General features: G+C 44.9%; 2 protein-coding genes across 5 annotated transcripts; one reads left to right on the top strand and one right to left on the bottom strand.

Annotated features, from left to right (window-relative positions):
• Window positions 1–3,857: 3,857 nt before the first annotated feature.
• Window positions 3,858–90,599, bottom strand: Mrps27 (mitochondrial ribosomal protein S27). Its single transcript, XM_059276485.1, has 11 exons — window positions 90,494–90,599; window positions 84,528–84,605; window positions 70,229–70,299; window positions 67,921–67,979; window positions 23,146–23,260; window positions 19,392–19,470; window positions 17,188–17,303; window positions 12,126–12,228; window positions 9,701–9,843; window positions 7,337–7,510; window positions 3,858–5,065 (listed from the first exon to the last, which is right to left on the bottom strand). Exons 1-11 carry the CDS (start codon window positions 90,564–90,566, stop codon window positions 4,826–4,828), a joined length of 1,251 nt encoding a protein of 416 aa, XP_059132468.1. The 5' UTR covers window positions 90,567–90,599; the 3' UTR covers window positions 3,858–4,825.
• A 51-nt stretch (window positions 90,600–90,650) lies between these two features.
• Window positions 90,651–121,325, top strand: Ptcd2 (pentatricopeptide repeat domain 2). 4 transcript variants are annotated; one of them, XM_059276518.1, is made up of 9 exons: window positions 90,651–90,776; window positions 91,961–92,053; window positions 94,460–94,589; window positions 98,764–98,881; window positions 102,320–102,398; window positions 102,776–102,867; window positions 104,990–105,103; window positions 115,768–115,881; window positions 120,529–121,325. In XM_059276518.1, the coding sequence occupies exons 1-9, from the start codon at window positions 90,671–90,673 to the stop codon at window positions 120,757–120,759; spliced, it is 1,077 nt and encodes a 358-aa protein (XP_059132501.1). In that variant the 5' UTR covers window positions 90,651–90,670; the 3' UTR covers window positions 120,760–121,325. The 4 variants fall into 4 exon arrangements, with proteins under 4 accessions (XP_059132501.1, XP_059132503.1, XP_059132502.1 ...); XM_059276520.1 differs by lacking the exons at window positions 90,651–90,776; window positions 98,764–98,881; window positions 102,320–102,398 and adding an exon at window positions 109,233–109,307; XM_059276519.1 differs by lacking the exons at window positions 90,651–90,776; window positions 91,961–92,053; window positions 98,764–98,881 and adding an exon at window positions 109,233–109,307 and having other exon boundaries at window positions 94,479–94,589.
• Window positions 121,326–144,179: the final 22,854 nt, after the last annotated feature.

The raw sequence follows: 144,179 nt of genomic DNA on the forward strand, positions 1-144,179 counted from the left end.
ATTGTTGAAAAGTTCACATCACATTTTCTGCTGTTACAATTCACTGGAGCCGAAAGAAACTCTGAGCCCATTTCAGGCATAAGCTCTTCTCATCCACACCTGGGGAGGCTATTGGGCGCCAACAGAACCACAGTCCTGACTCCCACAGTCATGTCACAGCATCTTCATTTGGGAACTCCAGACTTCTAGTCCACTTATCGGGAAGCTAATTCAGACAAGTCATCGCTTGCCCCTCTCCCCGAGGAACCGTGTCCAGAAAGAATAATGATCTGCCCTTCACTGTCTATTTCATATGCATATTTGGTCAGAGAAGGCACAACCCATTGCTCTCCAAGTTTATGCTATCACTGCAGAAAGTCTGTTAGGTGCCCTGCCCATAGGTCTTAGTCCAGGGGTTCTGAACTAGGGTTTTGGACTAGGGAGTTCTTGAGGTGTGGTAGAGGGCTCTCCTGTGCTCTCTGAGATGTTTACAGCATTCCTGGCCTCTATTCAGGAGATCCCAATAGCAGCCCCTTAGCTGAGTGTCAGAAATACCAACCTGCACTGCTAAAGGTGCCCTGGAAGGAAACTACTCCCGGTTGAGAATCACCGTCTGGGGTTTTACCCCAGGCTCCCGCAGAGAGATGCCACTGGTGATGCATGGTTCCCGGTCTCATACCAGGGGTATTCACTGGTTGTGGTAGTGTGGGAGGCCCGCCCCGCCCCACTTTTCCCCCAACGTACTCTTGAGTAGAGAGAAGTGAGAAATATTTAGATAGAAATACAGAGGGGAGAGAAAGAGATAGAAACATAGGATAAGCCAGGCGGTGGTGGCGCACGCCTATAATCTCAGCCCTCGGGAGGCAGAGATAGGTGGATTTCTGAGTTCAAGGCCAGCCTGGTCTACAGAGCAAGTTCCAGGACAGTCAGGGCTACATACAGAAACCCTGTCTTGAAAACAAAACAAAACAAAACAAAAACTCAAAAATCAAACAAACAAAAACATAGGATAGCCTTAGGAGGGCTTGGATCAAAACCCACCAGCCCCTTCTGGCTCTGCTAAAGGGCTTTTAAAGGGATACCAAGGGGGCGGAGCAAAAGACCTCCCCCAGCACAGCCAAGTGCAGACTCTTCCAATCACCTGGTAACCAGGCACTGCACATTGTCAATCCATCTCTTAATGCAGCCCTGCTGGGTAAAGCAAGTTCCCATCTCACTAGGAAACCTTTGTGGGCCTCCACACGGTAGCAGGCTAGGAGGAGGCCTGCAGCGCCACCAGCCAATGAAAGAATGGGGTTCACAAGTATGTACTTGACTGCCATGGCCCTTGGTGGAAGCTGCTGCGGTGTGCACGGGGAGACTACTCTTGGAGGGCCCCCAGCAGGAGGGAGCCTGCCCTATCTACCCCCACATAATTGTGCATTTCCCTTGGTTTTCCTCTTTCCCTGTTGATTTTCTCCCCCCTTTACCTACCTTCTTTGGATCACTCCATTTGAGTCCTTGTCTTCTAGCCTGCTCTTGTGTGGGAGGTTGTGGGGGGGTGGGTATTCCAAACAATGACCCGCCAGTCTGAGCCGGCTTGACTCGGGCTCTCCGGCCCATTGAGGGTGGCCTTGGTGCTTCACCGTTTTCCTAAGACTTTGTTTTCACACATGGGGGAAGCCCAGCTGCAACAATACTCACCACGTTCTTATGGATTAATTACCATACTGCATACAAAGGGTTTAATATGCTATCTGGCTAGGAACGATCAATAAATCTTAGCTTTTGCTGGGTGTGGTGGTGTAGGCTTCTGGAGTCTCCTCTTCCTAGTTGTCTGCCTGGAGGCAGGTAGGCAGACAACTAGGATGCAAGTGAGACAGGGATCATTCTGATATGCTCTCTCTCCCGGTAAAACCTCTACCGGACAACTTTCACTGGGTCTGAATTACAGGTTTCCTTGTGGTTAAACCCCCTCCTTCGTATATATGGCTTTTAACATGTCAGTAGTTTTCTTGGGAGAATAATACAGCTCAGTCTTCAGACTTCCAACCTTAGAGGAAATTCTACTCAGTCATGGTAATTACTGTTCTCTGGATACAGTACTTTAGACGGGAAGAGCTCCTGTCTTCATGGAGTTTAAGGTCTGGTGGCACTCTCACTCATGAGTTCAGAGAATTCATTGAGAATTCACAAAATGGACAGGAGTTGACAGGCAAAGGGGGGCTGCAAATGTGCCCTGAGGATGGTTCATAAAAACCTAGAGGGATGAGGGTGGGCTCTGGGTTCAATCTCTTCAATTCCATGGCAGTGGGAAGCCAGGCAAGGAGGCACTCAAAATGAGTATTCTCTTCTCTTCACTGGCTCCATTTGATTCCAAATGGTGCCCACTTCTCTGGGGCACACACCTGTGATCTCAGTATTTAGTAGGAGGCAGAGGATGGATAAGCTCGAGCATGAGGCTAGCCTGGGCTACACAGCAAGACTGTCTTACCTACCATAATAGAAGAGCCCAGAGACAGGGAAGACCAACACAGAGCAAAGCCAAAACCTCTGACTCACTTTGGTATGTCAGGAGCTACAGATTAAGTCTCAGGAAAATGGGCCTGCCAGAGTGATGTCTATGTCACAGGAGGCCAGGAGAGCCAGCAGAGGGTCAGATTCCATACAAGTAGAGGAAGCATGCCACTCAAGGTCATCAGAATGGAGCAGGGAGAGGGCCCTTAAGTGGCGGCTCAGAGCTCACAGGAGGAGATATTCCTAACCTCAGTTCACTGGCATGGGTTCTGAGGGCCTCAAGCATCTCTAGGCAACACAGGCAGATGGTGGTAGCCCTCGTGGGGTGCTTCTCTGCCAGGCCCATTTCTACATCCTTTGTTGTACACAGGCAGGAAACCTGCCTCCACCTGAACCCCTGACTGTATCCACTCAGTGACCCAAATGACACGGGCTTCTAAAAATGCTCCTGATACCCAGCTCTAACTCCTTGCTCCTCCTCACCAGCCATTTGCATGTACTTATTTTCTGCAGTGGTTAAAGATTCCCCAAAGGGCATCATACAGCTACAGGGGTCATGTATGAAATAAAAGCAGAGAAAGGCACCTCAAATCTGAGACCTTGGGTCGTTTGCCCCAGATTCTCCCCAGTTGAGCAAGGAGGAAAGTCTGTGCTGGGCTAGGTTATCAAGGTTGTCCACTGCACAGAAGACATCAATGGAAGGGCAGAGGACAGCGACTGCTAGAAGCCTCAGCTGTCAAGGAAGAGAGGGCATCATAGTTCAGGAGACAGGTGTGCGGGGAAGGGACAGCAGACTGGAATGTCAGGAGACCTAGGATGAGGACACAGTCACAGAGGACTGAGGGGGACTTTGCAAGCTCCCACCGGGGCAGTGACTCAGAGACAGGTATGTCTCTTTGAGCGAGGATTGGAATTGCAATAGGGGCATTAGGGAATGAAGAATGAAGGCAAAATTAGGAGCCAAAGAATGAACAAGATGCTTCAACAGCAATGGTCATTCCTTGGTTGCCACTGGACTTATCCTGACTCTATAAAAGGATGGCCAAGAAAACCCTGCCTTTGATAAACCAGGATGCTTTTGGTGATGAGTCAGTGCTACCAGCTGGGAGGACCCTGGCTGAGGTTAGCCATGGAGGACACAGTGTGGGTTGGGGCAGCAGCAGATGAACTCAGCTTTATCTCCTTCCTTACAGCATGGGGATAATGGTGCTACCTCACAGGGCTCAAGATGCTGGCACACCACAAGTCTCCGATGACTCTGAGTAATGACTGTAATTATCACGCTTGTCATAGTCTGATGGAAGAGGCCTAAAATGTGCTGTTCAAAACAGTAAGATTAAGGGCAGGACCCTCTCCCTCCTTTTCACCACAGATAAATGGTCTGAGATTATTTGGTGTCTTTATTTCTCCAGGTTTTGATAGAAGAATACAGTCTTGAACAAAGATGCACCACTGCACTGAGAGGCTGCATCACACAGCAGGCCGAGTCCCCAAACCTCTCCCCGAGAGGCTTCCGGGAAGGTTATGTCCCATCTTCTGACAGTCTGCACTGACTTCTGTCACCTCCGCACTTCAAGTTCCATCCCTTCTCATTTTCTCCTTTAACAGAAAGGCTTGCTCTAAAGTTGTCTGTGTGTACATGTGTGCACACGTGTGTACCAAAGGTTCATTTTACGTCTCTGACAATGTGTGGGAAAAGTTACTCCAGTCAGGCCACAAGGACCTCACACCCAGGCAGAGTTTCTCTCAAAAGCCCCCACATCTCTAAATGTCACTGTGGGTTCCTACAATCAGAAATCTGGTGAGGCTGTGGTCTGGAGACCTGTGCTGGACTTCTCCCAGAGGGGAAAGAGGAGGGCGTCGGGCGGTGGGAATGTGTGAGCACCCAAGGCCTAATCACCAGCAGCATATCTGCACTAGTCGGGACTATGGGGCACAAGGTCTCAGGACGTGCAGCTTGTGGCCCCACGTGCCTGGACAAGGGCCAGAAACCGTTCAGACCTCTGTGCTGCAGACCCGATTCCGCAGCTGTAGCTTCCTCCATCACCCTCACCAGGTATTGAGAACTTTCCACACTCTGTGCCCAGGACTCCACTGTGAGCCCCGGAAGCCCGTTAGAGATTTTAGGTGGAGGCTTTGGCCCAATCACTTGCCACTTTCTTAGTTCCCGGGCCCTTGACATCTGGATGGGCAGACAGTGTGTTGACATGCAGCACATGGTGGCTTTCGGGCTATGCATGGCTTGCTGAGAGAAAAGGAGAAGCTGGCCAGCGCAGGCTGAGTCCCATCTGTCTGTGCCGGACACTGGGCTGGCCCACACAGTCCTCGCGCAGGGCTGCCCTGCGGCTCTCTAGGCTGCAGTCTTTGCTGCACTCAGGGCCTGGTACTCCTGCTTTGCTCTCTCCCTCTGCTCCTGTTCCCTCTGGATCAACTGCATCCGCTCCAGGTGCCACTCATGCAACGTCTGCTCATAAGCAGCCAGGTCCTCGGCCTCACAGGCGGGGAGTTTTTCTTTGACAAGCTGGGTGGTCAGAGTCAAAAGGCTTTCTGCCTCAATCCTGCCCAACTCCTGCAGTTTAGACTGAGAGGCCTGTTGGAAACAAAGAAAAAAAAATTAAGATAAGGGAGCAGGTGGGAGAAAAAGGAAATGAGAAGCAATTAAGTCCTCTGCTAAACAGCCACACAATCTGCTTGCAGGAAGAGATGCTTTGCAGGAAGCTCCTAGGCTCTCCTCCAGGTGCAGCTGCCTGGAGCTACTTTCTCCAGCTCAGCAGTTACTCAAAGACGTGGCGCAGCCCGCGTAATCACATCACCTTGACTCACAGAGTGCAACTCCACTGCCCTACTCTTATTTAAGCCACAAGGACAGCAGAGGTGTAATACACATTTCCACTCGGGCCTGCTCCTGAGCAAGCAGTGAGCTCCAAGTAACAGGATTCTAGGATGCGAACAAGATGGCGGAGACTTCTGAAGCCAGAGCCAGCTCATCCCTGTCTTTTCATTTAACTGACTTCAGTTGAGTCCCTACCCTGGGTTTCTTTCAACAGCTGGAACTCATTTCAGGGATTTCTCACTAATGCTAACCAGCTTTCTGAGTGCATGCACAGGGCAGGCCTCCACCTGCTGCGCCCCCCTGCAGCTTGGCCCTTACCTCCTGCTTGCTTACAGCTCCATCTGAGGTGGCAGCCTGGCTGGGTCAGCCCGGGATTCCCGAAGAAGTACTAAAAGCATTAATCTACTTAAGTGCTTCAAGATATACATCACCAGAAAGTGGCTTTTAGGCCCAGCTGCAGCTCAGTGGCAGATGTCCACATTCTCATCCCGAGGGGACGTAGTGGACAGGATAAGGCCTGGCCAGCAAGAACGGTGGAAGGAGGAAGGCCCATGAGCTCCAAGGAGCCGACAGGTCTAATTACAGAGAACTAAGCCCCAAACGGATTACCTTAGACTAATGAAAATCAGCTAACAGGAAGAAAAGGAAATACAAACTGAAAATGGTTTCTTTCTGACATCATTTTCCAGGTAGTCTGAAGCCAAGGAGATAGCCAAGGACACCAGAATAAAATCTCAACTGTGAGGGAGCCGAGTTTTGTCCAAAGTCAACTCCAGCTCCGGACAGGCTCAGTGCTGGGTCGTGTTAAGCCGAGGCTCCCCCACCCAGGCGTTGGGTGAGGATAAGGGAAGCACTTAGGGCCTAACACGGCTAAGGTCACGGCTAGCAGCTAAACATGTTTCTGTTCTTTTCTGAATTTTCAAAAGGTGTCCTGCGGAAGTATGACGGCTGAGAGGTTAATGAAGGCACAGGTTTCCATCCTTTGACGATGAAGAACGTGGTGAATGACAATCTGCAGGGCGAAGGAGACTTTTTTCTTTAAGCTTTGTACACTGACAGGCAGAGTTAGGAGGAAGGACTGTGTATGAATTCTCCACTTTGCTTTGTTCTCGGGGATGATAGGAACGTTAATTTTTTATTCTCAGTTTCAAATTATAGAGAGAAGCTGGGCAGTGACCTCCCTTACAGAAGTACTGGGAGAAACAACTGCCTGAAACATAATGGGACCCATAATGCTAAGGGAGGCTTCCCATTGCTGGTTCAGAAGACACAGACTTAGGGGTAAGAATCCAGCAACATTTCTCCCTACCCACTGTGGAAAGGTCCAGCGAACCAGCTGGCATGGAGGGGGCATTTTTACACTCATAATGACTTAATAATTAGAAAGTAATTCTTTCTTTTTGTATTAAATGGACAAGAAAGAGGCATGGAGGAGGACCATGGATCTTCTTCCCTGACACTGATGGCAGAGGATCTTAGGACACAGTTCAAAGCCAGCCTGAGTGCTCAGTGCTGTTCTGGAAACCTGTTTACATGTCATGAAGTGTCAGGCAGTATCTCTAACACCCCCCTGAATAGCACAAAGCTACCAGCCACGAGCCACAAAAGATGCCTGAATCTTATCTCTGCATGTTGAAAATGTGACTGGTGTCTAACTGGGTTTCCAATCGACCATATTTGGTGTAGCGTAGAGAAATGACCAGACACTCCACCCTGAGTGGAAGTCAGGCCCTTGTTAAGAGGAGGCAAGGCATTATCCACCTGTCAGGCACATATGAGGGATCACTGGGGATGCCATGCTGCCTTAGTTGAACAACACTGTGACTGATTAGCTCAAGTACAATTCATAAAAATTCCACCTGTTTCTCTTAAGGCCACAGCCTCTGGGAAGCAATACAAATGCAATTCTTGCTGTGCGTTTTTAATGCCTTTGTGTGTGACTGATGCAGGAAAAGCCTGCCTGTCCATCACCAGAGAGAAGCATGCTTATGCACGGCTGGGAGAGGCTCAATTTCTGCTCTGAATCACCTTAAATCGCTCCAGGTATCGGGGAAGCTTGGAATGTTCTGGTTCCTCGATGTCTAGCTGCTCCACCAGGTTTGCTGAGCCCAAGCTGCCTTCAGCTTCCTGGGGCTGTGGCTCCTCTGAGGCCTGGTCAGCTGGAGATGTCAGCACTGTCAGGACTCTGTCCAGCACATTGAGCTGTGGGGCACAAGAGGGTCAGAGTGACATCATTTGTTTGGACTTTGTGAAGGTCAGAGACAAAGAAAGGGAAAGGGGGGACCCCCAAGACTGAGGATACCATTGTGGGAACAGCAGGGGTTCCTGGAATGCCTGAACGTGCAGGAGGTGCTGGGTTCAATCCCCAGTGCTGCAAACAAGGAAAAAAGAAGGAAACACAATTCTATCCATCAGCCATGCCCTCCCAGACAGCATGAAGAACTCAGTATAAAACAAAAGCTACAGACATGAGCTAAGGATCACCTGTCCGAGTGATTAGCACAATGGTAAATTAAGTTTGTTTGTAATTAGCCAGGTAGGAACCCAGGAATTACGTTTGATGGGCACTAGAGGACCCCCCCCCACACACACACACACACTTTCACGTCTGTCTTTGGAGTCGTCTGGAATTGGGACAAAGGGAAAGAAAAGACCACCACAGACCACAAACAACAAAAGGCTATTCTGAATGCATGGTAAAGCCGCAGGCTACAGGCACCACCCCCGGGAAGATTCAGCTCACAGAGTAGTATAAATTAGGGATCAGTCTAATCCATAGAAGCTGCTGGCCACGGCCGGAGATGCACACAGGAAATTCATTTTAATGAGGGGGTTTCTGTGACTTAAATAGTAAGCAACTGAAAACAGGGAGGGTCGTTTTGTTTGGCTCTCTTACTCCCCCACCTCCACCATGGGGTACACCCCCTTAACCCATGCAGGGCTTGGTCATTAGAGATGGGAAGGAATAGCAGCAAAGCCTGCAGAAGCACCTGCTTGGATGCTGATTAACCCCATCAGTGTCCCAGTAGAACAAAGCACCAGGCTCCAAGGCTTTATTGCTGCTAATACTTTACGTGCTGTATATCACATTCTTGTTGACATTCGAATATATTCCTTAAATTAGAATAAAAAGAATGCAAAGTTGGCTGAAATTAGAAAGAATTATCCCTGGTGAAGGATTCATGCATAACTTGTGTTTTCAATTACCAACACTGAATACAGCCAGCTTCATACACACACATTTCCAAGTGTGTATCCTTGGTTATAACGACTGGGAAAGAATGTGATGGATTCAGTCAGCATAAGGCGTCACAGTAGGTACCGGATTGAGTGTCTCCTGACTGAAATGCAAGCTTCGGGTGAACCTCAGTGTGTTCAAGGTCAAGTCCACACAAATAAGAGGCTCCAAGGCCACTTTTCATTTTGATAAGTGTCTGGGCCTCTCTGGATGGAGCAGCAGGGCCGGGAGGGAACAACTCGGTGTTCAATGTAAAGCCGCTATGTTTCCCAGTCTGGCTGTGCCTAGGGAACTCAGTGTCGGGGTTTAGGTGACTGAGAAATGAACTTTGGCACAGGTGGGAGGACAATGTTTGAGACAGGCAAAATGACGGGACCATGTGACACAGATTCAGCAACAGACATGTACCACAGGACAGTCCAATGGGAAGGAAGACAGACGAGTCTTCTCCAGTATCCAGGTTCTGAGTGGCTGATGAAGACTGAGTGGGTGTTCGTGTGTCTGCATGTGGACTTCAGAGGACAATCTCAGGTGTCACTCTTAGGCATTTTCTGCTTTTTTTGTTTGAGATGGGGCCTCTTGGCTTGGAATCTCACTGAGTAGTCTAGGCTAGTCAGCCAGTGAGTTTCCAGCGATCCATGTCTCTCTGCTTCCCAGGCTGCCATTACTGAGACTGTAGCATGCACTGCTGTGCCTGGCTTTTTGAGTGGTTCTGAGCATCCAAACTCAGGAACTTATACTTGGGAGGCAAATACCAAGAGCCAAGGATAGTAAAGAAAATTGCTATCTAGTCTTTCCAGACTACATGAGGGATAAATCTACCAAGATTATTTAATCTTTCTTACGCCACCTTTAATTCCTTTTGGATGGGGGTAGGGGATGGTGAAGAGGATGGTGTTTATTGAGCTGAGTTTGAATTTCAGGGGAGGGGACAGTTTTCCTCTTACATAACGAGGTATGAATCAACAATAATCTTATTTCCCATTGCCTTCTTGTCAGTAACATTGTGGTTTCTTTTCATCCTTTTCCACGGAATAACTACCAATTCTAGACAAACATAGAAAGCAGGGAAGGGGGAGACAACAGAACAAACTCAAACCACCCAGACCAACAGTGATGACTCCATCTGACCGAGTGCGGGTACAGGAACATACCGCTTCTGCACACAGCCTGAGGTCTTCAGGGGAGGAGGCCACCTTCTCCATCACTTGAAGAGCTCGGTCAAGGTAGCCTGGTATCCACATCAGAGGCATGTCGTGGTACACGGCCTGCAGCCCTTGCTGCAGCTCCACCTTTCCTGTGGCCAAAAGAACCACAAAGACTCCTCAGCTGTGTCTCCCGAGCATGTCTGCAGCCAAAGGCTGGGGAAGGTACCAGCAACCACCAGCCGAGATGAGGAACCTCAGCCTGCACATTTTAAACGCAAGCTTTGTGAATTTGTTTTACGTGTTTCATCTGCCTGGAGATCCACCACAGCCCATGAATCACTGGGCTGAGGAATTGTGAGAGACTGACAGTTTTTTCTACAGAAGGCTGCCCTGAAGACATAAGAAGACGGAAATACTATTTTTGTTTCAAGGCCAAAACCTTCCCAAGGGAAGAAAAAACTTCACAACTTTCCTATTGTGGAAATCCTGTGAACATCTGACAATGTTCCTCTGCCAGGAAATGTGTGATGTGTTTTTAAAAATGCCAAACAGCCAACCTATTGTCTTCATGAAAAGAGAAAGGAAAAAATAAACAAACAAACAACCCTAAATCTTCTTTTCTTTGAGTATTATTATCAGTTCTTAAATCAGAGTCCTAGCAACCTTCTGGCTCATGGGGCCTGAATTTCCCCTGGGTCCCCCAAACTGTCATACGGGCTGTGGTGGGGCAGCAGGATCCTGGGAAGTCCAGGGGCCTCTGCACCAGGGACCAGAGCCCTCTAAGCACTGGCGGGCAAAGTCACCTTGAGCAGCTGGGTCTTAAGTCTGCCTCCACTCATCTTTCCTGGAAGGAGGATTTGGGAAGCCATAGGAGGATACCAGCAGACAAAGCTCCTCAGGTGACGGCTAATTTTAGATCTTTAAGGTGCTTGGGCTGGACAGGGATCATTCTGGGTTGCTGGCCTGAGTCGAGCGAGGCGGCAGAGCAGACACAATGAGAGCAGGGATGGGGGCAGGGTGTCTGATGGCATGGCTGCCTATCACAAGGGACCAGGGCCTCTACCCATAAACAACAGCCAAGTACATTTTCTTAGCCTTGCCAACTTTCTGAACGATCCATGCAGTATAGTAGTCCTGAACATTAATCTGAACACAAAAGGGAAAAATGCAAATCAATATCTAAATAGGAAGCAAATAAGCAAAATGCAATTTTAAGCAAGAGCTGAAGGTTGGGTATGGTGTCATACACCTGCAGTCACAGCGCCTAGGGAGAGGACACAGGAAGACTCAGGTCTGACATTAGCCTAGGCTATAGCAAGAACTTATCTCTGAAGGCCAAAAACCAAGGCTGAGGACAACAGCTCATTGGTAAAGGGCTCACCTAAGATCTTGGGTTCAGTTCACAGCATCACATAAATCAGGCATGCCTGTAATTATAGCACTTAAGAGGTAGAGGCTGGAGGATCAGAAGTTTACAGTATTCCTCTGTGACTACATAGTGAATTCAAGGTCAGCTGGGGATGCAGGAAACTTAGGTCTCAACCAAACAACCCAAAACCTCAAACAAACTCTCCAAATAAAACAGAACAACAACAAAACCTTCAAATCAAACTAAACAACGAAAAGAGTGAACGCTCTGGTGTGAGTTTGCTAGCCGGTCTGACAAACTGAGAGACAGGTCTCTCAGTAGTTAATACTGGAATCAGCATCCAAGAACACACACTCTAGTTTGTCGGTAAAGCTTGGACAGCAGAGAGCCACACCTCAGAAGGACAGGCAGAAGCAAAGAGCAAAGAAAGGGCACTCAGTGGAGGCCTGCCTTCTGAGAGAACAGGGCGGGATGGGGATCTGACGAATCCCTGTGACTGGGGTACACTGGATGCAGTCAGGCTGGATGGTCTGCCCAGATCCCACACACCCTGAGGCTGTCCTCTGCATGTGCCCCACTTCCAAAGCAGTGGCACCAAAGCCACCGTTGCACCTGGTCTGTACAATCACACGGGGCCAACAGGGGACTCTCCCAGAGTAAGCTCTCTGAAGCTCTCCTCCCTCACCTGAAACAAAGTCAAAGCCACAAGCTGAACTTGACTCTTTCTGACCTCCGGGACTGTAGTTGGACACTGTGAAAGACTGGCTAGTTCTTTGGACAGAGTGCCAGAATGTTCTTTATGCTTCCCTCTTCCTCCACAGACCATAAATGAGTTTCACTACAGCTGACAGAATCAGTTCTGACCCTGTCACTGGTGACAGGTCTTATGACATCTCTTGACTGTTCATAACTGTAAGGCCACTGAGGGCCATTTTGTTGTCTATACATGTGGGTTATAACTCCATTAGTAAATTTAAATGAAGTTTTAATTTTATTATGAGACAAAAAGCCATGCCACATCTCTCCACAAGCAACAATATTAATACGGCTCACTTAGCTTACCGAGAAGCGCACAGCCATAGAGCTGGGAGCTCAAGCCCACTGTGTTCTTCTGTTTCAGGCCTGGAAGCAACAGGGACGCACCCAAGTTCCTCTCTTCTTCCCACTGCAACAGAAGACAGCAGATCACTGCCTATTAAAGCCATGGGTACTTCACGCAAATGTGAACTTTTTCATGACACCAAATAGCTTGTATTTAGTAAGCTTATGAAAATAACAAAGTTGTATAGAACTATCCCAATACTATAAATAAGAGGTATTTATATTAGAAAAAAAGTCAGAACAGAAATGCCCTATATATAACTCAAAAGATTCCTAGCTGGTGAAATCATGAAGTCATTTTGGTTTTCTTCTTCACGCTTCTCATTATTTTCCTTTTGGTAATGAACCAGTGCCTTTTACAGTCAGGAAAAAGAAAAGAAAACAGAGTCCACTCTGGCCCCATGCTGACTTGAGAGCATCAAAGAGGCCCTGCATGCTGTCGGCTTCATACTACCCAGCTCCAGGGGGAGGGAGAACACTAACAACATAGCAACCGTAGACTCCTTCACACTGTTAAAATAAGTACCACCATTAAGTTGCTTTTAGATAGATTTGTGCCTCTTGAAAACAAATTAGGCAATCAGAAACACTTAGTGACTACGTCTTTCAACCTAGGGTGTAAAATTGTACTGCAATAAAATTGAAGCCTTTTGAGACATGGAAAGAAAAAAAAGGAGGTAAAGCCACAAGGCTCGCTGAGGCTGCCACACACCAGTAACAAATGCGACTGGGGCACTCCTTGAATGCAGAGCTCGCAGGAGGTGCGGCAACAGCCCAGACGTCAGGAGCTGTAATCCTCTAGATGCCCCACACGGCCAGCGCTGCAGCCCTCCCCACAGCACACATGCTGCAGCCCTTCCCACAGCACACATGCTGCAGCCCTCCCCACAGCACACATGCTGCAGCCCTTCCCACAGCACACATGCTGCAGCCCTCCCCACAGCACACATGCTGCAGCCCTCCCCACAGCACACATGCTGCAGCCCTTCCCACAGCACACATGCTGCAGCCCTCCCCACAGCACACATGCTGCAGCCCTCCCCACAGCACACATGCTGCAGCCCTCCCCACAGCACACATGCTGCAGCCCTTCCTACAGCACACATGCTGCAGCCCCTCCCCACAGCACACATGCTGCAGCCCTTCCTACAGCACACATGCTGCAGCCCCTCCCCACAGCACACATGCTGCAGCCCTTCCCACAGCACACACGCTGGCTGCACAGTCTGCCCCAAGAACGAGGGAACAGGCAGAGCAGGCAGGAAGTCTGCAGCTGTAAACGGTGCCAGGGAGCGAGGCTCTGCGGTATTCAAGGTCCGGACCATGGCTCCTGCAGCACAGCTCCAGTTCTTGAGATTTCCCTACACTCCAGAAAACAGTGGATCCCTGGAAAGGGAAACTCCACGTAGGCTTCCACAGGGCAGATAAGGAGGAGCTGCTAATTAAGGACCTTTTCCAATGCAAACCATTCTGGCTTTTGTGCATGTGCTGGACAGCAAACCCAGGGCCTTCCGCCTGCTAATGTACCACTGAACTACACTTCCCAAAGCTGACACTATAATCTAGACAAGTTTGCTTCTCCCCTGACTGAAAAGTGGGTCCAGTGCAGACTAAGTAAGAAGCCTGAAGCCTTTTCTTATACTTACTTTTCAACTGAATTTTGTTTTTGAGAAGTTTCACTATGTAGTTCTGGCTAGCCTGGAACTTGTTCCTATGTAGAGCAGGCTGGCTTCAAATACTTATTTGTTTTAGTATGTCTATGTATATATGTGAGCACATGTCTGTATGGGGCGGGGGATGGGACGACAACATGCATGAGTCACTTTGATCCCTGCACCATGTGGATTCTAGGGATCAACCAGGTCATCAGGTTTGATGGTAAGCACCCTACCCACTGGACCATCTCACTGTCTGAAACCTTTTTTTTTTCCTGTGCAGAAAAGATGAGCCACATTATCAGGATTACAACAGGGACTGGAAGCTGAATGGACAGCAAATATACAAACAATAGCTATCTGTGACATGCTAGGACCAGTGAGTTGACAGGTTCTGAGATGACATGAGTTGAGCATCCCTAATCTGAAAACCCAAAATGTTCCAAACTCTAGAACTCACTGAACTCTGAAAGCAGAAAATGTCACACTACATGACACATTTCATATACAAATTAAACATAATGCATAAACATCACCTTTAGGGTAAGTGTCTAAAGTATATATAAAACATGGATGAAGATTATAAAAACATGGATAAAGTATATATAAAACATGTATCTCACTGCAAACATTCCACAGTTTAAACAAATCTGAACTCCGAAACACTTTGGTCCTAAGCACTTTAGAGCATACTCTACTGGTAGTGTGGACTGACTGCCAGGCTCCACTTCAGCGGGGTTGGCCCATGTTATGCTGTGCCTTCACCTTCTCCTCTCCTTCTCCCCCACTTCTCTTCACAAACTAGACACCCCAAGTCACCTACACTTGCTGTCTCTTCTGTACACTTCTCAGTCCCCCACTAATCCATCCTAATCTGGCTTCCCGCTGTTTCTCTATGGAGAGAAAATAGACCACTTACTGCTCTGATGTCAGTAAATTCAATGACCCTGTGTTATTCTCATCTTATCTACCCTTTCTCCTAGGCCATTCTTTCCATGGTTTGAGTGGTCCCACACACTCCAAATTTCCTCCTTAATTTGTGACTGACACAAATTTGTGTGTATGTGTTTGACATATGTATGCTGACATTTGATATGTATATGACATTGATTTCCATTCGCTTTTCTCTCAAGATCATTTACACACATTTACATACAGATGTAAAGCTCCAAAAGTGTCCGAAGTTCAATTGAGAAATCTTTGGACTGCTTCAAAGTATCCCAAGTTTGCAACATGGTCAGGGCCAAATTAACTGTTTCCCCACAAAACTGTCTTTTCCCTAGAGTTCCTTTTGCAGGTATACATCCTTTTTTGTCCAGGTGAGTTGGAAACCGAGGACCTGACATCTGATCCTCTCCTCTGTACCTCTGTATCTAGCTCCTCCTCACCTGATATTTACGCCCCCAAGTATCGAGTGGGCACTCTGGTTCCACTGCTCCTCTATCATCAGCTCTTCTCAGACTCCCTAAGTCTCTAAACTAGTCTGCCTACAGCTACCCCTTCCCTGCTCTGACCCGCCCCACCTGCCAGCTGAGGGATGGCTTCAAAGTGTAAATCTGATTGTAACACCCTCCTGTTTAAAACTAGAAAACACTATTTCTGGACGACAGCAAAATGGCCCAGTCTGAGCTCACTCACAGCCCCTGCCCCTGCCCCTGACATCCTCTTTGTTGTAGGGGCATCAACCATCACGATCATGGTACTCCCCTGCCAGGTAAGCACACGTGACGTGGCCATCTTCCTCCAGCCTATTCCCCCAACCCCAACTGGGTCTCACTACGTTGTCCAGGTGACACTGAGTCTCCAGTTCTGGGAACTCAAGCAATCCTCCTGTTTCAGCCTCTGCACGAGCAGGGGTTACAGACATGTACCACTGTGCCCAGCTTCCTTTAGCACCTTTCTGCTTACCGTGTCCTTTTCTGTCAGTTTGGCATATGCATTTCCTCTTTAACTAGCCAATGATGATTCATCTTTCACATATTAACCTTGTAAATCCCTCCTTAGTTATTTTCCCTTTCTAACCAATCCCAGTTTAAAGAACAAGGAAAATTCTTCATTGAGGGCTTTCCATTGACTTCTCTTGTGCAGTACTCCTTAGGTCATAATTTTATAGCTGCGTGCTTGTTTTGTCTACGTGTGTGTGTGTGCGCGTGCGCGCGATGCCTGGGGTCTGTGAAGGTTAAACAGGGTAGCGGATCCCCTGGAACTCAAGTTTTAGATGGCTGTGAGGCACCACATGGGTGCTGGGATCTGAACTCAGTTCCCCTGCAAGTGCAATAGGTGCTCTTAAGCACTAAGCCATCTCCCTAGCCCCTTGTTTTGTTTTAAAGTGCTAGGCTACAAGCAGAAAATGTCTGTTTAACTGCTAAATATGTAGTACTTGGCAACTGATTAAAAAGTAGGTTCAATATATACTTAATAACTTAATTGTGAATATAAGCTATATATACCACAGGTCATGACACTCAGTAAAGCAGAACATTTCAGGTCTGTGGAATGAGTGCTGGACTGGATGACATTTCCGCTCCTGTCCAAATGGAGGATTTCCCGATATGCTACTGAAATTAAGTGTAGAACACAGGACCACAATGCCTGGCATCGTCTCCTGGTGCCACGGTTATTCTGTATTACCTCCATGCCTCAGTCTCCCTATCTCTGCAGAGTTCCTGTGAAGATTAAAGGCATCAATACATCTAAGAGCCAAGAACACAGTACAGTACAGAGCAAGTGCCATTTAGTGTCAGTCTCTGCTGTTCTCACCGCGGTTTCCTTAGGCTAACAAGGAAACCGTAAGTAAATCTCCCACTCAAGTGCTGAAGCAAAGCTTGGCATGCTTCACATTCTGGAACACAACTGGCGTGGAGCAACTGTAGGAAAACTCTGACACAAACAAGTCAGTCAGTATTAACCACACCAGCTCATGGTCAAAACTGGCTGCCCACCTGCTTCTTCAGCCTGCCATGTCTGGCTGTCAGCGACTAGCCATGACTCACTGCAGAATGTCTGAGCGCACTTGACTTGTCTCAAGTTTCAAACTGCCCACAAGGGGCTAGGGTTATAGCTCAGCAGTAAAACGCTTACCTAGCATGCAAGGGGCCCTGGGTTAACCCCCCCCCCCCAGGCCTTATCAAAACAAAAACAGCCTCCTCTATCCTCACAAATGTGTGTAAGGACTTTCACTTGGGAAGCATCCAGCTCCACTCTGTAGAGAACAAAACACACCGAATGAACGTTCATTTCTGGCTGCACACAGCCTTTTCTCTTCAGATTCGGAGAGCAAGGCTTCCTCTGCCCTCTCCCACCTACCCCGGCAGCCGATGCTCGATCTGCCTCGAGCTCTCAGCTCTGCGTTAGGGCACATCACTTACTGTGAGGTCTGTCTTCTCTGCCAGGCAATGGTGTAAGACATAGAGGGAGAGCAACTGGGTGGACGGCACTTCAAAGGCTTCTTGCATCGTGATCTCAAAAACCACAGATAAAGCATCTGGAAGAAGATGAAGGTAAGCACAGAGGAAATCAGCTGGAGGTAACATCATCAAATCTCTAAACATAAACACTCTTGCAAAGTACAGTGCAGTGGAAAATAAGCAGAGTTAAGAAGTAGGAAACACAGGCTTTGGTCCCAGTTTTTCCAGGAAGCAGGTCCTTTCCAAGCATGCACACCTCCCGCACACACTGTGCGTGCACACTGACTCAGGGCTTTTGTATCCATGACTTCAGACATGCACCAAAGCACTGCGTGTCCCTGTGAGTAGTATCTTCCCAGTGATCAAATGCTGCCTGCTCTATTTACTTCAACAAGATAATGCCTCACACAGTGCCCATCAGCCAGAAGAGTAAGGCATGGGGAAAGAGGCACGCCACTGTCAAGGTCACCCTGACAAGCAAGCAGGCTGCCTGCTTCTCTCTGTTATGAAGCTTTCTCACTGTTGAGGCAACACAGGACAAAGGCTAGAGGAACTCCCAAATCCCGGGAACTATTTTAAAGACGGAAACAGGGATAATAAAGATCAGTTTAAAAGACTTGAAAGAAGGCAGAGGAAAATGTTCCTTCATAAATTATAAGCCCCTGAATATAACATACACGTACGATATTTATTTCTACATAAATGCCGGTCGTAGAAGAACAGGCCCTGGATGACTCCTATTTTCCCACGATATTCTACAGCACAGACAAAAGCCAATAAAATCAAGTTCAAACAATTTCTTTCCCTCAGTAACTTGTGGTCAAGGTAGAGAATGTCAATGTTAACACTGAAATAATGCTGGCACATGTCACAAGCACAGCAAATGCTTTCAACTGAGTGTATATGCTCCTCTGCTCATTGCACACACTCATAGTCACAGAAGAGTCAGCATGATGGGCAGCTGTTCCTGGCTAGCTGGTTTTGCAAATGCTGTGATGGTTTTTTTCGGGAGGCTAACAGGCATCAATTTTTTGCCCTTTTTGCAAATGGGGAAACTGAGACAGACAGACAGACAGACAGACCAGTAAAGCATCCAGTAAATCTAGCAAAATAAGGACCTGGAAGAGATTTTCTTCTCTTTTTTGAGACTTGGTCTCATTATATAGCATTGGTGAGTCTGAAACTCACTATGGAGACAGGCCGGACTTGAACTCACAGAGAAGGGACAGCTTCTGCTCCCCAAGTGCTGGGACTAAAGGTGTGCACCACCACCATGCTAGGTGAGATTTTCTTTTAAATAAGCATTCAATATTTCCAAAGGCCACAAGGATTAAAGCCTCTTTCATTGCTGTTAAGATTTATTTATTTTTAACTTTATGTGTATGGGTGTTGGCTACATGTCTGTCTGTGCGATACATCTGTAGTGCCTAAGAAGGCAAGAACAGGATGCCAGGTTCTCTAGAAGTGGGGTGACAGAGGGTTGTTGGCTGCCATGTGGTGCTGGGAACTAAACTGTGTCCTACATAAGAACAACCAGTGCTCTGACATGCTGAGCCCGCTCTCCAGCTCTGCGTCCCCCTTTCCTCCCTCCTGAAATCACATAGTCATTATTATTTTATTAACTACTTATTGCATGTGTGCGTGTGGAGGTCAGGACAACCTGTCGGAGTCAGCTCCCTGTCTACCATGTGGACTCCAGCTATCTAACTTAGGTCCTTAGACTTGGCAGCAGGCGCCTCTACCCACTGAGCCATTTCACTGGCTTTTTTTGTTTGTAACTCTAACTCTGCCAACTCTTCATTACAGGTTCCAAAATTACACATGAAAACGAAATCCACTGTTACTTTATTCTCTGTATTCTGCATTTCAACCAGCTTGGGAAATGAAGTCAGATTGCCCATATAATTAATTTTCCTCAATAATCACTTATATGCTTCGATATTTTCCATCCCAGCAATAAAAGGGTGTTATTTGAAATTTCCTGCATAAATGATAATAATCTTCATGTAAACTTCTCTCCTTCTTCATGAAAACCTTCCTCACTAAAAGAGTAAGGTAAAGAGATGTAATTAAGAAATGAAGAAGGAGGAAGCTTTCTGCATTTGGACTCTTCCACTTGAGAGCTGAAAGCCCTGTATTAACTGAATGGTGATTTGGTTTCTTACCTTTGTAATTTTCTTTCTTTATGAAGTAATCCATCAGCAAATTGAATGTAAAGTTATCTGGAAAAATTCCATACTGCACCTGTAATAAAAATGAAAATGGAGAAAGATAAAAACACAAACCCTCTCTAATTCAGCCTGTAATATATGCCTATATACTCTGCAGGGTAAAACTTGGCCCCTGGAGTTAAGCTTTGTGACTGTCATTCTACAGCATCTGTGACAGTGAAACTGAAGCTGTGACTCATGAGGTCTGGTAATTGGAACTGTTGGTCAGGGTGAGAGCATTGTGAGGGGGTGTCTCACAGATGACACAGACAGGTGAAAACAGGGCTCAGTTCTAACAGCTCGTCAGAGCTAAAAACAGCAGCAGCAGCAGCAGCAGCAGCAGCAGCAGCAGCAGCAGCAGCAGCAACAGCAGCAGCCCATCCCCTTCCTCCACACAGGGCTGGTCCAGCGATTCTTTTCACAAGGTATAAACACAAATGCAAAAGCAGACCATAAGAAAAGAGCAGGAATTATACAGCATATGGTCCAGCTTGAGCTTCTAAATACCCAAGAAATATGCCAACACTTTGTTATAAACCAAGCTCCTTGGATTCTGCTAACCTGCATATTTAAGATGTCAGAATTTAGGAATAATATTGTAGGAATAAATAAAGATGCTTCAGTGTCTGCTTCAGGGTTTGGTAGGAGCAAAGTAATGATCCAGATCCTGAAGCATCATCTCAGGCCCACAGCATCTGATCTGGGATGGAACCCTGAAGTTTTAGCAGGCTTCTGTGATTTCATATACACCTGAGCCTGAGTCCTGACTGCCTAGATCACAGTTACAGTTTCACCCCCAATTCTTACTTCAATAGGATCTAACCTCCCTGTTCCATAGCATCGCCAACTACCAGAAACACCTGGGGAACCCCTCCTGCCCCACCTACTCCCTTGGGAAGTTCCTAAGCCTTGGGAAGTTGGTTGTGAATCACCCCCACTGACTCATGGCAGGAGCACTGGATGCCTCAGGTGTGTTGAGGTGGAACACTGCCAGGAAGCCTGCAACTCAGGGTCGGGGCCTTGATTCTCAGAGAACTCACCCACATCAGCATGAGTCCAAGGCAGGCTAAAGCCAAAACACTTTAGAATGGTAATTCATTAGAGCTAGAAAGGACCTTTGAAGTCAACTGGTTCAAGCCAAGTGTAGTACCTCACACCTACAATCCCTCAAAGGCTGAGGCAGAACTAAGGTGGGTTCTGGGGCAATTTGGGCTACATAGCAAGATTCAATCTGGGGTACAGGGTCAAGTTTGCAGAACAAAGGAAAAGAACAGTCAGTCCAGGTTTCTCAACCTTGACCATGGGTCAGGTGAACCTAAAGTAGAGTCCCTAAGAAGGCTGAAAAGGCGGATCACAGTGAATACTTCTGCTAGACTCATGTCATCTCATCCACACGCACAGGACGCACAACATCAGAAGGAACCCTCATGTAAACTGTTGGTTCTGGGGGCTAATGCTGTGTCTACCACTCTGAGTGCATTAGTACCAGCAGATGGCCCATTCCAGGAGCAGGATGCTGGTTAGGGAAGGAGGTGTGTGTGCTGGGACAGGTGTGTGAGAATCTTTATGCTTTCCACTCAGTGATGCTTTGAACCCCAAAGACCAAGAAAGGCCCAGAAAGGCCAAGTAAATTAGAATATTAGGGGTAATCACAAGTATTTGTAATGTTTATTTTTTTTGTAGGAGGGGTGTGTGTGTGTGTGTGTGTGTGTGTGTGTGTGTGTGTGTGTGTGTGTACATGTACATACAAGCATGGACTGCCCTGCCCAACTTTTTACGTGGGATCCAAACTCAAAATATCATGCTCCTGTGGTGAGCACACTGACTCAGTTATCTCTCCACATGGAGCTTCTGTAAATCTAAAAACCTTGGGTGACTCTAGTGGGCAGCTCAGGTTGTCAGTCACTGATAAAACTCAGTCAAGTTGGAGTTGAGAAAACCAGGACACAAAAGGAAAAAAATTATCTGGCTGACATTCCAGGAAGCTGATGGAACCTAAGGGATTTACAGGCTGGCTCTTCTGACCCCTCACCCGGTGACTTCCCTTTTAAAGGCCTGGAAGGGACAGAAAAGAGCCTTTGCTCTACTTCTCTAGACCTTTCTAGATCTGTTTCCTCAGGGATCTTCATCTCTAAGTATAATTTCTGGAATGAAGAGAACAAGATTTCATCTCTTCCTTCCCCCGGAGCTGTCCTTTCTTTCTTGAGACGGAAGCCCGAACCTTGACTGTCTGTATCTAGATCCAGCTGAGTCTGTCCTCTGACTCAGTCCCCTGCCGTCACTGTAGGCAAAAGGGCAGCACATGCTGCTCCATGTGCATCCTCTGAAGATAGCTTAAATGGTACTCCGGCCCTCAACTGTGTTCCTTCCAGCTCGATCCCATCCTCTGGATTCCTCTTGTAGGGCACTTAAAATCCTCTAACGTGAGGTTTACCAGGGAGAGGGGAGAGCCGCTTTATTTCCACAAAATAAGGAAGAGATACTGGTCATTTCTGTCGTCATTTACTTAATTCATCATCTCACACAAATAATGTGTAGAGCATATGTTGGTTTGATTTGAGCCTTTCATTTGATTACAGACGAAAATCATTTTTTCACAGAGAAGAGTCAAATGTAAAATCAGTCTTCCCTTTTAACTCTAATTTTCAAGGTCTGGTGATACTATGAAAATAATGTTTTCATAAAATATTGTTAAATTTTGAATTAAAATTCTTTAGCAATATTTTTCTGTGTAGAATAATGTTAAATATTCTCTATGTAACAGTCCTGGCTGTTCTGGAACTCGAATTGTAGCCCAGGCTGGTCTCGAATAGAGATCCGCCTGCCTCTGCCTCCCGAGTGCTGGGATTAAAGGTCTAAGCCACCAGCGCCCAGCTTCAAACTTCATGGTTTGTTTTCAATTTAAAGCTACTAGTTTATTTTTATTTTTGTGCACTGGTGTTTTGCCTGAATGTATGTCTCTATGAGGGTATCAAATCCCTTAGAACTGAAGTTACAGACAGTTGTGAGCTGCCGTGTGAATGCTGGGAACTGAACCTGAGTCTCTGGAAGAGCAGCCAGTGCTCTTAAGCACTAAGGTATCTCTCCAACCCTGTCAAAATTCTTGAATGGCTGTAATGGTGTTTAGGTGACTCTGGCAATAGCAACACTCCACAACTTGTGCTTATTTTGCATATACTTTCATGCCTTGAAGTCAATGCAGACGAAAGTGCTGGGGGAGTGTAACGTTAGAAAGACCTTAATCCTGGGAACTCTGGGGTTTGTGGGAAGGAAAAGCCAGGGAGCTTGGAGAAAGGAGGAATTATTATCCAGGAATACCATCTTCTTAAAAAGTATAAGATAGTCTGAACAAACTGGAGATTACACTCCATCAAAAATGGTCAGCACTCACCCAGATCTATGAAAGGGAAGCAGGCAAGAGATCCCAGGCTGAAGGATGGAAACGGAGTGCCCAGCGTGCAGGGCTCTGACTGGGCTCCACTCCACTCTCACCTGTACTTCCCTGACCACTGTTTGGAGAAGAGGCAGCTACAGGAGCTTTGGGTTTTTAGTTTGTTGGTTAGTTTATAACTGCTCCAGTCTGGAAATAGTGTGAGAAGGAGTCTGAAGGGACAGCTTAAGAAAGTGGCTTCTGGTACTTCTCTTTGGTCCATCACAGGTACAAAGAGCAGGTCACATACACCCAGGAAGCACGCCAGCACACCCTCACCTTATTAACAAGGGTGTACAAGGCTTTGTCTTGTGCACCGTATTTCAGACACTGTCTAATCCAGGTGTGGATGGTCCAGTCTCTCAGGTACCAGCAGTTGGGACTGTGTCGAAATCTAAATAAAACACAAGAGGAGACACTACTGGTGTTATCTCTTAGTGTTAAAACCTGAACACTGTCCATCAGCGGGTCCTTCTCTTGGAATAGTATTGGTGCAGCCAATGTGATCAAAAGTCATGAGAGTTTACAACTGAAAAAACTTGAAGTTGAAACTCTTAACTATAATTCTGAAATGGAAAGAAAAGGCAAAATAATAAAAAAGAAAAATATAAACCGATTTATTTGTTTTAAGACAGGATCTCTTTGTAGTCCTGGCTGGCCTAGAACTCATAGATCTGCCTCTACCTCCCAAGTGGTGTGACTAAAAGTGTGTGTCACAACGCCCGGCTTTATTAATCATTTAATACCCCTTGCCTCAACATCTTGCTTTAATATGAGATTTATGGAAATTATTTGGGGAAATATTAATCACAGCATTATGCTAATACATAGCTCATCAGAAGGGCTGTGTGAAACTCAAGTTGATACTCTGAAAATGAAGTAAAACAGACAAAGAAAAGAAAATCAGAACAGCACAGAACTCTGAGGGAAATCAGCGTTGAGTTACACCAGTATTTCTTGTATATTCAGGAACAACTGGGATACTACTGAATCAAGAAGACAAACAAACAAATTAAAAGCTGAACAGGATCTCACATTCAGGTCCTTCGGGAACCACACCCCTCCTGCCTTCCTCACAGCGCCACTGTGGCCCTCAGTTCACTCCCTCTTCTCCCCACAGCAACCCTCAGGGGCCTAGGTCACAGGCTCCTGAAATGGAGTCACTGGGAGGAACGGCTCCTGGATGATGCTGTGGCCTGAGTCCTCCTCACACGTGGCCAGTGCCTGGGTTGGATGGCACTTCTCTCACCTCCCCAGGGCTGCGGAGGAGGTGGAATTATCCGGGCATGTCTAAATATTTATCTGTTTTCACTAAGACAGAACTTCATACACCCTACTCAGACAACAGAAAGCCCTACATTTTCTTTAAGCTCTCAGAAAGCAGGCTAGTCTCTGGGCCCCACAAAGGTTAAACTCTTATTTAAAAAAAAGACAGAAGAGGCAGAAACTTGGAGGTAAAGACTTTTGCCATTTTAAGAGCCACGGGCACATGCTGATACTGTCTTAGAGGTGGTTCTTTAGTGTCCCACCAGGTAGTTTCAGCTATGTGCCTTTGGGCGTGTTTCCTTTCTTCAGGTGACAAAGGAAAAGCTTTGGAGAGGAGGGACAGGATAGTGTTTAATTTGGGTTGTTAGTGCTCTGGGGAGAGACATGCCAAAAACGAACCTGAACTTGCTTTACACGCTTGGAGTCATGTTGCTCTCTCCAACACCCTTTTTTGAAACAGGGAAGGTTTTGCCACGTAGCACAGGCTGACTTTGATCTCATGATCTTCCTGCCTCTGCCTCTGGAGTGCTAAAGTCATGTATCACCACATTTACAGTTTGTTTCATCTATCCATCCATCCATCCATCCATCCATCCATCCATCCATCCATCCAACCATCCATCCACCCACCCACCTACCTACCTAACTTAGATTTGGCATGAAAATGTTTCTTATTCTAGTTTTCTTTGTAAAATTAGCTCTTTTAAAAATGAGAAACACAAAAATGTCAAATTAAATTCAGGTTGGCAATGACCAGGCCATAGACAGGTAATGTATAGCCCATCCTAGACAATCCTTTGCACAGAAATAAAACATTTTAGTATTCTACATGTCCTGTCACATTTTCAAATCAACAATTAAGTACTTGAGACCCTCTCCTTGTTATTCCGAGAAAAAAAATTGAGATCTAAAATGTAGTCAATTAATAGTCACTTTTATTTTTATTGAATTTTAAGGAGTACAGTATAAATGCCAAGTGAAGCTACTGAGCTACACCTTAGTCAACTTTAATTTTTAAAAACAAAAACAAAACAAAGAAAAAACAGCAGGTGTATTGTTTCAATGATGACCATGTTCCCTCTTTGGTAGAAACTCATGGGGTACACTGGGACCCACTTAAACCACATGATTCCTTGGTGCCTGACATGTTTTAGTGCATATAGGTTTTCAGAAAATAAAAGCAGAGCTTCAATCAAGACATTTATTAAATGCTACATAATTATGTACACTATTATACTGCTAACACCTACTGTACATGTGAAGAATGGTGACTCCTTTGCCTGGAGCATTCTAGTCTCGTTACACATGTCCCTAATAAATAATATAAGGAGGGCATGGCCCAAAGGGATTGCTCGGTGTAGGGTTTGTGGCTTCGGTGGTTTAGTCTATTTCTCATTTTAAAACAGATAAAAAATGTCAACTATCTCTTTTACCCAAGAGCACTTTAAAGCGAATCTCCTGCCTTAGACATCTTGGATGGCCAGAGGTTATAGCTTTTTTTCTGTTGCTGACAGACTTTAAACCACATCAGTAGCTGTGTCCAAGCAAACAGCTTTTTTCTTATTCATGGTCAGCAAGCAATTTTGAGACTTTCAAGCTTGATGGTGGGACCCTAGCTATGGACCTTTATAGCTCAAATTATAATTTATTTCAAGCTGTTCGCTAACATTCTAAGGCTAACGCCTAGAAGCAAAGGGAAATATTTCTGTTTCATGCTGCTTTTAAAAGCCTAAAGGAAGCATTACCATGATGACCTCTCAGGTATCTCATTTAACCAACTGGAGTTGCCAAGCAGCCCCTGAGGCAGTCAGGTCAGTGAGACCTGTGGACTGTAAGGCTTAACAAATGCCCAGGATACTTTTAACTAACTGCCACATCACACCACTTCACATCACACCACTTTCTGGAACAGTGGCATAATACACATAATACGAAATATGTTGTCCAAAGTGCAATCCTAGTCCTTCCCAAATAGGCAGCAAGTGAACCCCTTTCTAGGCTCTATCAGTGTTAAAACTAAAAAGAAAAAAGTGAAAGGAAGGAAAGAAGGGAGGGAGGGAGGAAGGAAGGAAATAAATTAGTGCACAACTTCTAGAACATGAAGGAGTCAACACACTAGGCTAAAAAAGAACCACGTTTGAATGGTATGAGAGAAATTCCTCAGCCAATTTCACAAGTAGCTCAGTGCGGATTCTTGCTAGGGGCAGGTCAGACTCTGGAATGGGCCTCACCTAGATGACCCTGTAGACTGCTGGCCAGCACACTGATTTCCAACTGGCCTGCAAACAGACGGACCTTTGCTCGCTCCTGCTCTAGACTGGCAGATTACAGACGCCACTATAGGATGCCCTTCTCCACCTGGTGCTATCCGCTGAGGCCACATCTCAACAGAAGCTTTACTATAGCCAAAGCAGCAGTCTGCTGGGACTGGTAAACTGTGTGCACATAGGAAAGATAAAGAGATGAAACTCAAATACCACCACCACTGCTGTGCCCCAGAAGGCAGGATACAGTCTGTAGCTCAGGTCTGCGGACATGTATTTCTGAGAGGAAGAAGCAATGAATACAAGAGGGGATGGAAGAAGTGTGCTGTCAAGTTCCCACTCTGGTTCTAAAGCTAGTGCCCACAGCAGAAGAGATTTCTGGACCCAGTGCTAAATGTGGTTTCCAGAGCTTTCTAGAGGCCCAAACCATGGTGGAGCCAACTGCAGGAACCAGGAAGCTTCGGGATCCCTCCCCAGGCTGCATCTGGAACTGCTGAGGACAGTCACCCGCTCGCTCCTGTCCACCTCGCTTACTCAAGGTGGACAGCACCAAGGCAGCAGCAGAGCAGGGTCACAGTCTGCGAAGCAGACCCGGATCCAAAAGCCTGGTCACCTTAGATTTCTTAGAAGGTAAGAGAAGTCCTTCAAGAGATTGAGAGTAAAAGGGAAAACACCAGACAGCGACTGAAGTTATCTGTGACCAACTGAACCATTTCATCGAAAACAAGGAAAACCTGGGCTATGGCTGCTCTTCCCTGGGCGCCAATGCACATCTCATTATTGCTGAACAACAGAGGCGGCCACACTCGCCAGTACTTAGGATCACAACAACAAATGCCGCAGGCCTCAAGCACAATGTCAGGGCCCACAGCCCACAGCAGCACTATCACTTAGCTACAACACAGGCTCTTGCACACGAATGAGCAAGCTTTCCACATGGTTTCCCTGATTACATGAGCCACCAGCCAGGCCTAACCATACACAGGCTTTCCCTCTTTCCCAGTGGATTCTGTATCCTGTGGCAACAGGCTCTCCAGATGGGAACCTCAGCCACTAAGTGAGGTGGCCATGGAGGAGGGGCAGTAGAAGAGGCTGCCAAGCAGAAAATGCAGCTGCTTCCATGGCTGGAGAGTGGTGTGTGAGTCAAATCCATGAAGCCACATTTGCGCATATCAACAGGGTCAAGCGCTTCCTCCCACCAAAAAGCAAGAGTATTGTGTGACTAACCCAGACTCTGATTCCATTGTGGCTGCCCACTTTCTCATCCTAAAAAGGTAATTAGAAAGATAATTACTTCTTTTCCATCCTGCAGGAAATTCTGCCTTCAGAATTGTTCATTTCAGAACTCATCATCTTCAATTCCTTCACTTATCACAAGTACAAAATGAAAGTATCACTATGGCAGATTAAAATTTCTTTGCTGCTCAAGATCCCATATTTTATGCGTAAAGAAGTTTCAATTAATTTTAACTTTCAGTAAACATATACTGAGCCTCTATTAAATAAATGTATCATTTTCTAAAAGATGTTTTTCTATTTTATCCCCAAAGGCTAATACTAACCCTGGATGTGAACACTTACAATTTACTAGCTACCCCAGTGTAGATGAACTGTCTTTGATTAAATATCTAGGCAGTTTTTGAGTTGGGTTTACAGAGTTGTGATGCTCAAATCCTGAAGTTCCAATCTTTGAGTTTTACCACTGTACATTTTACAGATGACAGCTGCAAACCACCCCCACAATAAAGACACAAGGAGAGTCCTGTTACTCCACAACTCCCCTCACGGTCCCTTTGCAGTCAGCCTCACAGGACTTTCTGGTCATTGCAAGCATTTTATACAGATCATTTCCTTGGTCCCCTTCCAGAACCAGAAGTATTACTTTAGAAAGAACCACAAAAGCTGGGTGTGGTGGCACACGCCTTTAATCCCAGTGCTGGAGAGACAGAAGCAGGGGGATGTCTGTGAGATCGAGACCAGTCTGATCTACAGAGTGAGTTTCAGGACAGCTAGAGCTACATAGAAAGACCCCATCTCAAACAAATAAAAAAGAGCCACATTTGCATCTGTTGGTTGGTTTATAATTTATATTCTGCCAATTTCCAAAAAGAACTTGAAAATAAATTGCAAGGCAGTTTGGAAGCAGCTTCTGTTTGTTGTTGTTGTATGCTCCAGTTTCTAGCCCCCAGGCTCTGCTGGCCAGCCCGCAAGGAGGACAAGCCAGGGGACTTTTGGAAGAGTAACACAGGTATAGAATTTTACAATATGCCCTGTTAAACTAGTGCAGCATAATAACACATTTTTAACGTGAAGATGCATGCCAGAGGGACTTCTTAGCTATCAAAGTCTGAATTTGTTAGACCCAAAGCTTAAAAACGAGGCCCCTGGCATTTCACTGGTGAAATACAAGCACGCTGATGTAAGACACACTAGAACCTACTGTACAAGGAAGGCTTCCATGGACCAGAAAGCAATGACAAGTGGGACATGTGTCACCACGCCCTAAATGCTCTGTCTCTCCTCTGTTGGAGCTGGCTGCTGCTGTGCCAGATCTACATCTCTCAATCCAGGAGACAGAGACCACACCTATGAAATGACTAGTAGCAGCCCTGTTCGAGGTACAATGACCCAAGTTCCACCTTTGCTGGTCTAGCAACCCCCCTAACTCTTGTCTGGAGATGAAACTCTTCTTTTTCTGGTGCAGAAAACAAAACAAAAACAAAAACAAGCCAAAACCTTTACTCAGACCATATGGTCCTTTGGCTCCTTCTTTTATGGGACCTAGGGGAGCCAATCAGAACAATGCTTGTTCTTTGACGCTGGGAACACTAGTTTATCTTCTTCTGAAAGTCAATATGTGTAACTAGATGGGGATTATTATGGGAGAGAAGGAGGGAAAAAACTCTTTACAATGATCACTGGTGCTCTCCTGGTAATGGTCCTCAAGCAGAAATGGCTGTCCCTATGGCCATCAATTGACGGCTGGTGAAACTGCACCCAGAAGCCACTGTGGGGCCTGTCCGGCCACTGGCCACTGCTCATGCACAGGCTCACTGGTTAGCTGTAAGTACCATGGGAGCAAACAGGAGAGGGCCTCTGGCTAGGAGGCAGGAAGCTGAGAAAAAACTGGATCCTGGAACTCATCTTCTTTATAAAAACATAAACGTTGTGGGAACTGGCTTAGTTTGGGTAGAGATAAGGGAATGTTTTTCAGCTTTGAATATGAAACCTATAGACAAGGAGCAGGCAGGTTTAAAAGGATACAAACATTTCCTGGTGTCTTATAAAGCTAAGGGATCCAGACAAACTACAAAGTAATGAATAATATAACTAAGGCAGGAAATCGCACACTGTAAGTCATGGCTACATTAAAATAACTCTGAGGAAGAGGGAGGGAGATGGGAAGGAAAGAAAATCACTGAATAAAAGTCAGTGTTTCTAGAATAGTCTAGGTTTACCAAGCAGGCAGGATTCTGTCTACCACAACAGAAGTGAGCAGGACCTGGAGAGCAGGGCACTGATGTAAAGAAGAGAAGGAAGCCAGTGTGAGCACATCTGACGTGGCTGATTACAGAGGCCTTGGGCCACTTCTGAGGGGAGAGAGGCTTAGTACTAATCTGGATTTCTTAAGAATTAGATTTTTTTCCCCTCAAAGAGGAAAAGCTCGGAGCTCTAAGCATTCTGACTCTTCCTAGTGTGTGATAAAGTCAAAACCTGAGGACTTCCATTTCTCAAAAGGAGACTGGGCTCCTTTCCTGCCACGCAATCCAGTCAGAGCCAGATTCTATTTCTGTAACTAAGCTTCTAGGCTCTCACAGGGCAAGAGACCTGTCCTTTATCGTTCTGTTCAAACAATCTCAGGTACCCGATGATGTGCCAACAGTGTCTGGGCCCACTAGGATTTACCAATGCCAATATATATGCTGACATTGTGAGCATTATTTACACAGAAACAGCTATCCACTGCCAGTTTTGAGTATCACCCTGCCTATAAATAGAGCTGAAGCTAGGAGGAAACACTGCCCTTTTCCTACAAAGCGAGGCAGAGGAAGCGGACTAAGAGGAAGATCACCGATTATGTCCTTCCTCCCTATGGTTTCCTTTGCACAACCCACAGGCTGAAGGAGGACATGGATTCTGCCTCAGGGAACAGAGGTGTTGACAGGAGGCAAAGTAACAAAATGCTGGCAGAAGATGGGGTTCAAGGACCAAAGAATTCTCCTAAGGCTTTAATAAAAACAAAAATGCTCAGAGTCTTTAACATTGAACGATGCTTTACACACCCAAAAGGAGTAGATGGTAAGAAATAAACTCGGGACTGAAATCAATAAAACAGAAACAAACAAACAAAAACACAAAGAATCAATGAAATAGTTGGTTCTTTGAGAATATCAGTAAGACTGACAAACCCTCATTCAAACTAACTAAGAGGTAGAGAGAGAATATCCAAATTCAAGAGAATTAGAAACGAAAAGGGGGACATAAGAAATACCCTGAAGAAATCCAGAGAATCATAAGGACATACATTAAAAATCTTTATCGAATTGGTAAATCAAAAAAAAAAAAGAAAAGAAAAAGGATAATTTTTTTGATATATATCACCTACCAAAATTAAATCAAGATCAGACAAGCAATTTTAACAGACTTAAAACACCTACTGAAATATAAGCAGTAATTAATTAAGTCTCCCAACTAAAAAAAGCCCGGGGTCAGATAGTTTTAGTGCAGAATTCTACCAGACTTTCAAAGAAGAGTTAATGCCAATATTCCTCAAATTATTCCACAAAATAGAAACAGAAGGAACAATGCCTCATTTACTTTATGAGGCCACAGCTGCCCTGATACTCAAACCACATAAAGACCCAACAAAGAAAGAGAATTACAGACCAATCCCCATGAAGATAGAATCAAAAAAGTCCAGTAAACACTTGCAAACCGAATCCAAGCACACATCACAAAGATCATTCATCACGGTCAAATAGGCCCCATCCCAGAGATGCAGGGATTGCTCAGCAGACATAAATTGATAAATGTAATCTACCACATAAAACAAACTGAAAGACAAAAACCACATGATCAATTCATTAGATGCAGAAAAGGCCTTTGACAAAATCCAACACCCCTTCCTAACAAAAGTCCTGGAGAGACTAGAGACACAAGGGGTCTACCTTAACATAATAAAGGTAGTTTATATCAAGTTCACAGGCACCATCAACTTAACTGGAGAGAAACTCAAAGCACTTCCACTAAAATCAGGAAGAAGATGAGGCTGTTGGTTCGGGGACTTTGTGCATGCCAGGCAGATGTTTAGCGTCTGAGGCGTACCCTCAACCCCGCCTCCCCCCCACTCCCCCGGCAGAGATGATGGGGATGCCAGAGCCTGCAAGCCGGCACCTAAAACTTCAAAATGAAAGGATACAATCATGAAAGTTAAACCCAAGGTCTCCCGAGTACATTTTCAATGAAGCTCAAGCTTTGTAGGAAACAGTTTCAGCAACTGACTCTTCCATGAATAAAGCATTTTCTACTCAACTGCCTATTTCACTACATAAAACTTAGATATAAAGACTTAACCAAAGTATTTCTTTTATGTAATATAAATTACTGTTTAGTATAATGTTAGTATTTAAATTTTTTATTAATAAATCTTGTTCTTCCTCAACGTCACATATACTGTGTATTTTGGTAGCTCTTCCCCCATCTTCTCCCATTTCTCTCCTGCCCATGCCAGCTCCTCCATATCCCTATAACTCTCGTTCCCCTATTCATTAGTCTGTGTTCCACAGAATTTAATGAGGACCCTCTGTGTGATCCTGAGTTTAGAACTAACCATCAGAGCTTGGTGGGCTCCACGGTGGGTACACAACCTGATACCATGTCTCCACCACCTCAGAATCTGTTGATTGCCAAAATACCAACAGTATATGGTATGGCCCTAAGGACCCTTCCCCCTCCACAGCTGACTGTTAGGAAGGCCTGGCTTCTGTGGGCTCACTGCCAGTATGCACAGTGCTATGAGTTTGTGGTTCCCATGTCTATATCCTGATTAGGAAATGGAATTTCACAACCCCTCTCCTGTGGTGATATTTTACTTGTGTACCCCAATAAAGCTTATCTGAGGATCAGAGGAAAAAGCCAGCCACTATATTAAACATAGAGGTCAGGCAGTGGTAGCACAAGCCTTTAATCCTAGCATTCAAGGCCACACTGGGAACAGAGCCAAGCATGGTGGCATATGCCTTCAATCCCAGCACTAGTTAACCATAGAGGTCCGGAGGTCTAGACAGACAGACAGGAAGTGATAGAGCTGGGCAGAAAGAGGAAGTGATGAAGCTGGGCGGAGAGAGGAAGTAAGACAGCAGGGCACAGAGAGGTATATAAGGCATAAGGACCAGGAACTAGAGGCTTTTAAGCAGTCCAACTGAGACCCTCAGGGGTGAGGACTCAGAGGCTTTTAGTCTGAGGATTCGTGGAAACAGGATTGGTTGAGGAGCTGGTGAGGTGAGGTTGGCTGTGGCTTGCTCTGTTTCTCTGATCTTTCAGCCTTCACCTCAATATCTGGCTCTGGGTTTTTTTAATTAATAAGACCAATTAGCAATTCCTGTTACACTCTCCCCATCCCGAGGTTCTGACACTCTTGTTGCACCCTTCCAAAATGTTCCCTGAGCCATAATGGGGTTGTAGAAACGTCTTGTCTAAGGTCTAGCTCCCAACTCTGCTTTATTCTTAGCATCTTGTGCAGCCATGGGCTTTTGCCTTTATCTCCATCTCCAAGGAGGGGCTTTAAGGCTAAAAATAGCCTTTGTCTGGTCTGAGGCAGGCCTTGAATCTGTTACTGTTTTTACTCTGTAAGTACACTGCTGATAAGCAATCATAATCATCCACCATCACTTATTTTGATATGAAACTCCTGTTATCTGGCAATTCCTACAGCAGAAATCTTCACTTCTTTAAGAAAAAAATTTAAAAAAAAAAGTCTCATGATGGTGTGGGTATAAAGATAATAAGAACTTACTTGACAGTTTCTGCAACCATAAAAAGGATATAATCATTGTCTTCAGTTTAAAAAAGAAACAAGTTTGCATACTGAGATTTTCATTTGTCAGTACAATTGGTTTTCAGAAAGTTTTAATTTGCCACTTTAAAAAAAAAGGATTCCTTAGTTGTTTATATATAAAGGCAGGGAAATAATAAAACTATAGTTTTTATTTTTATTTTGATGTGTCTGTATATCCACGTGTGTACAGGTGACCACAAAGGCCCCCAAAAGGGTATCAGATCAGAGCTGGAATTATAGGCCATTGTGAACTGTCTCACATGTATGCTGGGAACCAAACTCGGGTCCCATGGAAAAGCAGCAAATGTTCTTCATCACTGAGCCATCTCTCCAGCCCCATGTTTAGATCTTACATGTCTCTCATAAGCCCCTTTGTTGGAGGCACTGCTGGGAGGTGATAGCACCTTTAAGGGGTGGGACCTAGCGGGCCCAGGTCTGTGGAGGGGTGACGCCCACTGAAGAGATTTGTGAGATCCTACTCAGTTCCTTGCCTTTTTTTCAAATCCCAGCCATGAGGTGAGTGGTTTCACTCTGCCACATGTTCCCTGCTGCCATCTCCAGGAACATACTAGAGGCTTAACTGCAATGGGTCCATGCTGTGAGATGCTCTGTATGTTAAATGTGTTGCTCTGACTGGTTAATAAATAAAACACTGATTGGCCAGTAGCCAGGCAGGTGGGACAAGGAGAGAGGAGAATTCTGAGAAGTGGAAGGCTGAGGCAGAGAGACGCTGCCAGCCGCCACCATGAGAAGCAGATGTTAAGATACTGGTAAGCCATGAGCCATGTGGCAACTTATAGATTAATAGAAATGGGTTAATTTAAGATAGAAGAACTAGAAAGCAAGAAGCCTGCCACGGCCATACAGTTTATAAGTAAAGTAAGTCTCTGTGTGTTTACTTGGTTGGGTCTGAGTGGCTGCGGGACTGGAGGGTGAGAGAGATTTGTCCTGACCGTGGGCCAGGCAGGACCAGGAAAACTCTAGCTAGAGGTCCACACATCAAAGACTCAAATTTCTAACGCTGAAGACCCAAAGTAGTCCCTTTCTCTTCATAAATTGATCCCTATGGCGATGGAAAGCTCATTAACCTGCTGCTTTCTTGTACTGCCAAATGGTCAGCATCTAGATGAGGACATTTAATAGACGATTCTTCTGTTCAGCTCAAGCCAGCTTCCACATCAAAACCAAACATTTAAAAAACTGAGTACCTAAAATATATAAACATAGAATGCTAAGAACATTCTTAAGAATGACCGAATGTAAACTTTACCTCACGGGAAGGCTAATGGCCACATACAACTCTTGACACTATGACAACCACTAGAAAGAATGGTACAAGTTCTGAATACGAAGAGTGCTTTCTTTAGTGATACACCAAATACAAAAGTCTGAGTTCACTGTTCTGGCTGATCGTCCATAAAACACTATGCTTCAGCAAAATAAAAGCTCTTAGCTGGCCTAGAATGCAGGAATGAACAATCTGAAAAACATCTTTTACTGCCTGAGAAAATTAAAACAGAGCCTGACAGGGCCAGGAGAGCTGCTTGACTGTGACTCCAGGCAGCTTTCCAAGGCGCCTCTGCTTTGCTAAGTATGAGTCATAAGGAAAGAGTGAGAACACAGCGAAAATCTAGTCTTACCCCCCAGTCCTAGCCCCTCCCCTCCTTTATTTTATTTTTTTAAAAGGCTTTGATGGGTAATAGTTAAACGGATTCCAGAAAGGCTTAACTAGGCAAGAACAGCTTGGGGACAAAATACCACTGCAGAAGAGTCTATTGTTTGGCACTGTGAGTTGCAGACCCTGAGGTATCCTGTACATCCTGAAGATCATGCTGATCATAGCCTGTTGACCATGGCTAGACTGTGCGGGTGAGGGCTGAGAAATAGGTCATGCAAATAACTTTGCTTCCTGAGTTTCCTGATATCATCAGCTCATATACTGGACAAGCACTGAGCAGGAAGGGTGGAGCTTGTCCTGTATGAATGCTCCTGAAGTGGCATCTCAAACATGACAGTAGGAAAGCTGTCCACATGTACATGCCTGTCACAATGAATAAGCTCTCTAGGAACTGGTACCAAAAAGTGGGGAGGTCTTTTTGGTTTTGGGCTGTCCTTTTACATTTTTTATTTTAGTTAAGGAAAAACTGAGTGTAAAAAGAAAGAGTTCAGTTTCTGTACCCATTTGGAATTACTTAATCTAGCTTCCTGGAGGATTTGTGAGGACACATCTTCTATCTTCTGCACTTGACCACTTAGCAGCCACAATATTTACACTGGGTACCACCTGATAAAGAAGATAAACATATTCCTTGCCTGGAATGAGGTTTGATCTGGATATCAAAAACAAGTTATATATATATATGTTTGGTTGGGCACACGGCTTTCAGTAGGAGAGGAAATCCAACTGTTCTCTCCCTTCCTGATACTCTTCTTTATTTCTGTGAAGTATTAGAGATGTGGATAAGACAGGGTCCCCCTTCCTCAGGCAAGTCTTTATTCTTTACAACCCCTGGAACGTGTCTTGTGCTGAGCACCTGAAGGTGCATGCACTTTACTTCTGCATCTAGGGGCCTGTTACCCAGAGAAGTAAACCAGACAGGGGCAGGGGTGGGAGAGCACCAACAAAATCTGCTCAGACACATGGGAGGATCAAGCCACGTGCACAGTGAAAACAACTGGCACAGCTCCTGGAGCTTCCTGACAAGATGCTGTTCTGCGTTTGATGAGGACAGGCCCTGACTCACTGGCGGGCTTAAGTCACTTATCCTGAGAATTAGTTTTGTCATTTATAAAGCAGAAGTGATAAGCTGTAATCACTGGGTTACTATGAAAATGGAAAGAGAATTAGGCATGTGTTTGACAGCTGGAAGCAACAGAGTACAAATATGTACACATCTGAGCAGTATTATGATTACAGTCTACTTGATTAGGCACTTGATGGCATTACGCCTGGTACTGCTTATCAAAAGCCTTAATAATGCTAGGTGCAGCAGCCGTCTAGCTTTCTGTCGCTGCGGTGAAATACCTGGCACAGTCTGTTTCTGAGGCAAGGTTTCCTTCTGCTCATGGCTCTGGAGGATCAAGTTCATACTGTGGTTTGTGTCTCTGATGAGGCGGCCCATTATGGTGGGAAGGCATGCGAGATGGTTAGTGTTTCTTGCCAACAGGGTGTAGAATCTGGGAGATGGGCCTCTGGGCACAGCTGTGGGGGATTACCTCCATTAACCGAGGTGGGAGACTCAACCACCGTGGGTACCGCCTTTTCCTGGCTGGGATCCTGGATCACGTCGGTGTAGAAAGGGAACTGAGCAATGTGTGCACTCACTGCACACTTGTCCCCTCCTCCTTCTCTTCCTCCTCCTCCTCTTCTCCTAAGATTTTAGTTTAATTTTCTGTGTATGACTATTTTGACTGCATGTGTGAGAATGCACTGTATGCATGCCTAGTACCTGGGGAGGTTAGAAGAAGGTGAATTCCCTGGAAATGGAGTAACGGACAGTTGTAAGCTGCTATTTGGGTTCTGGAAACTGAATCCAGGGCCTCAGCAAGTGCTTTTAATTGCCGAACAATCTCTCCAGCCCCTACTCTTAGGTTCTTGCCTATGGAAGCAATGCGCCTCAGGATCTTACTGCTGTGATTTACCTACCATGATGGACTAGAAACTGTAATTGTGAAGAAGTAACTTCCTTTTCTCTTCAGTGGCATTGTAGGAGTATTTTATCACACGAAGAGGAAAAGAAACTAAATCAGCATGGTAGACACGCCACTCACATCCCAAGTCATGAAGAATAGAGACAGAGTACTGGCTGGCACATCTAAACTCTTTTTTTTTTCCTTTCATACTGGTGCTGAACGTTGAACCAAGGGCCCACGACATGTAATCTAGCAATCTAGCCCCAAATCCCTTCTGACGGCACATCCCCTAGCGACCAAAGGACCTTTCATTAGATCCCACCTATTAAAGGTACACAGCATCTTCCAATAGCACTACCCTGAGGGTCAAGTTTTTACATAAGTACCTTGCAAAACATTCATCCCAACCATAGCACTAAGGACCGTAGCAAAACTGCTCTTGGTAGTAGAGAAGTTAAGACACAAGACATGGCATTAGACAGAATTTGTTCCTACTAGTTCAGGAAACTGAGTCAAGATCTCAATCTACAAAATGAGGGTGTAAGTTGTACCTGCTTGATACGGTAGAACTCCGGATCGGTAATGAAGATGAAGGAGACAATCCCCATAACCTGAGCACAATGCTTGCTGCATGGAATTTTCAGGTACCCCAGACAGAGCATCACTAGCAGCCATACCCAACAGGTCAATGAAGAAAATGTGAACTCTTGTGAGTATTTCTAGTGACATCCACCATATGTTCAGTGCACAAGTGCAGCGAACACCTGGCTGCCATTAACCAGAGTGGATGGCACGGGGTCAGCGAGAGGGGACGAGTCCCTTGTTCCCTCATTTCTCCAAAGACAGTCTTAAAGGAAGGGCTGGAGGGTGAACCAGAGAGAACAGAGAGGCTTTTCACAGTCAGAGTCTCACACCAACCAGAGCAGGTGTGTGCCACCTAGACTGATAACTGGTAGTGGGGTTTCTGGTTTATTTATGACAGAGAACAAAGAGGATAAGGGATTCAGGGCGGGGTGACCCACTAGGGAGTCATTTACCCATCAGTGTCCTTTTTCCTTTGGACTCATTTCCACAAGCTTGGCAAGCCAGGTATAATAAATACAGCAGAGCTCTATCTGGAGTCCTGTGGCAGATCAGGCCTCACCAGCTTCTGCTTAGACTAGACAACTACAGGGTATGGATGCCTAGGGTAGATACACTGAACCACTCAACTGAGGAGCTACCAGGCACTACTCAGGGATTGGCCCGGGGCTACGGGCAAGATCTCAGGAGAGTATAGCACATGCCACCTGCCAAGGTCCAAATAAAGGCACTGAAAAGCAGGCTAAGCCTGTGTTGCTGCACAAGCCACTGGCCCAGCCTGGGGCTTCTGCTCCTCACCACTCAGCCACCAGAGGCGACATGAAAACCTCAGAGCTAAAAGCTCAGGTGGCTGCTCCCACCATGACAACAGTCACACACTCCCTCAGACAGTGTGGACGGTTAGCGGGGTATGCGGGCACACACCCCCACAACCCCAGCATAGGACAGTGGAGGGAAGTTCAGGAGATAAAGGCCATCCTCGGCTACACAGTGAGTCTGAGGGGAGCCTGGGCTATGGTGATATGGAGATGGTGAAGGGGCAACACACGAGAATGTATCTGGAGCCAATATCAGTCACATGCCAGGAAAGGGCCACTGGCTTAATAGAATATCTATGGAAAACAAATACAGAACAGGTTTGTTGTGTTGAAAAAATTATTGGTACACAAATATATCTATAAATCACCACTAATTGTGTTTTAGGATGCTATGTTAAGATAGATTTAAAAAAATGAGATAGCATCAAGGTAGGCTGCTGCTATGGTGACTCATGACAGAATCTGTATGTCTCTAGGCCATTCCTGCAACCCTGTGCAATCACAGGAAAATCAAGTCTGTTGGCAAGGCTGATTTTGGTTTATTCCTTGGACTGTGTGAATGAATGGAACTTATAAAAGGCTATCATGTACTCAGGAGCTCCTGGACTTCTCTCTTCAACATGTAAACCTGTTTACTATGACTGAGAACGACAATGGTAATGGTGCTAGTAATGCTGTGAACTCAAATGGATCGGATCCTTCCGAAACGCCAGGCGTGACATTCATACTTCCATGCATCCCCGCATCCCCTTACAGTCAAGAAATTGAAACTGGAGATAAAATCTAGCCCAAAGGCCCACCAGACAGCTAAGCAGGGAAAGGTGCCTGCTGCCAAGCTTGACAACCTGAATTTGCTCCCAGGACCTGCACAGCGGGAGGCAAGAACAGACTATGGAAGGTTGTCCTTAGACTTCACAAATGCTCCTTCTTCTCCCTCAAATAACGTAATTAAGAAAGAAATCTAGCCCAAGAGTCCACAATGAATCCAATACAGGTAGGTTTCCCTACAGCATTTGAAACTGCGGGTCTGTTTGTTATTAGGCCTCAGGAGTCACAATCTAACCTCGCGTTAGATGGTCTATTCTATAAGAAATGGGAGACTGAATTGTACGTAGTGGGAAGGGACACTCAGTTCATGATGAGGCCAGAGAATAAGGCCAAATTCTCATCTTTTTAACTCGAGCCTTGGTCAGGGAGGCCTGGTAACACTATTTTCTTGGGGATCCCCAAAACCACACTGATCTTTTCTCTGGAATGGTCTGTTTCCTCCAATTTCCTCACCAAGAGGTGCAGTTAAGCTTTCCATCTCCAGGTCAGGTCCTTCTAGCTCCATCTCTCCAGAAGGAGACCTACCAGTCCTCGTCTAGGGCTGGGGAGACGATCTGGGAGGTCCACAGCCTCTTACTGTGACTCCCACTCAGTATTCCTGGTCCGGCCTACTAACCCCTAGTTTACACTGGGGCCAAGGCTTAACTATGAGCCTCCTGGGAGCCAAGGACACCCAGGGCTTCTTGCCATCTCTTCCTGCTCCCTCATTCCTGCAGCTTGCCTTTTCTGCTCTGTAAGCTCTTTGCTTTTTTTTTCTCCTAGACTTTTATTCGGTCTACCTTTTACTGTTGTATCTGTAGAGGTTTTGAAAAGGAAACAGCTATAAGCATACATGTTTAATCTGTCATATTTACACAGACTACTTCCTCCCGCCTGACATATCCATGAACCATTCAGTGATTATATAATCTAAACATAGAAGGAGAAATAAAATATTCAGGTATATTTCCTTTAGTTTAAAGAGAAAAATTAAAGACATCTGGATCTCAACTTTAGAGACCAGGCATGCTCAGGATGGTACGGTCATAGACTAACTCAGTAAATCAGAAAACAAAAGGACACGTAAGACAGCAACAACCCTTCCATCTCTAACGTCCTCGTGGGAGACCCAGGAGCAAATCACTACACTGTACTCCCACTGCTGTTCAACAACCTAAAATGCTTTCTTCAAACACTTAAAGTTATTTAAACCACAAAATGCATGTGTAGTAAGAGCCCAGTAGCTGGATGGATGGTGAAGTGTTAGTGGGAAATGTTGATACAGCCTCAAACTGTAAAATTATTTGTTTCTTCTGGGAAACCACGGAAAACTACATACCAAAATGATGCAAGATTACTCCAAACAGTAAAAGATAGTAAACCAAGCTTAATAAATTCTCCCCTACCCCTTGATTTTTGGAGATAGGGCTTTACTTTGTAGCCCAGGCTAATAGTCTCAAATACTATAATCCTTCTGCCTCAGCCTCCTAAGTGCAAGCTGTCATAGCCACCTTAATCATATCTCTTTTAAATATATTGCAAACTATGTAATAATATAATCATTTATTCACTTGGAAGTCTTGCTATGTAACTCAGGCTAGCTTGATGATCACTATGTAGTCTTGAACTTTAGAGATCATCCTGTCTTAACCCAAGTACTGCATATTCATATGACCTGTTTTTATATGTGTGTGTGTGTATTTAAATTAAATGTTTTATCTATATTGGAAGGCTCATGAAGCCAGAGGATGATGACTCCTACAAGATTAGGAAAACACCACAGCAGGAACATCTACTTACAAAAAGCCTGGAACACCTGTGGGGCAACTTCTTCCAGCAGGCTGCACGACCTCAGAAATCAGGGAGGTCACTGCCTAGCTTTGACTAGCACGTGTGTGCGTGAGTGCACACACAGTGTGTGCGTGTGTGTGTGTGTGTGCGTGTGCGTGTGTGTTTACAGAAGGGAGAGGAAGAAGAAAGAAATGAGGGAAAAGAGAAAAAAACCAAAAGAGCAAAAGGGAAGGGAACCGTCCTTACTTAATATCCTCAAGGTTGACAGAAAGTGAAATTCCTTTCCCTGATTCTGGAATTATGGATGCAGATGCTGGGCAGGGGACTGGAGAATTGAGTGAATTCTAGGCACACTAGCATAGGGATCGCATGTCCTTATTCCCACGAAGCTACAATGCACAATAGAACCTGCTTCCTGTAGGAAGTCTGGTTAAACTGTTCATTTCTTATGAATACCATGTGGAATTGACACTATACACAAGCCATGCCATTAGAGACTTTTATTTTGTACCAATTCAAGGGATTAAAACGCCTCCAAGGGTTGAGTTAAAAATTCTGCTTTAGTGAATTTAGGTCATTCCAATCTGAATCAGGACTGCTGTTAGAAATGCTTAATGGTCTCTTGCTTTTGGTTCCTATCATGCTTTTCTTTAGAGAAATGTCTGCTGCTAAAAAAATAGGAATGTCATTTTCCTTCACTGAATTAAAGTAAAATGTAAGATCTGGTTGCTCTATTCAGAGCTTACCTGTCACATCTAAAAGGTGGTATATTTTTTGGCATTCATTCAACACACACAAGTGCCTCTGAATGAACAGCAGAAATGGACAAAGAGCTAAGAGCATAGCCAGGGGCGGCAGAGCATGACTATGGTCCCACTGCTGAGGAGGCTTACATAGTCACCTGAGCTCAGGGCTCTGAGGTCAGGCCGGACATCATTAAATAACACAGACAGCTAGTAGGTGGATTACGAGCTCTTTGAAGTCAGTATTAACTGACTGATGGAGTGCTCATCACACCCGATCACTGTGCATACCCAGGCCTCATGAAATGTGCTTCTCCTTAGGCAGTCAGACTGATAACACACAAATACTACAACCAACATGTCACAATTTTTTAACGTGCACATCACTGTAGTTATTGTACGCACCACTTCTTAAAGACTACCTATTTATTTGTCAAAGCAACCTTTTATAAGTAAGTGTATTAGGACTATTTTACAGACAAGGTATATCAAACCCAAAACTTTCCCAAGGTCATATAGTCAATAAGAAACCAGGCAGAATTCAGACTTGGAGTAGGGTTCTGGAGCTTCAACCACGAGTTCCCTGGTACTAAAATTAGGTGACTGGGGTGGGGTGGGGATGACAAAGTCTATCAGCTTTCAACCGCAGCTGAGGCTTTTCATGGCCCAACCAGAGTATCAACGATAAACCATGAGGTTATATGCTAATTAAATTTATTCTATAGAAGAGGGACATTTGGCTAGAAAAATGTTATTTGTCATTTCAGAGATTGAAGAAGCTATCAAATGGAGTCAGTGATAAAGAATGAGAGGTGCTATCTTGTTTCACTCCTGGTCCTAGAACACAGTGTTATCAACAGGCTTATGATCAAGCCACCTCAGCTCTAAAAATTCCATTATGATTCATTAATAACAATCAAGTATATAATGAATCTCCATCCTAAGGATGCCACAGATATGCTTACTGGTACATGCCTAACGTATTCTATGCATTATGGGACTGTATTGTGTTTCTTGATAGGTGTGTATACACAGTCATACAAAAGAAACTGCTATTAAACCAGCACCATATAATTAAGAACAGGTGGAGCTATTCCAAAATTTTAAATCCTTACAGGTATTAATAAAAGGATAAGTAAAACCTAAGGAAGGGACGATGGGGGAAGGATGCAGGCCGACTCAATTGCAGAACACCCAGTGACCCAGGAGACCTGGGAAATATCTTCACACTACCCACCGAGTGCCTTCACTTTCTTCACTTATAAACAAGTGAGCTCAGACTTCACCATGAGCACTTCAACAATTTTATGGTGTAAAATATATGAACTGAACGCTGTTTTCACCCAGCTATCCAAAATGACACGAAAACACAATGGCTAGAACTGCAGAAACACACAGGCCAGATGGAGAAGCCGCAGGATGACTCATCTAAACCAGGGAATTACTGTGTGATCTGATTTTAGCCACCTGTCTAAGAGCCTTAAAACAATGAGCCTGCCCTTCTCTCATTTCCTTGCAGCCTCTATGCTGACTCATGTTATGTCATCAGATTTTCATAAGAAGATGAACAAATTCCATGGCTCTTACAGCCTGATGCATGTATCCTCTGACCATCACCATATCTATACAGAATGACTGACAGGCCGTTCTCTGCAAGGTCGGGGTTTAAGAAAGTCCCCAGGATGATGTCCTCAACAAAAGGAATGTAAGAGTGAGTACAGTGTGAGAGGAGCACACAGGGCCCCTCCCCTAGCTGAGGAGCTATTGCTGGGGAAGGGGTGTGGCCACATCTAGTAAAAACAAACAAACAAACAAACAAAATCCACACTCATGTACATGCAAACAACCCCAATTAAAGTTAGTGGGTTATATAGTAAAGTTAGTGGGATATACACACACACACACACACACACACACACACACACACACACACACAGAGTTTTTGTTTTCAGTACTGAGAATTAAACCCAGGGCCAGCATAATAGGCAAGTGCTCTTCCTCCAGCCTTCCACATCATTTTTATTGTCTTACTGTTTCTTAGTGGAATGGTCATAGCTCTATATGCATCAGCCTTATCACAGATGGACTTGTACCTTTGATAAAATCTTTTATTTCTTCTCCACTATAGTTTGAGCTCTGTGAAATGAGGCTACATAAGATGATTTTGAGGAGACTAAGCATCTATACTAAAGCCCAGCCTTGTGAGGGCCACAGAACTTGGGTTGTTATTCTTCCCACATTAAAATGACCACCCTCTATCCATGGTGGTCAGTCTGACTCTTTTCTCACCGAGTGACACTAGTGAGAAAGTGGACATGTGGCTGCTATCGTCCCCTACAACCTGAATCACGTGACCTTGGCCTGCAAGAGCTCCACTACACCCATGGAGCTTCATGGACACTGGTTTTGTGGAAATCCTGTTTCAGATCAACAGTTCATATTCCAAGGTGTGGTGGGAATAAAGAAGAAGAACTGGACTTGTGCGCCTTTGCTTTCTTTGTTCAGGGTGGATTGATGTGGCAGAGGTAGAGAAAACAAAGGTTTAAAGATGGCTGCCCTGGTTGAGGTGGGATTTACAAGTCACTACTTATCCATTTGGTCTACAAGATGGACAAGAACTTAAACTGAGCTTACAGAGTGCCTGGAACCAGAGTATCTTCAGGGAACAGTCCAAGAAAAAGAGGGAGGCATCTTAGAACTGTCTAGAAAGGCTGCCAGGTAAGCCCATAAACCTAAGAGAACAGATCAGCATTCTGTCCCATCTAATGTGAAAAACAGAGTGTTCTGTTTTTTTTGTTTTTTTTTTTTTTTTTTTACTCATCAAGCAAAAGGCAACAGAAAATTTTGTGCTTTCATTGATTCGGGCTGAATAAATGAACCTTTTGTCATTATTTCAATGACCAAACACACTGGGGAAACAGGTTTAAATGTTTCCTCTCTTCTAAATCTCAAACTGGAACTCAACTCATTTTTTTTTTTTTGAGACAGGGTTTCTCTGTGTAGTCCTGACTGTCCTGGAACTCACTTTGTAGACAGACCAGGGTGGCCTCAACTTCAGAGATCCACCAGCCTCTGCTTCCCAAATGCTGGGAATAAAAGTGTGCACTACCATGCCTGGCTTGGAATTCAACTCTTAATAGAAGTATTCCAGGAAGGTGGGGCCTAATGGGAGGCTGAGGTCAGGAGGGCAGAGCCTGACCAATGAACTAACAGCACCATGAAGAGGACTTGGAGCGGGTCCTTCTGTTCTTGTGCCCTGTAAGAAAGAGCACACTGTAGGGACAGAGCTTTGAAGGTGCCTCCTTGGGAGCAGACATGGGGCCTTTAACAACACTTGGGTGCCTTGTTCGCATACTTCATAGTCTCTAGACCTAGGGAATAAGTTTCTAATATTTACAGTCAGCCTCAGGAATTTTGTTGCAGTGCACAGTATGGAGGAACACACTAGGTAAGGAGCTAGCTTAATTGCAGACAACTACTGAACCCATGTCTGCAGCCCAGGCACCTCGAAGCAGCAGACCGTATCATGCTGTCTCAGGGCCGGCTCCATTTGTCCTTCACCCAGGTCTTCCAACACCACAGTCCAAGCTGAGCCTCTTCTCTCTCACTCAGATTCTATGGTCTATATTCTTGAACCCCATTGGTGTAAGAACACTTAATCTAGGTAAGTCCAGAAAACTCCATGCTCTGAATCGTGTAACCAGACCCCCTGAACACCTTATCTAATAATCTGTCGTACTCTAAAAATCCAATTCTTACTAGCTTCCATTTGAAAGCTTTCTTTTCTGACATAAATCTAGTGATTTTATGTAAATTTAATAGTCTTAAAAAAAGTACAGAGAAGTAAAAATATTGGGATTCATCCAGAGCTGGTATTACATTGCTCACTTAATCAGTTATTAATGATTTAAAGTGTTCCTATTTTTTTCATTATTGTAAACAAAACTACAGTTAATTTTCTTGAGTTATGCATTGATTTCTTTATAGATCAAATTCCTGTTAAAATTAAAATTTACCGATGTAAGTTTTTAGCCAGTGTGTGTATTTGGGGTAGGGGAATATTTACTTCCACGAGAACAGGACTATTAATTTTAAAATTTTTACCATTATGTAATTACTTGCATATTTACTGACTGAACCTACTTCATACACTTACTGGCTACTTGGCTTTCTTTAGAATTGCTTTTCCTATCCCTTTCCCCCCATTGCAATGTTTATATTCCTATGATTAATAGTTTAGAATTGTTTCTTAAGGTTACTAATGGAAAAACTATAATGAACTAGTTTCTCATTTTTTTATATCATTTGACTTAGATGTAAGTCATTTTGCTACATTTTAATTTATAACTCCTAAGACAAACCTGTTTGACATTCACATCATGTTCAAAAAGCCCATGCTTCAAGATTATAAATAAGTATTTTCTTGTTGCATGTTCATACATTTGGATGATTTCACGTTTTAAAACTAAATTTTTGGTCCACATGTTACATATTCCGGGAGATACAGTACTGCCTTCAGAGTTCTTCCCACTGTGCATCTCCTTCCAGTACACCTCTGGTCTTTCAGGCACCGGCCCCCGTTTTCCCTGCTGGTTTAGTTCTTCTTCCCATTTACAGATCCATACCTTCAAGATAATCACATTTACTGTTCAGCTGCTGTGTTCTGGGTGAAACGCACACAACACAGAACAGGGGAGAAAGCTGCAACCCGAAGAAGAGGGTCCATCACTGTGCTATGTAACCCGACTAGACGGCTTATTTTACCCGTTTTTACTTTGTGCTAAAACCTGCAGAGTAAAATGAGTACTGGTTGAGAAAGAGAGTAAAAATCATTACATAATAAAAAAAAATCTATCAGGTACAAAACCATTTGAACTCATCACTCAGAATGTTCTAAGTAATTAGGTCACTCAAAATACGCATGAAATGCTGGGCTGTTTTCAGGGCAACAAAATGCCAAGTTTCACGCTATTTTCTCCCATAATTAACTAAATAATTTACATTTAAGTGGCATCTTGCATATGGTTCTGAAAAAAATCACTTCACTGGTGTGATAATATGCTGATCAGAAACTGACTGAAACAACAATTTAAAAAAAACTGCTAGAGATTCATGAAAGACAAAACAAAACAACCCCCCAAACCAACAACTGAGTTGTACCAAGAAGCTATATTACATTTTTGTACTATATTATAGCAAGTTAAGCAAAGGAGGTTTTTTAAAAATATGTTTACTGCATGTATTTATTTATATGTGTGCAGCCATGTACACAGGCGTCCACAGCATGTATGGAGGCCAGGGGCAGCTTGAGGAAGTCAGTTTTCTCCTTCTACCATGTGGATCTTGGGGACTGAACTCAGGTCCTTAGGCTTAGTGGCAAGCATGTTTACCTGCTGAGGCATGTTATGGTTCAAGAATGGGAGTTTTAAGAAACTGAACTACTTCTGGGCAGCAGCGGTTGGGAATCCAGTAGTTATGAGTTTCATAAGTGGTGATGTAATACAATATACCATATAAGCAATGTCCATACCATGAAGGCAAACAAGTACTGGATATCATTATCCATCACTACCCTCCTGCCCTGTCAGCTGCCCACTACTCAGTGCGGTACTGGTTGCTGTACTGAGTACTTAGTACAGTGCAGAGCAGAGTTCTAAGACCAAAGTACAACTGCTAACATAAGTCTTCAGATCAAAGATGTCGGCCACAAGCCAACTGTGAAAGCACAAACTCAAGTTAAAACCTCCTCTGCCCCTAAACCTAGCCTAGTCAGCGAGTTCTAGCACATAAACCCAATATATTATGCCCCAACCTCTATTTGGGATAGTAATGTGGTAGAATGCTTAAAATATGGCCTTCAACCCACCAGCTATTTCCAGTTGCATGATTTTAGGCAAGCTACTCCCTCCCCCCCATATGTGGTTTTCTTATCTATAAATCAAGGAGTGTACTCTGAGAGGCTTGCGGAGAATTGGCTAGGAACATATGATCATGTGGTCACTCTCAGTAAAGCTGATGTTACTGGTAAAACCTCAATCCAGTGAGGCTTTTTATAAGGCCTATTATCTGTGGCATTCCACTATCTCCGACATATCCCATAAACAAACCTAAAAAGGCATTACATAATTCAGCAAGAACAGCTCAGCAAGCAATAAATACCTACTATACTTTGGGCACTGAATGCTAAAGACACAAGATAAACAGCACAGGGCCACTTCTGGACTGTTGTTAGACACTGGGGGGACAGCCAAGGGTTACACAGAATAGCTGCGCTATCATCAATAGTGACATGATTCTCCATGTGATTGGGGGCAATGGGAGAAGACAAAGAGCTCCACGTTACAGATGTGAGAGTGGACACTGGAGAAGAACCTGCCCTGAAGAAGTGGCTGGGTATCATCAGTCCTCACTTCTTTCCTGTCCTTCAGTTGCCCATGACTCCGCTTTCTACTACGGCCTGAAGAAAAAGAATACATTGTATTGTAGGTCACTGCTGGCTCTGGTTGCTGTCCTGAGTACTCTGTACTCAGAGCAGGGGTCTAAGTACAGCTGCTGACATGAGTCTTAGGAACAACAACCAAAAAGGCTTCCTGCTCTGGAAATCCCGAGGACACTGAGTGGTAAGACCCCCAATTTGGATTAATCCTTCTCATGCAATGAAAGACAGAGTCCTCTGTAACGTCTAGTGAAAGAAGCATCTCCCAATTGTCTCCTACGATTCCTTTTACATTTACAAAGTAAATTTTAAAAGAGCATAGTACTGAGGGCAGGCATTTCTCGGTATTGGGACATGGTATCTAGTAATATTCACATGGTATCTAGTAGTACCATAAATTAAAAATGCGTCAGTGACCTAATCACGAGACTCAAAGCCATAAAGCCCTCAGATGAAAAGACAGGGTAAGTCTTCTCAACATGTGGTTTAGCAATGGAGTCTTACATATGATAATGAAATAAAAACAGATTAATTAGAATTTATCCAAATTTAAAACATTTGTATATTAAAAGACATTATCATTATAAAGAGGGGAAACCTATAAAGTTGAAAGTATCTGCAAATTATGTATTTAGTAAAGGTCTAGCACACAGAATATAAAATAATTTGTATAAATCAACAACAAAAACAATCTAAACAATATATGGCAAAACATTTTAAAGCTATTTCTTCAAAGAAGATATACAAATGTCCCCGAGACCTCAAGGATGCTCAATAACAGAGAAAAATGCAACTTGCAACCACAATGAGATAAAAAACAAAAAACAAACAACCACCTAAGACAGCCAGTATACTACCTAAGCAGAGTAATGTTGGTGAGACTATGGGAAAACTGGAACACGGTATATTGTCAGTGGGAAAATAGTCCAGCTACTATGGAAAACTCTGGCAGTTATTAGAACAGTTAAGCACAGAACTGTCACAGAACACAGCAACTTATCCCCAGGTGCACACCTGCCACAACTGAAAACAGATAATTAAGCACACACATGCACTCGTGTGTCCACAGCAGCACTGGCCACAAAGTCAAAGACCGAAGCAACTCTAGTGCTCAGCAGCGGATGGACTGACTGACAAAGGGGAGGACATACAACAGAGGAACACCTTTAAGATGCAAAAAGAAAGAAGCATATATGCTGCAATGACCATGCACTTTGAAAACATTATGCTGAAGAAGCCAGACACAAAGAGGGAATATTTTATCAATATACATGTACATGTAAGCAATAGATAGTAGTGGAATAGATAAATCCACAGAAACAGAAAGAAGACCCTGCCAGGGCTAGAGGAGGGGTGGGAAAAACAATTGCTTCCCTTGGTGTCTGCCAAATGACAGAGAAGTGACTAGGACTAGCTGCAATGGCTCCTTTGGAGTGATGAAAATATTTCAGATACAGGTAGTTATTGCACAAAATCATGAATGTGCTTTTAAAATGGTGAGTTTTATGTTATATACATTTTATCAAATTATAGGCTAAATTACACCCCTGAAAAGACAGTGAAATCCTAATTTCCAGTACCTGTGAACATGACTTTATTAGGAAATATGATAATCAAGATAGATGGAGATGCGGGGTGTGTGTCCTTAGAAGAGACTAGACACCCACACAGGAGAGTGTTGGGTGGTGACAGAGGTGGAACGATGCATCTACAAGCCACACAATGCCAAGGAAGATGGGACACTAGGGAACAATTATCCCGGAGACTTTGGGGAGAGTCCTGCCCCGTAACACTCTGAGCTCTTACTTTTGGTCCAAACTGTAAGAAAATAAATTTCTTCAGTTTTTAAGCCACTCAGACTGTGGTGCTTCGTACTGGTAGCCTTAGGGAGGTAATGTACAATGGAAAAATAAGGTTGGCTGTAGGCTTCCAGGAGGCAAGTGTGAGAAATGTGTAAAGCTACCAGCCTGAGGAGAGCACAGACATGAAAGGAGAGCACAGACTCCATGAGAAGAACTGAGGGAAATTAGTCTAGGTGGAAGCTTACAGTGGCAGCCGGACTTCAGGAAAGCCGAGTGGTGCGTACTCACCTACAGTCGCTGGCCGCTTACTGCATGCGGTATTTGAAGACAGAAGACCCTGTGCAAAGTCTGAGCTTTTAGTCAACAAAGTTTTCCCAAAACACTGCTATCCTCAGGGCTTGATAACGTCACCAAGCCAGGTCTGTGTGATCAATGTACCCGGGAGAAGTAATAAAAAGGGCAACTGTGCAGCCAGAAGGCTACCACTGGCTGGAGTGATGTGGAATGGCATCGTGGTAGGGTAGGGTGTTCACTTAAAATTTAGCAGACTTTTAAAAGGAATGAATTCCCTTTCAATACTTGTTGAGTAATAATGGAGGAGCCAGGAGAGAGGATTCCCTAAGTGTAGGGATTTTTTTAGGGATTGGAGATACCTGGCTGGAAAAGTTGGTTGGAACCGTATTAACCAGTTTATGCTCCTCCTGCAAGAGGTGACACCAAGAAAGAGACACCCTGGGGGAGCTGTGGTCGGATAATCATTTCACTGCTCTCGTAACTTCCAATGAACAGCAGTGGGCCTACTGATGTCTGAACACAGAGCATGTGCATCCATTGCTTCGTTATCTCAACAAGCCAAGTGTTCTTGGACAGATGTCTCACTAAGTTATAGAGTAACTGGGTAATGATGTTCGTCTGCCTGTTCTGTAATTGGGAAACCACTAGCATAACTTGTAATAACTGTGTCCTAAGTGACATGGTGGCTCTGTCAGGAAAATCAGGACTATGACTCAAATAGATCTACTCACTTATTTATTGAGACAGGATCTTACTATGCAGCATGTATACCAGTGCTCTCTGTACACCAGACTGCCCTTGAACTCCGAGATCCCTCTGTCTTCTGAATACTGAGATTAAAGCTGTACACTACCACACCTGCCCTTATACACTGGTTTATGATTTTATTTTTTATTCTTGTCTTTGAAGGTGCTATAAGTAAAACAAATACAAAGAGTAAAAACAAGATCAGAAAATGGTTGGGTGCTTAGCCTAAGATGATATCCCACCACGAGCAGACAGAAAACAGAGAAAACAACATCTCCCCCCTCACCCCCTTGTGAGCCAGATACACAGGCAGATATGCCACGGCCTCTGTCCTCCTCCAAAGACTCACGTGTTCCCTGTCTGAACAATTTAAACCCAGTGAGGAAGAGGGACCACAGAAGTTCCCTAAGGTTCTCAAGATATGGCATCCATATGGTTGCCCTGTACCCAGTTGAGCAAAGGAACCCGAGAGCAACACTCCTGGGACTTGTACTGAGTATATAAGAAGATCCCCAAATAGTCCTGTATCTCCCCCCACCCCCACCTCTGTGAATCTGCGGTGGGCTGAGTTCATAACTACAGCCAGAAATGACAAGGAAAACAGTGCTGAGCTGGGGAGGGAACATACACGTGGAGCCAGAAATGCGCTACCACTGAGTTCATGAGTTTCTCTCACCTTAGCAAATATGCTGGGCTTTATGGCTGAGGAGTCTCCATGGCTCCCCAAAGTAGAGCTCAGAACCCTAACGACAGCCCCCGAGACCACAGTTCCTCTCTATCTGTGCCAGGCACGTCCACACACCGGGGCCAGGGGAGAGCGGTTCCTAGAGTTTTCTCTATTTCCTTTAAAGATGAAGCAGCTGAGCTCAGCAAGCCTGAGGCAGCTGACGAAAATCAGCCTGTGATTGTGTCGGTGGAACCGCACAGATCTTCTGGTTCCAGCCCAGTGCTTCCTGCTAACCACTCCATCGTCCTAGACTGATATTCTATGCTTCACTCTGCAATTTATTTGAAATTGTGCCCCCCAAATTATCCTTATTTGCTCATTAAATGAGTTCAAACGATGTATGAACAGAGGAAAACAGCATGAATACAATCAGAATTTTAAATATTCACTGGTTTATAAATCTCATTCCATCATTCAGTCAACAAATATTTACTGAAGATCAGTTTTGTTCCCAGCATAGCCAGGTGCTGAGAACACAAAATCACTAAGATATAATCATCCTGAAAAAGAGAACCTTAGCTGGCAATTCTCCAGGAATACAATATGCTCTGTCCAAGGGGTTGGGGGTCAGATTTATTGCTGCCAAAGATGAAGATATCAAAACAAATGAAAGAGACTCTGTACTATCTTACCATAATAAGATATCAAGATTCTGAAAAATAAAGTGCTCCAATGTCGCATTCCAAGTAAGTATCCAGAGACCTCAGAATCAGCACAAAATACTTGGCTCGAAGAATCTGAGAGCAGAGCCCAAATAATCACTATCTACAAAGAAAAGCAATAGGCAGAAATGAAAGCCCAGAGAAGGGGGGTGGAGGGTGGGGGTGGAGGACATGGCATTGGAGCACCCTCAGAGATTCACACTCAATCAACATGTACATTAAATCAGCCCCAAGGTGCTGCCCCTTGGCTTCAAATACACACTGTCCCAAGGGGGAAACTAACTTTGCTTTGTGGTAGGGAAAAAGCCCCTCTCAGAAGTCGTTCAGTCAACTCTTTAAAATAAAATCTAGGAATCATAAATCTGAAAGACTTACAGCATTATTATCAGAATACAGCCTTAATTTGAAAATCATCCTCTTTTAAGACATTTCTAAGTCAGAGGTTATGAACCTCTACTAACACGTGAAACAAATGTAGGCATTTCTGCCTCTTTAGGAAGGTATTACTCCCTGTGTACTGTGAGCATTCCTGAATAGGAAGCAGTGTTTTGGAAACACTTTAGTGGTTGGAAAAGGGGACATACACACGCAGGAACACCAGTGTGCTCTCAGGAGCAGCACACCACTGAGATGATGTCAAGGGAACTTGACTGGACATTTGTGGAGGCGGCAAACAAGGTTTTTATGAGCCTGGATGATATGGAAACAAGTATTCCTTCAGGCTTGGAGAAGAAACCAAAGAGCCCAGGCTGGGTCTCCGGACAGTCTCTAGTTGTTTGGTCTTGGGAAGGTTTCTTCTGTTTATATCCTTCAGCTACAAAAGAGGGGGCTATAGAATGCCTCCCTTTGGAATCTGCAGGCTCTTCTATGGGAAGGATGAAAATGAGGGGACGATGTCAGCATTTGCATTTACCTGACGACACACCGTGTAACTCTAGTTCAGGTGCCGTCAACTGGGGTTTGGAGGGCTGCCGAGTCTCACCTATCCGACTGGACACCCTCAAGGCCAGAGTTCACGTGAGCAGCCCCTTCTGCTCCACCTGGGGAAGTAAACACTAGAGAACGCAGGGGAGGGATGTGCACCTGGCTTCCTTGGCAGTCCGTTCTCCTGACGGCATCAAAGAATAGTTTATTCTGAGCATTGCCCAGAGGTGTGGACAGGAACAAATCTGGTACTGGCAGTTGTGTACTGAGGTACGAGGATGTCTCTTTCTCTCTAGTTTCCTGTCTGTAAGAAGTAATCTTTACAATGTTGATTATGATTGTTATTAGCAAAAAGCCCTAAAGGCTATTTGAGGCTTGTGGCCACATATCTGAGAATTTCAACTATCATCTAAGTCTTTCCATTGGGTAGAGGATGGAGGGACTACATAGTCAAATAAAGCATTTGGAAAATATGTCTAAGAATTAATGAGGTTATTAAACATGGTTCCAAGGAGGCATAATAGAAGCTGAGCAATGATACAGGTAGAACTGTAGAGTGTTTCCTATATCAAAGCATACCACAGATCATAGATTGTTCAATAAATGGCATAAAAATGACTGGGGAGCATATGTTTTGTGCATATGAGGGCTATGTATAAGGATAAATCTAAATCTCATATAATTGACTGTATTTGGACTTTCCTTTGTGGGACCTCAGGACACCAATAATGATATTGAGACATTATTAATTATGAAAGCTTGGCCTTTAGCTTAGGCTTGTTCTTAACGAGCTCTTGCACTTAAATTAACCAGTTTCTATTAATCTATACTCTACCATGTGGCTTTTTACCTCTCTCTCATTCTGTAGATCCGACTTCCCCAGTCTCGTCCCTGAGTCTCTCTCTCTCCCAAATGTCCTGCCTAAACTCTTCCTGCCTAGCTATTGACCATTCAGCTCTTTATTAAACCACCAGAAGGTACCTTGGCAAAGATACATCTTCACAGTGTACAAAAAGATTATCCCACAATAATTAACTCCAAGTAATTCCACCTGAATCACATATACTTACATGTTAAAAGCAAAAGCATATATTAATTGGGGAAAATTTTATTGGGATAAAAAAAGTCAGTATTACATAAAACTCATAAAGACAAGCTTAAAAATTAAATTACACATTTACATAGCAAACAGTACTATAAAGTAAAACAATTTTAAAAATGAAATGAGAAAATATTAATTCAAAGCTATTCTGTAAGCATTACAAGAGGCCCAATAAATTAGAAAAACAACAACAAAAACCCTAGTAACCCAGCAGAATGCTGAAGAGGTCAAAGAAAGTTCATAGGAATATAGGTCCTTACTAAGAACAAGCCAATCTCACTACCACTGAACAAGACAAAATAGGATACTGATAAGCCATTTACCTATTAGAAAATGCTAGCTTATAATTTAAAATACTTAAAATAAAAATCCACCAATTCACCGGTGGTGGTGGTGGTGGTGGTGGTGGTGGTGGGAGGGGGTGGTGAGGGTGGCGCACACCTTTAATCCCAGCACTCGGGAGGTAGATGCAGGCGGATCTCTGTGAGTTCAAGGCCAGCCTGGGTACAGAGTGAGTTCCAGGACAGGCTCCAAAGCTACACAGAGAAACCCTGTCTTGAAAAACAAATAAACAAAAAAAAAAATCCACCAATTCACTGGTGAATCTACCAAATACTAAAGGAATAATACGTTTTATGCAAACTTTGAGAAAACAAAGGAGGGAATATTTCTGATATATTTTGTAACATTATATAATCCCGATATCAAAACCAACAGCTATGAGTAAAACAAGTAAAATCACAGATAGTGTCATTAATATAGATACAATTCCATCTTCCCCAAGCACAAGCCTATCTTCGACAATACATCAGAACAACAAGCTCTTTGCAAATGCATCATTACGGACCTTCTATTTGGTCACCTTATCTCAACAATCACAGATGGGCTTCAAATCTTGCTTATCTTTAGTGTGTTCATAGTTTCTTGTATGGGGTGTTAACATTTTCATACATTGACATTACCAGTCTTTAACCAGTTACATTTTTTTCTTGCATCATGCTCAAAACACACCTTCAGTCACATGTCTAGAGTCTCCTGTATTTCCAGATAAAGTATAGCTTGTTTTTCTCATTTAGACTGCTGCTCTAGCTTAAAAAAGTGTACATCTGTGTGCATTTCTTCACATAACCTGCCATCCTAGGAGCACTTATGACCTCACTACTAGTTTCTCCCTTTGACACATAAAGCGTCTCGAGTTTCCATGTGTGTGTAGATCTATTTCTGGTTTCTCAATATTCCTTCCTGCTGGTCTGTGTGCCAGTGCATCATTTTTCATCTACCACAGCATCTAACAAGCCTTGTTAACCAGCCGGCAGATTGTTCCATCAGCTTTCTAAGTTATAGTTATTCTCGGCCCTTCACTCTTTCATTTGATTTTAGGATTATCTTCTTAGTTCTCAAATAACTGTGCAAAAACTGTATTAACTTTATAGATGAAATCTGAATATTTCAATTAGCTTAAAACAGATAAATGGAGATATAATAAAAAGGCTTGCCAGGAAACATTAAAATGCAGTGGTTTTTTTTTTCCTTTACAAGTTAAAAGAATTACCTTCTTCATAATTTTTAAAATATGGAACAATTTGTCTGTTTCAGTCTAACCTTCAAGGTCACAGTGACCTATCTCCCAGGTAACAATGGGCTACACATAGGTCACTCAACTTCTCCATCCGGGACGGGAGGGCTGACAACAGCCAGCAGCTCCAGCCATGCCAAGCTGCTGCTCGGCCGGGCCATCAGAACAGACACGCAGGCTTTCCATCAGCCTCTGAACGCCCTGGTCCCGAACTCCTGTTGCTATCTATTCTGTGCTTTACCTACTCCTAAGGCCTGGCCAAGACTGGGCCTGGGCAGGCTTTTCCTACCTGGGAATCACTTCATATACTTCTTTCCCCCAAACAGGACGCAGACGACTCTCTGCTGCCCCCTTCCGGTCTGCTATGGCTGCTGTAAGCTCAGCAACTTGGCAATCTATAAAGCAGCTTCAAGTTAGCTGTGTTTAGGGGTCAGAACACTTCCCGCAAATGTGACATCCTTTCCCTCTGGGTGTTGAACTAGTATTTTTCATAATCCCGATGAGTCCTGGACTGTGATGGCCCTCAGTGAAAACTGATAAAGATCATTGGGGAATAATGGGTTTAAAAACTAAAATCTGAATCACAAAGCACAGGCAATATTAAAGCTAAATCCAACTAAGCACTCACCTCCTCTGCTCCAAGACCCTTGTGGTAGCTTTTAAACAGTTTCTCCAAGCCTCCAACCCACGCTGAGGCAGGAGTACTATTTTAATATCCATTTCACTAGTGAAGAAAGAGGGGTGGAGACTGTATCTAAACCACACTGCTAGCATATGCCACACTCAAAGCCCTGCAGACTGACTCCAACCTACTCTTCAAAACAGCTTCTCGAGTAAAGAAAAAAAGATTTTTGACAAGTCAATAAATAGTTTTAGTATAATTTTAAGGAAAGGTCAGAAATTACATTAAAAGTCAGGGTAAGTATGGATGAGGCAGAATGGGGGACAGGAAACAGGCAAACACAGAAAGCACAGGGCATTCTGGGGATGGCAGGCCATTGTGGCTGTGCTCTGAGAGGATGTATTCATGTGTCGGACACCATTACCTGCCATTAACTCGGCAGGTGAGGAACTGGAGTGATCAGCACCTATGAGATCCCAGAGTCTCATTTTAACAAATGCTTGCTGTGTCTTCCCTATGGACTGTGCCAAGGCTTTCAGCCATGAAGACAAACGACCTCCTCCCACCTCTGGGGAGCACCCACCCCTGAGGACGGACAGGTAGCAGGAGACAGTGCTGCTTAGTCTGGGGTTCAAAGCCCGAGTTTTAAGTTCCAAGCTCACCTACTCCCAGCTAGGAGATGGGGATGCTGTCTTAAAACCAGCGTCAATATTAAAAGGAACAGACCAGGCCTCAAAAACCCTGCCTGGTTAAAACAAACACAAGGGGAAATCTATCATGAAAACGACGGCAATCACAATCAATGAAGAGAATTCACGTCCAAGCTAAGTGTCCACTTCCCTAGACACAGAGCATCTGGAAATACTTAAGGATTTATTTGCTTTTGGCCTCAAAGATCATGACGCAATCAATTGCAACTTCTGCTCCCACAGATCTCCCGAAGCCTCGGTTTATCTACTCCACTCTCCTTTAAACGCTGCCAGCCTGAGAGCTATCAGCAAGCTCACAGGCGAATACTACCAAAGGAGGGCCGCACAATCGATCCGAGTTTAACTACGTCTCTGTGTCTACGAGCCCTGTTCCGGGGACCCTGACTCCGTTACAATCATGACAACAGCTAGGAGAGAGAGCTGTTGGCCCCAGGACTACACTGCAGAAAACAGACCTCAGAGAGGATCTTCTTACGCAAAATCTTAATTTTGTTTCTTAAGGGTCACCCTTAAAAGGTTTGGCAGCTAGCTATCAGAAGAGATTTACTTAAGTCCTTTTCTTCCCCATTTATGTTCAAGTCATCCAAAATGTGCTTCATGGACTTTTCAGAGATAGACAATGTGAAGATAAATATGGCACAAAACTTAGCTGTCTAAAGTAAGCAGGGCACACCACAGCTATTTACAACCAAGACCCACAGCAGATCAGAAAGCTCATCCTTTCTGTGACCTAGTCTTATGTGGACTGCTTTTTCTTTCGATAATTGTGAAAAAACTAACTGAAATGTTAATAATAACACTGAACTGAGCAGAGTTTCAGAGAAGCCTAGCAGACCAGACCCTCATGCTCACAAAGTCTGAGTCTTCCAGCTTTGTTTGTTTGTTTTTTTTAGGGGAGAGGACAGGGTCTCTCTGTGTAGCCCTGGCTGTCCTGGAACTCACTCTGTAGACCAGGCTGGCCTCAAACTCAGAGATCCATCTGCCTCTGTCTCCTGAGTACTGGGATTAAAGATATGTGTAGCCACAACTTGAGGCTTCGATTTTAACAAGAAAAGGCCAGGCATTCCTCTGGGTAGCTAGTGTCTACAGTCAGCTTAACAGGCTCTACACTACAGATCAAACAGGAGCTTAAGCTGGTCCCACCGTTCTGACTAGAGCTTAAACTAGTCCTACCTTTCTAATGCTATCAGGGTTTCTAAGCACTTATCCTCCCCAACACAATGGACTTTGACTGTTGATCTCTTTTTCTGTTAGGCTTTCTTGAGATCTGACTGTCAGTGGATCGAAGTATTTTAAGTACTTGTTATGTCTCTGTCCTGGTTATACTGAGACTGCCTCTGAAGAGACACACTGGCCTGCTTGATAAGCCTAGGGACCAGTCAGGTCCCCATCCCAGCTGTGAGAACTTGACTCCCACGGCCTTTACAGAAGTCACTTCAACTTCAATTTCAGATGCCAAAGTTGACAAGCCTCAGAATCCGACTTCCCAGAGGGTGCCAGAATGCCAGAAAAACCTAATGGTATGTTTTGGTAACTGTTCTTTCTCCAAAGGTCTGCAGCCAGCTCTTCTCTAAAGCCTAAGTATGGTCAGTGGGCAGAAAACAGCCAACTTAGAAACATGTATGAGTACAACAAAAAGGGGACTGTCCAGCTTCTCGCCACCTTCTAATTTCCCTCCAACTCAGTACTTCAACCAGTGTACTAGTCATTTTCCCACTAGTCAGGGCCTAATTTTCAACCCTCTTTGCTTTCAATTTTTCATTAACTTTGTTGATTTATTTGTCCCCTCCTGTGTATAATACATTTCTCTTCATTTCTACTGCTGAGTACCACAGGTCAGGTCTTTTATCACTGCAAGCAGGGAAAATTAATTTCCCACCTACATTTATCCATTACATAAAAAAAATTGTTATTACTCTTTGTGGAATACCTTCATTATGATAGGCATTTCTCAAGAGTCTAATGATGATTAATTATCCCATGGATCATTAAAAAAGAACCCTTCTTGACAAAGTAACACATACTCACAACATAAAATCAAAAGGTCCAAGAGAGAATTCAACGAAAAGTTACCCCGGAGTATTTTCTGAAAGAAAGCATTGTTAACAGCTTTTCTATGTAGTGGTATTTACCACTCCAAGACATGCTATGCACATGCCCATATTACATACATACACACGTACCATGGCACATGCTACACAAACCACAACTTCTCATCTACTATTTCTGTTAACTTACTCCTCAGGAAATACAAATATACATTAAGCCTCATTTTTTTCAATCACTGCAAAATATATACTATATGGTTATAGAATAATTATTTTAAGCATGCTTCTGCTAATAGGCAAGGTTTTACTTCTTACAATGGATATTATTTCATATGTAAGGGGCTATATCAGGTTCAATATCTGAAACTACAATTGGATTAAAGAATATATGCATTTATAATCTTTATGTTGCCAAAGTTCTCTTTGCAGATACTCTGTAATTTGTGTTTGTTTTTGAGACAGGCTCTTACCATATAGCCTAGGCTAGCCTTGAACTCAAGATCCTCTTGCCTTAGCTTCCTGAGTGTTGAGATGATAGGCATGTGCTACTATGTCCAACTTGGATGGTGTACTAACTTACTGATTTAATATCAATATACAATCAAGACAGATTAGCACCCTCCCTCTCTTCTGCAATCATTTTCTCCCCTCAGCCTTATTTCTCAGTCCTCCCACAGGCCCTCTCTCTCTGATGGCAGGCCCCACAAATTCAGTTCTTCTGCAGTTCTCAACTCAACTCAAGTTCTACCTTTTTAATGCATATTTGTTGATGACATCATTAATCCCTCTTTCAGCCTGCCCCAAACACACTTTAAACCATAAACTTTGTTACATAAATACAGTGAATTTACCTGTTAGATTTGGGATTTGTCTGGACTTTGAACTGCTTCACATATATACTCATCCTCGACAATTCACCATCTTTTGGATTTGCAGTGATTATAGCACATCCTTCCTTTGACTACACCACAGTTTTAGTGAATTAAGAAAGTGCCCTCTCTCTCCTGTTGGCTTTAGAACTTCCCTTATACACAGCGCTGACTCATCTTACGGACATAGTAATTGGTATTTGTCCCCCTGGATTTTCATCTCAAACCCTGTCAGACATCACTGCTGCCGTTGTTGCTGTTATAGCAGTGGCGGCCACCGCTGCTACTGTTTCTGGGATTACCATTTCATAATTGCTTACTACAACTAGCACAGTGGAGACCCTGGCAGCAAAAGTAGCTACCACAGTTAGTTAATTTTTCATTCTATTGGGCATGATAAATTTAATTCAAGTTATATACAGTTCGATTGGCTTTAAAAATTATAAATTTATAAACTCAAGATCCATTTGCTTTTGGGATACCATCTTAGAAGGACTCCAATTTGCAATAAGGCTCGTTAAGGAAGGGAATGACTTAGTTGCCTTTAACCTACTGACTATGGGTGGGTTAGGACTTCTGTTGGTCTTTTCTGTGTCGAACACACAGGTTACAAGCCCAGCGCCACTTTGAGATCTTTGGCAGCAGTTAATTCTGCAGCGCACACACACACGATTGAGCCTGTATGATAATGAGTATTCAGAGACGGGTAATGCCTGGGGGGCGCTCACCAACTTAAGACAGAGTGCCCGTGTGGCCTGGGCAGGCGTCTCCATGACGGGTAAGGTGACCTGCTGACATCCCACGCAACCTAAGTCAGAAGCTCATTTTCTAGTAAAAGGGGGACATGTAGGGTCCTGGCCCCATTTTGGGTAACTGTTGCCTTGCTTGCTGACCTTGACCTTGATATCTTCCCTGGGCTAATTCCCTGCCGGGTTCCACCCTCCTGAATGCTTAAGGGAAGTTCCTTGTCTGTGTATTCTCATAATGGGCATTAACAGATTAGATGTAAGATTGTAAAGCATGGTAGTGAACTTCTGCCCTCTGGGGTTCTCCCATTGTGCTGTAAGCCTGTATTTAAGACCTCCTCCCTCCTTCAATAAGTGTCATTCGGCATTAAAAAAACAAACAAACAAAAAAAAAAAACCCAAAAACCTGTCAGAGCAGTTTGTTTCAGTGAAAAAGAACAGCTGATTCACAAAATTAATCTTTCTCTTCTTGTTCTCTGTACTCACCCCTTTTCCTTTTCTTCTAAATACAAACTAGACATTTAATACATATCTTTTGAGTTGTTTATTCCTAGTTCCTCTACATTATGGGTGCATACCAGGCATGATGGCACACACTTTTAATTCCAGCACTCAGGAGGAGAGGTAGGTGGATCTTTTTAAGTTTGATGCCATCCTGGTCTACATAGCAAGCTCTAGGCCAGCCAGGGCTGCATATTAAGACTTTATCTCAACAAACAAAAACAAACAAGAAAAAAGAATGCACGTGTGGGCTGGAGAGATGGATCTGCAGTTAAGAGCACTGGTCACTCTTGCAGAAGGTTTGGTTCCCAGCACTCACATGGTAGCTCACACCCATCAATAACTCCAGTTTCAGGTAATTTGATGCCCTCTTGTGGTCTCTGGGGGCACCAGGAATGCACACTCTGTGTGTGTGTGTGTGTGTGTGTGTGTGTGTGTGTGTGTGTGTGTGTAGGCAAAGCATTAATACACAAAATAAAAATAAATCTTAAAAAAAAAACACATGGAGATGTAAATGTGTGTATACATGTAGATAAATATAGAATGGAAAAGACCTGATTATCCAAAAGAATTTTGATAAAGCTGAGCCAGGTTAGAAGATCCGTGTTATCTAATGAAAAGACACTAAAAACTATAGCTACCAAGACAATATATATGTATCACCAAATAAAGCAAAGCAGAGATCAACAGAACAAAAAGTCTTATGAAAAAATTATTACCAAGATGTTCTAGGCAATGTGAAAAGAGCACTGTGTTTATAGTAAATGGCCTAGATAAAATTAGGTGTTTTTATATAAATTACCTTTGAGCTTTATTTTCTATCCTATGCAAACAAACAAAAAAAATCCCTCATAATTAATTATAGATCTGACTCTAGAACCTAAAATTACAAAATTCTAAAGCAAAATATCAGAAAAATATCTATGGTGTTGCGTTGGGCAAAGATTTCTTCAAAAACAAAAGAAAAAAAAACATGAAGAATTGGATTTCCATCAAAGTTGAAAGCATACTTTGAAAAATATGTTAAGTGAATGAAAACACAAGACTGAGAAGAATTTTCAAATTCAGTAAAAAGAAAACAACCCCCAGAACAGGGTGAAAAATTTGAACAATTTGTCAAAGGAGGAATCATCAGGCAATCACAAATTTAAACCTAAATAAATACACATTGATCCAGCTTAATCTGTCAGCTAAAGTGGAGAGAGGGAGAGTCCATACAGAGCATGGGCTAAGTCGCTTGTAAAACAACAGTCAAGTTCTTTACGAGTTAAACATCCATCACCTATATGTCCAGTCACTCGACTACAGACTCACTCCAGAGAAACAAAAAGATGCAAAGATGGCTGGGGAGGTATTTTAGCAGCCTGGGCTGCTACAGTCTGCTAGAACAGGAGACTACCAAAGGGGAATCACCTCCCCGTGAAGGAAAGACAGCAGTCATCTCAGACCACTCTAAGAACACTAAGCCACACGAGAAGTGTAAGCAAGATAAATGGACTTGACACCACATTCTTGTTAGCTAGCTCCAGGCTGAAAGACCAGAGGGGAAAGTACAGACTCTGAAGGAGCAGGGGCCAAAGGCTCCCATTCCCCTCACCAACTCCATGAATCTCTGGTCAGGCATGAACCATATTTACCAATTTGCTACTGTCCAATACAGAGCATTAATTATAATAAACTATCTCTTAGGCTTGGGGTAAGGATTAGCAAATAAAAACAACTACAGCATGCATCAGTGTTAAAGTAGGGAACTGTTCCTAAAAACACTCTAAGAATTGCTTGTTGCCCCATGACTTTTAGACTTAAAAATCAAGTTTGAGTTTCACAGAGACTAAGCAATATGTTAACAGAAAAACTTAAGACAGCTACAGAATACACTCTCGAAGACCTCAGAGGAAAACCACTACTGTGTAAGTTCACATGCAGCTCACTCCTAATGAACCCTTACCTCCCCTCTCCCCACAGGCACAACACCGCCTTCCAAGGAGCCATCACAGCATTTTTGCTCACTGAAAAATGAAGCTATTTTGGTCCTTCGACAGGCCGCCAGCCCAGGACCTGGAGACATGCAGGCTGCCATCTGCCTCATCCCAGCTGTTCCTGACCTGTTGTCTGTCATCCGCCAGGTCAGCTGAGCAACTGCTGAAGGACGCTTGACGCCACGCCACAGCGGATGGACGTGCTGCCCCACCATGGCCAGCCTCCCAGCTTAGCCTTCCTCTCATCACTGGGTGACATGTTGCTCTCCATGACAGGAGTCTGATTCTGAAGGAAAGCTCCTTCCCTGAAGCCTTTTCTACTGTGTGACAATGGATTCGACATTCACCACACTTTTTCTAGAAACTACAGGCCACTTCAGAACTGTGAAATATATTGTCATATAACCAGAGAGGCCTGTCTCTCTTCAGGAATGACCATTCCTCTGAGGATTAAATAACCAGTTCTGATGACCGATGCTTTGAGGGTAAGGGGAGCAAGTTTAACGTCATGCTTTTGTAAATCACCACAGTCCCCCCAAATGATACAGAAGCCTAAACACGCCTTTAAAACTGCAGTTTGCAAATATCTCAGTAAAGAGGACACCAAAAGGGAGGGCAGAAGTGTTACAGCTGGAGCTGCATGCCATCATAGTCATCAAATGTAACACGGGAGCTGTTAAAGCTTGCTCTAACCACAGATGACGGCTTCTATCGATAGCACATTTTTTCCTATGACATGTAGTTTTGTCTCCTGAATATGGAGACACGGCCTCCAGGTTCACATCTAAGTGTGGACAGTATACATGGATGGGGGAGTCCAGCTCAGAACCTGACTAGCAGGCCCAGGAAAGGTGGTCTCCAAAATGGAAAAGAGGTGTTCACTGTGTGAAACTTACGAATGGTCACCATACAGTAACCCTGACCCCAGGCAAGCAGCGCTGCAAAAGGGATAAAGAGCTGACAGTCTCCCAATAAACGAGGGTAGTCCAGACTACAAGACATTCCAGGGACTTCCTGTTACTTGTAATCCCAATTTCCCCGCCACACTGCGCTCTGTATCATGCTCTCTCGTGAATCCTCCTGCCATAGTTTCCTTGGGAGCAATCACAGCCCTGCCTGGGTCCTTCCTGTAGTCCTGCTCTGGGCAACCCCATGCGGCCTCTCAGAGCTGCTCTTCGGCCTCCATGTGGAGCTTGTGGCTTCCCAGCTCAGGACAGGCGGCCCCTGGCCCTCACGCATACTCATCACTCAGGCAATCTCTCTTAGCCTCTGGTCTCTAAAACAGAGCTACAGAGTTATCGGCTACGAACGCTGTAGGTGATAGCAGAGGCGGGAAGCCTTTCCCTCTCAAATGACAGCCAGACAGTAAGTAAAAAACAAACCCCCTGCCCGGAAGAAAAGAATGTTTGAGGCCTAGGTATTTTACAAATTAGCAGAGGATAGGAAAGTTCCTAAGTGGAAGGAGTAAACGCCCTCCCCAGACACTGGCGGCTGAACGGCCTCGGTGTCAGCTGCCGTTGGCCGACTGCTCCCGCATCCATCATCTTCACTCGTTGCTGCGCTCTACCTCACTACACACCGGGCACTGAAGATGCCAAAATCAAACAGAAATGGTCCCCTCACCCCACCCCACCCTGCTCTCCGACAGCCACGTGGGGCCTTCGAAATCTTCTCACCCACCTCATCCCGAGGGGGACTCTAAGGGACTGACTGTACCTAACCTTTCATTTGGAGACAGTCTTCCTTCACAGGGCAAGCCAGAAGAAGAAAAGAAAGTATTTGTATGAAGAGAAAACAAAGAAGACTTCAAAAGGCCCGTAGAAAGAAGCAGGACCAAGACCGGGCAAAAGAACCTACTGCTCACAAGGCCTCAGAGGGAGCCCTTAACTCTTCGTATTTTGCACCTTGAGCCCTCTGGCAGGTGGACCTGTGGACCCTTTCTCCAAACTGGCTTTTCACAAACGAAACCAATTACACCGAAATACAATTATCAAGATACTAAGCAGTTGAAATAAGGCAACATATGCACTGCATCATTAATGCCTGGAGCCCCAGAGCCAGGAGCAGGTCTGATTACCGCCTTCTGAGCTGCGACGAGCAGTTTTTAGAAATCTGCTACAAATGTGATACGGTTTAAAAAAAAAAAATCAATGACTTTAATTGGTGAGAAAGACAAATGCTGTAAATAGTGCAGGCATCTGTCATCCACACTCATGATGGCAGAAAACGCTAGCATTATTGAGACGCTGGAATGGGATTTTTATGCTTACCCTTTGCAGCTCTCTATAAAACAGTCTCTGCAGACCCCAATATAGAAAGCAGTGGGAGGCATGGCTTCTCTGGCAGAAGCAAAGGGTCTGTGGCAGCACCGTTGGGCCTCTCCCTCTCTCTGGTCCTCATTTTTCCCCGCCCAGGGCTCCTCAGAGGGCCTGAAGACCACTCCTGAACGAGTGTATCAGAGCCCGGGAAGAGCACGCGTGCGGCACTCTCAGGCCTGCTTCCCCAGCCTCACAGGCAAACCACAGCCACTGCACGAGGCCTCGGCCTCAGGCCCTTCGTACTGTGTCTGCCTTTACCTTTCCGATCCTTGCTTCAGCTGAAGCGGCTCTGTAACACCAACCACTGTTAGTATTCTTAGCACGCTGTTTTCCAAGTGTTGCTCTCACTTGTTTTACCCTTCCCACTGTCTGAATCACTCTTATTCTGGCTTACTTTCCCTCCCGATGCAGAGTATCACTGTTTTCGGGTTTTTCTCAATGTACAGACTGTCTTATACACCCCCAGTTTGCTGTGGTGACTACAGCACCCACTCCTTTCCCTCCGTATTCCCTTTTCTACCACAAGCAGAGGATCCAGTGCGTCTGGCTCCCAGAGAGTAGTGCACAGTCACACCAATGTCCAGATGTCTGCTGTCCCTTCGGCTGCCTCAAAAGTAGCCTTTCTATAAAGATCCCTGGTACCCGCAATGCTAGGGTTCCCAAGCTTTCATGTCTAGAGATTTCAAATGTTCTCCAGGGATGAGAAGATGGGAAGGTAGTATGTGCCACAGTCCTGGGACCTGCTGTTGCTTGTGCCCAGATTCTACGGCAGAAAGACCTTCAGCTCTCCACTGGTCAGTTCAGATATGGTGGTGGCTACAGGCTGTGACAGGGAAGGAGGTAAGCCTATGCCACGGGCAGCAATAAGCTGTACTCTAAGCCACTGCGCCTCAACCTTCCTAACGCTGCAACCCTTTAATACAGCTCCTCATGTTGTGGTGAGCCCAACAGTATCATTTTCATTGACACTTCATAAATTCATTTTCATTGCTACTTCATAAATGTAATTATTTTCATTGCTACTTCATAAATATAATTTTGCTTCATAAGTACAAGTTTACCTCATAAATATAAATATATACTTATAGTTTATAAATTTGCTACTCTTATGAATCAATGTAAATATGTGTTTTCTGATGGTCTTAGGTGACCTCTGTGAAAGGGTCACTTAACCCCAAAAAGGCCATGACCCACAGGTTGAGAACCACTGCTCTTAGTGATGGAACTCCTCAGGGAGTAAGAAATGCTGCCTGCAGGCAAGACAACTAGAAGCTGTGGACTATTTAAGATTAAGAAGTTGCTTGACATTTCTTCATGTTAGGCATGTGATTTTAAGGTCATTCTATGAGGTTAAAAGTCACTCTGTAAAGATGTTAGCCACAACAACCACAGAAGGCCTACCTAATGGAAGTACCTCAGAGCATCAGGTCTCTGGTGTCTAAGCCTAATCTCTGATTTCAGTTACTCAAGAGAAACTCCAAGAAGTCCTATTTCTAACTTTTACTTTTTACAAAACTATTTCTGAGGCCTTAGTATGTTTTGTATACTCTCTGAGGCTGGGAAGCAGAAATCACTTAGACAGTAAGCAAGCATCATTACCACCACTATCCTTGTACAGTTTACCGAGACTCTTACACACATCCAAGCATCCATGATGTCACAGAAACATTTCTTTAAAAAACAAATAAGCTAAGAAAACAGCTAATTTTCTTGATAATGAAAAGAACAGAATTTAAAAAGAGCATTAGTTCTGATGAAAGCAAATGGCGAGATGTCAGGTCACAGCAGCGCGGGTTTGATGGAACCGGAAACCAGCCACTGTGTGAGTCTTCCGTTAATGCTCTGGACCACATGCAGCGGGCTTCAATCTCTCTCTCTCTCTCTCTCTCTCTCTCTCTCTCTCTCTCTCTCTCTCTCTCTCTCTCTCTCACACACACACACACACACACACTTCTCAATATTACAAAAGAAGAAAAAACAAACATGCAGTGTTAGAAGTGGTGTGAAGCAGAGGTGAGCAGGGAGCTTACTTGTAAAGATAGTATTCGGCAGAATCTATATCTTCTCGAGATGAAATGTTGTCCACAAACTAAAGAAAAACAAACAAACAAACAAATCTTGGTTAGATACAACTGTGCCATATGTTTGGTCTAGTTCAGACACTGCTCTTTAAAAGACATGTACTCTTGTTATTGGAATGCTGTTCCCGTGGTATGGCTCCATCCTGGAAACCCTTCACACTGGTGAAAACAAATCATACACCATAGCTTTTCCTCTATGTGTAGAACAACTTTGGTCCAAAACAAACAACAATAAAGCACCAACCAAGTAAAAGCCAAACCTAAACCTTGCTCACACAAGAAGAAGCCTTTCATAGCAGTGTTTATACCTACTGTCACCTTTATCTCGTCTTTCCTCTACATCCCACCCTCCAAAAACACGAAATACATGGCTGAAATGGTGCGGACTCTTAAGGCTGGAACAACACTGTTCAGAACATGAAGATCTAAGTGTAGAGAAGTCAGTGTGTGACCACTTTCCCCCTGATTTTAGTGCTGATATGGAACAACCATTTTAGGATTGAAGGCCCCTTCAAGCTACAAAATCTACTAAGCACTGGGTCTGGGGTTGCAGCTCACTGGTGGAAAGCAGGTGACTCACATTCATGAGGCTCTCGGTTCAACCTCCAACACCTGAAAAATTCGGTATGTTCCTTACACAGGATCTAAGCGAGTAGAAAACATTACCCATGGATGGATTCCGCCCTCAAGAGGGAAATCAGAAGCAGGAAGATCTAGTAAGAGCTCAGGCATGCTGTGAGCATAACTAGAACCTCGTGAAGAGAGAAGGGATGAAAAAGAGAGACTTTCTAAAAATAACCAGGACTTGCGGGTTTGATTTAGAAATCCATTAAAGGGCAGCTACCATGTGGTGCAAACACAGGCCCCGAGCTTGAGAACCAGCTCTCCTGATAGCTTACTGTGGCACAAACAGATGGCACAACCCCTCTGGGACTTACTTGCTCCATCTGTATAAACAGCTACAGGCTTCCGCCCTGAGGAGTATGAGTCTCAGGTTGGAACATGCACACAAAAGCTCTTTGAAGTTCCAAGTGCTGTCTAAACAAAAATCAGGTGTTACAGCCTACAGAGGGGTGACCACCCTGAAACAATGGTCCCCAGTTCTTCACCACTCTGCCAGATATGAGTCTCTCACATGTACGTGATGACAGCAGAACTGTTTCCCTATTACAGGGGCAAAAGACACAGAGAAAGGATCAGGGCTGGAAGGAAAGTAGATTTAATACCGCCCACTGGAGGATCCTGCTCGCTTCTACAAAACACACCCCTAAGAGCTCATCACCTCTGAGGGAGACACAACTACCCTCAAACCGGAAATGGGGAAACTGAGGCTGCTGCTGCCCAGTGTCATAACCTGAAATCACCTCCAAGACAAGATCAGGTACATGTGATGGAGGCAACAGAAGTGGACTCCGATGCTCCAGCCTTTCTGCTTACACGCTGTGTGGATCTGGAGAGGGACCTCATCATCTGGGCCTCACAGACACCACGCTCCTGTGCAAACAGACACACATGACGTATGGCAAGAAACCAGAAGAGCACGGCAGTGCTCCGGAGTGGGTCCTACAACTACGACTCCCGACTGCCGGCCTGATGTTCGTCCCCCACTGTCCGGCAGCAGTGGTTTGATGCCAGCATCCACTCTTTCATAGATGCTGGCCAGCTACTGAAAGTGCGTTTACCGTCCTTACACTACAGCATATGTTAACCTGCAACACACAGAACAACGTAACCAGACGAAAAAACAGCTACTCAAAGTGCGTTTACCGTCCTTACACTACAGCATATATTAACCTGCAACACACAGAACAACGTACCCAGACGAAAAAACAGCTACTGAAAGTGCGTTTACCGTCCTTACACTACAGCATATGTTAACCTGCAACACACAGAACAACGTACCCAGACGAAAAAACAGCTACTGAAAGTGTGTTTACTGTCCTTACACTACAGCATATATTAACTTCCAACACACAGAACAACGTAACCAGACAAAAAAACCAATCAGTGATTGCTAACCTGAGTCTGGTATATTTCTTTTCATTTCAGCCACTCCATCATAAAATATCTATTGGTAATTATAAAAACATACTCTACCGTGGAAAGATAGTTCCCATGGTGACTACTGTCTCCACAACACAGCCTGGTCTGTACAGTCTTGTTTGCGTGTTTCCTTCTTTGAAAATAGGTTCGAAATGTTCTTACCTGTGATACTGCTAAAGAACTAATAGGCAACTTCCTTTTAAAATGGTCTTACCCGTGATATTGATAAAGAACTAACAGGCAACTTCCTTTCGTATGCTTTGTCCATTAAGGATGCAAGGTCAACTGTGAAGACAAAGGAGAAAGAACCTTGTTAAATACATGCATTTTTCCAGGAAAATCTAACAGATTCGACTCCTGCCAGATGGCTGTGAACATCACCAAGGCAGTACCAAACAGATGCTCATTCTTGCTCTTTTTCAGAAGCTGAGGACAACTGACGTTAGTCAGTTTTAAAGGATTTGTTGAACTAGAGAATGTAAAATAATAATTAAAATACAAATTTAGCTCTTAAAAAATAGATCAATAAGGTACCTCTGTAAGGAAGCACAAAGTACTATGTTTGTCAGACTCCAGGAGAAGAAACTGGATGCGGGGCAGGGGCAGGGGACCGTCACTGTCACTCCCCTGGCAGTGACACCAGTCAAATATGCTAGCTCTAAAGGTTTTGTAATGGTCATTTACCAAGGGACCTCCAGATAGTTCCTCAACAAAGCAGGATTCCCTTGACGATATATCCTTCCCGGTTAGTAGTCTCCACCACCCAGGTGTTGGCTCCTCTCAACAGAACATCGTAAGAACACTTGGAACTTGTGATGTTACACTCATCTCAGACCCTAAAATCACCTGTGATCCTAGACAACACACACTCCAAATGGTTTATGTCATATCCTATCACTGCTTCTCAAATTTACAATATTTTCTAGCTCCCTCCACCTCTCCTCATGATTCTATCCCATTTCACTGAAAATAATCTAGAGAGCGTCACCCTGATATCAAACCTACCAGGCCATTACACCTGTGCCGAGACACCAGCCTTCTGGGGATAAATGGTACTAACAAGAAAAGATGCCCTGTCTCATCTCCTCCAAGTCACCTCTCCTCTGTGCCCCCAACAGCAAGCCTCCCCAAAAGGACTGGTAGCATCTCCAAGTTCTCACTCTTTAACTCATGTCTACTCAGAGTTGGGTTTCCATCCCTCCCTAACACCAAGGAACACCTCCAGATTGTTGAATGCAGTGGGTCACTCTCCATCCGCATTTGGCTTAAGCTCTGTTTGGCTAGAGATATCCTTAAGGAAATGTCTATCTGTCAGCCCCAGCCCCACATTTCTCAGGCTCCTTTACAGGATCTCTTCTTTCTGTCTCCTGATGTTGGGATACCCAAGTGTCGGTAGTAAGTTATGCTAAGGCTTCACCATGGGGCTCAGGCATGACATGATGTCAGTCTCTCCCCCAGCTTTAATCCCATTGTTGGCTCTGTGTGTAGACATCTACCCAGTTCTGTCCTTTAAGTCCAGACCTGCATTTCCAGTTGAATACAGACACCTCCATTTGTGTACCCGGCCTTTCAACTGCATGTGCTCTAAAGTCTTCAACTCTCCATCTCAGTGAAAAGAAGAGAGATGGCTGACTGGTTAAGAAGTGGGAGTTACCCTTGACCCCACTGGTTTTCATACTCTATAAGTAACCAGTCAGCAATACCTGCAGGCTCCAGATTTGAATACATACATATTTATTTCATCATCCCCAATGCTAGGCAACCAATCTTTCACGCTTTAATAACTCCTAAGGAGTCTAGGGACTAGCTCAAGCAAGCACGAAGACCCGGGTTTGATCACCAGCACAAACGTAAAAAGCCAGGCATGGTGGTATGTGCTCGGGATCCCGGTACTCTGTAGTCACTGGGGCTATCTGGCCAGCCAGCTGACGTGGTAAGTTCCAGACCAGTGAGCAACCTTGCCTCAAACAACGAAGTGAAAGAAACTTGAGGCTATCCTCTGGCCGGCACCCACATCTACACAGACGTACACATGCAGCCACCATGATCCACGCAAACACACGTCATCACCTTACCCTAACAGTCAACCTCCTGTCCTGCTTGCTAGGCTTTTAAGGACAGTTCAAATCCTGTTCCTCTCTTTCTAACCAACTATAAACCCCCATGTGAGATGGTCCCTTCCTTCCCTTACATTAAAAGGGTCAGGCAAGAACTAGATTCACTGACCCACACTCAGTTTATGGGCCAATTCCAGGAAAAGCACCCAGGAAATATCTACAGGCAGGAAGCAAAGGAAGAAAGGATGAAGAAGAAATGATTACACTTCTCAGGCTTTCTCACTCTGGAGGATGAAATGAATAGCAAATCTGGAGACCCTCGGAGACATTCAGCAGATACCTGTGCACTGGTAACTGCTTACTGTTCCTTTAACCATTTTCTCTTCTCATTTCCCTTGGGAAATGGTCCTTATGGCTTATAGCAACTGGGGAAAAACAACTTTGTAGAACTCCTAAAACCTGACATGACATAAATAAATAGCCTTTTTAACGGCCATTTTAAAAGTACTAGAGCAGGTGATTACAGCATCTATAAAACCACAAACAGATCCTTAAAACCCCTTCCTATCAGGGGATCAATACTGTCGAGTGTACTTGCTCATAATTAGATACCAACAGCTCTCTCGTGGTACCAAGTCTATAATTATGACCACTCTTACATTAATGATCAATATGAGGAATCACCTCCCTTTATTCAAAATTTATACTGTATTCAAGCAAGCAAGCAGACAAAGCCAGGATGAGGAGCTCCTGGCCTAACAGAAATGGCCAGGAAGCTCCCTTCCCTTGTCCTTTTCACAGTACGCTCAGCATCTCACCCTTCACGGGACTCAGACAGCTTCCCTGATCACCTCCAGGCGTGGTAAGCAGATTCTATCTGAAGCCTTCACACCCAGGCATCTTCAGTCAAGTGGAATGGGCCAGGGCTTCAGAGAAGGCAACAGCTGCAGAGCCCGCATCGATGACTAACATTTACATACTGCAAGTCAGAAAGGTTTGCTGCAAACACACTAGGTGACCAATCACCTCGCGTTACAGCGCTGGTGTGATGAATGAGGCAGAAGACAGCAAAGGGCGGGAGGGCTAGGAAAGAGGGACAGCTGCGGCATATGGAGGGCCAGCACCTGCGGCACATGGAGGGCCAGCACCACAGGCTTCTGGACTGTGGCCTTCCCCAGCCCAAGTCATACTTCATGCATTAGTGAGGGCCAACAGATGCCCAAGTTCTGTTCAACGGGCTGTGCCAAAGGTGCTGTTTTGCTAGGTCTCCTGTTCTCCGGGAATACACACTGAAGCTGGTGGCTGTGGACAACACAGACTATGGGAAAATGGGCTTGAAATAAGAATTCCTCATTTAGCAGAATTTCAACTACACAATGTGGAAATGTTTAGAAGATGAAACACGGGATACCAGTAAAGTGTTCTTGTTTGAAGATAGCAACAGCACCGAGGATCTAAGAACATGAAAGGTTTTAGTGAGGATCCTGACTTTTTATAACGATGGAGTGAACTCCCTAAAACTGTAAGTGGGATGGTGGTGGTGCACATCTTTAATCCCAGCACTGGGAGGTAGAGGTAGGCAGATCTGTGAATTCCAGGCCAGCCTGCTCTAGTTCCAGGTCAGCCAGGGCTACACGGAGAAACCTGTCTGGGGGTGGCGAGTGGGGAGTGAGGGGAGCAACATAAAACAAACCCAAAAACAACGCTGTGAATTTCCAGGCCTCCCACCCAGAATAAGAGTCGCAGTCTATAGGTTTGCAGTAAACCAGGGGCGTCCAAGTCATTAGCAACGGAGCCAGCAGCTGGCGGTGCAGCCGGTCGAGAAGAACATGAGAGGTATAAGAACTACCACGGAGGGAGGGAGGGAGGGAGGCAATTTGGGTGTGGTGTCTAAGCCCAAAGATACTAAACAGAAATTCTTTTTCTGGAATAAGATGAACCATAATGTTTGAACCACCCTTCTTACCATAAAAATAAAACACTTAAATAGTAATTATTTTTCACATATAAAATTGAGCTTTGAAAGGTAGATATAATTGCCAGAGGCCACACGGAAACTCACACTTGGAGGGCTTGAGGAAGAATCAGAGTGGCAGTCACCCTAGAGCATCGGGGAGACCCTGCGGCATGGAGCCTTGGCTTTAATAGTGGGCAGCATCAGAGGGTAACAGTCCAGCCTTCTGTAAAAGGTGAAGCTGGTTAGGAGGCTCTTGTGTACAGTCAGGCTAGAGCTGCATTTGTACTGAAAAGAGAAACTGGAAAATAATGTCCCTAGAAACAAGGACTGCTGGTCTCCGAGGATTCTGAACCACAAGTCACCCCTGGGGCCTCTGAAGCCTTCAAAATATGCCAAGCTGAGGAGATTATTCAAAGAGGTGTTCTTTTACACCAAATCTAAAAATGGCTAACTAATCTAAACGACAAGAAGCATATCAATCAATTCCCAGGAGCCTGGGTGTGGGGCAGAAAGGAGGGGAGGGTTTTAAAGGACTGGAGAAAACTGCCTTTGCAGGGTGACAGGACTGTGATGTGTAAGGTCACAGACAGCTCCACGTTTGTCAAGACTTATTCAACTGTATGCTTTAGGTATGGTTTGTTTTTATGTAAATACTGAACAAAGCTCACAAGACAGGGAAGACAACACAAACAGGGAATACAAACAGGCACAGTGCTGTATGTCTACAATCCCAGCACCCAGGAGTCAGAGGCAAGAAGAGCGCACGGTTGGGGCCAGCCTGTACAGCACATCGTGAGCTTGTCTCAAAAAGCAAGCAAGCAAGCAAGCAAAGTTCACGAGCAGGTTAGATATCAGAGAGAACCAGTGAACTGGAAATCAGACCGAGGAAAACCACACAGACTGCAGCAAGGACTATGAGGGTGACGTTAAGAGACACTGAAAACAGAGTAACAACTTACTGTCCAAAAACGTAAATGAAGACAAGGAGGTGAGGTGACGACGTATGATGGGCAAACAGCTGGGGATTTTCTGTGCACATGTGTGTGTGTGCATGATCATGTGTGCATGATCATGTGTGCATGTGTGTGCATGTTCATGTGTGCACGGCCTATGAACGTGTGGAGGCCACAGGTCAGCACCAGTGTCGTTCAGCTTCTCAGGCACTGTCCATACTGCTTTGAACCAGGTCTCACTGGTCTAGAGCTTGTCCATTAGGCCGAACGGGCTGTCAGTGAGCCCCAGGGATCTGTGCATTCCAGGTATGCAGCACCACGCCCGCCTTTCTTTTTTTAAGATTTATTTTATTTTATATGTAGTGCTTTACCTGCATGTATGTATGTGTACCATGTGCTTGCAGTGTCTGACAGGTGCCAGGTCGGTTGGAAATGGAGTTACAGGTGGTTGTGAACCCCAAGGTGAGTGCTGGGAACCAAACCAGATTCTCTGCAAGAGCAGCAAGTGCTCTGGGTACCAAGTCCTCTCTCCGGCCCCCCATATCTGGCTTCCTCACTAGGTTCTGGGGCTCAAACTCAGGTCCTCATGCTTTCCCAGCAAACACTGCACCAAACCAGCTGCCTCCTGGGAATTTTTCAGAATAATAAAAAGATCCTTTGCTAAACATATCAAGTCCAATGAGCAAAACTAGATTTATACTATTATATGTCATTGTGAAACTGGAGAATGACATCATCTTAAAAGCAGCTGGAAGGAAATGCTAATGCAAAGGAAAACAAAAAACAAACAAACAAACAAACAAACAAAAACTCCTCCAAACAAACCAAGGACCTTAACTATATCGGGGGTGGTTTTTTGTCTGTTTCGAATAGTAGCATTGGAAGGCAGAAACGGAGTAAATGAACAAAGTGGCAGACGTGAACACTAGCAGGCGAGAATTGCACACCTAGAAGACAGACAAAGTAAAGGCACTTTAAAGAACTCTTCAGAGGTTGATTTTAGCAGCTGTATGGTTCGAAGACGACTGAAGATGCCAGAAGAACTGAGTAAGTAACGGTGGCTAACCCTGCGGCAAAACGGCTGTTTAATTCAGGTGTTCTGAAGGATGAAGCTTCAGTATTGGACAACGGCTCTGTGTGTGTGTGTGTGTGTGTGTGTGTGTGTGTGTGTGTGAACTGTTCTAAAGGATAAAGTGATGAGCATTAAAATTTAACTTAAATAATTTCCTTAGAAGATGTAGGACAATAATCTTAAGAAATAGAAACAGAGGATATAACTTTTAGACCAGGGAATGGGGAAAAAATGTAAAACCCAAACCACCTCTAGTCCAACCATGAGAAGGGGAGGGAAGTGGAGGCAGGGGAAGGTTCTCTCTGCTCCTTTGTCACGTAAGTGAGCAGCTTTCCTCTGCCACAGGCTTCGGTCATGGTCACGGTCACCTGCTTCCTTCACCACAGTTGCAGAGACCTGAGGCCAGGGATACAATAAACTCCTTTTCCTTTCAAAGCTAACAGAGAGGACAATGAACTTGCAGGTGGGGAGCTGGAGCCCTTCAGCTTCCAGCTTCAACCCTCCCCTGTGGGGGACACCTCCCTTTCTAAGAAGGATACCCTGGGGTCTACAGCAGGTCAGAGGCAGGACTCCAGGAACAGAGGATTTTCAGAGAAACTCGAAAGATGTCTAGCAGTAAGTGAGCACAGGAACATGCTGTTCAAGAAACTATCTCACGGTACTGAAAGGAATTAAGCCCCCCAAATGGCACTCTGAGAGCCCTCCAGACAGCAGTCCCCCTCACCACCTGCCACTGTTTTGTGGAAAACGGCTACTGAGCTAGGCCAGAATAAAGCGCACAGTGTAACATTCCAACTTGGATTACAACTGGAAACGCATGTTTGCCTTTCCCATGGACTCTCCATCGCTCCACCACTCCAGGGCCTGGAAGGTCGAGTTAGGTAGAGATGGCCGGACTATAAACTTCCCCACTGTGTTTGAAGACAGGCAGGAGGCAGAGACGGGGTAGAGGGAGGGAATCCAGGCCTTGAGCTCCCCACCTATATATACCTCAACAGCAGCTCTGATGTTTTCCTGAACTAGACCCTGAGTTTGTTTCTGCAGCCTTCTCCTGAACTCAGCTCCATGCCATAACTTATCTTCTCTCTAAGCCACAGAGTAATAAGCAGCAGAACCAAATACACAGAAATCACTACCTGGCTCTTTCACCAAGGACTGAATCTTTGCAATAACCATGGAGAAGGACAACACTCAGCCCATGAGACAGATGATGCACTAGCCATCCTAGATCTACAAGAAATATTATGGGCTGTATTGGCTCCGGAGCTGGGATGTGTGGAGTTCATAACTGTCCCACTGGAACTCCTGCTCGCCCCTGCACAAGCTGGGAAACCCCATCTGCCCTACTCCCCTCCACGAGCCCACACTGAAAAAACTCTCAACAAAGGAATGGCACCAAAAGCCCAGGTCTGCATTTCTGGCAGCCAGTACAACCTGCCTTTCTGACAGGACCAGCCTATCCAAGGGCCTTTGCTTTTGACCATACTTGGGCACAGTCCCAGATCTGGACTGGCACATCATCATCCCTCGCCTAAGATCTATAAAAGATCCCTGCCTCAGCCCAGGCATGAGACTTCTCTGGCCCTGTTCTTTGGGACAGGTGAATCTGCCTGGGAGCAATACCCAATGAACCTGCATTTATCTGTTTTTAATCTGGTCTGATCTGACCTTTTTCACTAGCAGAAACGTACCAATAATGGTATCAATTCTTCTAACCCATGACAAACAAAAATAAGTCCAGATATACCACCAATCATGAAATGACTGCCAGATTGGTTACCACTGAAAATCTAGGTGTATGAACCATAGTAACACAGAAAAAAAAGGAAATAAATGGGAAATTGACTAGGTGAGCAGCGGCCAAAAGGCTGTAGCTAGCTAGTTGTAAGACACGATCAGATGCCAAAGGCTACCGACAAAATACAGGGCTTCTAAAGGTGGGTCATACACAATGACTTTACCAGGAAATTAATTTTAATCCAGCACACACCACAGTACCATAGCGTCACAGTAAATAAAATTCTTAGAAGAATATGGTAAGTTCCTCAATGATCACAAAGCCAGCCACAGAGACTAGAAAAAGAGCCACTGTAACGTGTGGTTTCTGTGCTAAGGAAAGATGGAGAAGAAAAGAAGGGTCCTTGAAGGACGTTACTAACCCAGTGAGAAAGGATTCCTAGTACCTGTCCGTTACTCCCCATGCAGGAAACAGTAGGCCCTTTTAGCTTAAAGAAACGGACACAGGTTGCTAGTGTACTCTTTAGAAGATCTCAGTAAACAGGCTGCAACTGTGTTTCTGTCTCTCCCATTTTAAAAGATGAAGAAGGACAGAGAACAGAGAGCCAAACACAGGAGTTACAAAAGAAGCAGAAACAGCAAAACACACCAGCCAGTTGTGGACGTTCAGATTTCCTTCTATTTGTTCTCTTTTAACAATAGATCACTAAGGGACAAATACACAAGCAAGCTGTGCATCCACACACATCTGGAAATGAGAAGGATGACATGGTCCCGACGACTCACCTCTGAGCTGCCAGTAAACAGTGTCCTAGAACTGCAAGCACAGAACTCATGAGAAAGGAAAGCAGCCACACGACCTTTGCCAGGAATCCAAGGCAGCATTTGAAAGACCAGGAGCCAAAGGCCTCCATAAACAAAACGTCAAAGCAAGCAGCACTCAGCTATAACATGCTCAGTTATAAGGCCTTTGCAGAAACAACAGTTACCAAGATCAAAAGAGGCCTCTTAGCTGGTTTTAATCCCAGCACTCGGGAGGCAGAGACAAGCGGATCTCTGAGTTCCAGTCCAGCCTGGTCTACACAGTGAGTTCGAGGACAGCCTGGGCTACACAGAGAAACTCTGTCTTGAAAAACAAAACAAAACAAAACAAAATCTGTAAGTTTATAATGGCAATCACCTTCAGAGGATATTTTGGTAATTTACAATCACCATTTATACAGGACAGAAGGAAACCAAACATATCAAACACCACAAGGAAGATGACGTCAGCAAATCTAGAATGTGAGATATTGTACAAAAGGCCAATCTGTCCAAGTGTGTCACATGTAAGTCCTCTGTAAATGAAGAAAACACGTTCAAGACATGAGGAAATATGAATGTGGGATATTTAATGATGGCATTACAGTTATCCTTAAAAATACCCATCTTTTGGAGGTCTATATCAAAATACATATAAAATGATTAGGTAACAGATTTACTTAAGCAATTTGATGAAGGGATATAGGATATAAATGAAATCAAATTGGTAACTGTTGAATCTGGTTCACCCTCATGTTTCTACAAAAACATTGTATTAAAGAGTCAAGAGAAGTACAACCTACTTTATTGGCATGTTTCAGTTAGGTCCCTGTTCAATTAGATCATTAAAATATGTTTATAATCAAAAACTGGTTGGGCATGGTGGTGCACACATTCAATTCCAGCACTTGGAAGGCAGAGGCAGATGGATCTCTTGAGTTCAAAGCCTGGCCAGCAAGGGATACCGAAAGCTGATTATTTCATATTTACGTGAATGACTTATATAAGTGAATGACTTATATAAAACAATGGCTTTAAAAAAAAAACCTTATCTTTTTGAAATACACAACACACACACGCACACACACTTTATTTGCTTCTTGGACCTGCCTTAAAATAATCCAAAGGATTACGAAGGGGTGCAGAAATAGAGAAAAGGGCTATGTGCTTATAATTGCTGAAAGCATGGGGGTTTTTTTTTACAGCATTGCTTTCCTGGTTTACACTTTCTCATGTAAAACGCATTTATAAAGTAGCCTATGCAAGTCAGGATTTCGGATGTTTCCAGAGAGAGCTAGATACAACCCAGTCTCCACATCTCCTACGCGGGTGTGCTCACTTTGTGTTTAATTCACTGCATATGATCTGTGCATCTTTTGGAATACACAAGGCAATACAACAAGCAACTTTCAAGAAGAGAAACGCAGCATTTTAACGCCCAAGGACCACAGGCACATTGGAAGCAGCTTCTCCAGGGCCGGCGGGCGGTGCCAAAGACGCCACACCGGCCACCGCGCCAATAGGGACCACAGGAGCAAAGGCCTCATATCGGTCCTCCTTCCTCCTCCAATCAGTGAGCCTGACCGGAGCACCTCACGGCCCTCCCATCCCAATGTCCAATCACGGCGCTCCACATGAGCGCGCGCTCTCCGATAGGTCCGCGCCCAGCGCAGAAGAAAGAGCATTTCTCGCAAGGACCACACTGCCATCTACTGCCTGATCAGCGGGGATGCAGCCACAGGAGCTCAGGAAAGCAAGCAGTCATACCACACAGGAAAATGCCGCAGCCGTTACTTTCTGAATTCCAAACTTTATTTCACATTAAATTACAAAGGACCCAGGGACTCATTCATTCCACCTATTTCTAAGATGAATGTTTAAGAACTAAGGCAGACACCACACATCCCCGATTTATAGCCATAGACATGGAGAGTGACAGCTCAAAGTGGTAGAACTGGGGCACAAACCCAGATGCCAGCCTCTTTGGTGCAGAATCTACATCACACTTTTTAAGGCAGGCACAAAGCTAGATAAAGAGTAGGGAAACATGCCAGGCGGTGAGAGGCAGAGGCAGGTGGATCTCTGTGAGTTCGAGGACAGCCTTATCTACAGAGTAAGTTCCAGGATAGCCTGTGCTACTTAAAGAAACCCTGTCTTAAAAAACAAAAACAAACAAAAGAGTAGGAAAACACAGTTCTGACCGGATCTATCAAGGCACTGGAGGCAGAGGGCAACAATGACTGGAGGTGTTCAGTAATAGTCATTTACTCTGCTTTCCCAGGGATTGCTCTTAACAGAGAAGAGACAATTGCTCCCATGATATTTATTTGTCACAGACTATCATCCTCATTCTTTGGCAAGCAACTTGTTTATTCATGTGCCAGGACAAAGATCCCTGGACTTGTGTCCGTATAGCAGCTCTAACTAGACCTAACGAGACGCTAACAGAGGCTGTCTCCATTCCCTCGTCTTTCCTCTATACCTAGGAAAATGTTTAAAAAGCTTTCCCAGAATGCATCATTCCTTTATTCGTATTTCCACAGCACTGTGGATAATTCATGTATGGCACATGAGAACAATCCTTGCTATGTAAGTATTTGAAGCTACTTTGGAATTATCACTAGACCAGTGGCTTCTAAGAGAATAGCTGACTTCAGAGGACGTCTTAACAATGTGTGGGTTATTTCTGACTTTCACGATGACTGGAAAGCAGAGCTGGCACTTTTTGGACAGAAGACAGAGAACTGGTACAGCATGCAATGCTGTGACTCTCCCCGACAAAACCCTGCCTCTGCCTGGAGCCAAGATCTGAGCATAGAAGGGAGACCACAGCAAGGCCGGGGAAAACTGTGCAGATGGAGGGAGAGCAGAGGTCCTGGGGTGAAACTTAGCATTTCTGGGTAAGAATCAAGTGACATCTAACACCCAGATCCAGCTTCTAATAGCACTCCCCAATAAAAGGAATGAGTTCCCAAGAAAGGGCTGAGTCCAGAGCCAGGGAAGGGAAGGTACAAGATAAGCCTACAACACACTGTTAAGGGATGAGAAAGAGAATGTGGAAACTAACTGGAAAGCATTTATACTACTAGCCAAGCAGGCATGGGACACTGGACTTCCAAATAATTAATGACAGCAAGGAACCATTAAAAAGTCCCACAGATCAACAAAATGTCTACATAACGTATGACGACAATTGAGAAAGATAATCAAAAGGGAGCAAGGTCTGTTGCCTAAGGAGAACACGGAGTGCTAATCAGTAAGTATGGGGGCGTTGTGGGAGTTGGAAAATCATCCCTCTGCAGCCTTCACAGTACAGACCGACCCAGGCTGGAAGCATGAAGGGGAAAAAAATCTTAAGAGAAGACTCGAGAAGCAGCAGGAAATCACCACTCTGTTAAATGTCTCCCTACTTACATCCTACTAGTCAAGAGGGAGAAAAACCAGTCTACACTGCAGTGGAGACATCAGACGCATGGGATTGGGAGATCAAAGGTGACATGGCTAGTGGAGACATGCAGACATGGGCTGTGTCCAAAGGACACACCCTGACAGGGTCACCACGTCAGAGAGGAGTCTGGCTGGGGAGGGAAACGGGATCTAACCTTAAAAAAGAGATAAGGAAGTCAGTCATACGAAATAAGAAAGGATAAGGAATGATTTCAAATTAAAGAAGACTTGATTTAAATGCAATGTGAACCTGGAATGCATCCTGTATTAGAGGAGGAAAAACGTGATAAAGGATATTTCTGGAGTCAAATGACAAAAAAGAAAAAAAAGCATTAATTAATAAACTCAATAAATGTGCTGTGGTATATAATATGTCGGGTAATGCATGCTGAAGAATTTAAGGTTGTGTGAAACGAACTCTCAGATAATTAAAAAAATACAGCACATGCATACCTCTCTGACAGGGGCACAATAGGTTACACACACACACACACACACACACACATACAACAGAATGAGAAAGCAAAAACAAATATATCAAAATGGTAACAAACAGTGAATATGGGCAAAGGGTAGGGAGGGACTTGCTAATTTTCTCTAAGTTGAAAATTACTTCCTGGGGCTGGGATATGGCTCAGTAAGAGTGCTTGCTGCACATGCGTGAAAACCTGAGTGTGAATCCCCAGAACACACATAAAAAGGCCCAAACGGATGCATGCAGGCCTATAACCCTATTACTGAGGTGCTGGGTACAGAGGGGAAGCTTGATTGGGTTTGTTGACCTCCAAGTTCAGGAATAGACATTTTTACGACTTAAAAACCTGTTTCTAATTAATGGAACTAATTTCATTCTGCACATAAACACAAAGTACTTCTTTCATAATTAAAAATAAGCTGCATTTTTCATTAATGCATCTTCAATGCAAACTGACTTAAGACTTTTGTGTCATCCAGAGCTTTACCAGAAACTGTCCATTTTGTAAATGAAACTGTCACTCTATGGCCACGTGCCGTGTCTGACTTCGCCAGTACAGTACATCTGTGTCCATGCCCACTGTCCTTTGTGTCCACGCCCACTGTCCTCTGTGTCCACGCCCACTGTCCTCTGTCAGTGGCTATGCACGGAGAATGCGAGCAGGTAGCTACTTCCTAATCCTCGGTGAGGCCTAAACATCTCCATACATTTTGAAGTACTACTATACGCCAAATTGTTTTGTTTTTGTTTCTTTTTTATATTATGGTAATTATATAAATTTAAAAGCATTATGTATAGAAACATTATATCAGCTTTGAATTTTTTTTTAAAGATTTATTTATTTATTATGTATACAATGTTCTGTTTGCATGTATCCCTGCAGGTCAGAAGAGGGCACCAGATCTCATTACAGATGGTTGTGAGCCACCATATGGATGCTGGGTATTGAACTCAGGACCTCTGGAAGAACAGCCCGTGTTCTTAACCTCTGAGCCATCTCTCCAGCCCTTAGCTTTGAATTTAATTTCAAGATACTATATAGTGCTGATTTAAAAGGCTGTGCCAATCCTTTAAAGCGCGAGTCCGACTGTAAGTTCCCTATGGAGGGCTTGAGCACTCACCTTCACACCCTGCCCAGCTCTGCTTTGGCTGGCCCTGTCCATGAACCCATTCCAGAGCGGCTGGCCAACTCTGCAACTCACATTCTCGGGGAGACCACGATCACTCTGAAACATCCAGAAGGTAGCCAGAACTGACAGCCCTGTCCCTGCACTTTGTGAAGAATCCATCACAAAGGAGGGCTCTGTTCTTATCTGATACAGGCACAGACACAAGGGTGGGGTAATGTTAGGTCAGCCCTGGGATTCCTGCGCACGGCACCAGTCTCATAACCCACCACCCATGTGTTCACCCCGCAGTGTTCTGGAGACATTCTATGTCTTGCAGGACAGTTAGAAGTGTGCTCGTACATTCATAAAATGCGTTGGTGGGGTCAGTGACTTCTTTGGGCCTTGGTAATGTATATAAGAAAGGCCGCTCTCTGTGAACTATGAGAAAGGAAGGGGAATGGGGGTGAGCATGAGCTCACTCCTTGGAAGACGCTCACCATCTTTTCACAGCTTCAGGAGATGGCAAGTCTGCTTCCAGATCTCTCACTTGGCAATGACGTAGAAGTTAAGAAAACAATGGGGTTGAAAATTTTTAAAAAAAGTGAAAGTATAAAATTTTGTAAAACAGAGACAGGCTGCACGAAAACTACACGGTACAGTGAACAAAAGCAACAAAGAACGGCTTACACAACCTCGGAAGTGTGATCGTCAGGGCAGAGCGTAAACAAAAACGGCATGGGGCCAGCAGAGGTGGTGCTGCCGTGTGTGAGCACACTTCTCCAAAGAGGACTTAGGATGTACTTCCGTGAGCTGAGTCACTAAAAGTATCTTTTCGTGTATGCATATGAGCATATGATGTGAGTGTGTGGACCGACCACAATGACAGACCACGAGGCGGCACCTACCCAGGTGGCATTGCTCCTTCTCTCTGGCTTCCCACTGGTGGCTGTCCACGTATGCTGCAGAAAGCAGGCATCTTCTACCTGAGGGAAAGACAATCATCTCAGCAGGCATGTTGTTTAAAAGGTCTGCTTTACTGAATACGACTTCAGTAAAGTATTTGCAACCTCTGGCTGATGTACTTTGAAAATTCTAATGTGATACTATAGTGAATACTGCACAATTTACAACAAAACACAGAAAAATCTGAAAACCTCCTCAGCAGTTTTATAGGTAAAAATGCTGGTCGTTTTAATCTTTTAATGTTAACACTGAAAGTCATTTATGCTATTACATCACAGCCCAGGTTCTCAGGGTCCTAAAATCCTTCATAGACCCCAAATAACCTGCTTAACTATTGCTAAGTTTTTAACTGGATGATTATAGTTATCAAGCCTGAAAACATTTCCATTTGATTCTGATTGGCATATTTACCCTTACTTTGCATAAAGAAAAGAGAAGTATCATATCAGACCCAGAACCCCTGAGGAGATGTAAGAAACTCGGAAGCTAAACTGGAGGCATCACAGGTGACAGAGCTGGGTGCCCAGTGGCCAGCACAGTGCCGGGGGCCCACAGTCCTCAATGAACACTAATACCCATGACCTCCTAGGACAATGAGAAAGACCTGATGACAGTCTCAACCAACGTAAAACCTTCTGCACTTAAAAGGGTACTCTCAGTAAAGTGTCTACAACATGGGAAAAAAAAAAGTCACTTGTATTCACTTGTATCAGGAACATAAAGTTCCTTTAGTACCTTTACTATTTAATAATACAAGACAACCCAAATGAAAGATGGGCAAAAGATTTTCTAAAAAAAAAAAAAAGTGGGGGGAGATATGCTGGGCCTGGTAACACAAGCTTGTAATCCCAGCCACTGAGGGGGCTGAAACAGGAGGATTCCGACCTCAAGGGCTTTCTGGGCTACAAAGAGTGTTCAAAGCCAGCCTAAGTAACTTAGTCTCAAAAACAGCAAGTGCTGAGCCAGTGAGATGGTTCAGGGGGTTAGGAGCTTGCTGCTAAAACTGCAACCTGAGTTCAATGCTTGGACCTCACATGGTGGAAGGAGAGAACTGACTCCTGAAGGTTGTTCTCTGGCCTCCACATGCGGCTACAGCATATAAATGTTCCCTCCCCTACAAAGTAAATAGATAAATGTAATTTAAACTGCTTTTAATAATATAAAAGGAGCTGGGGCTCTCAGTGATACATGCTAAGTCAGCATATGGGAGGCCTTCTGTTCAGTTCTCAATACTACACACTCAACACACATTCACACACACACACCACACACACACACACACACACACCACATACACACACACACACTCACACACCACACACACACATCACATACACACACACACCACACACTCACATACACACATACCACACTACACACTCACACACACCACATACACACACACACCACACACTCACATACACACATACCACACTACACACTCACACACACCACACATACCACATACACACACACTCACACCACACTACACACTCACACACATGCACACACGCGCACACACATACCATACACACACAATTGTTCCTCCATGTCTGAGGAATTAGTTCCAGGATCTCCCATGGACACACAAAAAGTCCTGACATAAAATGACATTAAAAAAACAAAAAACAAAATCTGACATAAAATGATGCAGAATTTTAATACAACTGAGGCATACCTTTCTAAATTTTTTAAATTTCTGATATATTACTTATTGTACTTAATTCCATTAAAACAACTATGTAAGTAGCTCTTTTGTTTGACTGTTTAGGGAATAGTGACAAGAAAGTGTAAAAACAACTACATGTTCAGTGCAAGTGTAATGTTACCTGTGTGTGTGTGTGTGTGTGTGTGTGTGTGCACATGTTGGTGTGTAAGTAGGAACACATGCCCATGGAGGCCAGAAAAGAACCTTGGGTCCCCTGAGATGGGGTTATAGGCAATTGTTAGCGAGGCATGGGTGCAGGGAACCAAACTCTGGTCCTCTGCCAGAGCAGTAAGCACTCTCAAGGTCCCAGATGCAATTTTATTTTTTATACTTTTGATTTGTGGTTAGCTGAATTAAAAAAAAATTCAGAACCTGTGACTATGGGCAGCTGAATACATGTATGTACACACACACACACACAGGCACAAGCAAAGATGTCTACCATCACTGGCCAGTAGGAAAATACAAAGCAAAGCCGCCCACTATGAAGACCACAATCACAAAGCAGAAAACATAGCTATGGGTGAAAACAGAACTTTACACATCACTGGTGAGACTATACAGTGGTGCCAGTGCTCAGAAAAACAGGCAGCACCCCAACTGTTACCACGGTTACCAAGTGACCCAGCAATTCTACTCCTGGGTAGATAGAAGAAGAATGAAAACTTAACTTTGCATCAAATTTATACACCAGTGGCAGGGAAGTATTGTTAATAATGGTTAAAAAGCAGAAGTGCCCGAAATATACACAAGTTATACACTAAAACTTAGGACATCATTATAATGGAACATTATTTAGTAATTTAAAAACAAGACTCTTGGAAACATTATGTTAAGTGAAAAGATATCAGTTTGGAAAGAGCACACATTATATTCTACTTCCATGAAACACCAGAAGAGGCGAATCTGGAGAGGAAGTAGGTTACTTGCTGCCTAGAACTGGGAACGGTCTGGGAACGTGAGAGTAACTAGTAACAGATTTCTTTGGGGTGTGATAAAAATATCCTAAGTTGGTTGTAAAGATGTTTGCACAACTCCATATTTCTACTGGAAGTCAGAACTGGGTACTTTCAATGAGTGAGTTATATGGCGTGAGAATTCTATCTGAGAAAAAGGGAAAGAAGAACTCCAAAAGAAATGGCGGCTACCCAGAGATCATAACAGACCACACAGGTTGCCGGGCGGTGGTGGCGCACGCCTTTAATCCCAGCACTCGGGAGGCAGAGCCAGGCGGATCTCTGTGAGTTCAAGGCCAGCCTGGTCTCCAAAGCGAGTTCCAGTAAAGGCGCAAAGCTACACAGAGAAACCCTGCCTCGGAAAACCAAAACAAAACAAAACAAAACAAAACAAAAAAAAAAAAAAACAGACCACACAGGCATTACAACCCGAGTTTTCCATAGGTGGAGAATGACAGAAGATGACAGGACTTTGACATCTGGCCTGTACATACATGCACACATATAAGCATGTGCACACAAGCATGCATATTCACACACACACACACACACCCTTTAAAAAAACAGCACACTCGTCTTTCTATGATGCTGTACGACTCTCACAAAGGTCCTTCCATCACTGCACATTGAGGGTCTGTATATTAATGTTACAACCAAAGGATTTCTACAGCCAAGAGCAAAAGACTAAAGGAAGCCGACCAGAAGCCAAGTGGAAGATCTAGATCGGACTCTCAAATTTTAGTATGCATATAGATCTCACTAAAATGCAGACAGTAGTTCTGTAGGTCTAGAGTGCAGACAGATTCTGCATACCTCACAAGTAACAGGGTGATGACAAAGTCCTCGGATCACATTTGAATGAGTGAGAGAGACAGAGTGACTTCAGACCCACAGGCTTAGGTCCCAGCCTGCCCAATCCTCTCTACACATACCATTCAAAATGTTTTCTTAGCCAGGCTGAGGCAAAGGTGGGAGTGTCTGCAAGTTCAAGGCCAACCTGCCCTACATAGTGAGACTATCTCAAAATACCAGAGTGCTTACAATTTTCCTTGCCTACTATTCTTAGATCACTTTCTTTTGAGCAACAATATTCTTTAAGATAAGTATCCTCAATAAAAAGAAATGTTTTCTCCATTGAATTCTATAATACTTTTAAGAACCAGAACTTCAAAATTTGTGAAAAACATATCTGTTCCTTACACATTTTATTGTTATTTTGGCCTTTATTGTTTGTTTGTTTTTATTTTTTTGAGACAGGGTCTCTGTGTAGCCCTGGCTGTCCTGGAACTTACTTTGTAGATCAGGGTGGCCTTGAACTCAGAGATCCACCTACCTTTGCCTGGCAGGTGCTTGGATTAAAGGTGTGTGCCACCATGCCTGGCTCATTATCTGGACCTTTAGTCAAATGTTTCCAAGCCGTTTTTTATGGTTGAAAGAAGGAAATAATGTGATTGTTGAAATAGAGAAGCTTTAGAGTCACAATTTAACTTCTAACCCTTGCCTTGCCAATAATAAATGCTGTGAAAAACAGGTCAAACCACACAGCGCCCCTGACTCTTTTATCATACACAGAATGAGGGAATACTATCTATCTCAGCACGGCAGTTAAGGACTCACTAACGTCTCAATGTCTACTATTCCTGTCTCCAGCCTTCCCACGTACTTCTCTTTGTTGTTGTTGTTGCTCTATCTCAGTTCATTTTTCTTCTGTCGTGTTGATCATTTTAGCTGTACTTTCATGGTGTTTTAAGTGAACTAGGTGGAAGTCTCAAAGTGTTGCATATATTGACTGATCTGTTACGGATTTGTACGGAGTGCTTTTCCAGATCAAACATTTCCATGTCTCTAAGTCAAGCTATTTATCCACACATCCAAATCTTGAGTCCTATGTACTTACATGGCCTCCCTATAGCCTCCACCTAGGGCCTTCGTCTGATATAACTTACTATAGTGATGAAAATGTTCTATTCTAAGCTGTCCAAGACAAAAGCCTCCAGCTACACAGATCCACACCTTGTGCCACCCAGAAACTTAGTTTTTAATTGTATGTACCTTCAACTTAAATTTAAATAGCTACATGTACTAGAACTGCCATGTTGGAATAACACAGGCACAGTATAAACAGTTTAAACTGAAATCAAACTACTAAATTAGAGGTTCTCTCAAGCTGCTCTATGTAATTTCCATTCCCTTGTTAGAATGTTGGCTCAGACATTATAAGCAACCAACACATTCTCCTTCATCTACTAGATAAGATCTTATTAGATTTCAAAGGATTTACTAGCAATCATAATTAAATGTGGTAAGTATCTCTACAGAACATTCTTACTTTAGTACCACGTATTGTTCATATCAATTTGCCAAATGTGTGATATGCAACATTTTCACCAGGTAGTTCAACCACTTAATCTTCAGAAAACTCTTAAGGCCAACTACGAAGCTTCTTAAATGGCTGTACATTAAGTAGCGCGAGCAAATGTGTATTGCTTTTTTTTAGCTGGTGTTAAGGGAGGTTGATTGAAAAGAGGAGATAAGCAGCCCTGGAAACATCCAACTGTGGTTAGTACATTTTACTCCTAGAATAAGGTTGTAACCATTGCAAATTTGGCTTCTGTAAATACTTTAAAACGTGTTTCCATCATTCATTAGATCCACTAAAAAGGTTTCGAGCGGCATGCGATTCAACTCAGACATCAAAGTGCTCTACGAGGAACTATAATACTTGTTCACCTACACGTGAAAAACGGTAAAAAGGAAATGTCAGGCAGAAGTTGTCACCAAGGTCATCGGGTAACGTGAGGTTAGTACTGAAGACTCTTTCACGAGGTGAAGACCGGGGGTCCGGACTATCAAGTATGAGGTAGTAAAGAATGCCCCTCCAAAGAAATCTCAGGTGGAAGAAAACTACTCTAGCCCCGGGGATGAATGTATTTGGGTTTTTCATGGAGAGGAGTTTTTCATGGAGAGCAAAGTAGTGGCTTAACACATTAAACCTGCAAGACGTACACAAAATCTCTCTGGCCATAGCCTCCCTCTACTTTTCATCATTTTGCACTGGCGGATACTATCCTTAAAGAAAATGAGTTATTTTTCCTTCCTACGCTACTAATAACCTGTAGCTTCTCTAGCAACCGGGTCCCAGAAGCATTTATGCTCTTCTAGAAAGCCTATGGCTCCCTTCATTCAGTGAACAGCGTATCGAAGGGCCTAAAGGAGCTGCCCCTCCAAGGCAGCAGCCACCAACCTGCCAGGGAAAGGAGAGGCGTCGACATTCTCCGAGCCAGGAGCATCCCACACCGCACCATGGGGGCCGCCATCTTGAACGTACCAAGTGGAACGCCGGCCGGGGTGGGGGGGGTGAGGCCCCGCCTCCGCCGGAAGTGGACGGTCCCGCAGTTGGTACGGTCCGGGCCGGGACAACATGGCTACGGTATTCCGGCCCCTGGAAAGGTTGCGGGCGCCGCGTCCTTCGTTGCATCCCGGGGTGACAGGCTCAGGCTCCGCCTGCGGCCGCTGCACTCTCGGAGGTACCCGCGGCCTCACGCTGTGGAAGGAGGGAGGGTGGAAGAGAAGGGAGCGTGAGACCCCCCGGCGGCGTGTCTCTATGGAGAAGGCTCGGGCGACCTTTCTTTCCCTCTAACTGCACGTGTGTGCAGCCCGGTTTGCGGGGGGCCGTGAACGCCTCCACTTGGTGCCTGGAGAGCAAAGGGCAGCTAGGGTCTGGACTCGGAAAGGTCCACGTTGCTCTTGGAGAACATCCTCACTCATTGGGTTTCCTTTTCTGCGAGGTTTTGGTATCCCAGCCGTGCTGTTTACATCCTAAAAGACTCGAGGCAGGCTTTCTCATCCCCCAAGTTATTTTGCCTTTCTGAAAATATTAAACTGAGACTGCTACTGAGTGGTAATAAAAGTATTTAACGTTCTGGTGTATTTTACATATATGAATTCCTTACCTTCAGTAAGCATCCAATGGTAGAGGTAGAACATTTACATAGTAGGAAACAAGATTGTCACTTGCCCAAGGTCACAAGGAGCTGGCAGAGGGAGTATTTGAACAAAAGACCCGGGTCTGGCAGCTTTACAGGATTCCCTTTTCATAAATAGCTACTTTTATTATTACTTTGTCTTAGCAGAACTCGGTGCACGATTTTTTGGCATGTTTTTTATCTCATGCACAGTCAAAGATGCTGAAGAAGGATACATTCCAGACTTGCTAAGCTGTAGTCAGTGATTTTTGATTTAAGGCTTCTTGAGTCCAGATCTGAAAGGATATCTTCAATTCAGAAGTTACAAAACTGGAAGTTACCATGTAGCTTTTTCCAATATCCCATGCCTCTCGAACCAAGATAAACCAAACAAATGTGGTGGTGGTGGTGGTGGTGTGTGTGTGTGATGTCTATGCAGTTGCTAGCCCTTAACTAGATGGCAAATGCCCATTTGTTCTTCACATCTCATCGTGTCAACCAGTCTTCACACTTCATTAATCATTTCAAACTTAAGACTTTTGCCAAGACTTGCATTCTGTAGTAGACTGGAAATGTTTGTTTCCCCACCAGGGATACTATAATATTTGTATCTATCTGGATGGATCATTTATTAATGTAATAAGTGAAGATGAGTTCATTAGAGGCAACCAAGCTCTAACATGTTATTTGCTAGGGAAAAAAAGCAATCCAGATAATTTCACTTATTTTCTTTTTCTGTTCTTTAGCTAAAAGATACCTACTCACAGACAGCATTGTGAAATTGAAGGAATTCCAACAGAAGAAGGTGGCTATTGCATATAACCTTCCCAGCACCAAAGGTAATAGTATCTGTTTCATTAATTCTTTCATCCATTTGTCATTCAAACTTCCTTTGTGTCTATTCTTTCAAGAACTATCTCATAGAGAAAAAAAAGTGAACAGTTGCTTAGTTTCCTAGTCTACCTTTTATCTCACACTCTGCTACTTAAAGTCTACAATTCTTCTCTTAGCCCTGACCCCAGGATCCCAGGGAAATAGTGCAATTAGTCCCGTGACCAGTCATCTAGATCTGTGCCACTCAGAATATGATTTGAGGACCAGCATCGATTGGGAGATCGATGGAGATACGAATGGAAAGGCAGCAGAGGATTTGTATACACTATATAGTTCAAGAATCCAGGTGATTGGCTTTCAAATGTTGATTAAACCTTAGTGAAACATAGGCTTTATGATATACTTGTAGGTAAATGAGACCATAGTGTGCTGTAGAATCTAGGATTTACTTTGAAAACTCCATTGTGTTTAGAGTATATAGAAGAATCAAAATTAGCAAACTATTGGTATTTTTTGAGGCTGGTTGGCACTCGACGGTCATTAGATTTTTTTTTTTCTGCTTTTGAGAGGTAGTTCAGGAGTTCAGAGTGTTTGCTGCTGTTCCAGAAAACCTGAGTTTGGTTCCTATCACCCACATGGGGTGGCTCACATCTGCCTAGAACCCTAGCTTCGGGTGGTCCAATGTCCTCTTCTGGTCTTTGTAGGCAGAAACATGCACAAACCCACACCGAGACACACACATATGCATATAATTTAAATATTTTTAAATTTTAAAAAGCACTAAAGCCATGAGAACACCAATTCCTTAGGTTCCAGTGCCTTTAGCCTCTGGGCAGTCTTGCTGTATTCATTTACTCTGTCTTACAGGGGGGCATTTTTTTAGAACATCAGACTTCTTTTTAAGCATATCTAAGACTTCTTTCTGGCTTTTTCTCGTTGTTGTTCTGACTTTTAAACAACTCTTGTTTGTCGCTCTTGACTTGTTATAATTAAATGTGTTCTTAGAAGATATTTTCACATATGTCCATGACACATGCTGACCACGGTCACCCTCCACTTCCCCACCACCCCTTCCAAATCCTCTCTCATGTTCACGTCTGTTTGTGTTGTTTTGTGACCCACTGAAATTAATCCCGTTAACTTCTTCGGATATAGATCCAGCTCTCCTGCCTCTCACTGCCAGACACTGTTGAGCCGCTGACTTTACTCAGTGCCTCCGTCTCTCCCATCCCAGTCTCCCCTCACTGCTCTCCCAATCATGTGATGCCACGGTGGAATTCAGAGGGAAGCCTTTGTAACAGTTGGGGAGAATGCTTTTAGCTCCAGCTGAATACTCAATATGGGTTCACTGAAGTGTCTCCTTTTTACTTCTTTTATAGATCTTTAAAGATGTATTTAGTTTTGTTTCATGTATGTGGGTGTTTTGCCTGTATGTGTGTCTCACAGAGACCAGAAGAGTGTATTGAGCCCTCTGAAAGTGAAGTTAGAGCAGTTGTGAGCTGTCGTGTAGATCCTAGACACTGAACCTGAGTCCTTGCAAGAACAGTCAGTGCTCCTAACTGCTCAGCCATCTCCAGTCCCCAAGCTTTCCTGTTCGTCTTGATTGTTTTTGAGCCCTGTGAGGTTTGCAGTTAGGAAGGACTCCCTGCTGTGGCCTGCTTGTTAGGTCTAATTGTCATGGTCTTCATAAAGCCGTGACGGCTGTGAACATGTTCTGAAATACAGTCTAAAAGTCAGTGCCTGCTACTCCATGTCCGACTGATATTTATATAATCCTCACCCATTTCAGCCTTTTTAGGAGCCCACAATGACATTCTGTTACATACTGCACTTGGTACAGACTTTTCCATAAGAGAGTTCATTGCTGGTCCTCCACTTCTATGAAACTTCTGTGTCCTGCTGCTTAGCGTTACAATAGACGTCAAAGTGAGGCTTTACGTACTGTGTTTGTATCGTTCACATGCTCTGGATTAACAACAGTCGATCTTCCTGGTAGACTTTAAGCTCTGTGGGAGGAGCCAGAACTTTGTGTGAGAGACACATTGCTCTGATTGTGACTATATGGTAAATACATGAAAGTCAAACTATTTAAGTCCTAATTTACATTTTTTAATATTTTAGATTCACTGGGTTTATTAACAGTTAAGAGGTGCAGAATGCAAAACCATTGCCTTGGAATCTTTGAGATGCGAAATTGCTTGGAAATCTCTAAAACCGAACTGTTTAGGTCCAGCAGGCATAGGATGAAGATGAGGTTGCTAATGCTTCCCCAGTAAGGGAAGCTCTGACACGAGAGGTGCCCTCGGTCCCTCTCGGCAGTGAGCTCTGGCTGAGCTGCCCCTCCCTGAGGGCAGCCTCCTTCCCTTCCCAACCATCCTGAGTGATCACCGCCATGTTGTGCTTTCCTTCAGAGATCTATTTCCGAAACTTGGAGGAGAAACTGACGCAGAACAGACTCATCTTGAAGGAGGAGTTAAAAACACTGCTTCACCTGTGTCAATCCCGGGAGGATGTGGAACTGGCCAGAAGTGTCATTTACAGGTGAGGCCTTTCCTGAGAACCCTGTCGGCCTTTCACGTCTTCCCACTCCGCCCTTCCCAGAGTCGTCTCCTCCACCTTCAAGACTTAAGCTGTCACCTCTACACGTATGACTTCCAGATATCTTACCCTAACGCCCGCCTTCAGCCTCGGACGTTGATACTTGTTCAGGGGCCAAGCGTAGGGAAGCGGCTCATAAACCACCAGCAGACTGGCCAGTACCTCCACTTACCCGTCCCCAGCTCCTCAGCATACCCCTGTGCCCCTCTGCAGCCCCCAGTCACACAGGGCAGGTTTGGGAGCCTCTTTTCCTGGGTAGGAGACAAAGGCTGTTGCTCGCTTCCTCTCTCTGGTGCCAGTGGCCTCCTCGCCCACCTTTCTGCCTCCTGCATCGTTTTGTAGATATTACTAGAGACCTCCTTTGTCAGAAAGGAAGCTAAAGAGCAGTGCTTCTCAACCTTCCTAATGCTGTGACCCTTTAATACAGTTCCTCATGTTGTGGTGATCCTCCCCTCCCCCCCAGCCATTACATTATTTTCTTTGCCTCTTCATAACCGTAATTTTGCTGCTGTTAGGATCATAATGCAAGTATCTGTGTTTTCCAATGGTCTCAAGCGACCCCTGTGAAAAAGTCATTTGACTCCCCTAAAGGGGTCTCAACCCACAGGTTGGGAACCTCTGTGCTAGAGGGCCTGAGATTTCCCGGGATTTCTGACGGTTCTGTGCTCGTCACGTGTCCTTACCCTTTCTCCTCTAGTGCCGCACTGGTCATTAGCCTGGTGTGAGCCGCACAGCCCACATGAGTCTGGACGCTGCCAGGCCTTGGAGCAGCACCACAGGCAGTGCAGCTTCTCCCGGCCATACCAAAGTCGGATGTAGGGAAAGGGACCCCTCTTCTGGATAGCTGAGGCAGCAGGTACATGTAGGGAGGGATGGAAATGATAGAAACTGTCTTTCAAGCCCACTCGCCAATGTTTACATAGTTTTTCACAGAGTCTTATGCAAATGTTTAATGGTTTTGTTAGTTTTCTTTTATATTGTTTGGGTGTTTTTGTTTGTTTGTTTGTTTGGTTTGGTTTTTTTTGAGACAGAGTTTTTGCTATGTAGCTATGTAGCTCAGGCTAGACCAGCCTTGAATGCAGTTTTCTTGCCTTAGTTTCCTGAGTGCTGAGATTACAGGCATATGTCACCACACTCAGCTCCTTCTGGTTCTAATTATTACTATATAAAAGATAGTATTCTCTAAATTAATATAGCATGCTTTATTCTTACTATTTATATATTAAGAACCATATTTTAGTGACACTACAGTATTTGTCTTAGTTAGGGTTTCTATTGCTGCAACAAAACACCATGACCAAAAAGCAAGTTGGGGAGGAAAGGGTTTATTAGGCATACACTTCCACATCACTGTTCATCACTGAGGAAGTCAGGACAGGAACTCAAACAGGGCAGCAGGATCCTGGAGGCAGGAGCTGATGCAGAAGCCATGGAGGGGTGCTGTTTACTGGCTTGCTCAGCCTGCTTTCTTATAGAACCCAGCACCAGCAGCCCAGGGATGGCACCACTCACCATGGGCTGGGCCCTCCCCCATTGATCACTAATTGAGAAAATGCCTTACAGCTGGATCTCATGGAAGCATTTCCTCAGCTGAGGCTCCTTCCTCTCTGATGACTCTAGCTTGTGTCAAGTTGACACACAAAACCAATCAATGTAACACTCCACTATACATTAGGACTTTTAATCAACTGTGCCCTGTTCTTAGACATCTAAATTACTTCTCGGTTTTCCTCAGCACAGCTAATGTCATGGTGAGTAACTCTAGAAAACTTAGGTACTCTTTGTGTTTTGGGTCAGAGTATAGTAGTCAGTTTTTCATTACCATAACAAAATGCCTGAGATAATCTGTACATGGAAAAAGGAGATTGATTTTTGGTTTCGGACATTCTAGAGCATGACACTGGCTTCAGCTCCATTCTCCTGAAGATCTTTGGCTGTGTCACACTGTGCTGGTCAGTGCTGGTAAAAAGCAATTATGTCTCAATGTAGGAAGCCATAAAGCTGGGTGGGACCAGCCTCAGGCTTTTATAGTAACTCCTCTAGAACTTGGGGGTGGGGGAGTCACATGAAAATACCTAATCCTTTCTGAGAGCAATATCCTCAGTCAGTCTAAGGACATCCCATTAGATTCCACATTGGGGAACAAACTTGCAATACACAAACCTTTGAGAAACAAACCAAATTCAATCTACTACACAGCCTACCAATAAACCTTCAGATCCTGTCATCAGAACTAATTGGACATCGTCATTTAACTCTGGCTGTTTTTCTCTTATTTTTCCTATTATTCCCCTAAGCCAGGAGATACCTTGGAATAACACAACAGGACAAAAATTCTGCACACTTTGCCTTCATATTTATCATACACATCCAAGTGTGACTCGTAGCTCTTCACTGATGCTCATGACACAACCCAGGTGCTTTTCTTTGCCACTTTTGTGAACAGCTAGGCAGGTTGGTGCATCCATGGTCTAACCACCCTGTTCATGTCCTCCTGAGACCTGCAGCCCACGGCTGGGAAAGGCAGTCATGGGCTGAACCGGAAGCTCATCTTTATGGGGCCACAGTGGGAGTGACTTAATCCCCATCATAATCTCGCTCCAGTGCTGGTTAGTTTATGGAGACATTTTAGATCCTCCCTTTTATTGGCGTTAACTTGAAGCTTTTGCTTCCTGGTTTTAATCTGGCACCGGTTCCTCATTTACTGAAATGTATAGATTTTGAAGATGCCTCACATTTTATAATAACTACTACCATTAAAGAATTGCCATGTGCCAAGCAGAACTGATCTGGTTCTCCCAGATTCCTTGAGTTCTCATCTCCACTTCACAGATGAAGAACTGATGCTCCAAATACAGAAGCAATCAGAGTCCTTCATCCCTCCATTTTCTTATCCTTAAGAACTCGTGTCTCAAACGCTGCAATGAAGCAGGTCACATATTTGGTAGCCTGTCTGTTTCCAACACCCCAGCCCTAATGCCGCTCCAGCCTTCCTCTGTGGTTTTGGCAGAAGGTGAAAGGTTTTCTGGTAAAGTCAAATTTCTCCACTGTTTGAAAGTCACTGACATGATGAAAATCTGACGGGTGTGTGATCCTGAGGTGTTCCCTTGGCCACCAGACTGTCATCCTCAGTGCCCACAGCTGCAGTGGCTGGTTACGGGACGTAGTTTGTCTTGGTCAGTTTCAGATGACTGACTGGCCACCCCTAGAACTTATACCACACAGTAAGCTCTCACTGCCATTAAAATTAGCCTTCCCCCAGGACTTCAAATCTCAAAGTGCATTTATTTATTTATTTATTTATTTATTTATTTATTTTTTACCTAGGTGGCCATAGCTCATGTAGGCCTTTACCTGAATTTAGAAAAGCAGAGGTTGATGTAAGTTACAGCTGCTTGTTGGTTGTGTGACATCCTACATGGGCACGGAGCACGTCCAAGGGCCTTTCCTCTGTTCTGTAGGTGGGGCCCATTCTGAGGAGACCCTGCTGTTCTGTAATATGCTTATACACATTCTCGGCCCAGCAGGTAGTTGCTTAATTTAGGGGATGACTACAGTGTGTGTTTACTTTTAATTTTCAGAGTATTTTTGGCTTCTAACAAAACTCTTTGTTTCAATGCCTAGTATATTAAACTCTGGAATTCCTGATTTTATTCAGATCCCCGTTTCTCCCAAACTGGGAGTTCCTTATTCGTTACTGTGTTCCCAGCACCTAGTAGAATGCACACTATGGTTTGTGTCCGTCCTTGTGGGTGTGTTGTATGTGTGGGGTGTACATATGTTCACGTATGTATACATGTGCATATGTGAGTGCATACACATGGTTAGAGGTCAGATCTCTTCCTCAGTTGCCCTAAACCTTATTTTTTAAGACTAGGTTTCACTGAACCTGGAGCTCAGTGATTGGCTACAACTGCTGTCCAATAAGCGCTGAGAATCTTCCTGTCTCCATCCCCCCAACATTGGAGTTCCAGATGCATGCCGTAAGCCTGCCTTTTACATGCGTGCTGGGGATCCAAACTTGGGACCTTCTACTTGCTAGCTGAGATCTCTACTCATTCCTGTGTCTGTTTTTGCTATACCCTGTCTTTGTTCATACAATAATCTTGATTACCAGGTACCATGCAGAGAACAGAAATTTCACTGTGGGGGAATATAAGTTTGGACCAGTTTTCATGAGGCTTTGCTATGAGTTGGATCTTGAGGACTCTGCAGTGGAGCTTATCAAAGACAAGGTTGGTGTTTTCCAGTTCCTTCCCCTGCCAATGTGTTCTGGTATTCTTGGTGCTGTTAGAAAAGACGTCTTTTCTATGGTGTATTATTTCCTGGGTAAGACTTTCAGGGAAAGACCACTGAGTTGAATAAAGAAGCTCTCTGCTTTTCAAATCTTTCCTTAGGGTTGGCTCACAAGGAGACTTCCAGGTGTCTTGGGAGGCATAGCGTAGCACAGAGGCTACTTTGGGTGTGTGTGGTGACCTAGGACATAGATCCTGCCTCCAGAGTTCAGAGGCAAATAGTTGGTTTCCTATCCTGCACCTGCATTCTCTCTTGTTTTTTGTTTTTTATTTTTGGTTGAACACTGTATTATTTATAACTGGCCAAGTTTTAAAATGCTCTTACACATTCTGGTTTTCTTTTTCTAAAACACAACATAATTTTGCACATCAGTAAGTTATCTCAGTAGATAAAGGTGCTTTGCATGCAAGTCCAACGACCTGAGTTCAATCTGTGGAACCCGTGCAGATGTGGAGGGGGAGAATCAGGTCCACACAGCTGTCCTCTGACCTCCATGCAAGCACCATGGCACATGCACTCACACACATACACATGATAATAAATAAATTGTAAAAACATTGTTACTTACTGAATACTTACTGTATCTTCAGCCTTTTCCCACAGTTGTTATTACTATTATTATATAATCATTATTCCCACAACGGCCTAGTCCCAGGTATGATTATCATTTCTACGTCACAGAAGCTGAAACTGCATTAGCGGCATTAGCAATTCATCCATGGCCAGAGACTCTCGATTTGGGCTGCTGTCCACCATGTGCAATTTAGTATATTTAGGAACTCCAGAGTGAAGTGATCTGGCGTTGCCTCCTACTCTTTTTCACTTAATGTGTTCTGTACTGATGGAACTAGCCCTAGGCTTGACCTTTTTATCTGAGACAAGTAACCCAGGCTAGCCTCAAGCTCGCAACCCTCATGCCTCAGTCTCCTGAATGGTATGATTACAGCTGTGTACCGCCATGCCTGACATCAGGGTTACCCTTCCCTAAGAACACGGTGCACTAGGAAGATGGTCACAACAGTTCCAACATTTGATCTTGTCTTCTACTTAAAAAACGAGAAAGAAAGAAACACACACAAGATCTGGGGACATACTCAGTGGATAAGTGCTTGAAAGGAACCTGAGTTCGCTCCCCAGAACCCATATTCTTAAAAAGCCCAGCATGGCAGAATGTACTTATAATCACAACACCAGGGAAGTAGAGACTTGTGAATTCTTAGGGTTCATTGGCCAACCAGCATAGCCCACTTGTGAGTTACGAGCCAATGGGAGACTCTGCCTTAAAAATAAAAGAGGTGGCCTAGTGGTGGCAGTGGTGCACACCTTTAATCCCAGCACTTGGGAGGCCAAGGCAGACAGATCTCAGTAAGTTTGAGGCCAGCTTGGTCTACACGGTGAGTTCCAAGACAGCCAGGACTGTTACACAGAGAAACCCGTCTTGAGAAACCATAAATAAATAAATAAATAAATAAATAAATAAATAAATAAATAAATAAATAAATAAATAAATCCCCCCCCCCAAAGAAAACCCAACAACAAAAAAGAGGTAAACAGTAACAAAAAAATGATATCCAAGATTGTTCTTTGGCCTTCACATACAATGGCATGTATGTGCACCCATACCCATATACAGAAGATGACATTCCTGTATGTGTATATTAAAACCTGCAAGGTAAACGATGTTTTTAGGGTTCAAATTATTAAAACCACACTTTTTCATGTAATTCTTGTTTTAGTATTTTAAATAAATATTTTAATTTTATACTCAGAGAATAAAAAGTTCCATTGTTCCAAGTCATGATGTGACAGTAAAAACAAAACGGAAGTAATTTTTTAAACCTTGCGTGTGAAATCCCACATGTACTAGAGGTGGAGTGACCTGAGTAAGAACCGAGGCCTCAGATGCTCCTGTGATGGTGTTTGGTCCCCCACTGTCACTCTGTTGCTGTCACTGTTCTCTGTATCCCTGGTGGTGACCGAGACTGTGGCTCTGTTCCTGTCTTCACCCCTCTTACCCTCTTGTTCCTCTTCTCCCCAGCTGGTACCTCAGCTCTCTAGACTAAAACCCACCCTGCGTTTGGAGCAGACTCTGTTGTCTGGCTTTTCATTCCTTAGTCTCGGCAGCTAGGATCTACATGGTAGGCTCTCAAGAAAGAACAAAGTAGAAAAACACTTCATGACATTTAAATATCATGTCACATTATGGCATTCAGAATACTGGAAAGATGTTAGAAAGAGGGATACTGGTCAAAGGTTATACAGTTGACGTAAAAGACTTGAACTGTTGTAAAACATGGTGGTCATGGTAACAATATAGTCTTTAAAAGTTAGGAAGAAGCCGGGCGGTGGTGGCGCACGCCTTTAATCCCAGCACTCGGGAGGCAGAGCCAGGTGGATCTCCGAGTTCGAGGCCAACCTGGGCTACAGAGTGAGATCCAGGACAGGCACCAAAGCTACACAGGGAAACCCTGTCTCGAAAAACAAAAATTAGGAAGAGAATAGCTCTTAAGTTTGCACGTGATGTAATACACGTTACCTGACTTAGCTGTTCTGCTCATGTATTTTAAAACCAAATATAGTGGGGTAAGTGCACAGATGTTTTTGTCAATTAAACTAAGTACAAGTCAGAAACGATGTTGAGGGCCACTGGGTTAGCAGCTGATTGTCAAAAGCGAGTGACTCTGTTACCTGGCGTGACGACTGTCGTCCCGTGAGACGTTCTTGCCTTCATTCGAAAATCACCTTGCCGCCGCCATTCGATAGCACTTGGTGCCAGGTTCACGGCGCCTCTCCTCATTCTGCGCTGCTCACTACACCCAGAGTGTCCGTTCCCAAAGCTGGAACAGTGTTTAAAAGCGAAGCTTTGAAAAATCCTTTGTATACCAAACGACTAGGGAGTTCAGGGAACCACAAATAAAAACCTGTAGAACAGGTTCTCAACCTGTGGTCACTCTTTGTCAGTCGAATGACCCTTTCGGTCGCCTAAGACCATCAGAAAACACGGATATTTACATTACAATTCGTAACAGTAGCAAAATTACAGTTATGACGTAGCAATGAAATAATTTGATAGTTGGGGGTCACCACAACATGAGGAACTGTAATAAAGGGAAGAAGCATTAGGAAGGTTGAGAACCACTGTAAATATCCAGGCCCTGTATAGTGGTGCACACCTTTAATCCCAGCACACGGGAGGCAGAGGTAGGTGGGTCTCTATGAGGCCGTCCTGTAGTCTACATAGTGAGTTACAGGACAGCCAATGCTGCCTAGTGAGACCTGTTCTCAAAAAGAAAAGAAAAGCAAAAAAGGGAAACAGTATGTGGCATCCCCTTAGTAGTTTTAACTTCTGACCAGACTGTATTGTTTCTCCTCACTAGCGTTTACGAGGTTTCTTCCTAGACTCAACGTCATTCAATATTTTGATGGATATGCTATTTACTAAAGGCAAATATGAAAGTAAGTACTACAGTCTGCGGTTGTGGAAAAACTCTGCTCGAAAAGCAGCTGGGGTGGGCAGGACCATAAAAGTGACCCTTAGCTTCCTGTTGAGGTGCCGCACAGTGACCTCACTTCTTAAATTTGAAAGGATCAAATCGTGATGGCTGAAATGAGCCACCTCAGAGTCTCTACGACCTTAGCAGTTTTCCACGCATTCTTCTTCCTGCAGGACCTGATGATTTAATTTAACCTTGATATAATTGCTACTTGACATCGAGGCACGGCCTTTATCATGCTAAAATCTGCTTTTTGGTAGGCGATGCTGAACTGATTGGAATTTTGGGAACTGCCCGTAGGTGCTTCTAACCCTGCTGCCCACTCTTCACTTTCGGCAGGTGCCCTGGAAGTACTGATTGAAATGAAAAACCAAGATGTGAAGTTCAGCAAAGACACTTACATCCTTGCTTTTGCAGTTTGCTACAAACTGGTAAGACTACGCCCCTTAACTCTGAGAGCATTGGGCATTGAGCAGTATCTGAGAGAGGATTTATTTCCATCCCCCCCCCCCCAACACCCCTCTTTCTTTCTTTCTCCAGTTCCTCTGAAGTCTGTTTTCCATCTGGTACAAATATTTTCATTTTAAATGTATCCAGCTTTAGAAAACTCAAGTTAGGCTTGTCAGATATTTTTATCATGGGAAAAGCAATCATCCTTCGCCCCTCTTTGGCAAGCGTGTAGATCGTGAAAACGAGACCAGTTCCTGCTGAACTCTAGAGTCCCTCGTAGGTGAGACTATACTGGATCGTCCTCACTGTTACCTTTTCAGAAACCATCCCGTCCTGCCGGGGCGGACTCCACATACGACTGCTGTCATGGAGTCTCTCGTTATTACTGTTCTTTTATGTGTACGAGTGGTTTGCCTTTAAGTGTGTCTGCAGCGCCACACGCATGCCTGTGGAAACCAGAAGGGGATCTGGAGTTGCAGATAGTTAGGAACCGTCATGTGGGTGCTAGGAATTGAACCCCGGTCCTCTACAAGAGCAGCCCATCTTAGCCATCTCTTGAGCCCTCTACCACATATCTTGACTTCGGTTTGTACAAGCCTTTGTAAACCTTTAGGTCACTTTTAGCTGCAGGTTACAGTTGGCCCGAGGGCTATGTTTACTGACCTCAGGATGAGATATTCCTTTCCAGTCATCCAGCACTAGAACGTGGGTCATTCCGAATGGTGATTCCTAGGTAGGCAGCCTGCTCAGGCCTGCCTCCCTGGGTGCATGCTGAAGTATAGAGAATTTAGTTCTGCTTCTTAAGAAGGACCAGAGGATGTTTCTTCCTGTGTTGTATCCAAGAGTAACTTGTTTCATTAAGTGGAGACAAGTTTGGAAAAGCAGCTGCCGAGGTCTCCACTCACCCCTGGCAACCGCCCCACATAAAATTCAGACTTTGTTGGGAGGACTGAGGGGTGAGTCTGTTCACAGACACACAGATGCAGGGCTGGGACTGCCATTATAAACCCATTCACCTGTGGCGGCTCAGGAGGGGGCCAGGTTTACATTGCTGTCTGGCTGATTGGTGCGTCACTTTCTTAGATTTAAAAATCAACTTTCCTTTGTAGTTAGTTGTATTTATTTTATTTTATGTGTATATAAGTATGTGCACTGCGTGTGTTCATGGTGCTGGCAGAGGTCAGAAGAGGGCCTCAGATCACCTAGACTGGAGTTACAGACAGTTGTGCAGGTGCTGGGAACTGAACTCAGGTCCTCTGCAAGAGCAACAAGTGCCCCTAACTGCTGAACGTCTCTCCAGCCCCCTTAGATTTTCTTTTTAAGTTTCTGTTTTCATGGGATTCTCTTATAACTTATGTTATATTAGTGTTAATATTTTCAAGTATTTGGCTTATCTGGAGATTTTCAAGCTAGAACTTGAAATTTCCCTAAAGGAAATTTCCCTGTGTTCCTGAGCATACCCCATTGTGGGGCTTATGCTTAGAAACTAGCCTACTGGCATACACAGAGACCTATATGTTTACAAGTGAATGGAAATAGACAAGCTGAAAAATAAAATTAATTTAGAGTTGAGCTGCTACCATATAAATAGCCCAGTCTATTTGCAAATGGTTTCTGTATAGCTTAATTTTTTTTAATTTTTAAGATAATATACATATCATTTCTTCTTCCTTTTCCTCCCCCAACCCTCTCATATACCCCACCTTGCTCCCTTTCAAATTTATGGCTTTTTTCCATCAATCGCTGTTACATGCATATATGTATATGTGTATACAGATATATTCCTCAACATAACCTACTCAGTCTGTATGTTACTTGTATGTGTGTTTTCAGGCTGACCATTTGGTATTGGATAACCAATTGGTCTAGTCTATTTCTCCCACTCTCAGCATTCATTCCTTAGTTACTTATAGTTTGTTGTGTAGGGTTGAAGCCTGTGCTCTTTCCCCAGTCCACAATGTCATGACTGTCGAGCTTAGTTTTTCAAGTGACTTCAGGTAGGCGCCGGGAAATTCTTAGGAAGGAAATCTGAGGTACTAAGTTCTGTTAATCGTTACACTTGAAGGTTCATGACTTTGTCTGAGCAATCCCATCTCTTCACAGAATAGCCCGGAATCTTTTAAAATTTGTACAACCTTAAGAGAAGAAGCCCTAATTAAAGGAGATGTCATCTCCAGGAGAGCATGCTGTTTTGCAGTGGCATTAGCTCTGAATCAGGTAAGGCCTTGGGGCAGAGGAGACATGAGTGAATTGGGAGTGGGTAGGACGTTACTGATTCCGCTGTTCCTGTTTTTTGTTTATTTTTTTCCCTCTGAACTATATTGTTAAGAAATCCCATAGTGAAAGCAATGCCTTTGTTACCACAGCAATTTGCAGCTAAGTCTGTGCCTGCAAAGAATGTTTTGTTTTCACGTGTAGCTGAAGACCCAGCCTGCATTTCTGTGTAGAGTAGGTAGGCCAAGATCTTGTGGGGAGTCAAAGAAGGAAGCTGCAGTCTGAGAGAAATATCCTTGTTATAGTAAAGATGGCACATGCTTCCTGTGTAGCATTCTCAGAGAGCATCTTACATTAGTGAGGACTCCTGGGACAGTCCTTGCAAGTTAGACCCATCTACTGTTATTTAGTTGAAGCACCCATCTACTGTTATTTAGTTGAAGCCTTACCGTTCCCTTTGTTCCTCATCCCCTTATTGACAAATGAGTCAGCCAAGGCCCAGAAAAACAGGCGAAAGAAATCCTTGAGGTTGATCTCAGCGAAGGACATAGTACTGGAATACCTGCTGTCTTAAAGAGCCCCACTTCTGAGATTCCCTCTAGGAAGGCCCAAAATATATGAAATACTTTACACATTGGCTATGTGGTAAATGAAAGTCTCGTGATAGAAAATTCTAATCAAGGTAGGTTATTACCCAACCAGCAAAACCAGGCTGGGGAGCGCTTCCTTAAAGTAATTAGAATAGGTACTTAGAACTGAAGGGTGATCGTGTCCTTAGTGCTGGGGAAGGCACTTCCACCAGGCACCAACTGCGCATGATCACCTCCCTTACCGGCTTTCCTGTCTGTCGGGGAAGGTGTTTCGTGTCTTCCTCCTCTGCCAGGGGCTGAGTGACATGGATGAAGTCTCGTCTGAGACACACGTCCTCAGTCTTTTTGCAGCTCTTGTAGTTTTGCTCGTATGAAATACAAGGCACGCCATCAGGACTCAGATAAACCCTCCTGTCGTCTTCGGGACCTCTGTTGAGCCTTGTGCAGGACTCTCCTTGGTTGAGTGATCACTGCCCTGACTTCGGCCTCGTCTGATAGCATCGCTGCCTTTGTTCCTGTTGTCTGTCTGTGTTTATCACCTGTGCATTTGTGTGCTAATACCTCTGTAGTTGTTTTATTCGGAGTCTTCCTGACTTGTTTTGGTTTAGGTGTATCTCTTATATGTTGCCGAACCTCAACTTGCCGTTATAATATGACCCTAGTCTTTCTTTATCTGTTCATATGACATGAATGCTCTTAGTGTTAGCATTCAGACCCACCCCTTGGGACCTGGATAATATGCAGGTAATACCTTGGCCTGCTCAGAGTCCTGACAACTGGGGGAGTCTGCCAGAGTCCAGCTCCGACCTGCTCTCACCTGTTGAAGGGTCCTTGGGTGGAGGAGAGAGGAATGAGGAAATACTAGGTAGAAAGATAGAAAGAGACAATAAGAAAGACAGAGACACAGGATAGCTTCAGGAGGGCCTTGGGTCAATACCCAGACATACCCAGAGCTTTATTCAAAAGGGCTTTTTATAATATGCCAAGGGGAGAGGCAAAAGACTTCCTTGCAAGGTCAAAGCACACCGTACAGCCAAGTGTAGACCCTTCCAAACATCTGGTAACCACGCCCATGGCCAAATCATCCCATTATGCAGCCCTGCTGGGTAAAGCAAGCTCAGATTCTCTGACTGTGAGTAAGTTCTCACTAGGAAGCCTCTGTGGGCCACCACAGACAACATCATGTGCTCATTGCTAAGCAGTCTCTCTGTGCATGCGCCAAGTCTCCTTAAAAAGGTAAGGCCCGCCCTCCTGATCTCTTTTTTTTTCTCTCCTTCTCTGAGCCCCCCACCCACTCTCTTTCTCTCTCTTTCTCTTCCCCTCTCTTTTCTTCTTTCTCTCTCTTCCCGTGAGGCAGCTCTGCACTCCCTTTTCCTCCCCCCTCCCCCTTCCCCCTTCCCCACTAATAAAACTCTCCACGTGACTGTGGCCTGCATGGTGTGTCTCTGTCTCTTACCCACCGTGGGGCACCTTGGCTCCAACCCACCACCATCTCTCGCCCACCATTTTGCAATCTTAGGTGGAATTTTATTTGGTGCTTTGTAGTCTTACAACTTAAAATACGACAATTTCTACTACTGCTGTGCTAGCTACTTTTAAAGTGAAGCTGGCCAATTTATGAATGGAGCAGGATGGTGACTTGTGCTGTTTGTCTGAAAGGGGAGTGCAGTGTTTTTCTGCAGGTGGTTTGCTCTGTTTGTAGGCACTGGGTGTCAGCCAGGGAGGCACACCGAACAAAGAACTGGGGGCTTTCTCTTCTTGTGTCCCCTGTAATGCCTTATTAACTGCTCAGCCTCACTAACTCTAGAGTCCTGAGAAACTTTGTACTGGGGATTCATCTTTTAGAATTGGATGGAGGCTGCTCTGAGTGGGACTTAGCCCAGCCTCAGCTAGCCAGGGTCACTGTCCCAGGTCATTCCTGTCCATGTGTCCTCTCTACTGGTTACTTCAAACTGTCTTGTTACTTAGTTTCCTCAATCTAATTCCTTTGACAGGAGCTGCTAATAGTGAAGTGAATGTGTTTTCTCTTTCTTGCTCCTTCTTCATCTCCATCATGGAATTTTAGTTGATATGCTGCCTCTTGTATTGTTTGCTTTTCTCTTAAACATACCCAATCTGTCAGCTTTAAATAGGAAATAAAGGAGAGGAAATGGACCCTATATTTTGAATTTCTGCGCCCTTATTTTCCTTTTGTGTGGTATCATTCTCCCTTCCCAGGTGCATAGCCTTCACACTGCTCTGTGACCAAATTCTGCAGAGTTGTGGTCCTTTACGGCTCGGTGGTCTGTGTTCTCTTTTGTGCCTGGGATGGGCCTTCTGAGGAGTTCTCCCAACAAGCACATTACCTGAGCTCTTGACATTTAAGTTATTTATTTGTACTGATCCTACAGTCTTGCCAGATTTAACCTTTTGAGGTAGCACTTGCTTTTCTTGAGGGTTTATTATTTGTTTTTGAACTTTGGCCTTTTGTTCTCCTCGCTGCTGTGGAGAACTCTGCCTGACTTCATTTCTGTGGCTGATTGATGTGCTCTTCTTCATCTTTCTTATTTTTATCCTGTGTATCCATGAACACATTTGTCATACTGGAGTTTCCTTTACTAATTATTTTCTCAGTTTTGTTTTATTGTGTCCCTTTCCTCTTATTTAAAAAAACAAAACAAACAAACAAAAAAAAACTCTGTTTACACAGTTCTTATACTGATTCTCTTTTGATTACTCATTCCTCAAAAATAGAAATTTCTTTTTGAACACCATTGGTAGTAAGTTCATGTCAAAGAGACAGAAACACCAAAGCCCTCGTCTAGATGGGCAGGCTTCCTTTGTATAACAACTCCATATTGTCACCTGCAGTCCTGCATACATATGCCCACACTTGTTTCTCCCTGATCTGTGGCAGCAGGATTTCGGCATGCAGCCTCTTCTCTGCTGCTACCAAAGAGACACACTGCCTCCTGCAGATACAGCTTTGCCTGTGTGGACGTCCTCACCACTCATCTGTGCCTCCCCAGGGACCCCCAGTTTGCCCCTTACCTCAACTCCAATCACTGCAGGCCCACGTTTAGGTCATGGACTCCGGGTTGTGCTGGTGGGGAGCCTCCTAGAACCTAGAATGTGGAGGCCCTTTGTGTACTGTGTGGGACCTCTGCCTGCTTCCTCCTCCGCCTTGCTGGGCTCCATCTCCAGGGATTCTGACAGTGTACCCCCGTCTTCTCTGGTTGAGGCTTCACTGATTATGCCAGCGATGAGGTCGCTTTCTGTCTCTCACTGTTGTTTTCCTCAGAGCTGTTCCAGTAGGAGAAGGAAAAATGCCAGCTTAATGCCTCCATCTTAAAAACTAGACGCAGCTGAAACATAGGATACCATGTCACTGGGTGAAACCCTTATGTAGTGCTTATTTAATTTTGGTTATTAAAAAAATCCCATCGTTGATTTGAAACCCTGAGGCCCCATGCATGGGAACATCCTGCTTTCTCTAAGTGGTATGTAGGAGAATGGAGTGATGGCTGCATGCTTTGGAGTATGACTTTTGTTTTTCCTTCCAGAACCAGGTGGAAAAAGCCATGTCCATTTTTTCTCAAATCATGAATCCAGAGAGTATAACCTGTACTAACTTAAATGTAAGTGATTTCCTTGTAGTTTAAAGTGCGTTGAAATGTGGTCAAATGCCTGCTGTTTTTGTCTGTGTGCAGTGATGTGATTGTCCAGCGTTGTCATTTAGTTAAAGAATAGTCACTTACCGGACTTCTCTCTGGGAAGAGCCATCCCATGAGAGAAGTCATCCCCACAGAGCTTCTGGGAGATTATGAGTGGTGGGGCCGTGGGTCTGCTCAGGTATATGGCAGGGTGCCCACTGGACGTTTGAGGCGCAGATGAGAAGGCTGTAGGTTTGAGAAGAGGGGGTGGTTGTATTAGGCAGACTCTTCCCTGGCCCTGGGTGAAGCCTGCATGCTAACTGTGTCCATCTGTGGTAGCTAACTTGTGATGTGCATGTGACTGGTAGGCCGCTATACATGCTGTCTTAGTTAGGGTCTTTATTGCTGTGAAGAGACACCATGACCATGGCAACTCTTACACAGAAAACATTTCATTGAGGCTAGCCTGCAGTTTCAGAGGTTCAGGCCGTTATCATCATGATAGGGAGCATGGCGGCGTGCAGGCAGACTGGTGCTGGAGCTGAGAGTGCTACATCTTGCAGGCAACAGGAAGTTGACTCACTGTCACACTGAGGGAAGCCTGAGCAAAAGAGACCTCCAAGCCCGCCCCCCCAGTGACACTTCCTCCAACAAGGCCACACCTCCTAACAGTGCCACGCCCTCTGGGGGCCATTGTCTTTCCCACCACCACACTTGCTGTGCAGTCCGTAGGTACTGAGGAGATGGCATCTATTTGCATTCCTGTTATATTGTCGGTCTGCCAAGGGACGTCTTCCTGTTGGCTCATCTGGGCTTCTGTGCCACCTGCGTGGGGCCTTGTTGTGGGTCTGCAAGGGGCTGCGCTCATTCAGCCAAGACATGTGAAATAGTCCCACTGAAAACAAGTTTTCTCCCAGAACACTAGGTGGGCCTCAGTACTAAAGATCTCAGCAGTCCTGTCCACTACTCCCAGTTTTTTGAGCAGTGAGTCAGCCAAGGCTTTTGGACCAAGGAAACAAAGACTGTTCTGTCATTAAAGAAGCACGTCCTCCACTCGGCCAGCCCCATCTGAGCCCTTGCCTATGAACTGAGTGTTTGTGCTGTGGGGAGTGGTGAAGGACAAGCCCTCACCCAACTTTTTTTAAAATTTATTCATTTATATATATAAGTGTTTTGGCTGTGTGTCTATGTGTGCACCATGTGCATGCCCAGTGCCTAGGGAGGTCAGAAGAAGAGGACATCAGATCCCCTAGAACTGGAGTTATGGGTGGTTGTGAGCTGCCCTGTGAGTACTAGGAACCAAACCTGGATCCTGTGCAAGAACCACAAGTGCTGTGAACCACTGAGCCATCTCTCGAGCCCTTCAGATTCCCACCTCTCAATGTCTTGTCTTCTAAAATGATCCGGGGTTACGCTGAAGAACTCTTTTTGGACTAGAAATATGTCAGCACCAGTGTGATGTGAACTAGGCCACAACCGTGCCGTGGGTGTCCTGAGATGGAACTGAAGGAAGGACAGAGCTGGGCTCAGAGCCGCTAAGGACAGTGAAGGAGGCCTGATGGGTTTGGACTGAGGCATTCCTGCTGGCTTCTGTGTTTGCTTCTAGCTGGGATGCTGTGGTAGGGGCTGTGGGCCCTTTGGGACTGCGACCTCCGTAGTAGGAGAGAGCCAGTAGGGGGTGCACTTTGAAGGTGCTTTCTGCTCTGGTTCCAGCCTGAGCTCACCCAGACCAGCCAGATGGAAGAGCTTCTGTCCCAGCCTTTGCAGCCAGCCAGGCCTGTTCCGCCTCCAAGCCCTCCTCCCTTAATTTGTTTCTGTTGGCTGTTTTCTCACATGGCAAGAACAGTGACCACTACAAGTCAGCTGTGGGGCGGCGTTCTGGAGGACAGGGCTGTGGGGTCGGAGGGACGTAGGTGAAAGGACAGTGCTTTCCCACAGATCACTTTTTTGTTTTTGTTTTTTTTGTTTTTGTTTGTTTGTTTGCTTTTGTTTTTGTTTTTTTGAGACAGGGTTTCTCTGTGTAGTTTTGGTGCCTGTCCTGGATCTTGCTCTATAGACCAGGCTGGCCTTGAACTCACAGAGATTCGCTTGCCTCTGCCTCCCAAGTGCTGGGATTAAAGGCGTGCGCCACCACCGCCCAGCTAACAGATCGTTTTTTGGTGAGGCTTTCCATGAAAAGAGTACACTGCTGATTATAGCCACCTCCTACTAGCTTCGAGCCTTGGGTCCAATCCACGGGATTCTTTAGGCTTTGTGTCTGACTTCAGTTTTCTAAGTATACTTTGAAAGCTTACCTAGCTTACCTGTGGGCACCAGTACAGGGTGGCGTCTGAGGGTGATTCTGAAAGTTGTTACCTGTAAGTATTACTGTGTTTCCTCAGAAGCTTGGAGCTCTGCTTAGATCCTGCTCTAGGACTTGTTACAGAAAGATTCCTGTTGTTAACTTACCTCATGTCAAACAGTCACTGCCGGTATTGAACACTGACTGCTTCCTGCCCCAGGCTAACTGCTTCATATCCATTCTTTTTTTTTTTTTTTTTTTTGGTTTTTCGAGACAGGGTTTCTCTGTGTAGCTTTGCGCCTTTCCTGGAACTCACTCTGTACCCCAGGCTGGCCTCGAACTCACAGAGATCCGCCTGCCTCTGCCTCCTGAGTGCTGGGATTAAAGGCGTGCACCACCACCGCCCAGCCATATCCATTCTTTTCTTTAATCGTCACAACAGAAGGACAGCTGTTACCTTCTTGTTTCCCGTTGGATCTGGACAACTCTAGTGTCCAGGTGTGAAACTGCCTCCTAGAGAGTGTCTTCAGATGTGCTCGTTTCCTGGTGGGATGGGAGAGTTGCTGGGACTAGGAAGGAATCTCCCACCAGCACCAAGTGGCTGTGGTATTAGGAAGGAAAACTATGCGTGAGCATGTGGGGAGAGATGCGGTGCGTGAGTTACTGTTGGCTTTCCCTGGAGTAGAGATGACGGTAGTGGTGGGCGGCTGAAGAGGCTTAGACAGGCAGATTTTCATTTGACTTTAGCTAAGGCACCAGGCTAGATGCTTTGTGATTTGTTAGTTTTGTAGAGTCCTATTGGGATGTGTTACTCTGTGATGCAGATATGGAAAGGGATAATCCAGGGCAAATAAATTGCCAAGTTCTCACAGATCAGTGGACAACAGGGTTTTAACACAGACGGCACGCTACAAAGCCAGGTCTCCCATCTCTCCAGGGAGATGAGACGCATGAAGATAGGAAGGAAGTCTGTGCCTGCCATCCAGACCTGGGACTCTCTACTCCTGAATAGTCCCGGGAAGATCAAGGTCCTGACAAGCATAGCCCGCTCACTGCTAGTGCATGGGGCCCGTTCTGTGGGTTAAGAGTTCTCCTCATACCTGTCTCTCACGGTTGGTACAGAAATGCAGTAATTTCTTTTTCCAAATGAGAAGATGTTTTGGTGGGGATGTACCTTGAGCCTGTTGAGAGGGGGGAGAAGTGTATCCATGTCCTTTGGCTGGGGCCTGGGGCTCATGCACTACAAGGCAGCTTCTGTTCTCTGATGTGGGAGGAAAGCCAGCCAGCACACGGGTAGGATCAGTATGTTGTGGTTAAGGACCACACGTAAGGAACCTTGAATTAATGTTAAATTTGAATCTCTTTGTGAACTCGGTCAAGGAATTACCTACTATTGGGAAACTTTAATAAAACAGTCTTATTCTTTAAAAATTCCCACTTGGGAAACTTTAATGTCCAATCTAAACCCCTCTGTTGCATTATAAACCTGTTTCTTCATCCTCTGGGATGACAAGAAAGAGACAGTGCATTCATTGAGGAGGCTTTCACATCCGGATCTTCTGCTGGCCTATGCTCTTTAAATGACGTAATAGGCTTCAGCTTTTCCAAGGTGGTCATCTACTTGGAATCCTTAACAATTTGTTAACCTCACAGGTGGGCTGACAGTGAGAGTCTGTTGAGTCAATATTAGTAAAAATAGATGAAAGTTTTCTTTTTCTTGGTCTGTTTTAAAAATCAATGTCTTACACTAAAATCTTTTGCTGCTGTGCATTAGAATTTGAACTGACCTAATCCTCCCCCAACTTAATTTTCTTTTTATCTGAATTGCTTCTGCTGCCTATATGACCCAGAGAAGCTGGTTTCTTCTTTTCCCAGCTGACACTTGCTATATCCCGCATTTATTCAGTCTATGATCTCATCAAGACACATGCGTGCTGACTCCAGCCCGTCAGCCTCCAAAGAACCACCAGCCCTCCTTGGCAGTGTTACTCAGCATCACAGAGTGAGTTTCCACTCACTCCCAGAGGCCAGTGTGGACCACTTGGTGATCGCATTTGGATTCTTACTATTTCTCTAGGAATCTAGCGGGACTTTAGAGACTCATGTGGAGCAGAGTTCACCTCGCAGAGGTGTTGACAGTGGTTAGTGTGCCCACTGCTCTCATGTATTTGTTAAGACTGGTGAGTGTCTAACTGCTCTCAAGTTCCAGCTCAGGCTGAGAAGTGTTCCATTCTGTTCCTTAGGACCAAAGATAACCCCTTCCCTGATGAGCTGCTTGCCCTCAGATTTTGTTTGTCTCTCAGGAGTCCATCTGTTGGAGGCTTGGCCCTTAGCGTGATGAGAACGAGGCAGGAGACCTTTAAGATATAGTGTCTCCATGAGGCTCCATCCTTTTGTGAGGAGCTATTGGCAATTAGTGGCGTCTGGAGGATGCAGAGTCGTTTTTCTTCAGGCGTGTAGCCACTGCGAGCTACCCGTGATCTAGTAAATAACCCATGCATGTGCAACCCTAATTAAACTCTCGGGTATTTTTTAAAAGGACACGAAAGTAGGAGGGCCTGTTGGGAAGAGGAAGTATTCCAGAGGGAGTGGCATGGGGAGAAGAGAAGGGAATGGAAGACTGGGTGTGGTCAAAATTCATTATATACATGTAGGAAATTGTTTAAAAAATACTTTTTTGAAGTTGGAAGAAAAAAGGAGGTGCCTAGAGGTTGGTCCTACTAAGTCACTGGAGGTGTGCTCTCAGGAGGGACGATGGTCATTGTAAGAATGTTCTAGAAGCCTAGCCAGGCCCCACCGTCTGCTCTCTGGTTTCCTCTTTTGAGATATGGTCCCCGCTTCCACATCTGCCATGGTATGACTCAGGTGAGCGCCTTCCCTGGCTGAGCTCAGGTCGGCTCTGTGGTCTGCACCTCCAGAACTGTGAGTCAGTGATCTTCTTCCCTTCCTGAATAGCCTGCATCAGTTTTGTTATGACAGTAAAAATCCCAGTACTCCAGCAAACAGACGTTACAAAAGGGGTGGGTGGCCGGATACAGCTATCCCTGTATGGAGAGGAAACACTGCCTTTCTTAGGGATGGGGCTTTAAAAGTGTTTATTCCTTTTGGTTTAATCCCTTTTTTTCAAGTTTAAAAAATTACTGGGTTTTTTCATTTTAATGTATATACATCAATCAGTATAAACAATATATATGGTATGGCTAATTGCTGTACATTTATTCAGTATGTGGTCTTAGTCCAATTATTTCTAGTGTTAAGCAAAATTATTTAGTAACTAGCAAAGGAAAAATCTAATTTTGGGGAAAATACATTTTGAAGGTAACACATCAAATCATAAACAGTGATTAACATTGGTTGGTGAATTCTCAGTTATTCTCATTTTTTAAAACCTTTTCTCTGTGTCTCAAATTGTCCCGTGAGTACTGATGATGAGAGGTGAAGTGAGCCTTGCTCTTCCGTGTGCCGTGTGTGCCGTGTGTGCCAGGCCGGTGGGAAGCCATCAGCAGGGCCGTCTTGAAAGCTTGGGTTGGCACCCAGTTTGGAAGGGTCTTTAATGGGTGCCGTGCAGATAGCGAGGCTCCACTGAGACCTGAGCCAGCTTCCACTCCGCCTGGCGTGGCCTGTGTGCTGCAGTTAACTGACAGGTGACCTGCTGTGTGCTGGTGTTTCACTTAATGTTCACAGTAACACAGAACGGGGCCTTGAGACCACTTTTCCACTAACAGATGAGGAAGTTAAAAGCGATGTTTGCATGTGGGAGTCACATAGCTAGTGATTGCCAGGGGTAAGATTTCTTCAGCCAGGCACCGTGTGTGTGTGTGTGTGTGTGTGTGTGTGTGTGTGTGTGTGTGTGTGTGTGTGCGCGCGCGCAGAGGTCAGAGCATAACTGTGAAGTTGTTTCTCATTCTTTTTGTGGAATTCAGGAATCAGACTCAGGCTTGTGTGGCAAACGCCTCTGCTCTCTGAGGACGTCACTGGCCCCAGCTACCGCAATGCCATTAGCTATAGGAAAGTACACTTTTGGTAGTGGGCAGACATGCAAAGCACTTAAAAGACAAACAAAAAACGGATCTGAGCGAATGAATCAGGAAATACTATTAAGAAATGCGTGTCTGCCAGTGCACATTGAAAAGCCAGCTCAGTTTTGTCTGTTCTTTTATCCAGATTTTAATCCATGTCCGGTCAGATATGTTGGAAAACGTGATAAAGATCTTACAGGACACTGTTGACAGGAATGTATCGGTATTTGTGAAAAGACACACGTTCTCAGAGGATGTGGTAAGTGTGCCGGCGCCAAGTGCAAGGGCACCCTTCAGATGCTCACCTGGCGTAGTAGCCGAGTTGGCCCCTTCAGCAGGAGGTCAGACCCAGCGGGGTCTCCTGCGGTTTCAGGACGCACATGCTCAGTGCGAAGACTGTTTTTCCTCCTGGTGTAATATGGCTCCTGGGATTCTCGGGAACTGGCTCCTTCGTGTTGTTCTTTCCTCGGCGCTATTCTGTAGGTGCTTCCTTTTCTCTCAAGCATCCAGTACCTTCTCCGTGCTCCTCACTCTCAGCTAACCCTTGCTTCCTGTTTGAGGGAGGAAATGGAAACAAGCCGAAGAGAGTGACTAGTCCACCATCAGCCACTGGCTGTGATTGCTGTATGCCCATGGTGACTGCGCATCCCTCTCTCCAGCATCTCTGTTGTCCGTCCTCCTTTCCCTGCTCCTGGACACTGTCTGTCTCTCCTTCCTTGTGAGTCAGTCCTATCAGCGTTATTGTGTATATTATCTCCTGTCCTACAAATGAGAAGACACATGCGGGGTTTGGCCAGGAAAGCTGGACCTTACGAATGCCAGTTCTTCCAAAGTTACCTTATCACGTTAATAGACCACTATACTTTTCCTGTGGCTTAACTTAAAACAAACAAGAAGACTAGCTTGTTTAAAGGAAGGAATGGCTTGAAGATACAGCTCAGCCATTCTCTTCCCCAGCTCTCAGAGTCCACCTTACTTATTTCTCACAAGGTCCTGGGGACCAGTGAGCACCGGAGATCTGCCTCTCTCTACCTCCCAACTTCCGGATGAAAAGCCCGCCTTTTTGGGTCATCTTGGCTTTTTACATGGGTGCTGGAGATCAAATTTGAAGTCTTTATTTTTGCAAAGTAGACTCTTTGACAAAGCTATCTCCTCCCGCCTCCACATAAAACCTTTCCTCACATTTATCTGTTTTCATATTTCTTTATTTTGTGTATGTGTATGGTGTGTGTGCGTGCCTGTGTGTGTCTGAACACACATGTGCCACAGTACATGTGGAAGTCAGAAGACTTTTTCCAAAGTTGGTTCTTGCCTTCCACCATGTAATTTTGGATCCGGGTTCTCAGGCTTGGTGGCAAGCACCCCTACTTGGTGGCAAGCACCCCTACATGTTGAGCCATCTTGCCAGCCCTAAAAATTTGATTTTGTGTGACCGAAACATTATAGCAAAATAAAAACGTGAGTAATCTTGAAGAAAACACTTTCAATTTTTAATCATATAACAAAGAGCTGAGCAACCCTAATACAGAGAGTTCTTTTTGAAAATTACAAGAAAAGAACCAAGAGCCAGTGCTGAGGAGAGACGGAGTTCACTTAGGACTCTGAATGCCTTTAAACCTTTGGGAACCTCTCAGGCCTAACTGCATTCCTCAGAATCCCAGCCATTAAGTGAGATACATGGCCAGATACCTTTGTATATTTACATTTCAATTAATGTAGAAAACCAAAAATGTCACCAAAACAGGTATGAAAAAGTGGCTAAGGAGTAGAAGTAGGATTTCCCTGAGTGTGCTTTGTACATTTGGCTTTGCAACAATAGTAAATGCTTCCTAAACACTAAAATTAAATTAAATATAAATGAAAACAGCAGTTCCTAAAAATTGAAAACAGTGAAATAAATGAGCTCCTGTGCCTCACTGAGGACATGAGCACACAGCAGAAGTTACTGCTGATCATTTGAAATGTAGCTACTATTTTAAAAGCTTTATCTATTACTTATGTGTACCTGTGTGTGTCTCTGAGTTTATTTGCATCATGTGTCCAGATGCCTGCAGAGGCTGGAGGGCATCAGGTCTCCTGGAAAGGAAGTTACAGGAGGAGGTTTTAAGCTACCTGATGTGGGTGCTAGACTGAACCCAGCTCCTCTGTAAGAGCAGTAAGCACCCTTAACCACTGAGCCAGCTCTCCAGCCCAAAATGTAGTCGTGTGTACCTCCAGTAACGTGCAGAGGGAAGGGTGAAGACCTAAGAAAGCGTGATATTACCAGTGGTCCTGCCATTGGCGATCCTGCTCACACGTCACTCGTTCTGACCAAGTGGCCTGTAGACGGTCCTCCTTCCTTGTTCCACTGTCCTGTGCTTTGCCGGTTCTGGTCCAGGCTGAGTTGGCAGAACAGGCACCTGGGGGCAGGTAACATTTCCTTCCTCATCATTCGACGTCCCAGCTCTGTCCCACCTGTCTCCTCCCTTCTGCCCATAGACGTCTTCCTGCGGGCAAGGGAGTGGTCAGGAATCTCAAAGGCCATGATTGGCTTCTTCCTATTAGAGGTCTTCACTCGGGCTGGGTTGTCATCTTCCCAGACCATGTTGGAGTAAGTTTAAAAAAGCAGAGGACATGGAGGTATGAACAGACTGTAGGGTGCACAGCTGTGCCTGTGTGTGCTGGAGATCATGTGTATACACACATGCATATTTGTATGTGCACACACATGAATGTGTGATAACAGTACCGATGCAACTTCCGTTTTTCTCAGTCATTATTTTTAGTAAATCGTTACGACCTGTTGTCACCCATTTATGTCTACAGCACACAGACAAGCCTCACCCTGAAAACTCGCCCTGCCCTTCAGCCTGCTCCCCTGGTTCCTGTGAGACTCTCGGGGAATTGCGTGATGGGAAAGCTCCAGTGTCTTTGGAGCTAGTTGTTTTGTTTTGTTTTGTTTTGTTCACTTGTTTCTTTGTTGTGTTGTCGTTGTAGTTTTCTGAGGCAGGGTCCTGCTGTGCAGCCCAGGCTGGCCTGAAACCCAGGAGCCTCCGACATTAGCCTCTCAAGTGCTGGCATTTCCACCAAATGAAGGCGTGTGCCTGGCTTCAGCTAGGTCCGTGTGTGTGTGTGTGTGTGTGTGTGTGTGTGTGTGTGTGTGTGTGAGAGAGAGAGAGAGAGAGAGAGACAGAGAGAGAGAGAGACAGACAGACAGACAGAGACAGAAATAAGGAGAGAGAGACAGAGAGACAGAGGGTGGTAGGGAGACAGACAGATTGCATACGGACTCTAATAAAACTATATTTTTAAAGATTTTATTTTATTTTCTAAATTTTATGTATTGAGTTTTTTGCCTACATGTATGTCTGTTCACCTAATGTGTGGAGTGGCCTTGGAAGCCAGAAGAGGGCGCCAGATCCTCTGGAGTTGGGGTTAGAGACCCGCTGTGAGCCAGCATGTGGGTGCCAGGAACCAAAACCGGCCCCTCTGCGAAGCCGTGGGTGCTGGTAACTGCGGAGCCATCTCTCCAGGCCCCAAACTATGCTTTGAAAATCCTGTACTTAATGTTCGTACCAGTGGTTATTAAAAGTGTGTTGAGTCTGTCAACACCACAGAGGAGTACAGGAGAGTGATTTTGGTTTTCTGAGGTGGCGTTAATGAAAGCGCTCCAATATTAGCTGTTTCCTCATTGATTTTTTTAAAAACTAAGTTAACAGAGCACTATGATGTGATCTCACCTGCATCCCGTGGCTGTTGTGAGGCTGCTGAAGGTCTCTGCGGTGATGGACCCACTGTGGCCAGTGCAGCTGGGTGAACATCCCTCCTGCCTGTTCTGCTCTGCTTCTGTGGGAAGGCTGTGCCCCCACATGAATGTGGGGTGCATCGTCCCACCTTGAACCTGAGTGCTGAGCGAGTTGTTCTCACAGAACATGAAGCTGATTGTCTGCGGTTCAGTCAGGAGCCTGTGTCTGGAAGGAAGATGTACCGGTGTCAAACAGAGTTAGGATTTGTTTAATAGATGCCCAAAGGATGTTGGGAAGCTTGACTTTCATTGGGATGTTAGTCTGAGTCCTCAGTTGGAATTGAACTAAGGAAAAGGTTGACTTTTTTCACATCCTGAGTTTGAGCTGGCCCATTTATGTAGGGTTAGTACCATGGACTTGTGACTACTGTTTCTACATCTGATCTTCCGCTCTGTATCTCAGGCCTGTCTAGCCAGTGGTCTTCTTGGCATGTCTACCTTGATGTTTTACCTCCAGAACAGAATTCCAGATCTCCCTCTCCTCCCCATCTCAGTCAATGACAGTGTCCACCATCATGTTCCTAAGACCCAAGTTAGGAAGATGGCATTGACCTTGTTTCCTTCAACTCCTAGCCAGAGTGCCTCACTGTATCCACAGTGTTCCTCACATGCATCCGCCTCTCCATCTTTCCTGTGTGTTTCCCAGTCTAAATCACCCTTTTTTTCTCCTCTAGGCTATGATGGGGGTTCTGGGATTGTTTCCACATTCCTGCCCCCCCACCCCCATTTCTCCTCCGTGCGGCCTGTTAAGTCTCGATCACACCATAGCCCCGACAGGCTTTTAGGGTAAATTCCAAGCATCTTTCCGGGGACTGTAGTAAAGTCCACATGATCTGGCCCACTCCTGACTCACCCTTACCTTGTTGATTCTGCTGGCATTTGACCTCTCCCAGTTACATTTCGCTCTAAGGCGTGTGCTATTTGAGTTCCTTTTATAAGGTAAAATGATACAGCTTTAGTTTTGAACTTTGTGTGTGACTCACAGAGGTGCTTACAGTCAGTTGTGCCTGTGTGCCCTGGTGTTCATCTTTATGAGTATGTTGTCCATTTCTGAATGTCTGTTTTGCTTCTTAGAGAATAGGAAGACATCATTGTGATGTAATGATTACTCTTTTTTTCCAGCTGGCCAAAGTGAGGGAAAAACTGAAGGACAACCCCACCCTCACAGCCAAGTTTGAGGAGATCTATGCGAAGCTGCACATTAATGGGCAAGTCTCCGTTTACACATTGGACGCTATGCTCTGCCATGTCCCCCTGGACAAGAAATCCAACACAGTGCTATTAAGAAAGAAGATGAGGACAGTCAGCCGACGGACCTTACAACCGCTCAGCCAGACCCTGCTGACTGAGTAACTTGTTTTCAACCTCCCGGGTCTGCAGGAGCTGCTTGGAGGCACCTGCTTCAGGTGAAATATTGGCTTCTCCAAGATGCCGGGCATTTCACTTGAGTGGCACTATGCCTGTGCCCGGTCTCCCTAAGTCCCGAGTCCCCTGAGTGGTGACCTGCTGATCAGAGACATGCGAAGAGCTAGCTCAGGCACGGAAAGCGTGGTTGCCACAGAAAGGCACCTGTGACAGCCGCTCCAGAGTAAGGACCACAGGCGCTAACGCCGTCCAGCACCAGAGTGGAACTCAGGAAGTACTGCAGAAGGAATTTCCCATGGCCTCATCAACCTTGCCCAGCCTTTCACAGGAGAGACGCCTTGCGAGTGATGTCCTCACTGAATTCGAGAGAGCTGAAACCCTTTCTACCATGTTGGGAATGTCCAAGGCCGCCTTCTCTCATCTCTGCCATCATTTTTCCGTCTACAAAATAACATTGCCTGTGCGTGCTTGGATGATTTGACATTTTCATTCAGGGTTCAGTAGAGTGAATCTTTCTCCAAAACAAGAAATAAAAGGTGCCCCCACAGACTTGAGGTTGTGTTTGTCTCTTCTCAGCATGTAAACAAAACTAGAGTTAGCTTTCAGAATTGGTAAGTATGCCAAATTTAAATAGTTATTGTCTTCATCATTGGCAAGCCATAGATAGTGCTGGTAAAAACCGAGGGATGCTCAGTTTCCCTTTGAACATCATAAATACTCGGTCCTGCCTGTCACCTTGTCTGCGCTGCACTTTCTCTGTGTACATTGTTTCTGTTACTTTGATTATTACCATTATTATCTCGACAGCAGGCTGTTTCTGGCACAGTCTGAAATGCAGCGTTGGATGAATTGTGCATATGGGATCATTTACAAAAGGTAGTCAGGAGCCATCTCACTCGTTTGTGTTTCTGAAGGGCCCAGCCAGGTGTTGAACCGCAGCAGAGACCAAGCTTGCTTCAGCTTGCCCCTGAGGCCGTTTCCAGAATAAAGTCTGTTCCCTTCATTGCTCTTCTCGGGCAAGAATGGTCTTCAGAATCAGAAATTTTAGAGTTGGAGGAGTGTCCCGCATCTCCTAACTCCCTCCTCTTTCAGGTTGAGGAAATGACTTGCCCAAACTGGCAGGACTAATTAGGGTGGGACACTAGACGACTGGTCTGGTGTCCTTCCCACAGTGCCTGCCATCTTATTTCTCTTCTGAGGCTAAACAGTCCCTCCTGAGATCTTTCCAGACTGCTAAGGACTCCCGTGGCTTACTGTGTGCCCATAGGCCGTCAGTTTGCTCATTTGGTGAGTGGGGCTAATAGCCAGCGTGCTGACTTAAAGGGAGTGTGAACTCATCGAGAGTGTAAAGCAGGCAGACTGGGTGTGGCACCGAAGTGCTGTGCCACATCATCTCTCGTCACCACCTTAGTGGGTGGCAGAGTGGTCCCACCTAGTTGAGGAATTGTGTGTCCTGCTCTGGCAGCACACAGGAGCCCATCTCAGATGTCAAAAGGATTTTGCCTGTGTTCTATGAAGCATCAGACATCCTCATTTAAAAACAAAACCCGCTGGGCAGTGGCGCACGCCTTTAATCCCAGCACTCAGGAGGCAGAGCCAGGCAGATCTCTGTGAGTTTGTCAAGGCCAGCCTGGTCTATAGAGCAAGATCTAGGACAGGGACCAAAACTACACAGAGAAAACTTGTCTCAAAAAAAAAAAAAAAAAAAAAAAAAGAATTCAAAAGTTTCTGTCTTCATAGACGATAATGGAGCCAGGCACTTGGGAAGCGGAGGCAGGCAGATCATTGTGAGTTCAAGGCCAGCCTGGTCTATAAAGTGAGTTCCAGGCAACCAGGGCTGTTCCACAGAGAAACTATGTCTTAAAACAAACAAACAAACAAACAAAAAACCAAACAAGAAAAGGAAATGATGGCTTACTGGCACCTGTGTGTGTGGTGTTTTGTAACAAACAACAGAGCTTTACAGTTCCTACCTACAGAGCCTTGAGACTGGACTGTGCTTCCTGACCCCCAACTTAACCTTGTGTCTTTCCTTGCTGAGCCTTTAAAGGGCTGTAATGTCTTAAATAAATGTGGCGGTGACTGTTAGGTCACAACCATTCATTAACAAAAAAGGGACAAACACAAACAGCTTTGTGAACAACAAATAACAACCTTTCCTAATCCCTGCTTCCCTGAGAGAAAGGCAGCTGGTGCTCTGCTAATGATAAACAGCTATCAGACCTGTTCTGACGTCTTAGTTACCAAGGTAACTAATGTGCAGTGTTACAGGTGGGCACTTCCTTAAAATGTATTAATTAAAAGTTTTTTAAAAAAAAAAAGGGCAGGATTGTTTCTTTGAGCTATAGCAATGATTCTCAGCCTGTGGGGTCATGACCCCTTTGGGGTTGAATAACCCTTTCACAGCAGTCGCATATTAGATATCTTGTATATCAGATATTTACACCGTGATTCATAACAGCAGCAAAATTCCAGTTATGAAGTAGCAACGGAGATAATTTTATGTCTAGAGGGGATCACCACAACATGAGGAACTGTATCCAAGGGCTGAGGCATAAGGAAGGTTGAGAATCACTGCTCTATAGGTACTTGGGTGACGGGGAATTCAACAGAAGCAGGCCCACTTATGCCAGAGTTAATTAAAAGAAAGAAGTGGCCACCACATAGCAAGGGTTACTGTATGCCAGGTTCCTGCAGAGCAGCTTGGATACGTGTCTCATTGAATCCTCAGGAGAAGCCTCTGAGGTGGCTGCCCCACTACACAGGAGAAGGAGAAGCCTCTGAGGTGGCTGCCCCACTACACAGGAGAAGGAGAAGCCTCTGAGGTGGCTGCCCCACTACACAGGAGAAGGAGAAGCCTCTGAGGTGGCTGCCCCACTACACAGGAGAAGGAGAAGCCTCTGAGGTGGCTGCCCCACTACACAGGAGATGCTGAAGCTCATAGATTTGATACCAGTGAGTGGAAGACTTTTAGATACAGTGGTATCTAAAAGCAAGCAGTTGGGAAACATGTTTTTCATTACATGTCTGTACTGCCTGCACGTGTGCATGTGTGCATGTGTGTGTCTGTGTGTATCTGGCTGACCTAGTCATGTGTTCTTTTCTAGCCTACAGCAGAAGAACTTGGAAGAGACAGCAGAGGGCGCCCCAAGTCTCTAGTTTTTGTGGGGGATTTTTGGTTTTGTTTTGTTGCGGGAGGTACCAGTTTTCAAAATTGTCTTCCATTTCTAGAACTCAGAGAGAACAGAGATTTACGCTGCAGGCTACACAAGTAAGGTGTCCATGTGCCTTGGGAGGGATGCAGAATGTTGTTTTCTCATAGGGTAAGAGTTGTCTGGTGTGGAGAGGGCGTTTTTTAGAAGAAAGAAACCTTTGAGGTGGGTCCTTCGCAGAAAACACATGAGTGCAAGCGTGTGAGAGCCTTCATACACACTTGAAAACATTAGATGATTCACTAGAACACTCTTGGAATATTCCATGTTTGGGGGAGGAAAATCATAGTATCCTGGAGTATTTAGCTCTGCCCAATCCAAATAATTGTTCAGAGGTCACATTTCGATTCCATGAATCGAACTTAGGTACTGAGTCTTCATAGAGTGCTGATTATGAGATTGGGATTCAGATGAAACATCCCTGCCAGAGACCAGAACACCAGGGAGGAGCTCAAGGACTTTCTGAGAAATGAATGAGCGATTCTCAAAACCCTCCAATGCACCGGAAGGAGGCTCTAAAGCTGAACAAGGGGGGAAGGGGGCCAGTTCAGCTAATCTCCAAAGGAGCAGTCTCTGTATGAGAGCAGCCTTAAGGCTGTAAACATCTCAGGGAGAAAGCTATGGTGGACATTTTCTGCATACACTATCAATACTGGCGTTCAAACCAAGAGGAAAGGCTTTGCCATTTCCTTGAGCCTAGCCCAGGAAGGCTCTGCCATTTCCCCATGGGTCTGAGGCTTTGGTCATCAACATGGCTATGCCCATGTCAACAATACACGTTCACTCAGGACTTCACTCACTCAAGGCTTCCTCTGTTGCCCACAGTCTCACACATATATTTTAAAAACCACGATTGATGGCCACCTGCCCCAACTCCTGTAGAAACCTGAGGTTAAACTAAATCCGAAGGCCAGGATTGTTTCTCTTTAAATATGATGTCAAGCAGGCTTCACATAGGCTTTTGTATTTAGGGGCTGGGGGTAGAGAGAGAGAGAGAGAGAGAGAGAGAGAGAGAAGCATAAAGTCTACTGCACTGTGCAGAGAGAAAGTAACTTGAGGCCCATGACCTCTCATCACAATCCATAGCACGAAGCTTGCTTCTACAAGATCTGTGTTTTGTGGCTGTGGGGTAGGAAGAGGGTCTTTCTTTATAGTTCTGAACTCAGGGTCCTCCTGCCTTAGCCTGCCCAGTGCCAGGATTGTAGGTATGTGCCACCATGCTTGACCAAGATCTTTCTTGACAAAGGGACAAGTTAACATCAATAATCTCATTGAGTGGATAGTGTGACCTGAATCATGTTATGAATGCTTGGCCCTCAGCTTGTAGCATGACTTTGAAGGCTGTGGAACCTGTAGGCGGTATGGCCTATCTGGCAGACATAGGCCACTAGGGTCAGGCCCCTGAGGGTTAACCTGTCCCTGGTTCGCATCTGTCCTCCCTACTCCCTGTCCCACTGACATGGAAAGATCAGAGCTGCCCAGCTGTGCCCTCCCCACTGTGATGGACTTAAATCTCTCCGAAACCATGATAAATCCTTCCTTCCTGAAGTTGCTCCTGCCAGACATTCTACCAGAGGAACAAGAAGAGAAACAGATCTACCCTGCGGGTCCCGCAGCCTTTGCCAACTGCTCAGAACTGAATAGTGAGTCAGTGGGCCCTAGGTGCAGCCCAGTGATACAAAACTCTTATCCATATGGAGTACTCAGGTCTACATTTATCTGTCTGTTTTATTTATTTTTGAGGCAGGGTCTCGCTGTGTAGCCCATACTGGCTTGCAACTCACCATGCAGCCCGTGCAGGCCTCTAGCTCATGATCCTCCTGCCTCAGCCTTTTAAAAGTCTTTTTCCTCTGCAAGCATTTGAGGGTCTGAGTGTGGTCCTGGGCCTTCAAGTTATCAGTTATCTGATTCCACTGAAATGCTCCTGTGCGGGATCTTTGTAGAGAGGTGGAAGATGGGATCCAAAGGGACCAGCACACAGCCACCCTCACACTGCCGATCCCCCCCCCATGGGGCTAAGTCCGCAGGTGATATGAGCACCTTCCCGCAGCATCTTTGAGCTGCAGTGTCAGTGAGCAAGCCCGTCCAAAGCAGATCAGGTGAAACTGCCTTCCGTGCCGTGTCAGTAGAATGAGGTCTTTGCAGTCTTCTGCCCTCCTGGAACCCCACTTCCCCTTTTCCTTTTCTCTGTTCTTCTATTTTCTGTCCTTCCCATCATTTTATTAATGCTTCCCCCTTTAAGGGGAAAAAAGAAAGAGAGAAGAGCGTTAGGTCCCCTTGGGGGCTGTTTTGTGACAGGGCTTGGCTTCCTGTGCTCTCATCCTGCACCCCTGACTCAGAGGAGAGGCCACTTTACTGGAATTGAGTAGAAACCCAAGGTTTGCTTTCTCTAGCCTGTGTTTTCCCTGGCCTAACCTTATTAGAAAGAAGAACTGAGCAGGTCAAGATGAGAAAAGCGACATCCTGAAAACCGTCTTCCTCTCCAGCTGTCTGTGGACAGTAGCAAGGTCACCTGGAGCTGCCCAGTAAGTCTCAACACCGTGACACAGGCCCGGCCTCTGTGCACCCTTTGACATGAGTTATGCCTCTCGGAGGAAGGCATAGGCAAGGAAAGCTAGCCCCTATTTTTATTGCAACCTGAGGTACATGTCTGTTTTCCCAGTTTGTTCAACAAAGAGTATTTAGCAAGCATTTCTTTTACCTGGAAATCACACCAAGAACAAATTAAAAACAGCAAAATGTGTCTGTTAGTTTTACATTCCCATGCCTGATGTTCAGATCCCTCAAAACAACCCCAGACCTTGATTCAGTGCCCAGCTCTGGGGTGCTGGGGTATGCCCCCCATCTTACAGCTTCAAAGATGCTCCTTACATCCAAACTCATACTATCTGGTTGCTTTTGCCTTTATGAATATCAGTAATTTATTAATATGACTGCATTTGGTGGTCAGGAATTTTCATTTTTAAATTGATCCAACTTGTTCTTAGAATTGACAAATGAATAGGGGCTACTCCATCATACTCTGGCAGGAAGTGAAGAACTGTATGCACCTGAGATTAGGGCAAACTGCAGAGCTAATGAAGACAATAAACAATGGGAAAGATGAAGGGCCACGCTTACTATGACTCAGTAGGTCCCACTTCTGGGGAAAGCCTTCACTGCCAGGAAAGCACTTATTCTGCCCACAGTCTCCCACAGCACTTTGGAAAATGAGAAGATGTGGGTGTTGTGGAATGCTGCCCTCTGGTCATTTCCATCGCCGTCTCAAAACTAGAGCCCTGGGATTACCTACAAAATCAGGCCCACTAACATTCCCTGGTGGAGCAAGTGGACTCACTATGTATCTACAAAAGGTCCATGAGTGGCCCAGAAAGACCGTTCAAGAGAACCCCACCTCTCCCTGCATATCTGTAATGTGGAAGTCATCGGTGGGCTGGGGAGGGGACTTTGTTGGTGTCCAACTGTAACTTGCCCATGTTTCTGTAGGTATCTACTTGCCCTTGTTCCTATAACTGCAGTTAAACTCGCTGATTTAGCAAGCTGTCCGTGGGTGTAATCATTTCCGAGGTCTGTTGATAGTGCCTTTTCTGGGGTGAGTAGACATTTGCTCATGTCTCCCCAGGGGGGAAAAGAAAAACACAACACATGGGGCCACAGTGCTCTTGTCTAGAGTGATTTTGGAAACATTCTCACCGCCAAACATGGGGATTTCGTGCTAACGATCACACTCTTACTAGCCTCAGTGGTTCAGAGCTGGAGAAACTTAACCTACCTGCAAGTGTGTGGAAATGTCTTCCTGGCAACCAGTAGTTTCACAAAGAATAAAAATGAAAACCACCATGACCACCGTAAGGTTCCTTTTCACAAGTTTCTATGTGTGGGAGAGACACCTCTGTTCCTAATGGCTGAAAGTCTCAGTGAAGGGGCTGACACTCTTCTTGGGGTTGGGAGGGGGTGCCCCTAGATGAAATCCCTTTCCGTCTTTCTTCAGGTACTAATGTGAAACCCCTGAAGTATCCTTATGGAACAACAGTTTGTATGCCACATACAGCAAAGCCCTAGAGAGTGTCAGGAATGCCATTCAGTGTAACCTTGGCAGCCCTGAAGACCATAGACCATGGTGCACAGCTGTGCAGTGTGTCTCCCAACCAAGGGCATTTGGCAGATCAGAGGAGGGGAGGCTGAGAGCCAGGGCCTTGCCTAAAAGATGATGGAGTTTTCTTAGTCACCCAGACCCACTACATAGACCACAGGGGTTGTGAACTGCTACCCTCTCATTTCTCATTTGATGGGGAATGTCTAAGGGTTTCTATTGCTGTGATAAAATACCATGACCAGAAACAACTTGGGAAAGAAAGGATTTATTTCACCTTACAACTCTCAGGTCACTCTCCATCACTGAAGGAAGTCAAGGCAGGACCCTGGAGGTAGGAACCGAAGCAGAGGCCATGGATGAGTGCTGCTTGCTGGTTTGCTCAGCCTGCTTTCTTATACCATCTAAGACTACCTGCCCAGGGATGGCACTACGTACAGTGGGTGGGGTCCTTCCACATCAATTTAAAAAATGCCCTACAGACAGGTCAAACTTATGGAGGCGTTTTCTCAATTAAGATTCCCTTTCCCCAGAAATGCCTAGGTTTGTGTCAAGTTGACAAGAACCAGCCAACACAGAGAACATTTGGAACATGCTATTTGCTCTTGCAAAACCTCCAAAGACTTCCATCACACCGAGCAGTGACTCCAACGTCCACGTAGTAGGCAGTTGGCCACTTTGCAGCTTGACCTTTGCGACTTCTTTCAACCCCACAGGCACCGTCTGCCAGTTCCTGGAAGCCCCCCAGCATGTGCATTCCTAGGCTTCTGTTCTTGTTTTACCCACCAAGAGGCCTTCCCATGTCAACTCCTCTCCATTGCCCTTCTGCTCTCTGCTGCGTAGTTCTCCCTTCATCAAATCATACTTGTTACTCAAATTTTATATCCAGTCACTTCAGAGTCCTTCCTCTAGAAGAGGGGTTGGCCCTTTGCAGCCTGTGGTCAAAATCCCACTTGCCTATTTTTGTGAGAGAAGTCTCCTCTGGCAGCATTACTGTCTTGTTTTTGGTGTCTCCACTACAGCAGCAAGGTTGAGTCATGCAATAACTATCCCAGTCCACAAAACTCTTAAGTATTTGGCATCTGGACCTTTACAGAAGAAGTTTATCCTCTGACTGGAAGCTCTGTTTGCACTCCTCCATCGTGAGCACGTAGGAAGTTGCCTGGAATGCAGAAAGTGTTCAATAAATATGTATTAAATGAACGAGCAAATAGATGAATACATAATCCATCCAAATGGTTCTAGAAAATTCTTTTCTTAATTCAGTAACTATTTGTTGAGCATCATCTTATGTCATCCATTGTATTCTGGACAGAAGACACCACAGTGAGGAGAGACATCAGATTCGAGACAAGGTAAAGAATACCACATTACAGGTACATGTCAGCAGCAATGTGAGCCATAAGGAAAGAGCTCCATTCCAGGCATGCTAAGATGGTGACCTGACAGACCAATCTTACAGAGAAGGATGAAGAAGCTACAGGTGGAGTGGAATGAGTTGCTTGCCCTGAGCAGGCAGCCAGTGTGCCGTGGGAAGCAACAACTGAGAACAATAGAACCCGAGAGTTGTTGAAAAGGGGGTTTGGACAATTCATGAGATTTGAATAGTCACTGTATTTGTCTTTCTGTCTCTCCTTCATATGGTGTCATTTAAATTTTAAATGACAAAGCAAATAGGTTTTCACAGAAAGACAACCTTTTTCTGCTGGGGTCTTTAGGTCCAACACAAGACACTTTGTGAAGTGTCCTTTGATAGGGTAGCTTATCCTATCATTTGGGGCTAGATGAATCTTTGTTGTGAGAGACCATGTGTGTGGATCATGTAGAGGCATCCCTGGCTTCTACCCATTGAATGCTAGTAGCATCCTTCAGTTATGGCCAATGGTGTCTCCAAGACACAGTCATCTATCACTTGGGGGAGCAATATCACCCTGTGGAGAGAGCCATTTCTTCACGGAGTGCCACCAAAACATGACTGGCCAGCTGTGGGTGGAGTTGTTACTATCAAATGTTGACCAGAGGGGGCGGTGGAGAGCCCAAAGTGCAGAGTCTCTGCTGCCACGGACTCCTTTCAAAGTTCTTGAACAAAAACTGCCTGTTCCCCCTTCATCCCTACGTGATCATCCAACACAACTATATGACAAGTAACCAATGAATCTGAGGAACAAACCTTAGCTACTTCTTCACTGGGTGACCCCTGTACCGTTTCTTCTTAGCTCTCATGGGATCTGTGTTACACTGAGACATGCTATCTTAAATACGTACTAGAACAGTAGAAAATCACTTAGCAATCAAAAAGAGCTAGCTATTGACAAACACAAAGGCATGTGTGCCTCTCAGAGGCATACTAGCAAGGGAAGGAAGGCAGTCTTAGAAGACGCACACCCTTTGATTCCATTTCTGGAACTTTCCAGAAAAGACAAGAGCATGCTGAGGTTGGATTAGAAGAGGCTGAGTATGGGAACATACTCTTACAAGGGGGCAGCATAACTCTATTTTGTGGTCAGAACTGCTGGGCGCCCTGGTTGTATTGTTGGTTGCATGAACCAATGCATGTGTAAACTTCAAAATGCACACCAAAAATTAACTTTACTATATTTTAATCGACACCCCACCCAGTAGTCTTTGAAGAGGATGATGGGCTTTGAGTGAGAGTGCCTTCTACTAGACACAACGAATCATCTAAACCCAGAGTGGCAGCCATGAGCCTTAATGGCAGCACTCAAGGGGAGAGAAGAAGAAAGCTGAGCTTCTGGGACCAAGCGAAGTGCATTAGTGCCCTGGCCTCAATTCCTCTTTCACTTTCCATAGAACAAGGTGATCTTCACTTCTCAATCCGGGGTTACTAAGTTTCACCCCAGAATCATCTTGGCCTCCTCGCCCAGAAAGAAAATGTTTCCAGCACTTGGAGGTCACTGGAGCAGTTGAGCCAGTGCCCTTTGAGATGTGCCCAAGATCTCAGGATCTGTCTGGTGCTCTTGCGGAGGTCGGAGGGGCTTACGGGGGTGATAAGGAAGAGCCGGTTGGAGTCTGTGGTGCTGCCTCTCCACGCCAGGCAGAGAAGGAAAACAGCACAGTGGAAGATGGTGGATTGGCCCTGAAGGGGAGCGGTCTCCTGGGTGTATGAGCCCGGTCACCCGATTTGCAAGGGCTGTGATCAGTATCTCTGGGGATTTGCCTCTCACCCTGTCTGCTATCTGCTCTGATGCTAGTGAGAACACTGGGGTGGGGTCTGTGGAAGAGGGAGCAATCACCTCTACCTGGCGTTTGCATACACGCGCCATTTTCCGATAACGCTTCCTCTCCCTCCCTCCCCCTCTCTCTGGAACTATGGACTGTGGTTGCACATGCATGAAAGCACTGTTTACAAGAAAGCCAGCACTCATTTGCTGATGCAATAACTTACAAAGTATGGCATTATCAAGTGAGGAAAGAATGTGCCCGGCTTCTGGGAGAACAAACTGAATGACAGCACCGAGCCTTGAGGTGTCATTCCCCGCCCCCCATAGCTGTCCTGAAAGAGCTACACAAAGCACAAACTATGTCACAGCTGCAAACAGGGGGTGTGCTGCTTTCTCTTTTCCTGTGTCGCACACTATCTTCAGCAGCCCAGTTTCAGAGGGACGGCTGAAGCATCTCTGAACTTCTCAGAGGTCGTCTGGTACATCAGCATCCTCAGAAGCTGTTGGTACACTCTCCGTTTTCTGACTGTACACTTCGAAAATGAGATACACAGTGTAGCTCCTCTGTGGTGTCGGGGAGTGGGTGAAGGAGCAAGGAGGTACAGCAGGACAATGACCGCGCCCCCCACCACCCCCGTGGTGACAGATCAGCTCAGAAGGAATGCTCTGAATTCAGTAGTGCTTTGCACATCTTCCTATGTTTGATTCTCATGACCAGCCTTCTCCCTGCATCCCACAACAGCAGGAAAAATTGCTTAGTCCTTATTACAGAAGCCATAGGCATAGTACATGTATGGAGTGGGATGGAAGAAAACCAAAGCTTTCTGATCACAGAGCCTGAACTTCCATTCAGCCAACTATGGTAAAGTACCCCTTGGCCTCACCAAACAGACTGAGAGCTTAGAGACACAGATGGGAGATTCCTGTGTGCTTGGTGAATCTGTTGGAACTCCCTACCCCTGCCCTGGCAAACAAGAGAGGAGGGATTTATTTTGGCTCATGGTTTCTAAGGGATCATTTGATGTTTATTTGGTCCCAGGCATTTGGACAGAACACCATGGTGGCAGGAGGACATGACAGAGGATTTTCTTCACCACAAAGAAAGCAACAGGAAGACACTGGCAGCAAAGGACCCCACCCCAGTGGCCTACTTCCTTCAGCTGGGTCCCATCTTTAGAAATTTCCAGAACTTCTCAAAATAGCGCCAGCAGCTAGGGATCAAGCATTCAGCACATGAGCCTATGGGGGACATTTACCATTTCAGCTATAATGGTAAGATCACAGCAACCATAATATGTAGAGTAATTGACAAGGAACTTGACTTCCAGAAGATGTGGAAGACATCTCTTCAGATTGTGGAAGACAGCTTTCAGGATGGCCAACAATGGCCTTTGTCCCCTGGCATCTATATCTTGGGGTGGTTCCCTCCTAACACCAGATGGGGCTGACCTTGTGACCAACATAAGAACTGTCAGAGTGTGGCTTCTGAGACAAGAGCCTAATAATAATTAAGCTTCTGTCTTACTCTCTCTTGGTATTCCATGATATGGAGTAGCCAGATACCATGACCCTTCAGCAACCCCATAGAGAATTCCAGCCAGCATCATGTCACCATACTGAGCAGCACATGAGCATACCATGCTTGGGACTGACCCTCCAGCCCTGGTTCAGCTTGCAAAGGATGTAGCCCTGGCTGACATCTTGACTGCTACCTCACAAGTCAGCCATTCCTGAACTTCTGACCTACAAAATCTGTATGAGGTACATGTTTACAGTTGTTTTAACTTGCTCATCTTGAAGGAAAGTTGTTCCAAAGCAAGAATGAGTGTGTTATTCTAAATGGCTAGATGCCTTTCTCAGTTTAAAAAAAAAATGTACCTTGTCTGCTAAGTTCTGGGTTTTGACTGGTCTTAGGTCACAAAAGCTATGGGATGAGAGAGCCAGCTGACCAAACCAGGACTTTGCTATCCTCAAACATAGCCTCTCTGGTTCCTTACCTGACCCAAGGACGACCAGAAGACCCTCTGAGTACCACATGCCACAGCAAACAACTTTCAGGGACACAAGCAGAAAACACTGAATCCTATATTTTGATGTTATGTAACCGTGGGGGGGGGGGGCGTGTCGGTAATTCCTCCACACGGTAGGGCAATTCTGGTCTCAACAGCTCATTTTGGAGTGCCCCCCTGTGTCCCCTCACACCAACAGCTGTCAAACTTCCCAGGCTAACCTTGTTGGAGTTCACCCTCCTAAACCTTTCACATCCTCAAACAGGTGGAAATGGTGGCGTTTTCACAGAAGCCAAGATTTGAGCAGCAATTCAGAGGAAGCCTTGTCTGTGTGGGCTATACAGCCCGTACTGATATTCAAACTTGGTTGATGGGCACAGAGGGTCTGGGCTCTGAGGCCCCACTGGGCTGTATTTCTCTAAGCAGAACCCACGTCTCCTTCTTTGCCCAGTGGCCTCTGCCCTCACCGCCTCCCAACCCCAGTGACCCACCTCTGTCTGCTACTGCTTCTGGGATGTTCTATTCCCCAACGACTGCTTTCATTCTTGGCTGCTGTCCCCAATTATCCTCTGTCCCTGACGTACCTTATTCCTGACAGAACTAGAAGGCTTGGGCCCTGGTCCCATCCCAAATAATTTCAGTTCTTGCAGATAACCTTGAATTGTCTGACTGCTATGTAACCATAGAATTTAAGACCCCTTGGCACAGTCACCAACTAGGAATTTACAAGTTCCCTAGGAAGAGAGATGTAACTCCTCGTTGTGCTCAAAGAGACCCCTTTGTTATGAAAAAATGAGTGTCTCAGCATGAGTACTATAAACTGTATCCCTTCTTTACTCCAGTGAGAGAATTCCATGCTCACTGAGGGCTCGTCCTCCTGCTGAGAGATCGACACAGACCTGAACCTCCTCTCCTTGCTCAAGAATCACTAAGTTCCTACCACTTATTTGGTTTTTTTCATCCCAAGGGGTCTAAACACCAATAACCATTAGTTCTCCTATGGCTAGTCTGTCTGGATTTTAAAGTTGTAAAACTTGCAAATGCATACATGAGACCTCACCTGAACCTCCCTGAGTTTGATCTAGTTACCACTGGGACAGCGCAGAGAGCTTACTCTGACCAAGCCAGTTCTGTTCTGTGTTACCATTTCCTACAACTCCTACCTCAAACTCCCAAACCTTATGTTTACTAAGCCCAGCCATGACAGGGCCAAGAGGAGGAAGACAAGGTGACCTTAGTCATCCGGCCACTTGGAGCTCCTGGATGAGGCACACTAACCGCAGATCTTCATGTACACCCAACAGTAGAGTCCCCAACATGTCAAGTAGGGCTTGCATTTACGTCCACACGGTCCCTGAACATGTGTCCTTTTTATGAGTCCATGTATGTAGAGTCATAGTAGCTCAGGCTTTGGGTACTGGGAATGCTGAGTTGATTTTAGAACTCAGCTGAGGAAGTATGGGGTAGCGTGTGTCCTTGGAGTCTCTATAGGGACATTTTAACCACTCAGCCCTGCTTCATGCAAGGTTTTGTTATCACTGTCATTGAACTCGTTAGAGAAGACTCCACAGTGCTTGCTTCTAGCACAGTGGCTTACACACTGAAGAGAGCCGATTAGGACATCTCATTTGGTCTTATTAACTATTTCATTGGGTGGAGGTTAACTTGCACACTAAAGATCCCAGCCCACCATGGTTTTGTCAAAATTGTGGTTTGGTTTATTAAAATATGCCAAGGAAGAAAGGCTCTGAATTTCGCCTTGGACCAAAGGAAAAGGCACATGAGTCTGTCGCCATTTTGATTTCCTGGCTTTGCAGCTACATAATTACTGACCTGTTCAGGGTCTTGGGGTTACAGACCTTTCTTCTTCTCACCAAGGAAGCCGACTAACTTCCCCTCCAAACTTCACACTTACTCCGGTGACAGAAATATATGCTGCAAAGCCAAGTACTGGTTGTGTCTTTGGTGCACCATATCCAAATTGTATGAATAGCCTCCGTAGCTGCAAAATGTATGGAGAAAAAAAAATTGAATTTGCTTATTTTGTTCATCCCTAAACAAATCCACAAGTAATATAGCTACTGCCTACAACTTCTTACAATTCCTTGGTCATTTTACTCTGGAAAGGAAAAGGAGAACTAGAAGGTAAAGTCCTAGGAACTTCTCCTTTATCTTAATCATCCCTCTTCTCACACTTGGGTGACAGGAACAGAGAGCAGGGATGGAAATGGTGTGATTGATACAGATACAAAATCACACTGGTGGTTAAGACTTTCAGGGGAAATCTAGACCACAGCCTCAGCTTCTCAGTACTCGCTACCCTCCGGAGAGTTCTGTTTTTAAAAATCAAAAAACTCAAATTTGGGGCGCTGGGGAGATGACTTAGGAGGTTAAGTGCAAGCACTGGGAGGACCTGAGTTTGATCCCCAGATCCCAAGTCAAAAAGTTGGGAGTGGTGGCCTTCACGTGTAATCCCAGTGCTGGGGAGGCAGAGACAGGCAGATGGCTGGGCTCACTAGTCCTCAGCCCAGCATGCTTGCCAGTGAGAGACTGTCAGAAAAACAAGGTGGATCATATCCCGAGCTGACCTCTGGCCTCCATGGTCACATGTGTACATACACCCGTACACACCACATATCCCCCTTAACCTCAATTTTGGAAGCCCTACTAGGACTTATTACCAGAAATTAGCAGCATTTCTTTTTTTTTGGGGGGGGGGTTGAGACATGGTTTCTCTGTGTAGCCCTGGCTGTCCTGGAACTCGCTCTGTAGACCAGGCTGGCTTTGAATTCACAGATCTGCCTGCTTCTGCCTCCCTAGTGCTGGGATTAAAGGAGTGGGCCACCACCACTAATTACCAGCATTTCTCTTAATCAAAGGTGATACTGGGTAGCAGAGTTCTGTTTTTAACACAGAGAACTGGCAATTCCAAGCTCATGAATGTTGCAGAGAAGAGATTTGCAACAGGTTTCATGCTTGGGGGTGTGAAGCCAATTGGAAAACATTCTCCGAGATTAAAAGGGCCCCCAGAGCTGCATGTCTAAATCACCGTTAGCCTTTTCCTGGTCCAACCCATGTGACAGCTGTCTCTAGACTAATCTCTTAATCTAAACAGCTGCCTGTCATTCTTGCCTTGCTTTCTGTGACTGCCCATGACCTCCAAATATGCCAGTGACTCTTTATCCTGACCTTCCTATTGTGTAAGAAAGAACCTGGCTCCCACAGATGTTTAACCTCTCTGTGTCCTCAGTGAGACTCTGGTCCTTCAAAGGTCACGGCACACTTTCTATTTGTTCGTCTCTACACCTTGGCCTGATACACTCTACATTTTCTTCACCTGGAGTAATTACCCCTTCTCTGCTATCCAGGTTGAGAGTCAACACGAAGAGTGGAGTTGGGGGTTGGACAGATGGAAGTTAATTTCCAGCTCCCCTCCCTACCCGTTGTGGGTTGCTAAGATATGGCTGTATCTTCTCCGGGCCTCATCTTCCTCATCTACGTGATGAGAACCTCACACCATTGTTGATGTTTGGTGAATATTAAATCCCTTCTTCTTTTTCTCTTGCTGACTTCCCTGTGTCCCCTCGAGATCTTGAATCAACCTATCAGGGGCCACAGGACAGGGTTTGTACATGAGAATGAAGGTTAGGGCTAGTATTTAAGGGCCTCTATGAAAGACACCATCAAGGAGTGGCCCATCTTAGGAAGTCAGAGATTACCAGACCCCAGCACAAAGCTCGGAGGCCAGAGCACACGGATTCACTCTTTACCTGAGTCACACCGAAATTTCAGCCTGAGGGGGTGGACTCCAATATAGACTCTTGGAAAAGTGCCAACCAGCTCACAGCTGGGAGCAGCATCTCTGGGACTCATGGTTAAATGAAGAGTTCCTGAATAACAGATTTGTGTAAATCATGAGAAGTTAAAAAGAAACGCCAGTTAAGAAATTCAGTTCTGCGCCGGGCGGTGGTGGCGCACGCCTTTAATCCCAGCACTCGGGTGGCAGAGCCAGGCGGTTCTCTGTGAGTTCGAGGCCAGCCTGGGCTACCAAGTGAGTTCCAGGAAAGGCGCAAAGCTACACAGAGAAACCCTGTCTCGAAAAACCAAAAAAAGAAAAAAAAAAGAAATTCAGTTCTGGAAGATTAAAACCAACCAACCAAATGCTTTGGACATGCAATGTCTCTGCTTCTTTTTCAAGAAATCGCCCCACCAGTGGATCCTTAATTTACTGTGTGACGGAAACCGTCTTTGACTGGTGTAAGGTGGGCTCTTGATTGACAGGCAGCCAAAGGGTATCTGTGACATACACACTATTGAAAACAGTGAGTGGAGCCAATCAGAGTCCCTGTCTTTCAAACACTGGAATAAGGAAACAAAAAAGAATGAGCCTGTAGCAACAGGCGTAGAAGTGGACTGTGCTGTGATATTATGAAATATGTATTTGTTCTCCAGCCTTGTTTCCTGGTATACAACCACTAAGATCCTGGAGTCTTCAAAGTGATGCCTTTGTACATTAATGACTGATGGGCTAGCAGCTTCTAGCAAGCTTCAGGATGGGGATTAGTCATAGATCAGACCAAGGTAGGATTGGTGCATTGGGGTGTTCATCCTCCATTCTCCATCCCCCAACCTTTGGGGAGGCTGTCCAGAGGGGGCTAGAGGCTCAACTCTCCTTGGACCTTGTCCTATGCATCTCCTTATCTGCATCCTCCATGGTACCTTTTACAGTTCCAACAGTGAATGGAAATGTTTCTCTGAGTTCTGTAAGCCACGGTGGCACATTCTTCAAGCCCAGTGCTGACTTATAGCTAATTGAAAGTACAGTCATACCAGGGTTTAAAACTGGCATCTAAAGAAGGGACTGTCTTGTGGGACTAAGCTTTTAGCCTGGGATCTGATGGTACAAGCCCATTCACAGTATCAGAACTGAACTAGTGCCTGCCTCCATACTGATTTCATGCTTGGTTGTGAGGCAGGACATCTCCTCACCCCCTGCCCCTACATGTTTGATTAGGGCAGAGGCCTATGTTGTGGGAATACATAGAACAAGTAATTTGGTTTGTCCTGTATCCTTAGAGGTACTCTGTGGGACAGTTGGGGACATGACAAGCTGAACCCATGCAAAGCCACAGTCCAGGAAGTTTAGAAACCTCTGACATGCAGCCTCAACCAGGTAGTAGAGAGAGGAAATTGGGCAGAAGCCATGAGAAAGAGATGAGTAGTGGGTCCTGTATTTGACCAGTTCCCTAAGCCCTGGACTGTCTCAGTTTCTAAGGCAAAAGCCCTGGTCTCCAGCAAAATTACAACCTGTGTTCCTTACACCTGAAACAGTGGAGAAGCACTGAGATACTTTAGTGCTAGGGAAATAAAATGTAGCTACTTTGAAAACGCTCAGAACTCACAAATTCTGTAGCACCAAAGGTTCACCTTTTCCCGTCACTCAAATAACTCAATGTGAGACCACTTTAAAGGACAAACTGTCGCTTTCTTGGGGTACAGGGAGCAGGGAGCCTCTCATTATTTCACCCCCGAGGACAGACACACAGTGCCACTTAGAGACACTTCTACCCGCTCAGAGGAATCCAGCCATATGGTGGAATCAGGGGGACTCCTGTTCAAAGTGTCCACGGGTGACATTTAGAGATGCTTCCAGCCATCCTTGGTGGCAGAATTGAAAGAGACATGCTAGAAAGAGCCCGCCTTGGCAATGAGACAACAGGTCCCCAGAGCCCTGTGATTGGGATGTACCTTTCATCCCTATGGCCCCAAGCAAATAATTTCGTCTCCCTGAGACTCAGTTCCTCCTTTGAGATGGCTGTGTGTTGGTGTGTTGTGTGTTTAAGTGTTTGTGAATTGGAAGCTTGGTTCGGAGTGCGGTGATGAGGAGAACCTACTTTAAGAAGGAGGGCCTAGAGAAGGTCGTCAGGTAACTAACTGCTCACCTGTCACTGGGGAGGATTATTGTAGTTAATTCTTGAGACCCCAAGTTAGTTCTAGAAAGATCAAGCTGTTTCTATGTCCCCCTTCACTGTAGCTCTCTGTCCCCACTGTGTGATTCTGCTCACATTTTCTCCCACCCTCGTGAGGCTGTCTACCATGAAGTGATCAGCTGGGGCTGCCTTCACCAGGGTTGGTTGTTTGGACTGTTGGCCTCCCAAACTGTGAGCCTCTTTGCTTCCCTAAGTGTCCAGCTTCAGGTGTTTCATTATAGGGAATTTGATGAGTACGGTGACTCATGTCATTTCTGGTATTCAAACCCAACAAACAAATCAACCAAAAACATGATCTTCTAAGAAAAGTTCTTCTTCCAATTAGATTAGAAAAGGAGGCAGTCTCAAGGAGAAAGACTGTGGTCCAGAGTCAGGGACCTTGCATTGAGTTCTGCCACTCGCTGGCTGGGCAAGGACAGCAGCTCACTTGCCTACCTGGGATTAACTTATGAGACAAGGAGTTTGATATATTCTTGTTACAAGGGCATTTTCGTTACAAATTCTGTGACTTCTTAAGACCTCTATACACTTCACAGTCTATGATTCCAATGGCTTTTCACATATGTGCTTAAAATTCTTTAATATTTATATGTACATAGGCATATATATGGAAATGTCATAATAAAACCTAATATTTTTATTTATAATTAGTTTGTTCTGATAAAAATCTTTGCCCCCACTCTGTTTTGAAACATGGTATTTCCTTCTCTATGAGGGAAGAGCCATTGAGATACTGACCTGGCCTTTCCTCCATACCCACCCTTTTCCCCTCATAACTCTCCCGTTTCTCCCTTCGGGGAGATAGAGTGGCTTCTCTGTTGGTAAATGTGAAGGAAATTAGCAAATGAGCAAAGATCAGCTCAGGGTTTCTTATTGGAGGCAGATCTGCTTGCAGAAGGTGAGATTTTCTTGATTCTGGAAGTCAGGCTTCCCGGGTGGACAGTGTCTTCTCCTTCAGCATCTCTAAGTCAAAAGCCTTGTTCTTTGAGTGTGCTTCATCGAGGGTACAGGTGACTACTGTGGCTCCCCGTCTGCCTGGTCTTCTCACACAACCTCTGAGTTTTCACCAAAGCTATATCCCTTCTCCCAGCACTAAGGTGATTAGCCATCCTGGTTGGTCTGGGACCAAGGGCTTTCCTGGGATGAGAACAGGGTGAGAATGAGGACAGTCCCACATGGACCAGTATGGTGGCACAGAGGAAGATAACCATTTCTCTGTCTCCCTTGCAGATGGATGATAATAGATGACTGAGAACTCTCCAATGGGATGCAGATGGAAGTGAGGTCCTGAAACATCTCTTTCAGCCTCCCTGCCCACTCCCCCCTCATATACATGCCTGAAGATGGAAGTCTCTAAGATGGTAGGGCCATTTATTGACAGGAACCCAAGTTCCTGTATGCTCTGCAGGAGAAAAGCCTCACGACCCATCTCAGATGTGGTGAGAAGAGTGAATCAAGCTTGAATTGCATTAAGCCCTTCAGTCAGGCTGCTCTGGGTAGAACCTAAGCTCTCCCACTCACTAGTGGGTATGGGTGGAACAGTCAGGGAACTGCTGTGAGTCTCGGTTGTTTGAAATGTTAAATCGCCAAGTAGTCAAAATACCCAGTGGTGTCATAAGGATGAAATCAAAATACGCACGTAGAGTTTTAGCGGGGAGGTTGGCGCTGGCAAGCACCCAATAATGCCAGAAGGCACTTACTAACGTAACAAGAGCAGAATACATTAGCCCCTGTGCTGCCCTTCCCCAAATGTAGCTCTTTGGAGGCTGAGGCATATCCTACACTTCCTAAAGCATTATAAAGGTTCTGTGGCATGTGCCAGCTCATCTGGATAGTGCAGTGGGATTTGTAATAGGCCTTTGCCTTAATTTCTTTCTTTCTTTTTTTTTTTTTTTTTTTTTTTGGTTTTTTTCGAGACAGGTTTTCTCTTTGTAGCTTTGTGCCTTTCCTGGAACTCACTTGGTAGCCCAGGCTGGCCTCAAACTCACAGAGATCCGCCTGGCTCTGCCTCCCGAGTGCTGGGATTAAAGACATGCGCCACCACCGCCCGGCTTGCCTTTGCCTTAATTAGCCTTCCCTTTGGTCTGCAGCAATTTTTCTTTCAAAACTGGAACCATTTGGCCAAAGTAAAATATGTCCAGTGATAGTTTAATGTTGAGTTTTTTTTTTATTTAAGCCTAGGTCCCTATAAAACAGTCACAGTTCTAGTTTTGACTAAATTTTCACAAATATATAAATAATCCTTATTATTAAAAACTAGTCAGGCAGTGGTGGTGCACGCCTTTAATCCCAGCACTCAGAAGGCAGAGGTAGGCAGATGTCTGTGAGTTTGAGGCCAGCCTGGCCTACAGAGTAAATACCAGGACAACCAAGGCTACACAGAGAAACCCTGTCTCAAAAAACCAAACCAAACAAACAAACTAAACTAAAAAAATCAAATTTGCTCTGGTGTTTTTTTTTGTTTTTTGTTTTTGTTTTTTTTGAGACAGGGTTTCTCTGTGTAGCTTTGCGCCTTTCCTGGGACTCACTTGGTAGTCCAGGCTGGCCTCGAACTCACAGAAATCCGCCTGGCTCTGCCTCCCGAGTGCTGGGATTAAAGGCGTGCGCCACCACCGCCCGGCCTCTGGTGGTTTATATAAAGGGAAGGGTGCAGTTATACAATGAGTGTAAGAGATTAAAGTGTTCTCATTATTTCTGGGTGATTCTGGAATTTTCATTGTTTCAAATAAAGTAGTGAGGTCACAGTGATGTTTTCATGGTGTTATTTGGGACAAGGGAGTGAGCCTTCTACACCCTGTCCTAAAACTGTATCTGAATCTTTCCCCATCACAACTCTTGGCCAACTTACCCTTCAAACTGGTGGACAGTTAGTTCACTGCACACCTCTCTTCTCAAGGCCCCTTGCTTTCTGTATGTTAGTTGAACAGAAAACTATTTGTTAAAGTAGCTCGTGATAACTTGCCCTGCTGATGGGCTATACTTTCTAGTCTGGAAGGGCTTAAGTGGGGGTACATACACCCCTAAGCCCGCCTCCACAGGAGAAGCAGACAGTAAATACCTGTAGGAACGATAAGTATGAGCAAAGAGAAGAGGGAGAGGCTGTGGGGGAGAATAGAGAGAGCCTCTTCTGTAGGGTGGTGAGAGCGGTGTCTCTGAGGAAAACTTGAGGGAAGAGAAGAAGCAGGTCCCAGGAAGAGCCCTAGAAATTAAGTCTCAGGCCGGAGGTGGCGGGAGAGCATGGCAAAGTGCCAAGGCAGGGTGAGCAACGTGTGGTCTAGGAAGTAGAGCTGGGGCATGCAGGGGATGTACAAGGACAGTGTCGAGGCCACGGTGGGGCATGGGGGTGGTCCACGGTGGGGCATGGGGGCGGTCCACGGTGGGGCATGGGGGCAGTCCACGGTGGGGCACCGGGGTGGGGGGGTGGTCCACGGTGGGGCATGGGGGTGGTCCACGGTGGGGCATGGGGGCGGTCCACGGTGGGGCATGGGGGTGGGGGGTGGTCCATGGTGGGCACATAGCAGAAGAGGCTCAATGGGAAGTTTAGGATTGGGTCTGATTTACATTCTTCAACTCATGCGGAGAACATGGGTATAGTGGGGCCAAGTGCAAGCAGGAGACGAATCAGGAAACAATGTAGTGGGTCAAAGAAAGTAAGATGGAGGCGGCTTCATAAGTGTCAGCAGAGCTCTTAGGAGGAAAGTGGGATTGACCTAGAGCTACATAAATAAAAATATCCCATAGTTAGATCAACGTTTTCTAAGTTATGAGAACTGAGTATTTTCGGGCCCATACTGGTTCCAGGAAACACACTTACTATAGAGTAAATAATGGCTCACTCTTCCAGAGACATGTAGACGAGACATGTATTTTCCATTGACTCACCACATCTGGACAGAAGAGAATGCCTACCCTAACCCTAAACATAGGAACTCTGAGAGGCTGAGCCATTGTCCTGTCCGGAAAATGAACAGAGTCTCAGTCACACGGCATTAAGCTTGGGTATGTGGGGCTGTCTTCAAGCAGGCTGGACAGCACCGGGAAGTGGGAGGAAATCACAGTCTAACTTCCTCCTTGGGCACTGGATGCACGGGGAGGGTTCTGTCATAAAGATGCATCAGGTTGTGTGGGAGGAGGGTGCAGTGACTGACGCCGATACGTGTCTACCCTTAGTGTTTTAAATCATCTGCTGTTGTAGTAGACTGTATCACCGTAGCTCGCTACAAACAAAGCCAATTGATAAAAGTCCCCTTCAAGAAAATTCCTAGGGAAATGGCTTTATTTGGTGATATAAATACAAAACCTCACCACAGTAGGCCTCATAATGTATTGAAAGTTCTTGGCAACAATTTAAATAACCTTTAAAATCAATCTATAGTAGCTAGAGTCTGTTCTTTAGATGATGAGTTAATAGATATCGTTACATATTATATAAGCTATATAGAAAGTTATATACAGCTTTGATTTTAATCAATAAGGAAAAGAAATCTCAGTGCCTTCCATTTAAACTATTTTTAAAACGTTTTCCTTATTTGGATTTACTTTATTATTATTTTGTGTGTATGAATGTTTTGCACCACACACATGCCTGATACCCAAGGAGGTGGTGAACTTGCATGTGGGTATTGAGAATCAAAACCGGGCCCTCTGCAAGAACAACAGGTGCTCTTAACCACTGAGCCAACCCTCCAGGCTCCCTTCTCAAAATGTGCCTCCACTGCTTCTCAAGTCCCTGGGATCTGTGGCCTGCTAGGACATGGGACTAGATGCTAATTATGGTTAGGTGATTAAGAAGTTTGAATGAGGAGAAGACAGAGGGAGGAAGGTTTGTCCTTTGGAGGCAAAATAAAAAAGCTGGGCCTTTTTTTTTTTTTTTTTTTAGGGCAAAACAGTTCTGTCTTTTTGTCTGTCTTTCTGCCTACCTG

The sequence above is a fragment of the Peromyscus eremicus genome, chromosome 11, assembly GCF_949786415.1.
Source record: "Peromyscus eremicus chromosome 11, PerEre_H2_v1, whole genome shotgun sequence".
Classification (NCBI taxonomy): Eukaryota; Metazoa; Chordata; class Mammalia; order Rodentia; family Cricetidae; genus Peromyscus; species Peromyscus eremicus.

What these genes read in the sequence shown, in the direction of transcription:
- Mrps27 (XM_059276485.1), bottom strand. Translation starts at nt 90,566, where the DNA reads ATGGCGGCCCCCATGGTGCGGTGTGGGATGCTCCTGGCTCGGAGAATG. An exon ending in AAAGAAAGAAAATTACAAAG is followed by an intron (nt 17,304 to 19,391) that starts GTAAGAAACCAA and finishes ATCTTCTTCCAG; the next exon opens with ATGCTTTATCTGTGGTTTTT. An exon ending in GATACCTGGAGCGATTTAAG is followed by an intron (nt 5,066 to 7,336) that starts GTGATTCAGAGC and finishes TGTTTCCAACAG; the next exon opens with GCCTCTCAGTCTAAACTGCA.
- Ptcd2 (XM_059276518.1), top strand. Translation starts at nt 90,671, where the DNA reads ATGGCTACGGTATTCCGGCCCCTGGAAAGGTTGCGGGCGCCGCGTCCT. An exon ending in GCCAGAAGTGTCATTTACAG is followed by an intron (nt 94,590 to 98,763) that starts GTGAGGCCTTTC and finishes CTTGATTACCAG; the next exon opens with GTACCATGCAGAGAACAGAA. An exon ending in TACTAAAGGCAAATATGAAA is followed by an intron (nt 102,399 to 102,775) that starts GTAAGTACTACA and finishes CACTTTCGGCAG; the next exon opens with GTGCCCTGGAAGTACTGATT.